Source organism: Ascidiella aspersa, chromosome 8 (assembly GCF_963924565.1).
Source record: "Ascidiella aspersa chromosome 8, kaAscAspe10.2, whole genome shotgun sequence".
Classification (NCBI taxonomy): Eukaryota; Metazoa; Chordata; class Ascidiacea; order Phlebobranchia; family Ascidiidae; genus Ascidiella; species Ascidiella aspersa.
In genome coordinates, this window is record NC_139454.1 from 8,243,176 (window position 1) to 8,387,354 (window position 144,179).

Here is a 144,179-nt window from a genome sequence, read left to right on the forward strand (position 1 = left end):
ACAATTTTTGCAAAAGTTTTTTTTTTTTGTTATTTAATAAAAATGTTTACCCTCTATACAGCCACTTTTTATTTTTTACCCTCTATACCGCGATTAAGTAAACTATCCCTAGATTGTTTGCTGGGTTGAAATCGGTCATCATATTATTGATTTATGTTTAAGCAAGTCAAATCTAGAAAATAATTTTCCTCGTGGTGAGATTCGACTCACGATACGAGGAACGTTAATTGCTCTACCTACTGAGCTAAGGCTAGCGGTAAAATAGGTCATCATTCAATTGTCGAGCAATAGTGGCTAACATACCAAACGAGCACCCGTAACCTTCTAAAGGCCATACAAAAACCTAATTGTCCTTAATTGTAAATTTAGACGATTTGGTTTTCGTCCAGTGCCGGAGCGGGAAGAACAGGAACCTTCATCGGACTCGATTACTTGCTGGAGGAGATGAAGACGAGATCAAGCATCGACGTCTACCAAGCTGTCATGCATATGAGGGAACAGAGGATGGAGATGGTTCAGACTGTGGTAAGCTGGAATAAAATAGTTTGAAACTTTCGGTTAAATAAATGATAGAACTGGTGAGTGTATGCAGTAATTTATCTAGAAAAATGCAAATACTGCTCGCTTATTCAAGAGATTTAGGTAAACAAATGCTTTATTCCGATATTTAATTCATACAAATATTTGTAATTGTTATATGTGTTATCAGCTGCAATACGTCTTACTACACAAGCTACTTTACGAAATCCACGTGCTGGGAAATTCCGACAGCGACGCTCAAGGTTTAATAAGCAAGCATCAGGAAATGCAAGGGTAAGAACTCTTACTTTGCAGTGTAAAACTAGTACTTCGGTACATCTAAACGCATCCATTTACATTATATATATGTGTCATTTCTTATCTTTCTAAAGTAGTGCTAGCTAATAAATAGCGTAAACTTGGAAATACGAAATTAACATCTAACTCTTTATCACCAAGTAACGGAAATTATAGATAATTACAGTGATTGAATATGCTATCAAAAAGCGAATAATGCTTTTTGCATTTTGCTATCATTAAATGTTTTATAATCAGGTTCACTATATTGCAATACACTTGTTAAGAAATTATTTAAAGTTCAATATACTTGTATTAGGAATCCTCTCAACAACACAATATCCGTGGAATTCAACAAGTTAAAGTTTATAGAAAACAACCGACCAAAATCTCCAATTAGGATCAAGGATTTACCCCTTCTTCAATGTAAGTATGTGTTTGACTAAGCTTAAAAAAGTGTTGTTTTTTCTATCCGCTTCCTATATACTTTGAAATCCTTACGCAAAACAGAATGGGATATAATTGCGCAAACTTTGACGTGAGGTAACGTATTTCAATAAGGCTTTTAACCTTTAAATTGCCCCGTATTTAAGCAATTACCAGTTTAAGCAGATTTGTTTGTTGCAGATAAGCCAAATTCGGATAATTTCTCCGCCTACACGGTCGAGGTAAGCAGTGTTAGCCTATTAAGACAGGGTATGGACTAAACATAAACTAACGATTTTGAATTTATAATTTTAGACTTATGCAAGAGTGGAAGGTGTTATCGTTTCGACCCAACCCAACAAAGACAAGGTTGAAGACTTTTGGTCGATCACTTTTGAGAGGGAAGTTGGACTCATCGTTGCGTTGGGAAAGGTCTGTATTGCTTAAGAAAAATAAGATAATTGAATAAATACATATTATTTGCGATGTTACAAAGAAATATTATAAGGGTAAGTCAAGTATTTTGCCATATATATGGCAGTATAGGTGAAACCTAAAGATTTATGCGCTTTTACAGCTTAAAATGTTTTACTCTTATATGTTTTAAGAGCGAGAAAAAACCTTAGATTGTTAAACATGGAAAGCTATACATATAGTTTGTGTGACTCTTATTAACAGAATTTCACACTAAACCCTCTTTAATAAAGAAATTGGTCACGCTTGTAATATTTTGTCATATATATAATCGTAGCTTGATTCTCATCATTGGCCTCAACCGCCCAACACCAACCAGGAATTTGGAGACATCGTTGTGAGCAAGATATCTGAATGTGTGGAAAAATCAGTGATCCAAACACGTTTCACTGTGGAGAGCAAGCAACGTGGAATCACGGCAAGTATTGCGTTGTAATGTTTCAAGATTCAAACTCTATTTAAAAGTAAAGTTCATTTGATTGTTATATTTTGTTAAACCGAAAACGTATGCCTCGTAAAGTAAATATTCGCTTGTTCCCGTACATTTTGATATTTCGTTGATGATTTCAACTTTAAATGAATTATGTGTAGATATTTCTTAGCCACAACACTTTGGTAGTTGATTTTGTAGATGTTATTCTTTGTTGTTTGATGGTAGTGAACATTACGTATCAAATATGTTATACAACATTCTACCACTTGTTCTAAATGTGCTAAAATAGGTTAAAATAAAGTAACAATATATTCAACACTTAGGTCCCTATAACTCAACTTGAGTTCGACAGTTGGTCAAACCAGGGTTTACCAAACGAGGATTTGTTCAATGTATTTTCTGTCATCGACTCGTATCTGAAAGGCAACTCAAACAAGAACATGATCTTGCTTGCCAAGTAAGATGTTGCTGTATGCCAGTCAAAACTGATTTGCACCAACATTTGTAAATTATGCACTTGTTGTGTTCCTAAACACGTTGTGTCCCTCAGCAAATTTCTATGTAATCAGTTTGTTTTGGTAAATTGCTTGGCTTCACAATGTTTATTATTAGAAACACCTCTTTTATAGTCGTCTTAAACTATGACCGAATTTGACTTAATAATTGGCAAGGAACCCGATGTGGTGCATAAGGCCAACACAACAATTTTTAGTTTAGAATTTTAAACAGCATTATAAAATTGTGTCTGGTTTGCACCTTGCGTTATTTTATTTTCCACATTTTTGTGAAACAGCGCGATGTAATCTATTGCCATTTTTCGTTTAGACACGATTTCACTCGTCCTGCGTTGTTTTGCATTTGTTGGAACTTGGTGGCACGTTACAAAGCTGAGATGATGGTGGACGTTTATCGGGCGTTCAAAGACACACAGGACTGCTTGCCGGGAGTTAGCTTAGATAAGGTGAAGCATTGTTTACTCCATTTTGCAATACATGTGTTTGTGATATATTTATTAACTTACCATACAGACCCACTACGAATGCTGCTATTCACTGATGAAATCTTACATCGATTCATTTTCAAGCTACGCCAATTTCACTAAATGACTTGTAGCCGACCAAAGCATATATTTTATGGCAAATCTAAATTGTATTGTAGGCTAGCATGTATTGTTGTATTTTCATCTAATATTGTATTACTTATTTGAGTATTTTATCGGGCTGTTCATTTGAGCTTTATGATTGAAGCCGATTGGCAGTCGTATAACAAGTTAAATTTGCAATGTCTATGTGTGGGCTCTAAACAGGAACACAGTTTGTTTGAAACTATTTTAAGGCGTAAATCTACCAAATGATTTATGGCAAAATCTGAAAATCTTGTTTAGTAGAAATGGTATATTATGTCATTTTAATGAAAGCTACTTTTAGGTTTATATCAGTGTCTATTTATCGCGTTATTTTAGTTATGCACTTATATTGCATCTTATAACTTTTAGGAGCTGAAACATTATATGCACTTGATGTTTTAAGAAGACCATATCTGTATAAACATTCTTTTTGTCAGATATTATCATTCTGTGCAATAAATTAAATTAAAATGTACCATAACTTTGTACTGGTGTTTGTGAACTTTTGTTGTATCGACTCTAGTATTAGCAGTAACAAAACTAGAGAAGTCATAAAAAGTTTAATTCTGTTCTCACAGAGAATTTCACATCTGGAAACTTAAAACAGGTGAGTGGTGATTATATTTAACACCGCTACGTTAAACTTCTATTCCGACGTTTTTAAAGTGGCCTTTTTAACTCATGTTGGCTTTTTCATTTCAGAACCAACATTGACAGACAGCGGTATGAAGCATGCGGTGAGTCTCATTTAAACATACAGTAAAATCACAGATGGATAATATTGCTTCTTTTTGCTTCTGTATGCCTTCTTCCTACAAGCTTTTCAGTATGTCTTCTTCTAGAAGCTTGTCTGTATGCCTTCTTCTAATAGCTTTTCTGTATGCCTTCTTCTAGTAGCTTTTCTGCATGCCTTCTTCTAGTAGCTTTATTTCCTTCTTAGGTATTAGCATAATACAAATAAACACGGGAGCGCAATCCAGAATTAGATCTGGCGGATCTTGCCAACGCTGTATGCTGCTGATAAACATAGCTCTTGAGTAGCTATATTGGAACCTGTTTGTTTTGTATGTAAGCATTCTGTTTAGGTATGTAAGTTAGAAAAAAGATACAACCCACAATCCGCTGTTATTTCTAGTTTTGATTGTTGTTGAAAAAATATGCCGGTTGGTATAGTCGCTACTCGTGAAGGTTTACAATATTATACAAGGGTCGTCAATATTGGGTTGTCTCGTTGGCCATGCAACCCTTTATACTCACAAATACCCCATAATTCAATTTTAAAAACTGTTGTTTAAATGTCAGCAATTTAAGTTACATGTTGAGAAAAAATCACTATTTTGTTGTTAGACTCGATTAGGGCAGTGGTCGGCAACCGCCGGTCCGCGAGGAGTTCGTTACCGGTCCGCAGTTAGGTTTCTAGATTACAATTTTTATTTGAACTCAAAATGTACGTAAAAAGCCGGAAAAAAGTCAAAACACTTAAATGTATTTTTATATTGAAAACACGTTCTTTGGTTTCAAGCTGTGGCTCCCAAACGTTTTTGGCTCGCGGCACAGTAAAAAAATCTTAAACTCTTTCGCGGCACACTTTTAACAGAACAACAATAGAGTCATTTTACAATCTCCCTTAACACCCGGCAAGCTATATATGTTGTACTGGTCCGCAGTGCAAAAAAGGTTGCCGACCCCTGGAGTGGAGCATGTCAACTATTTACATCATGTAAATATATATTTTATGATTCATAAAACATTTCGAAAATACATTCGAATAAACTACAACGATTTTTTAGTGCTTCGCTTCCTTTGTTTGAGAAAAAGCGTTTCGCGTGTTATTCTTTAATCGATTTAATATATATTTCCGTCCTTAAAATAATTCAACAGTCATTTAACGTTGACAATTTTTTTCAGTTAAAAGGATTTTTTTACTGTTAAAGTGCAGAAAAAAAATTTGTTTATTTATATATCAATTTTAACATTGTCCAAGTGTAATATGATATACTGGCATGATGATATAAAAGTAACAAGCCAAGCCGTAAAACTAAATTATTTATATTCATACTTTAACCTGTAATTTAGATTTTTATAGTTGAGAACAAGTAACAGGGTTCTTTTACTTTTCACATCGCGTTCTTTAAGCATTTCAATCATGCAATAACCTAGATTAAATGAATTAAATTTTTGTTTTAAAAGTGCTTTAATCCCACAGCGGTTTGCCGCGCAAAAACATAAAATATATGCTCGAAGAATATTATTCTACTATTTTAAACTTCCAGAATCTATAGCTTTTATCGTCTAGCTTAGTGGTTCGAAAATATTTTCAACAAATCTACGTGGAGGCTCTTGAATTTTTTTTAATAATTCCCGGTTCTCCCGTAACCCCTAAAATTTTCAAGGAGATCAATTGGTTGACCTTACTTTGTGAGACGCTGATAAAGATTTTTTTACTTTTAATAATTTGCCGATACCCAGGGTTTATAAGCCACATTGGACATATCATTATTTAAACGTTAAAGCCTCACGCAAAGCATATAGCAATGATTTATTTTTCTTCATTACTAGTTTATTTTTTTTCATTGCGACTTCTAGTTTGCGTATAAAATCGAATGCTAGGTACCAGTTGGACTCATTTTCGAGTTTAGTTACGGAGTGGCAACAACTATGCTGACTACCATGTAACAATTTGTGGTAGATGGTTAGCCTCACGATGAATGAAATGATAGCTTGTCTAATATTCCTCGTAGTTTTGTGCTTCGGACAAACAGGTTAGTTTTCTGGTTTTGTTTTTATTTTAAATACATTTTAACGCGATGACCAGCGTATTAATTTCGTCAAGCAATATTTATCATACCTTTGAAAAAGGTTGTGTGTTTGAAGTTTACGATATCTTATGAGGGTCGCAAATATTATGTTGTCCTGTTGATCATACAACCCTATATACTCGCAATACCTTAAGAATAATCTTACAACAACATTAACACAATCAAACAATTTGTAAGGAAAGTCAAGAAGATTGACTTTCCTAAGGGACTTTCCTAAGGTAGTTTGTCATGGTTCCACGTTAGTAAATCTTTTTTTAATTTTTTACAATTTTGTTATGATTTTTTAGAAACAGTCGTCGCATTATGCATAGATTAAGGCAGGGGCGGGCAACTTCTCCGGTCGGCGGGCCAAATGTGTGAAAATCAAGTAATTGTCGGGCCTGATTAGTTACTGTCAAATCTTCCATGTTTTGTCGCATAATGGCGGCTATTGTTGTACTCTTTAAACACGGCAACACTTTCATTGCACATCAAACATACTGCTTTTTTGTCGACTTGAAGAATAAACTAAGTATGGAACTTTAGTGAACCGAAAATGAGTTTTTTGGATGTTAACATAAAATTATTTTTATTATATTATACTGATGATGCATTTAGTAGCGACATATATTTATCTTATAATATCCAAACATTCTTCATCATTGATGTGGAACCATAATCGTTTGTTTTTCACCATTCGGATTCAGGCAGATTTTGTTATTCGAAAAAATCTGATTCTTGCCGACTTAGGTGAAAAAGTAGCCTACTTGGGCATCCAATCCTTTAAATTCGCGACACTTCTTGTCAAACTTACGTTTCCTGGCAAATCCATGGAAAAATATTTGTTGTAAATTCTAAATATACTTTTAACCCGAAATAAAGAATTTAAAAACACAAAGAAACCCGAGAACCAAATCTTGATTAACTAACAATCTCTATAATTTGACGTAGTAAGCAAATAGTGGGGGATTGCGGCAGAATGTGGCCGCGGGCCAGAATATCATGTAAGACCGCAAACTGTCTGCGAGAAGCTCACAATCCCGTCGCGGACTCGCGGGCCATATGTTGCCCGCCCCTGGCTTAAGGGATGCTCAACCTGCGGCCCACTGGCCACATGTGGCCTACCATTACATCAGGAGTGGCCCTCTCTAAACTATTTCCATTTGTGTTTTTAATATATGCTACTATAGTAATAACAGCAGCAATTTATTTTCTTGCTATACGTTTGTTACAGTTGTTTAGATGATTGGCTTGTTATTCTGTTTTAATCATACTTTGCGGGTTTAAACAAATTAGTGTTTTCTGCGCAGTTGTTAGTAATACAACCTTTAGATTAAAAATTTTGTCGTCCTAATTTAACTCCTCGCAAAACACTTGGTAATTATTTCACTACGATATTGTGCAACTGAGTATGACAAGTAACAGTTTACCAAAAATCGATTTAAACGTAGGTTTGTGTGCAACATGGTAGAGTAGTATTGGAAGAGTAGTATTGCAGTATAATATATGAAACGTTTCTATGTAACAATTGGTTTCAACCGCGAGCATGAAAATGTTACAAAAATACATATCCAGATTAATTTGCCTATTTTTTTAAAAAAAGGCGAAGGGCAATATTATGCAATTTTATATTCCTAAAAACATATATAGTTTGGTTTTTTGAAATATGGTCCAACATATTTTCAAAAATTGTTACGTGGCGGACCCTTTTGCTGTTATTTTAATGATTCGCGATTCTTTGGAATAAAATTACCTTAAAAAGGAAAAACATCAAATAATTACGTATAAAACAAAACCATTGCGAAATTGTTCCATTTACCTGTTTATGTCGAATCATTCCATTCACCTGTCTTGGGTTGGGTTTAACACAGGGGTGGGCAAACTTTTCTAGTCGCGGGCCAAAACCAAGCCAGGAAAGATCTCCACGGGCCGTTTGAGTTTACCTGACAATTATGTTGTTCAAATATGTTTAACAAAGTGTCACTTGTGGTAAAGAAGCAGGATTGAAATTGCAAGAGTTTAACTATGGAAAAACCTTATAAAATGCTTTGATATTTTGTAACGATATTAAATTAGAAGTTTTGGGAAGATGGGTTACCATAACGCTTAGTGGAAGTGCGGTATCCATGGAATTTGTTTTTTATTACAAAATTGGCCAAAAAATCACAAGGAAAACCAAATATAAAGAAATGATCTTAGCTAAAGACCATTTACTTTTGGTGTATCGCCATACCTCCTCATTTTAAAGCCTAATATTGCTCGGAAGTTTTCACAAGATAACATCGCGAAAAAAGCGTAACATAGTCGGGGCATTTTCGGCATATTTACATTGATAGATGACATACCTAGCACATTGAAAGGATACAATTAACAAGTGTTTTGCACGGTTCATCTTTGTGCACTCCAATTTACGTTTTGCGGGATCCAAGGAACATGGGGACCAATGGACGCTTGGTTATTGCGCCACCTGTTGGCGAAATCAATTAAAAACTTGGTTATTGTGATGTGATGTTGTGTACATAACTTTGTCTAAAACGTTCTACAGCATCTTTTGGGAAATGGTTGTTTTATTACAATTTTTCACTTTTTTAGCTCAAAAATGAACTTATTAGCTTGCTACTCGTAAGGTGTTTGAACAGTCTGTAGGCCATCAACCCTACAGTATATATAAACAACGGTGATATTTAAATTGTAATGCAGTGATTTTATTGTGGAGAAAGGAGATATCTAGCTACATGTTGTACGTTAGTTGGATTCATTTGGTTCAGCGGACTGGCTTGCTACGAGGATTTTCTTAGAAATGGCGATTAGTGGACATTTGGAACAGTCTGTTCCATTGGCGAAAGGATTCGGACTCGGGACTCGAGTAAGACCATGTAGAACTACTAGACTCCCGAGTCCGATATGCGCATGCGCAGTACCAAATGTTGAAATTGTTATGGCCGCCAAGCAGATCGGACAACATAAGGTGAATTTGTGTTTTAACGATGAAATATGACTCACAAAAAACATCGGTTTGTTATCAAAAAACGTGCTATTCTTTTATTTATATGCGATCGCTTCAAACCATATGTGCACAACCTAAAATGGTACAAGGACCGCAACACAAGAAAACAATTACGTGGGCCCATACTGTTGCTCAATGACAATTCGTTTGGGATGACGTTACAAAGCAACGTCATAACATGACTTCATAAAGCAATTAATCCTAAAAACTCATGTTTTTCTCGAGCAACCATTCGCAATCGTGTAGCTCAAACGTATGATCACGCAATACACAAGCAAGTCCGCACTGATTAAAAAATAAAGCAATTATCTGAAAAGCGTTATCAAATCGTGGGCGCGGATCGCTTTGATAGATTGCGCGGCCAATGCGTGGTCGATTTGCAGGTCTGCTTCATCAAACCTACAATATAAACATATTGAAACTGCAACAGAACGTATATTCCTGTCAATTCGAGTTTAAGCATAAAACATCATTCTTTGTACTGTTTATTTCAGTTTTAAACCATACAAATGCTTTTTATCAACGTTGATTTTTAATAGTTTAATGGTAAACGTTAAAGTTAAACCCGATATGATCGTTTTAAAATTCGTTTTAAAGTCGTTTTAAAAAATTCGTTTTAAAGTCGTCTAAAATTCAACCTTTCAAAAAAATTTTAAGGTTTCTTTTCCCCACCTTCGTATCTCGTAAAATGTCCAAAATCATACAAAAACAAATTTGCGTATTGTTTCTCTTGAGTGATAAAAGACGAACCTTTCCGTTGGACACGCTCAATTTATTTGAAGCATTAATGATGTGTTTTGCCGTTTGGGCATTCGATATTTCAACAATATCCTCAGTAGCACGACTAGGTTCGCTAAATAATTTTTTTCGGGCTATATAAGGAAAAATCATTTGAATCTATGCAAATGGTTGGACAATGTCCGTAAAACGTATATTTTCAAGGCTCAAAAACATGCAAGGGAAGAAACTTCGTGCTTTCAAGTAGCAAGGCAAATCAAGCAACCGCCAAGTCAGCTTGCATTGCTGGAGGTGGTAACTTGGCAAGTATTCCTGACGAAGCAACACAAAAGCACCTCAGCACTCTCGCAAGTAACAAGGTTGGCAACGGGTGGATGGGAGGTGCCGATTTTTGTGAGTACTAAGATTTAAACCAGGAGTCGGCAACATTTTTCTAGTCACGAGCCGAAATACTAACTCAAAGGTTCTCTGGGCCGCACAAAATGTTAACTAACATTTGTGTAATTAAAATGCAAAAACTGTAAATCAGGCGGGCCTCGGATTTTTTGCATTTAAAAACGTGTTTAATGACATTTAAGGAGGCAGTAAAGTGTTGGCGCAAAGCGGGAAAAAAGCGTTTGCTTGGTTTAAAATTCGAGCTTACACGCCGTCACCCATACTACTAATGAAAAGTGCAATAAAACTACTTTGCGGAAACGAGATAGGTTTAGTAGTTAATAAAGTTGACTAGATTAAGTGCGGGCACACTGACGAGCGAAGCAAGCGCGATTTTTTGGTATACCGGTTTTTCTTTTAACTTTCTTGTGAGTTTTTATTACATTTAAAAAAATAATGGTTAAAAATATTTGTCCAATATTTTTAATACGTTTTCCGTTTGTCCACGACGCACTTGGCAGCTTTCCACAGCGCAACGGTAAAGAAGCGCTGATCTAGTTCAAAAACAGCATCAAAATCTAAACAAACTGTATAACATTTTTCGCATTCAAGTTTTTAAAATAGTCAAAAAGTATTTGAAATGGACTCGTTGTCCCGGAGAAATTACATTGGCGGGCCGTGGGTTGCCGACCCCTGATTTGAAATGTGATTTCAAACGTGGTATTTGTGTATCTGTTATATACATTAATAACAAATAAATATGTTTCAGACGCTTACATCGGCGGGGAGCGTTCTGGAAACGATTTCAAGTGGCCTAACGGAACAACATTTTCAACCTATGACGGTGTGTTTGGTATATATTGTTTTTCTTTAATTTGAAAATCCTGTATTGTTGTATTAAGATTTGCCTATATAGCACAGATAACTCTAATATCAATGCAAAATAATTTATTAACGGTGTGTTTAAAATATACATGTGTACCACGTTCGTGAGATTCATCATTGGAAAAGAAGTTCTTTGAAATTTAAATAACTTCCCTAACCCATTTGTAAAAACAGGGAGCGCCTGGTCTACACCCGAATATAACGGATGGTTAAGTGGAAGTGGACCTTCGGGCACTGGAACTTGTATGGTGTTTGCTGGAAAACAATCAGGCTCACCAGGTAGCCACATTTACACTTGGAAGTGGGGAAATGCGGAATGTGGTGGAACATTCTACTACATATGTGAATACCAAGGCAAGACTTTCACGCCATTTAGGCAATATAGGATAAAATGCGTAATAGTGTTGACATATTACATGCCTTAGGTAAAAATGGATTGCGGGCACTATTGCTTAGATTTAAGTTTTAGACCTTTATTTTGAAGTCATTTCCAAAGTATTTACATCAAGCATTTGAGTTTACAAGATTTGTTTTTTTTGAAGTTGAAACTGGTAAAGTAATTTAAAGTTACATGAATGTATGGTGTGTGTTTCTAAACGTTACTTTGATAAGTTAAAAGCTAGATTTTAATATGGGGTTATGCTGTATTTTTAAAACGATATATATGTTGTTTAATACGAAAGGACTCACTTAATAAGCTGTTCGCCACTTTTTATAAAATTGGTTTATAAAAATTATAAAACAATCAATGGTTTAATTCATACTGGCTAGAGTACTGGTTGTACATCTTCTATTTTATTAAGTCACAAGCACAACCGAAGGCACATATTCCTTACAGCGAAAATATAACTGGGTGAATTCGTTCGTAAACTTGGAATGCGACTTTTTTTACAACACTTTTTTCTTGTTATTTTCTTCACTATTTCAACGAATCTTTCTTAATTTGCTCTTCTGGGTAAAAAATGTCACTATCAAAGTCAGTAAGATACATAGGTGAAATCAGCCGTTTTAGTTAGCTGTTTGTTTACCTTGTATTTTAAGTATTTATCAAAGTTACATTTTTACGGCAAGATTTCGTTTTTATCGTTTAATATGTTTCGTTTATACCCTTTTCTTACCAGCTAGGGGCGTGACTCAAAACTTATATTTTGACATGTGTTAATTACTCAAATGCTAATTGTTTTATTGCTTCGCGCGAATCCAAATTGTCTTTCTTGTATGAAAGTTTGGCTTAAACTTTGTAAAAAACACAAATTATATTTCAAGTAAATTTATTTCGTCTTTGAATTATAAACAAGACATTAAGAATCAAATTAGCCCTATTCACATTCAACATACCGTGGCCTAATACTGTTCCAACCTCATAAGTTTAGTGGAATTTTCGTGTTTACCGGAACCTTTAACGGCTTTGTGCAGGCTATGTATCTCCAAATCAAATCTTAAGTAAGGTAAGCACACTGCGTTTATTGACCTATACTGTTTATTCCATATATGTCAGAAAATAACCGTTTAATTAGTTTTATTGATTCATAAAAAGGGATTTGTATTAGACATTTTTTAGCACAGCATTGTATGAGACAGTTTTAAAAATGCAACCATTATATTGTGGTTGTTGACCGATACCAGTAACGTCATTTTGCCAAACAAGGTCAACACCAAGGTCAACAGGTAAAAACGAAAGCAATTTAAATGTACGAAGCTGAAGCATAAGCACGGGAAACGGCGATAAGGAGTTCAAATGCTAATAAATTCACAGACACACGCTTAAATGCGGCGCGTTGTAAAAAGTAATTTGCTTGTTCCTGGATGGCCAGATGGTGTTTGGGAGTTAAACATTTAGAAGAATTTTGTTAATAGGTTTAATGATATACAGACATTTTGGATATGGCAAAGAACAACAACTTGGACATCAGGACTCAAAGAGTCGGTTTGTTTCGCTGGAGTCGCACTCGGGACTTGGGACTCGGGACTCGAGTAAGACTACGTAAAACTACCCGTGTCCCGAGTCCGACATGCGCATGTACAGTACCAAATTTAAAATCTGTTATGGCCGCCAACTGAAAATTGTTAAGGTGGAATAGCATATGATGGATTATTTTTCAACCATGTTTTGAGAGTGAATACATTGTACGACACCCCTATAATTGGATTGCTGAATATCTACGTTAATTTTAGTTTGGTGTAATACGGGCTGTAGAGCCAGGGCCGGCTTCGAAACTCGACGAAATCCCACATTTGACCTGAATCGGACTGTTTAATTTGTGTTAGGACACTATGCTGATGGAATGCTTCGCCAGACGATATCACTTTTTTTCATCCGATTATAGCTTTTACCAAGATGGTTTTTATACTGCAGAGATTGTGTACTGCTGTAATGTTCATATGTTGATCCACGTATATTCGAATTATAAGTCGTTGTTCAAGTTAAAAAACATTAAGACCAATATACAATTTCGTTTAACGGATATAAGCCCAAACGTGAAAAATATTACATAGCTCCCAAAGAAATTGCTCAAAAGATATGTAGCTTTTATGGCTTAAACATATGTAGTTTTCATGGCTCAAAAGATATGTTACTTTTATGGCTGAAAAGGTGGCTGACCCCTGGACTAATGCGAGTCTGAGACGTAACAGTCACTCCACTACACGTGTGCACTTTTTTTAAACAAAGTATAGCATGTAGGGTCATTAACGTTACTGCAATAATTGAACTACTTTTGTAACTTTACTCCTAAGCAATCTTGTTAGTTGTTATACGTTTTTTTCCATTTACCCCTGATAGAAAAAACTGATTACTTTAGAGTATTACAACTTATGTGGCCTTATTAATGGTCCGGACGGCTTCATAAGGCTGTATGACATTTGTATATAAATGTGCATAAATTTATTTATGTTTTTTTTGCTTGGATATTTTTGCAAAAAGTATGTTGCATTTTTACGTCACAGTTCCACGCAACTTGACGGTGACGTCATCAACCAGAACACCAGCATTGGAAAGCAGTTTGACATTCACGGGAACAATATCTGGTTTTTACAGCGAGCCTCTTAACGTGGTTGTTGCCCATAGTGGAACAAACACCAACGTAATAAGTAATTTCGTTGGAACCAACTTTAATTACGTGATTAACTCCATCTCCTCGACACATAACGGAGACTTCGTGTTCACTGCAAGCAATAGTGCTGACACTTGTTCTATTGTAGCGACATTAACGCTTACAGTTGGTATGTGATGTTCTATATAACTTCTTTGTATTGTCTTATTTATTAGAAATAATATACGTGAAATAACTTATGGTGAACATTACTTTGGGTGTTTGAAAACATTTCGTCCATGTATTGTGACGTAATACGAATTGCAAATCAAATAGTAGAAGCCTTTCAAAACGAAACCTTGATTTAGTAATAAACCAGTGTTTGTTTAAATAAAGACTAGCACTTTGCCTAATCGAAAAAAAAAAAATAATATGCTGTTTATTTGAATATACTCAGGCTTCCAACTTAAACAACCCATATAGTGGGTAACTTTATTGCAGATATTCAACTAAGTTCCTCCAAAAAAAAGAAGACGATAAATAAATCATTTTAAAGCTTAATTAAAATATAAACCAGTAATGACAGAAACTATAACTTGCCAGCCAATAAGTTGAAATTTTTGGTATTTACTAAAAAGGAAAAAAAATTAGTTACGGACCATTGTGTTGATTTTTGCCCCTAAAATATGTTTAGAATTCGTTTTTATTACAATTTCCTGAAACGTTTTGGGAAACTTAAAGAAAACAAATTTGAATAAAAAACAATTATAAACACGCAAAGTAAAAAACTTTTTTTCGAATTCGGTAAAATATTTTTGTTTTATTTTTACTAATGTTGCCTACAACGGTGATGTTATTGGCGGGAAATAAACTTTATAGATTAAAAATCAACTGTTAGGCATTGAAAATAGTTTAGGCCGTGTTTTGTTATGCTGGTTGTCGATCCGTATCACAAAAACATAGATCACAAAGAAAGCTATAAGTTAATTAACAAGAAACGCAACCTGAGATAATTTCATTAACAAAACAATGGACTGTGTCCTATTTTTTAATTGAAATATATACGATTAACTAAAAACATAGATTAATCAATTTACCACGACAAAAGTTTTGTGACTAAAAATGCCAGACCTTTTGTAGTTGGTAATATTCTGTCAGGGGACAAAAATAATCTTCTAATTAGTCCTGCAACATAACAGCCGGCAACGACAAAACAAGTTGTGCTGTACAGTTAAAAAAATCTTTTTTAGCGAATTCAGTACGGGCGACCATAGCAATTCGGCCGACCTCAATAAACGTTGCACATGGAACAACGCAAAAAGTCATTTGCGAATCGAGAGGAAATCCGAAACCACAAGTCGATTGGATGAGGTTGGTTGTTCATACAGTCCGGTGATGGAAGTTATACTGTAAGACTAAGTTGTAACTTCATGGTACAACACTGTAATTTGAATTTGAATTGCTTTTACCTCATCCTTAATGGTGTCCCGAGTGCATTCCAGTTCCTTTTCGCCAAACATATTTGTCTTTTTTATTCGTGGCGGTACTGCAATTCCAAGACAATCCGTTTTTGTTTTTGACAACAAAAAGTAAATAAAGTAAGGGGTGGATGTGAAGTGGTAGTATTATTCCGATGAAATGTCACTAATTGTACTGAAATGTCACTAATGTTTAGACCCAATGCTCGGTCAACTGGTCTTCATTTGAGCATCTTATGCCGAAGGTTAATACTTTTACATGTTTTGTTATGGTGTTAGTGTTAATGTCAATATAACTAGTAAGTGTATTTTAGTACTTACAGCCCCCCCCCAAAAAAAAACAAAAAAAAAAAACCAGTTAATGACGTCATCCGCGGAAAGACAAATTAAAGTGCAATATTTTTGGGAAATGTTTAGGGTTGGGTTATCAGTACCTACCGATGGAAAAAGTCACGTTTACCAATCAACATATTCAAGTGGAGATTACGTGAGGCAAGAACTGCACATCAGGCATGTGAACGTACATGACGGTGGAAGTTACGTTTGCAAAGTTGCGAAAAACTCGGTTGGACCCGAACTAATACAAACGTTAACTGTTACAGGTGAACTGTTTGCATTCATAACGTATAGTTTACAACTGTTTTAAAAAAATTCTGAAAATTTTCAAGACAAAATGCAAAGCAAAAAACACTAACAAACTGATAGGCGTGTTACTTAATATTTCGTCTGAGCCCATATCCAGATTACGCTGGTGTACTTGTTTGTGTGGAGGACTTGACCAAGTGTAGCGTTACAGCCACGCAATGGTAAAATCCATTTTCACTTTTAAACAATTTGAGGTTCTGTTGCGTCAGAGGCCGCTATAACAAGTGACTTAAGTAAACGTACTCTAGGCTGGTACAACATAATAGAAAATGTTGATTTAGGCCAAAGCTTAATGCCATAACTTTACTTTTTATTACATGTTAATTGCCACATTTATTTTTAATATTTAACATCGGCAATAACACGAAGCTATCAAATTTACACGGAAGCGTAACCCCAAGTGAAGGCAACGCGAGAAAAATTTCAGGGGTATGTGGCAATTTCAGTTTACAGGCACCGTATAACATAATCTTTTACGCTGCTTTAAGTTGCAGCAAACTCGGCTGGAAGCCAACAAACAAAAATGTTAACTGTGACAGGTAAAGTGTGACAAAACTGGTATTTAATAACATTTTAAGAGATGGAAAAACGAAACGATAAATTAAGTATTTGGAGTAGTAACTAGGTTGGTATTGGGGTAGTATACATAATGATTAAGTGCATAGCGTTTTCTTAGGGATTGCTCATAGCGTTTTCTTGGGATTGCTCGTTTTGCATTTAAATAGATCTGCTTTAACTTATTTCTAGGTCCAGCTTGTAGCTTTTAACTCTTATGGCTTAGGCCTACATACCTACCTATATTCCAGGTGTTGCGGTCTTGCAACATCTTTAGCAGTTAGTAATTACTTAAGGAATACTAAATTAACACATTCAGTACCCCAATGGGTTTTAAACATTCGTGCATTTCATATAGGCGCCGGTTACCACGCTATTTACCCCGCGAATCTGTGTATGACTATATCATGTGATATCACTTTTTATTGTGTAGATAATGTTGGATCAATTAGGATAGTAATCAGATATAGGAATTGGTATAGTGTATTTGTCGCTATGTATTGCTGCCGTTTTGAAGATATATTCTATGATAAGGGAAAATGTTATGTAAAAGTCTTTGATTATAGTTGTTGATTGTTAGTCCATAATGTATGTAATTTACTGTAATGCTTAAGCTCGTTTTTGTTGTCAATAATTAATAATGGTATTTACGTTTCTTGGTATTTTTGAGAATCAGGCAGATAGTCTTACTGCGGCAGAACATTAGCGCTAAGATATAAATAATCAGAACTCACGCTAAATTTTTATTTACGATATATGAGATCGTAAAATTGGTCCCCGAATATTGTAAAATTGGTCCCCGAATATCGTAAAATTGGTCCCCGAGTATCGTAAAACCAGGTAAACGGTTAATTTGAGAAAACAAGGCTTTAAAAAATAACTTCATATAGAAAACTTTAATACGCCAAACATAATCATTTATTTCAAACGCCGTTATAGTTGTTCTTAAGTCAAAACACCAATGAAAATCTTTGCAGTGCAACCAAACGTGACATTATCAACACCGATCGTAATCACAGCAAATTTTGGCGATGAATCGATCACATCAAGCTGCACCAGTTATGGTTATCCAACCCCTAACGTATATTGGAAAAGGTTGGTTGTGCTTCATGAATTAGTTGGTTTGTTTAAATTTAATTTAAAAATACACCAATGGTAGTGTAGAGTGTATGAATGTTGAATAATTCCGACTAAGAGCTTTTGTGTTTACGGTAAGTTTTATGATGTATTTGCTTATGTGAGAGAATTGTCTATGCGAAGCAACGCTACTCGCACCAAAGTGTTAAATGCTAAATGGCGTGTTCTGCCATTAACTCTGCAGTCAGCAGTTAGATTGTCTGTAGCTATTTAAGATCGCTTTCCGCTTGTAAACCGATCTCTTCTTATCGACTTGTTCTGTCTACAGATTTGTTATTTGCAAGTAGGATCTCCTATATCAGGGATGTCGAACCTTTTTATTGCGCGGGTCACAAGCACAACTTTAATCCTTACAAAATGCACCAGTGGGTCATCAATTTTATTTTATGCGAAACTTTGTTGCTGGGTCGTTTTAAGTGGTATTGTCTGGTTTGGTAATTCAAGGTTTTTTACGAGTCCAAATTCGTATTCCCATGAATATTAAGTACCTAAATATAGTTAACAAATGCTGCAGCATCTTTTATCAGCAAAAAGTTTTCCAGCATGGTGTAACCAAGGCTTCCACATTTTTTAGTCTGCAAGATCCCTATTTTCCTGCCACCCTTCACGTTTTACTGCGAAAAACAAAATGCTTTTAGTTGTCTGCTCTCCTGCATGCATTTGTTGAAGTGCAGTTCATGTAGGTCTACTCGTCAACCTTAAAACACTTTTGCCCGACCCACAGAATGGGCTACAGTGCTATCTAACGAAGAATTGTTTTTTTACATTTATCTATTACAAATGATAGATAACATTTTGGTATTTCTAATTTAGAGAGACAAGTGGGTCACTAAAAACCTATGGTGGTTCCTTGTCCTATATGCTAACTTGTCCGCTGACTATAGTTTTGAACTGGGTGTTTGTGCATCAGCTAATACAATTATATTCAACTAAAGTATTGTGGTTGGCTAACGAGGTATAGGCACGCAATTTAAAATTGAGTCAGGAGTTCAACTAAACTAAACTCGTGCCCCACAGTACCACATCCAGAATTGTTATGCTTTCAAATTTATTGAAAATAATGAACAAAATAGAAAATGCATTTTGTGTTATCCTGAAAGTTGCGTTGCCGAGTATGCGTTGTCTTAAGACTTAGGTGATAACTATTGACCTGTTAACCTGGCAATATCAGAGGATAGGAACGACGACAAGACTCAGATTTTTCTTTAAAGGGTACAAATAGTGTTTGCATATACCCAAATGAACAAGTGATTTGCGTTAGAACTATTAGAAGTAGAACCACAAAAACTGCTCGTAACACGAAATTGAAGAAGCCCAGGCACCAGCAAAGTACAGCCTATATGCAACAAATCGTTGTTTGAAAACTATATTCTTGATACGTCAAAATGTTCTCAAATAATTGTTTGGGAGCTGAATATTTTTTAGGATCAAATACCTCGTTTTTAGATTAAATATTAATTTAAACACTTATAAATCAATACGTGTTACCACTATCACATTGGTTGCGCAAATATCTCGGGTCTTTTTAGAACTAGCGATGTGGCAGTTTCATCAAACAACAAAGATCCGTATTATCAAACGAATTTCACGGAAGCTGCGAAATACAAATCATCTGCGATCCTTCATATTTCAAAAGCAATGGTTGAAGTAGGAGGAAGATACAATTGCACCGCTCAAAATGGAGGAAAAGTGAACTTTACAGTTCTAGAAATGTTAAGTAAGTAGCTTAATGTTAAACATTTGCATTAAAACAGCTATTTGCTTTGTAGAAGTTGTTATGCATTCACAAGGAAAAAATATAAACATTTTTAAAACTTTGCTTTAAATTTAACTTATCATTATCATATATTCTTGTATATAATAAGTGTCCTTCGCTAACAATAATGCAAGGCGCAATACTCGTTGAATTTCACATTAATTAAAAACAATAGCCGCCAAAAGTTCAATAATGTGATCTAACATCTATATATTTTTTTAATATTTTAGTTCGTGCCAACATTTCTCTTTCCCATTCATCGCCGCGGATCATCTCAGTGTTTCCAGCTACTTTCCTTGTAGACTGCGTTTCTTATGGATGGCGCAAACCAACAGTTACCTGGAGCATGTAATACCGATTACTTAAAATGTTAGTGTTTCTTAAAATTACACCATGTTTGTTTAAAGAAATTCACAAGAAATCGGCTCTGATAAGGCTTTTCCAGTACATCAATTTACAACCATTACCAACTCAAATAACAAACAGATCGGTCGTCTCCAGTTCAACGCTGCAAGCATTGAACATGTTGGAGTTTACAAATGCAGAGCCAGTAACAACAACGACAATGATCATGCTGTTCAAACGACAATTCAAGTTCACGGTACAGAAAACTCAATTTGTTGTTAAAAATATTGCTTTATTAAAATGTAGTAGCCAAGTTCTTATCTTAGTGTTATAAGTTAGCTTCAAATGGCTACTTTAGCGACGAGAGATGTCTAGTTAGGGGTAAGAGGCGCTGGCTCTTTAGACGAGAGCCGACGGCTGCCGTCCCTTACAAGTTGCCTTACAAGTTCTTAATCTGACTCCAGAGGAACAGGCCGCTAAAATACCTGTCCTTAACTTCTTGTACTCTAGGCAAAGACAATCCACTCAGTAGATAATATGCCCGTTGAGTATATTCACAAATCTTAGAAACACAGCGATAAACAGAGCGGTGATTCAAGCCGCTAATCAGTAAGACGTATATTATAGAATGAATTGTGAAACGCGGAAAAGCAATTCGCTAGGCGCTGCGGTCACACGTCAATGGACAACGGTCACGTGTTAGTGACGTAAAAGTAGGCTAACTGCTACAGCTACATCTTATTTTAAGTAATATGTTTATAGCCATAAAGCCATAAAAAGGTTTTGGATCTCACTAACATTATTACAGATAAATATAATTACCAAGTGCTGAAGAAATCTGTTGACTTACCAGCATTTATAATGTATGAAATATATTTATATATCTACTTAAGAATTTGTATAAATAGCGTTCATGCAGTTTCGTAGCAAATACGCTATACCAGGTTAATAATAATTGTTATAATTTTGACACTTTTCATTTACATAATAAAGAATGTTTAAATTGAAAAAACGTACACCCCTAAAACGTGATATTGCCTGTTTTGATAGGCAAAAAATATTTATCACTGTAACTTGTAACAATGTAAGCGCAATCGAACAAGGCTACTCATAATTAGGATGAGTATCACCTTTGTTTTTACATGAATTATACTTAGACGAATAATTGTAAAAGCAAATGGTCCTTATTTACACCATCTAATCGAAATAATAATTAACAAAAAGTGAACAGATAAAATAATGTTGTGTAGAATATTACAGTATTCCAAAGGGTAACGCAAAATCAAAATACTTTAATGAAGATATAAAAATTAATTACTGTTCAATTTCCCGAGAGATAATAATATAAAAGTATTCAATAATAATAATATAAAAGTATTCAATATTCATTAACAGATGGTTCATTTGGAAAAAAAATCGCAAAACTTACCTTATTTGCAGCAAAGGCCAACATATCACTCTCATCCACAACAGCATCGATCATAGACGGACAACAACAACAAATTAACTGCACATCGTACGGCTTTCCAACGGCAGAAGTTTACTGGACAAAGTGAGTAAAATACTTACACCCTAAATAAATTATAGTTGGCCGGCATTCAGTTTTACCAATGGACCTCTCCCTAATATGAAAACAAAAAAATCAGATGTAAGGATAGGCATTTGAAACGTTTATTAGGGGTATTGGTTGTATTTTTGTTAGATTTGTTTACATATTCTGTGATATACTTCAAGCAAAAACTATGCTATGCTATGTATTTGATATTTTATTTTCTGAACAGAAATTCACAAAATGTTTCCAGTAGCACTAGTAAAACTGTACATCAGACCACTATGATGGAATCGATCTTCAAGATTGTGGTGACTCTCACATTTAAAGAACACATTTTTTCTGCGGAGGGCGGAAGTTACTTTTGCCATGCAAGCAACAGAGTAGGAGATGGAGTAATAACCGCAATTCAAGAAACTCTGACAGTTAGAGGTAAAATATAACGTGAAAATCTCCGAGTTAAGGAGCATTTTTAATCCATGGACAAACCAAATTTCCTTGATAAAATAGCTGCTTCAATGTGATATATAAAAAAAAAGTCTTGCTCCAAAATATTGTTAATGAAAGTCGGCGTAGGGCAAATTAAGATTTATATTACTGTTCTCCATTGCCTTGCAAGTTGTTTAGTTTTCTTCATTAGATTTATTCGTTTTTGCATTAATAACGCCCTCTTAAACAATTCAAATATACATAATGCAAAATTCCCGGTAATTTTATTGTCGGTAAATTGCATATTCCTTATTTATTTAAGTTGGTCCAACATTCCTCAACGCGCCATCACCTGCTGCAGAGTTCAGCCAATTACAGTCGTTGAATTGCACTTTTGTCGCCGACCAGTCGACCACCTTTCACTGGAGCATCAACAACAAAACCGTCACAAGCGACAATTCACCCACCTATGTCACCAACCACAGTCAAAATCACTTAGTTACGTCACAAATCAATATACAAGCGGCCGCTATATTTGGCCCCAACGCAACTTGCAAATGTTGGGCCGAAAATATTGTAGGCGTTTCAAAGAATCGTACCATCATCATCAACAAAGGTAATTAGATATAAACAAACTCGTACATATATCAGTAGTGAATTTTTTATGTTATTGACAGATATAACTTTCCATGGTGTCCAATACTACAATTACGGCAATGGACTACTTAACTACAATTCAGCCAGCAAGTACTGTTCAGATCACGGCGGGGAATTGCCTATAGCAGAATTTATGAAAAACTTAAATTTGCCCGCTTCTTTAAAAGATGGAACGTGGGTGCAAGGCAAGTTATTCGTTTTAGAAAAATAGGCGATATTAATAAGCTTGCGTATAACAATGTTTGAATGATTTAGGTGGAACGAATTCATGTTTAAAAGCTAACGCAAGCAACTCCTACGCAGCAAATTGTTCTGAATCACACGCATTTCTTTGCGTATTTCCAGGTAATTTTGCTGATCGTGTTTAGGTAGATTTGTTTATGGTTTGGTAAGAAAAATAAAATCTTTTAGAAGAACACTGTAGTACCTACATTTTTCGATTATACTAAAATTATTTTTATTAGTAAATGGGCTGAACCGTCCTGACACTCTTTACTATAATAAAAAAATAATTGTTATTTTCAGTTATTGAGATTTTGGAGGTAAGCAACTGCCATCCAGACAGCATTGATGTGAAATGGAAAGATAAATCTAAGATCCAAGGCAGTATTTCATACGTCATTGCTGCTCAGAAGATCGGCTCCACTACATTCCACAACAACACGAATGTCACTCAACATTCCTCCACTAATGTGTACACAACCACTATAAGAAATTTGGCCTCTGACCAAAACTACAGAGTTGCGGTAAGTCAACTCTTAAGTTGTTTAGCGTTACAAATGGTAGTTAAACGTTCAAATAGATATCGAAATGCATTGAATATAATCCGCACCGCTTTTTCTCCGGACTTTTGAAATACACAGTTTAATATTATAGAACATTTCCGCAAGGAAGTGATTAGTGTTTCCTGGTTCTATTTTCAGCTGAAGTTGTTTCCCGGCATTTCGCAACTTCCAGAACTTTCCACGACCAACGGATCAACGTCCAGTATATTCCAAAGCGTCAGTGGAAGCATTTCTCTTGACGGAGACCAATGTGTTGTTAAAATAAAACTTCCGGAAAGTGTATTGGCAAGTGTTTCGTCCGTCAAGGTTTGTTATTTACGTTCTGTATTGATATCCTATCCTAATAAAGCACGTCTAATCACAACTATATTTTTTGAATGAAGTGGATCATTATTTTTTATTATATTGTCAAAAATGTTTTATATAAAGTGAAAAGAATTTAGTTGAATTTCAACAAATTTATTTTGTAATGTACTTAATTTTAATAAATCAAATACGTATTACGCAGATTTAGAAAATGGCCTTTTCTTTTAACTTTCCAAATTAATGTTTCAAACAGCTGATTTTCGAAAGATCTGGCGCTAAAACGACCGAAAATGCTTCGGAAATATCAGTGTCTGCAGCGACCTCTTTAGAGTACAAGGTCAAGCTGAGCGAAAGAGAGTCTCTCAAGGTCAAATATCAGCCGGTCACCGCTAAATGCAAAGCAACCAAGTTGCCAGTAACTGGGACTTGCGTGAGGGGTAGGTTTTTGATTAGTCTTTGTTGTATAGTAATAGTTTACATACTTAAATTACTAATTGTATATTATTAGAACGTGTATGATGCTACATTTGAACGTTTTGCTAAATAAATACATTGTATTGCTTTATTTAAATGTCAGTATTGCGTTTTAGTACTAGCTTGAAGACCAACAGGTTAATTCAAATTTAAATTAACGAGATATACAAGAGAAGAGGAATAGGCCTACTCCGCCTAATTTCAGATCTATTCAGTTACCCTAACGCACCTTTCATTGCAGCACCTGCTACTATAACGACAGCACCTCACTCCCCGCCAACCAACCCTGCACCAATTGTAGGAGGGACAGTTGGCTCGATTTTGATCGTCATTATTTTGCTGGGACTGGCCTTCTATAACAGGTGAATATTATTGAAGTGACACGAGCCTGAAAGTGGTCTGCTAGTAGGTCCACGTACAATTTCTTTTCATCTGATGAAAAATTATCAAATAAAACTAACATGAGTTGCTATTCTCAGGCCATTTTGAATAATGAAATATAAACTAAAACTGCAATTTGTTGTTACCAACTAAAATAAAGAAATAAATAGAAATATTTAAATTACCTGAATATTTAAGTTTCTGTAATTGGAAGCCAGTATATTAACAGTATTTTAATCAGGCAATGGAATGTTTTGTCAAAAGCGCAAGTTATCTAACTTTATCCTAAACACTGACGGCCTATAAATTAGACATCAAGAACAAAACTTTGTTTGTTTTAGAACTGCTCTTCATGGGTTTATTGCAAGAAGAAAGAAGCGATCCAGTCTTCTACCGCCCATCAGAGGTAACATAAAATTTTTCAATGAAAGGGATAACATATTGCAAAGCCAAAAAGTCGAGTAGATCGACATCCTCTTGATTGTTAAGACGTTTCGATACGAGCTGGTATCATCTTCAGTTAATATACATTATCGAAACATTTCAATAAATCAAGATAATGTCGATCTACTCGACCTTTTTTGCAATTTATTATCAAGCTACATTGCAGATTCGTGCAAAGTGTACACAAGTGATAACATGCTTAAGGCATTGGTTTTAAACTTTTTATGAGTTCTGGTCCAAACCACTTTAATCGGATTTTAACAATTTATTGTCCACTTGCTAACGCATCAGAGTAAAAGTCAAAACATTTTTTTATTTTTCTATTTTATAGCGAGAGATGTCGGCCTCAACGCCGAGGAAAGTGAGGATGAGGAGAACCCTTATGGGAATGTCGATTTGAATCACGCACCGCAAAATGACGTCACAAGCATCCCTATTGTCAGCCTCGAGGGGAATTACCTTGCCAGTGTGCAAGCGAACCACGCTGAGTGGAATCGGCAATTCGCTGTAAGTTTGGCTATTATGTTATGTACATGAAAGTAAACATTTAAAATTTTATTTTTCAAAGTTATTTTACACCTTTTCCAACACTTGGTAGATGGCCTTTAATGGAAACTTTTAGATAACCGTTAAATGTTGGAAAATTTTTTTCAGGACTGTGTTTGTCTTAAAATATTATTCTAACAGCTGATAAAAACGTCTACTGTTGCTCTTTTCACCACCGAAGTTGCAAAAAGAGAAGAAAATGCGAGCCGCAATCGATACAAGAACATCATTCCATGTATGCGTGTTGCTTTTGTTTAAAACCGGTATTAAATAAAAACGTACAAATGATATTTTCAGACGACAACAACTATGTGCCTCTGCATGGAACAACATATAATTATATAAATGCTTCTATTATTGAGGTAAGAAATGCGATACAAAAACTCGTTGGACTGTCAAAGTTTGTTCATTGAAATGTATTCCGCTTTGTTTAGTTTTAAAACCACCTTGTTAATTATCACGGACAATTTTTCGCAATCAGTAAATATAAATTACTTTGCCACTGCAAAAAGATTAATATGCTCTTTTAATTTGACAAACTAAGGCAGGGCACAGGAAATGTCAAACCTGACCAAACAAATACCCCGTAAAAATGCTGATACATGGAAATCCCAATAAAATAGCGTTTTGATGGAAATCTATTTAAGACTGAACTACAAAGCTGCTATCAACATATTTGAATTATAAACAAAACATATTAGGAAATTTCACATAAGCTGTTGTATCTTGATGGTTACTTATTCAGGGCTTTGATAAAACTCCTAAGTGGATTGCCACCCAGGGTCCGAATCATAACACAATTGGTGATTTCTGGATGATGATATGGCAGCAAAACTCCAGGGTTGTCGTTATGCTCGCTAATCTATTCGAAAAAGGAAAGGTAACTATAAATTTTGAAAGTTCCATTTGATTAGAAATTAAAGACTCAAAACAAAATTCACAACGTTATAAAGACAAATAAAAAAGAGTTCACCACTCATTAACTGATTGTGAATTTAATTATAAATTGCTACAGTGCAAGTGCAACCAGTACTGGCCAGAAAAGGGTAAAACTTTGACTCGTGGAAAGATCAACGTAAAAACCGAAGACGTCATTAACAAAGGCTGTTACGTCATCAGAAAAATGTCGGTCGAACAAGCAAATAACGAATATTCGACAGTAAGTCTTTTACTTGTACTGCTATGTAACTATTTCATGTGAAATATTTATGCTAACAACAACCTATATAGGCAGTTTTAATATTCGCAGCTTAGATTTCGTTATTCTTCTTTACAGGAGCTTCGAACGATCACCCAGTTCCACTTCACAGCTTGGCCTGACCATGGCGTCCCAGCCACAACCAGCGGACTGCTGCGACTTTACAATGACGTCAGAAAAATGCAAAACCTCGGAGAAAATCAACCAACAGTCGTACATTGCAGGTTGTTGTTTGACATACACAATTTTTGCAAAAGTTTTTTTTTTTTATTATTTAATAAAAATGTTTACCCTCTATACAGCCACTTTTTATTTTTTACCCTCTATACCGCGATTAAGTAAAATATCCCTAGATTGTTTGCTGGGTTGAAATCGGTCATCATATTATTGATTTATGTTTAAGCAAGTCAAATCTAGAAAATAATTTTCCTCGTGGTGAGATTCGATTCACGATACGAGGAACGTTAATTGCTCTACCTACTGAGCTAAGGCTAGCGGTAAAATAGGTCATCATTCAATTGTCGAGCAATAGTGGCTAACATACCAAACGAGCACCCGTAACCTTCTAAGGCGATACAAAAACCTAATTGTCCTTAATTGTAAATTTAGACGATTTGCTTTTCGTCCAGTGCCGGAGCGGGAAGAACAGGAACCTTCATCGGACTCGATTACTTGCTGGAGGAGATGAAGGTGAGATCAAGCATCGACGTCTACCAAGCTGTCATGCATATGAGGGAACAGAGGATGGAGATGGTTCAGACTGTGGTAAGCTGGAATAAAATAGTTTGAAACTTTCGGTTAAATAAATGATAGAACTGGTGAGTGTATGCAGTAATTTATCTAGAAAAATGCAAATACTGCTCGCTTATTCAAGAGATTTAGGTAAACAAATGCTTTATTCCGATATTTAATTCATAAAAATATTTGTAATTGTTATATGTGTTATCAGCTGCAATACGTCTTTCTACACAAGCTACTTTACGAAATCCACGTGCTGGGAAATTCCGACAGCGACGCTCAAGGTTTAATAAGCAAGCATCAGGAAATGCAAGGGTAAGACTAGTAAATTTTTCCAACTCTTACTTTGCAGTGTAAAACTAGTACTTCGGTACATCTAAACGCATCCATTTACATTATATATATGTGTCATTTCTTATCTTTCTAAAGTAGTGCTAGCTAATAAATAGCGTAAACTTGGAAATACGAAATTAACGTCTAACTCTTTATCACCAACTAACGGAAATTATAGATATTGTGAACTGTACTATTTTCGTTTAATCTTTTAAACATTTTGCTCGCAATTACAGCGATTGAATTTGCTATCAAAAAGCGAATAATGCTTTTTGCATTTTGCTATCATTAAATGTTTTATAATCAGGTTCACTATATTGCAATACACTTGTTAAGAAATTATTTAAAGTTCAATATACTTGTATTAGGAATCCTCTCAACAACACAATATCCTTGGAATTCAACAAGTTAAAGTTTATAGAAAACAACCGACCAAAATCTCCAATTAGGATCAAGGATTTACCCCTTCTTCAATGTAAGTATGTGTTTGACTAAGCTTAAAAAAGTGTTGTTTTTTCTATCCGCTTCCTATATACTTTGAAATCCTTACGCAAAACAGAATGGGATATAATTGCGCAAACTTTGACATGAGGTAACGTATTTCAATAAGGCTTTTAACCTTTAAATTGCCCCGTATTTAAGCAATTACCAGTTTAAGCAGATTTGTTTGTTGCAGATAAGCCAAAATCGGATAATTTCTCCGCCTACACGGTCGAGGTAAGCAGTGTTAGCCTATTAAGACAGGGTATGGACTAAACATAAACTAACGATTTTGAATTTATAATTTTAGACTTATGCAAGAGTGGAAGGTGTTATCGTTTCGACCCAACCCAACAAAGACAACGTTGAAGACTTTTGGTCGATCACTTTTGAGAGGGAGGTTGGACTTATCGTTGCGTTGGGAAAGGTCTGTATTGCTTAAGAAAAATAAGATAATTGAATAAATACATATTATTTGCGATGCTACAAAGAAATATTATAAGGGTAAGTCAAGTATTTTGCCATATATATGGCAGTATAGGTGAAACCTAAAGATTTATGCGCTTTTACAGCTTAAAATGTTTTACTCTTATATGTTTTAAGAGCGAGAAAAAACCTTAGATTGTTAAACATGGAAAGCTATACATATAGTTTGTGTGACTCTTATTAACAGAATTTCACACTAAACCCTCTTTAATAAAGAAATTGGTCACGCTTGTAATATTTTGTCATATATATAATCGTAGCTTGATTCTCATCATTGGCCTCAACCGCCCAACACCAACCAGGAATTTGGAGACATCGTTGTGAGCAAGATATCTGAATGTGTGGAAAAATCAGTGATCCAAACACGTTTCACAGTGGAGAGCAAGCAACGTGGAATCAAGGCAAGTATTGCGTTGTTAATGTTTTCAAGATTCAAACTCTATTTAAAAGTAAAGTTCATTTGATTGTTATATTTTGTTAAACCGAAAACGTATGCCTCGTAAAGTAAATATTCGCTTGTTCCCGTACATTTTGATATTTCGTTGATGATTTCAACTTTAAATGAATTATGTGTAGATATTTCTTAGCCACAACACTTTGGTAGTTGATTTTGTAGATGTTATTCTTTGTTGTTTGATGGTAGTGAACATTACGTATCAAATATGTTATACAACATTCTACCACTTGTTCTAAATGTGCTAAAATAGGTTAAAATAAAGTAACAATATATTCAACACTTAGGTCCCTATAACTCAACTTGAGTTCGACAGTTGGTCAAACCAGGGTTTACCAAACGAGGATTTGTTCAATGTATTTTCTGTCATCGACTCGTATCTGAAAGGCAACTCAAACAAGAACATGATCTTGCTTGCCAAGTAAGTTGTTGCTGTATGCCAGTCAAAACTGATTTGCACCAACATTTGTAAATTATGCACTTGTTGTGTTCCTAAACACGTTGTGTCCCTCAGCAAATTTCTATGTAATCAGTTTGTTTTGGTAAATTGCTTGGCTTCACAATGTTTATTATTAGAAACACCTCTTTTATAGTCGTCTTAAATTATGACCGAATTTGACGTAATAATTGGCAAGGAACCCGATGTGGTGCATAAGGCCAACACAACAATTTTTAGTTTAGAATTTTAAACAGCATTATGAAATTGTGTCTGGTTTGCACCTTGCGTTATTTTATTTTCCACATTTTTGTGAAACAGCGCGATGTAATCTATTGCCATTTTTCGTTTAGACACGATTTCACTCGTCCTGCGTTGTTTTGCATTTGTTGGAACTTGGTGGCACGTTACAAAGCTGAGATGATGGTGGACGTTTATCGGGCGTTCAAAGACACACAGGACTGCTTGCCGGGAGTTAGCTTAGATAAGGTGAAGCATTGTTTACTCCATTTTGCAATACATGTGTTTGTGATATATTTATTTACTTACCATACAGACCCACTACGAATGCTGCTATTCACTGATGAAATCTTACATCGATTCATTTTCAAGCTACGCCAATTTCACTAAATGAATTGTAGCCGACCAAAGCATATATTTTATGGCAAATCTAAATTGTATTATAGGCTAGCATGTATTGTTGTATTTTCATCTAATATTGTATTACTTATTTGAGTATTTTATCGGGCTGTTCATTTGAGCTTTATGATTGAAGCCGATTGGCAGTCGTATAACAAGTTAAATTTGCAATGTCTATGTGTGGGCTCTAAACAGGAACACAGTTTGTTTGAAACTATTTAAGGCATAAATCTACCAAATGATTTATGGCGAAATCTGAAAATCTTGTTTAGTAGAAATGGTATATTATGTCATTTTATTGAAACCTACTTTTAGGTTTATATCAGTGTCTATTTATCGCGTTATTTTAGTTATGCACTTATATTGCATCTTATAACTTTTAGGAGCTGAAACATTATATGCACTTGATGTTTTAAGAAGACCATATCTGTATAAACATTCTTTTTGTCAGATATTATCATTCTGTGCAATAAATTAAATTAAAATGTACCATAACTTTGTACTGGTGTTTGTGAACTTTTGTTGTATCGACTCTAGTATTAGCAGTAACAAAACTAGAGAAGTCATAAAAAGTTTAATTCTGTTCTCACAGAGAATTGCACATCTGGTAACTTAAAACAGGTGAGTGGTGATTATATTTAACACCGCTACGTTAAACTTCTATTCCGACGTTTTTAAAGTGGCCTTTTTAACTCATGTTGGCTTTTTCATTTCAGAACCAACATTGACAGACAGCGGTATGAAGCATGCGGTGAGTCTCATTTAAACATACAGTAAAATCACAGATGGATAATATTGCTTCTTTTTGCTTCTGTATGCCTTCTTCCTACAAGCTTTTCAGTATGTCTTCTTCTAGAAGCTTGTCTGTATGCCTTCTTCTAATAGCTTTTCTGTATGCCTTCTTCTAGTAGCTTTTCTGCATGCCTTCTTCTAGTAGCTTTATTTCCTTCTTTGGTATTAGCATAATATAAATAAACACGGCGGCGCAATCCAGAATTAGATCTGGCGGATCTTGCCAACGCTGTATGCTGCTGATAAATATAGTTCTTGAGCAGCTATATTGGAACATGTTTGTTTTGTATGTAAGCTTTTTGTTTAGGCATGTCAGTTAGAAAAAAAGATACAACCCACAATCCGCTGTTATTTATATTTTTGATTGTTGTTGAAAAAATATGCCGGTTGGTATAGTCGCTACTCGTGAAGATTTACAATATTTTACAAGGGTCGCCAATATTGGGTCGTCTCGTTGGCCATGCAACCCTTTACACTCGCAAATACCCCATAATTCACTTTTAAAAACTGTTGTTTAAATGTCAGCAATTTAAGTTACATGTTGAGAAAAAATCACTATTTTGTTGTTAGACTCGATTAGGGCAGTGGTCGGCAACCGCCGGTCCGCGAGGAGTTCGTTACCGGTCCGCAGCTAGGTTTCTAGATTACAATTTTTATTTAAACCCAAAATGTACGTAAAAAGCAGGAAAAAAGTCAACAACAATTAAATGTATTTTTTTATTGAAAACACATTAACTTTGGTTTGGTTTAAAGCTGTGGTTCCCAAACTTTTTTGGCTCGCGACACACTAAAAAAATCTTAACTATTTCGCGGCACACTTTCAACAGAACAACAATAGAGTCATTTTACAATGGACCTTAACACCCGGCAAGCTATATATGTTGTACCGGTCAGCAGTGCAAAAAAGGTTGCCGACCCCTGGAATAGAGCATCTCAACTATTTACATCGTGTAAATATATTTTATGTTTCCTAAAACATTTCGACAATACATTCGAATGAACTACAACGATTTTTAGCGCTTCGCTTCCTTTGTTTGAGAAAAAGCGTTTCGCGTGTTATTCTTTAATCGATTTAACGACTATATTTCCGTCCTTAAAATAATTCCACAGTCATTTAACGTTGACAATTTTTTTTTTAGTTAAAAGGATTTTTTTACTGTTAAAGTGCAGAAAAAAACTTTGTTTATTTATATATCAATTTTAACATTGTCCAAGTGAAATATGATATACTGGCATGATGATATAAAAGTAACAAGGCAAGCCGTAAAACTAATTTATTTATATTCATACTTTAACCTGTAATTTAGATGTTTAAAGTTGAGAACAAGTAACAGGGTTCTTTTACTTTTCACATCGCGTTCTTTAAGCATTTCAATCATGCAATAACCTAGATTAAATGAATTAAATTTTTGTTTTAAAAGTGCTTTAATCCCACAGCGGTTTGCCTCGCAAAAACATAAAATATATGCTCGAAGAATATTATTCTACTATTTTAGACTTCCAGAATCTATAGCTTTTATCGTCTTGCTTAGTGGTTCGAAAATATTTTCAACAAATTTACGTGGAGGCTCTTGAAGTTTTTTTAATAATTCTTGTTCTCCCGTAACCCCTAAAACGTTTCAAGGAGATCAATTTGTTGATCTTACTTTGTGAGACGCTGATAAAGATTTTTTTACTTTTAATAATTTGCCGATACCCAGGGTTTACAAGCCACATTGGACATATCATTATTTAAACGTTAAAGCCTCACGCAAAGCATATAGCAATGATTTATTTTTTCTTCATTACTAGTTTATTTTTTTTCATTGCGACTTCTAGTTTGCGTATAAAATCGAATGCTAGGTACCAGTTGGACTCATTTTCGAGTTTAGTTACGGAGTGGCAACAACTATATGCTGACTACCATGTAACAATTTGTGGTAGATGGTTAGCCTCACGATGAATGAAATGATAGCTTGTCTAATATCCCTCGTAGTTTTGTGCTTCGGACAAACAGGTTAGTTTTCTGGTTTTGTTTTTATTTTAAATACATTTTAACGCGATGACCAGCGTATTAATTTCGTCAAGCAATATTTATCATACCTTTGAAAAAGGTTGTGTGTTTGAAGTTTACGATATCTTATGAGGGTCGCAAATATTATGTTGTCCTGTTGATCATACAACCCTATATACTCGCAATACCCTAAGAATAATCTTACAACAACATTAACACAATCAAACAATTTGTAAGGGACTTTCCTAAGGTAGTTTGTCATGGTACCACGTTAGTAAATCTTTTTTTAATTTTTTACAATTTTTTTATGATTTTTTAGAAACAGTCGTCGCATTATGCATAGATTAAGGCAGGGGCGGGCAACTTCTCCGGTCGGCGGGCCAAATGTGTGAAAATCAAGTAATTGTCGGGCCTGATTAGTTACTGTCAAATCTTCCATGTTTTGTCGCATAATGGCGGCTATTGTTGTACTCTTTAAACACGGCAACACTTTCATTGCACATCAAACATACTGCTTTTTTGTCGACTTGAAGAATAAACTAAGTATGGAACTTTAGTGAACCGAAAATGAGTTTTTTGGATGTTAACATAAAATTATTTTTATTATATTATACTGATGATGCATTTAGTAGCGACATATATTTATCTTATAATATCCAAACATTCTTCATCATTGATGTGGAACCATAATCGTTTGTTTTTCACCATTCGAATTCAGGCAGATTTTGTTATTCGAAAAAATCTGATTCTTGCCGACTTAGGTGAAAAAGTAGCCTACTTGGGCATCCAATCCTTTAAATTCGCGACACTTCTTGTCAAACTTACGTTTCCTGGCAAATCCATGGAAAAATATTTGTTGTAAATTCTAAATATACTTTTAACCCGAAATAAAGAATTTAAAAACACAAAGAAACCCGAGAACCAAATCTTGATTAACTAACAATCTCTATAATTTGACGTAGTAAGCAAATAGTGGGGGATTGCGGCAGAATGTGGCCGCGGGCCAGAATATCATGTAAGACCGCAAACTGTCTGCGAGACGCTCAAAAATCCGTCGCGGGCCCGCGGACCATATGTTGCGCGCCCCTGGCTAAAGGGGTGCTCAACCTGCGGCCCGCGGGCCACATGTGGCCTACCATTACATCAGAAGTGGCCCTCTAAACTATTTTCCATGCTAAAGTATATCTAGAGTGGTTGTTGGTCTTATTTTTATCACAAGGAAAATAAAGGCGCTGTCCAAGAGTTCTACGACAGCAAACATTTAAGCAATATTATTAAATAGCAATACTTGACCCCCTTTCAACCAAATCTTGATTAACTAACAATCTCTATAATTTGACGTAGTAATCAAATAGTGGGGGATTGCGGCAGAATGTGGCAGCGGGCCAGAATATCATGTAAGACCGCAAACTGTGTGCGAGAAGCTCACAATCCCGTCGCGGACTCGCGGGCCATATGTTGCCCGCCCCTGGCTTAAGGGGTGCTCAACCTGCGGCCCACTGGCCACATGTGGCCTACCATTACATCAGGAGTGGCCCTCTCTAAACTATTTCCATTTGTGTTTTTAATATATGCTACTATAGTAATAACAGCAGCAATTTATTTTCTTGCTATACGTTTGTTACAGTTGTTTAGATGATTGGCTTGTTATTCTGTTTTAATCATACTTTGCGGGTGTTTAAACAAATTAGTGTTTTCTGCGCAGTTGTTAGTAATACAACCTTTAGATTAAAAATTTTGTCGTCCTAATTTAACTCCTCGCAAAACACTTGGTAATTATTTCACTACGATATTGTGCAACTGAGTATGACAAGTAACAGTTTACCAAAAATCGATTTAAACGTAGGTTTGTGTGCAACATGGTAGAGTAGTATTGGAAGAGTAGTATTGCAGTATAATATATGAAACGTTTCTATGTAACAATTGGTTTCAGCCGCGAGCATGAAAATGTTACAAAAATACATATCCAGATTAATTTGCCTATTTTTTTAAAAAAAGGCGAAGGGCAATATTATGCAATTTTATATTTTAACCTAAAAACATATATAGTTTGGTTTTTTGAAATATGGTCCAACATATTTTCAAAAATTGTTACGTGGCGGACCCTTTTGCTGTTATTTTAATGATTCGCGATTCTTTGGAATAAAATTACCTTAAAAAGGAAAAACGTCAAATAATTACGTATAAAACAAAACCATTGCGAAATCGTTCCATTCACCTGTCTTGGGTTGGGTTTAACACAGGGGTGGGCAAACTTTTCTAGTCGCGGGCCAAAACCAAGCCAGGAAAGATCTCCACGGGCCGTTTGAGTTTACCTGACAATTATGTTGTTCAAATATGTTTAACAAAGTGTCACTTGTGGTAAAGAAGCAGGATTGAAATTGCAAGAGTTTAACTATGGAAAAACCTTATAAAATGCTTTGATATTTTGTAAGGATATTAAATTAGAAGTTTTGGGAAGATGGGTTACTATAATGTTTAGTGGAAGTGCGGTATCCATGGAATTTGTTTTTTATTAGAAAATTGGCCAAAAAAGCACAGGGAAAACAAAATATAAAGTAATGATCTTAGCTAAAGACCATTTACTTTTGGTGTATCGCCATACCTCCTCATTTTAAAGCCTAATATTGCTCGGAAGTTTTCACAAGATAACATCGCGAAAAAAGCGTAACATAGTCGGGGCACTTTCGGCATATTTACATTGATAGATGACATACCTAGCACATAGAAAGGATACAATTAACAAGTGTTTTGCACGGTTCATCTTTGGGCACTCCAAATTACGTTTCGCGGGACCCATGGATCATGGGGACCAATGGGACGCTTGGTTATTGCGGCACCTGTTGGCGAAATCAATTAAAAACTTGGTTATTGTAATGTGATGTTGTGTACATAACTTCGTCTAAAACGTTCTACAGCATGCTTTGGAAAATGGTTGTTTTATTACAATTTTTCACTTTTTTAGCTCAAAAATGAACTTATTAGCTTGCTACTCGTAAGGTGTTTTAACAGTCTGTAGGCCATCAACCCTACAGTATATATAAACAACGGTGATATTTAAATTGTAAAGCAGTAATTTTATTGTGGAGAAAGGAGATATCTTGCTACATGTTGTACGTTAGTTGGATTCATTTGGTTCAGCGTACTGGCTTGCTACGAGGATTTTCTTAGAAATGACGATTAGTGAACATTTGGAACAATCTGTTCCATTGACGAAAGGAGTCGGACTCGGGACTCGAGTAAGACCACGTAGAACTACTAGACTCCTGAGTCCGACATGCGCATGCGCAGTACCAAATGTTGAAATTGTTATGGCCGCCAAGCAGATCGGACAACATAAGGCGAATTTATGTTTTAACGATGAAATATGACCCACGAAAACACATCGGTTTGTTGTCAAAAAACGTGCTATTCTTTTATTTATATGCGTTCGCTTCAAACCATATGTGCACAACTTAAAATGGTACAAGGACCGCAACACAAGAAAACAATTACGTGGGCCCATACTGTTGCTCAATGACAATTCGTTTGGGATGACGTTACAAAGCAACGTCATAACATGACTTCATAAAGCAATTAATCCTAAAAACTCATGTTTTTCTCGAACAATCATTCGCAATCGTGTAGCTGAAACGTATGATCACGCAATACACAAACAAGTCCGCACTGATTAAAAAATTATCTGAAAAGCGTTATCAAATCGTGGGCGCGGATCGCATTGATAGATTGCGCGGCCTATGCGTGGTCGATTTGCAGGTCTGCTTCATCAAACCTACAATATAAACATATTGAAGCTGTAACAGAACGTATATTCCTGTCAATTCGAGTTTAAGCATAAAACATCATTCGTTGTACTGTTTATTTCAGTTTTAAACCATACAAATGCTTTTTATCAACGTTGATTTTTTAATAGTTTAATGGTAAACGTTAAAGTTAAACCCGATATGATCGTTTTAAAATTCGTTTTAAAGTCGTTTTAAAAAATTCGTTTTAAAGTCGTCTAAAATTCAACCTTTCAAAAAAATTTTAAGGTTTCTTTTCCCCACCTTCGTATCTCGCAAAATGTCCAAAATCATACAAAAACAAATTTGCGTATTGTTTCTCTTGAGTGATAAAAGACGAACCTTTCCGTTGGACACGCTCAATTTATTTGAAGCATTAATGATGTGTTTTGCCGTTTGGGCATTCGATATTTCAACAATATCCTCAGTAGCACGACTAGGTTCGCTAAATAATTTTTTTCGGGCTATATAAGGAAAAATCATTTGAAAATTGAAAATCATTTGAATCTATGCAAATGGTTGGACAATGTCCGTAAAACGTATATTTTCAAGGCTCAAAAACATGCAAGGGAAGAAACTTCGTGCTTTCAAGTAGCAAGGCAAATCAAGCAACCGCCAAGTCAGCTTGCATTGCTGGAGGTGGTAACTTGGCAAGTATTCCTGACGAAGCAACACAAAAGCACCTCAGCACTCTCGCAAGTAACAAGGTTGGCAACGGGTGGATGGGAGGTGCCGATTTTTGTGAGTACTAAGATTTAAACCAGGAGTCGGCAACATTTTTCTAGTCACGAGCCGAAATACTAACTCAAAGGTTCTCTGGGCCGCACAAAATGTTAACTAACATTTGTGTAATTAAAATGCAAAAACTGTAAATCAGGCGGGCCTCGGATTTTTTGCATTTAAAAACGTGTTTAATGACATTTAAGGAGGCAGTAAACTGTTGGCGCAAAGCGGGAAAAAAGCGTTTGCTTGGTTTAAAATTCGAGCTTACACGCCGTCACCCATACTACTAATGAAAAGTGCAATAAAACTACTTTGCGGAAACGAGATAGGTTTAGTAGTTAATAAAGTTGACTAGATTAAGTGCGGGCACACTGACGAGCGAAGCAAGCGCGATTTTTTGGTATACCGTTTTTCTTTTAACTTTCTTGCGAGTTTTTATTACATTTAAAAAAAATGGTCAAAAATATTTGTCCAATAGTTTTTAATACGTTTTCCGTTTGTCCACGACGCACTTGGCAGCCTTCCACGGCGCAACGGTAAAGAAGCGCTGATCTAGTTCAAAAACAGCATCAAAATCTAAACAAACTGTATGTATATCATTCGCGCGAAGCGCAAACATTTTTCGCATTCAAGTTTTTAAAATAGTCAAGAAGTATTTTAAATGGACTCGTGTCTAAATTGTCAAAGAGGCGGCGGGCCGGATAAATTACATTGGCGGGCCGTAGGTTGCCGACCCCTGATTTGAAATGTGATTTCAAACGTGGTATTTGTGTATCTGTTATATACATTAATAATAAATAAATATGTTTCAGACTCTTACATCGGCGGGGAGCGTTCTGGAAACGATTTCAAGTGGCCTAACGGAACAACATTTTCAACCTATGTCGGTGTATCTGGTATATATTGTTTTTCTTTAATTTGAAAATCCTGTATTGTTGTATTAAGATTTGCCTATATAGCACAGATAACTCTAATATCAATGCAAAATAATTTATTAACGGTGTGTTCAAAATATACATGTGTACCACGCTCGTTAGATTCATCATTGGAAAAGAAGTTCTTTGAAATTTAAATAACTTCCCTAACCCATTTGTGAAAACAGGAAGCGCTTGGTCTACACCCGAATATAACGGATGGTTAAGTGGAAGGGGACCTTCGGGCGCTGGAACTTGTATGGTGCTTGCTGGAAAACGATCTGGCTCACCAGGCAGTTATACTTACACTTGGAAGTGGGGAGATGCGGCGTGTACTGGCACATTCTACTACATATGTGAATACCAGGGTAAATTTTAATGATTTAATTTTCCACTTGAAATTTAAATAAGGAATGACCCTTTGCCGAATTCTACCATTAAATAAAATGCTAAATTTCGGGTGACATTGTTCACAAATGGGTGTACAGCAACTTTCGCCCGATTCGAAAGGTCAAATTAGGAAGGAAAATGACGATAACAAGCGATTTCAAAGCGCAAGTGCGTGGTGCTAATGGAAATGACAAGTTGTCTAGCTCTAACAGTTCTATTCCATTGCGTTAACTGATATACCGCTAATACGTTAGGTCTGTTCGCACTGACATATCCTTATACAGCTTTTTGTTATACAGCATGATGTGCTATTTAACCCAAATCGTTATTTAATGTAGCGTTATTCGAACCACATTGCTTATGATTAGAGCGATTATTTTTTGTCCCCATTTTTTTTTGAAATTTTGACCTGAAAAATTAAAATTTTGACAAATTTTGACCTAAAAAAAATTATTTTGACAAAATTTTGACCTTTTAAAAATACATTGATATAAATAACCTATTGTTGTTTAACGTACGGCATTAGTGTCTTTGCGTCGTCAATCAAACGTTTTTGATGTTTAATGATTACCGGAAACACACAAATCAGTTATTTTTCGGGTTTATGCAAATTCATGAAAATACTATATTTTTGTCATTTTAAAAAGACAAACAACTATAAAATGTCAAATCAGAAGAATGTAAACCATGTTTTTGAAATAGGAAATAGGCAGTTGCAAATCATAAGCGAAAAAGACAGCAAATACTGTTGAATACCTTTGTCCATATCAGAGAGGCCTCTGTGGTTAATTCAGCTCGCGTATACCATATTTTGCTCTAATGACGAAGATAAAGTACAGTTATATTGTCGTTGAATATAAATCAAAACTACAATTTTTGATAAAATTTAACGATAAATTTCGCAAAAACTAAACGACGATTTTCAAAAGCTGGCTTATAGTTGTTTTTTCGTTTTGTAAAGAATTTATGTGCATTTTCATTAGATTCTGACTATATAATTTTGACAAATTTTGACCTAACGTGTAAATTTTGACACAATTTCGACGTATTTTGAAAAGTAAAAAAATTATCGCCCTACTTATGATGTCTTGTTTACTATTTGTTTTTTCATTGCGCACTTGCGTTTCTAAATCCCTTGTGTAATCGATTTTATTTTTACTTTGACGTGATGGAGCTCGGTTGAACAAAAATTGATCTAAACTAAAACTCATTTTGTTTTTTAAATAAGCCTAATCCCAAAGGTTATCGTATTTTTTTCTATCGGACTAAATAGCTTTTTAAAACGTTTCAAGAAATCTTAGATATAAGACAAACGACGTCACTTTCGATTGTTTAAACGCAGTAACCCGCAACTTCAGTGTGACGTTACCAACCAGCACACCAACATTGGGGAGCAGTTTGACATTCACCGGAACCATATCTGGCTTTTACAACGAACCTCTTAACGTGGCTGTTGCACATAGTGGAACAAACACCAACGTAATAAGTAATATCGTTGGAACGAGCTTTACTTACGTGATCAATTCTGTCGCATTGTCGCATAACGGAGATTTCGTTTTTACTGCGAGCAACAGTGCTGGCACTTGTTCCGTTGTGGAGACAGTGAAGCTTTCACTTGGTAGGTGATGTTCTGTATAACTTATTTACATTGTCAAATTTGTTAGAAATATTCTACGTGAAATGACCTATGGCGTCTTTACCTCTTTATTTTTTAATGAAGGAAGACAACAATTAGTTTAATTAAGAAATGCTCAATAAGTACATCAAACTAGCACTGACAATAATATGTCCTCCAGGAGTTAAATTGAAAACCTTTGTTATGTTTTTAAATGATAAGAATGGCCTAATTGTGCGTTTCTTCTTCTGTAGTGGGAAGCTATGTGCCATAAAACTTTTCCGGCATGAATGCATATTTTTGGCGTTTGATTTTGATTTTTTGCCCGGACCCATAATTTTTTTACGCAATAATTTGGAAAATTATTGCTTTGTTTCCCGTGTGTAACTTGTAACTAATTCAATTCTACGTGAATAGCTATGGTTGGATTTTTGCACTCTCCCTTGAAAATTTAGATTCAATTTACTATGATTTGCTAACTCCACGTAGTTATAAGAAAACATAATTTTTGTGTAATATATTCTAAAAGGGGTTTTGCTGAATGAAGGAAATAACTACAATGTTGAAAATTTGACCACATTAGGATTGCTAAATAGTTAAAAGTAGCAGTAAGTTAATCGACATGTTTATTTGTGAGGGTGTACGATTTGCCAAAAAATATCCTATTTAGTATCAAACATACTAGGGTACAGAAAGCAGTGTTTCTCGACCGGTGTGAGATAGGCTACTAAGCGTTAGTATAACAAGCAATATTTGGCGAACTAGTTTTCTTTACTAAGATCTTTATAAGCGTGAATATGGTGTCTTTATATTGCTTCCCACACTGTTTAGATATTGGGAAAATCTTGCTTAGAACTAATCTCAATAAATTGAGATAAATTTGAAACTAAACATAACAGACGTTTTTTGGTCACTATACCCATGAGTTTAAAATCCCTGATCCGGAAAAAGTGCGATAATAATTGCAAAATAATATAATGTTTATACTTGTATCTAAAAAAACTTTATACTTGTATCTAAAAAAACTTGAACAACTGTTGTAATCATTTTGTTACGTTAAAATCTCTAAAAAAGGTATTATAATTTTATAAAATTATGTTTTAGATAGTTAACCGTCTGAATCTAGACTTAAAGTAATATGAGCTTTCACAACGAATATAATCTGCTGCTGTTAATGTCGGTTTAACTTTAATTTAAATGTCAGGTTCTCCGGTGTTACATCTCACATCGACTACACTGACAGTGAGCATTAACTCAGTGACACCTGTGAATTGTACGTGTTCTGGTTATCACCAACCTGAATGTAGATGGTTCAGGTGAGGTGGTTTATTTCCCATAAATTAACCTTTGCCGACATATTTAACTTACGGGAAGGGTTGGCAACATGTTTGCAAGTCGCGGGAAAAAAACAACTCAGAAAGGTATCAGCGTGGCGTCATTAATGTTGACTGACAGTTGTAATCTCAAAATTTGAAACGTGTTGTTTTTCAGCATTTTATTTTAACAACTGTTTATGAGGGGTGCGCCAAATTTTTATGTTATTAAAAATAGGTCATTTTACAAAAAAGTTTGTGCGAATCAAAAAGATTGGCCTTTATTTGAGTGAACAGAACGTCATACATAATTACTCTAAAGGTGCATTAAAATCGCAGGAAAACGCGATAAATAATATGGTTAAACTAGTTTATGGCATATTTGAATAAGGCTGTTGAACTTTCGTTTGATGTTTGAAAAGACACAATAAATTCGTGCGAAACTTAATAAAAAGCATTTATATATACTAGAAGTGGGCAAAACTTTATTTTTGATAATTCCAGGGTATGTCTGGCGCCTTTAGGACTAAAAGATTTTTTAAAACACAACAAACATTTGATGTAAAAAATATTCGTGTTAAGTGCGAAATGTTTGGCATTTAAGTTGTTAAAATAATATTAAATTCTGTAAACAGTAAACCTATTATTAGGTTTGTAATAGATTTGTTTGAAATGTGATAAACCAGTTTAGCGTTTTTAATACTTTTATACACAAAGATGAAGACAAAAGTAAACTATGTTATTTCCCATATGCTGTTGATAACTTGTTCAAAATCAAAGCGGCGAAAATTATATTCCTAACAAAATGACACACAAAATCTATTGATGAAAAAGCTAACTAAAGCGAACATTTCTTTAAATAAAAAAATATCTTTGTTAAGGAACAACGCTGAGGTATCTTCAAGTTCTTCAACTGCAGTGTACCAAGTAGCCACTACAACAAGCGGAGGATCGACAGGAAATTCTGTTCTTCACATCAGAATCCAAAACGACGCTGGAAACGGTGGAACATACGAATGTAGGACGACCAACTGGGCGGGAAGTGGCGTGAAAAGCAAGACTTTAACTGTTCGTGGTAGGTATAGTGACTTACAAAGAACATTGCAATTTTGTTATGTTATTAACGACATTACTTTTTAATCACACATATAAATGGTCAATCAAACGTGCAACTAAAACATTCGTCCTTAAACCGTTATAAACACAAAAAAATACTAAATTCATTTGTAAAATTAGCCTACTATGTGTGACGCATATTGCAGCGGGATATATTTATACAGTGGAGTCAATCTAAATGATAAAAAGTCTTCTTTTTATTTTTGGAAAAAGTATTGTATACTTTTAACATCGCACCAAAAATTGTAAAAGAGGCCGTAACCAATTTACGACAACAGTTTCGTAACTAAAAATTACAGAAGATTCATAGTAGGTAAAATGCGATGAGGGCAAAATGAGAATCTGTTAAAGTTTTGGCATTTAACAGACGGCAGATGCTAAAAATTTTTACAGAGTTAAAACATAATTTTATGGTCGAATTTAGTAACAGCGACCATAGCAATTTCGCCCACCGCAATAAACCTTGCACATGGAACAACGCAACTTGCACATGGAACAACGCAAGTTAATTGCGAATCGAGAGGAAATCCGACACCACAAGTTGATTGGATGAGGTGGGTTGTTATTACTTATTGTAACTTTATAGCACAATAGTGTAAATGACCGATTTTACTAACTTATGCTTTGCCGCAGTCCTGACTTCCTTTCAGTCACTTTGCGACAAAAATTTGCTGTCGAAATACTTGCATAATACAAGCCAGTGACGTCATCTGACGCAATAGTTCGGCCAGAATAGTAATATTACAACGTCGTTTGGCGCCCCTACCATATACATAATACAAAAATTTGGCCTGGATCTTTTTGGGCAGAAAATGGTGGAATGCGGACCGGGCTGCCATATAAGTTAATTGCAACTTATATATCATTTAATTACTTACATGATATGTCAATCACCAACATACCATATGGGTCTGGTAGAAGTACATGCTAAGCGTTAAAATAACAAATTAAAGATGTTTTACTTGTTGTCTTCTTTAGAAGTGGCTCATTAGTTCCTACCGACACAGCCGGACACACTTACCAATCCTCATCTTCAAGTGGATATTACGTAAAACGAACCCTGCACTTCAGACTTGTGAACGTTCATGACGGTGGAAGTTACATTTGTAAAGTTGCGGCAAACTCAGCTGGAGGCCAACAAACACAAACGTTAACTGTGACAGGTAAAGTATGACAAAACTGGCATTTTATAACATTACAAGAGATAGAAAACCGAAACGTATTGGGATTAGTACGAAAAAGTATTGGGAGCAGTAATGTAGGTTGGTATTTGGGTGGTATATTAAGTGATAAAACATATAGCGTTTTCTTACTAGGGATTGATCGTTTTGCATTTAAATAAATCTGCGTTAACTTATTTCAAGGTACAGCGGTAGCTTGTAACTTTTATCGCTTTTATTTTTTTTACCGTCCACATTTACATACCATTCCAGGTAAACGGTTAATTAAAAAGAAGGCCTTAAAAAATATTTAGACAACTTTAATACGCCAAACATAATCGTTTATTTCAAAACCCGTTATAGTCGTTCTTAAGTCAAGACACCAATGAAAATCTTTGCAGTGCAACCAAACATGACATTATCAACACCGATCGTAATCACAGCAAATTATGGCGAGAAATCGATCACATCAACCTGCACCAGTTATGGTTATCCAACGCCTAATGTTTCTTGGAAGAGGTTGGTGGTGATTCATGAATTAATTGGTTTGTTTAAATTTAATTTTAAAATACACCCATCGTAGCACATCCATAATTGTTATGTTTTCGAATTTTATACGAAAACAAAGAACACAAATAATGAACAAAATTTGTCAAAATCATTTCTAAACCCTAAATCGCATACAAAATGCACTTTGTGTTACCCTGGAAGTTGCGTTGCTGAGTATGCGTTGTCTTAGAGCAGTGTTCCCAACCAGTGGGTCGCGACCCAGTTTTCTATTAGATCGGGAAAGTATTGCAATATCATTACGTAACATTTACGCAACAATATCACAAACACTTATTTAAAACAATTAGATGTGTTGGGTCACATTAACTATTTTAGTACGTGCGACAGTAGTAAAAATGCAGGTTCTACGTAACTTTATTCGTTTGGTCACATCTCATTGTGGGTAGCACAACAAAACTTGCATTAAAAGTAACTCGAACCGAAAAAGGTTAGAATGCACTGTCTTAGGTGATAACTACTGAACTGTTAACCTGGCAATATCAGAGAATAGGAACGACACCAAGACTCAGATTTTACTTTAAAGTTACAAATAATGTTTTGCATATACCCGAATAAACAACTGATTTGCGTTAAAACTATTTTAAGTAAAACCACAAAAACTCAGTTTGATACGAAATTGTAGAAGCCCAGGCACCAGCGAAGTACAGCCTTTATGCAACAAATCTTGCTTGAAAACTATATTCTTGATAGTCAAAATGTATTCAACCAATTGTTCGTGAGCTGAATATTTTCTAGGTTCAAATACCTCGTTTTTAGTTGAAATAATGATTGACACACTGACATATAAATACGTGTTACCAGCATTTGTGCGCTAACATTTCGGGTCTTTTAGGACTAACGATGTGGCAGTTTCATCCAACAACAACGATCTATTTTATCAAACGAATTTGACGGAAGCTTCGAAATACAAATCAACTGCGACTCTTCATATTTCGAAAGCAATGGTTGAAGTAGGAGGAAGATACAATTGCACCGCTCAAAATGGAGGAAAAGTGAAGTTTACAGTTCTAGATATGTTAAGTAAGTGACTTAATGTCAAACATTTGCACTGTAAACAGCTAATTGTTTTGTAAAAGTTGTTACGAGTTCACAAGAAAAAAATATAATCGTTTTAAAAACTCTGACTTAAATTTAATTTGTCATTATCATATATTGTTGTTTAAAATAAGTATTCTTCGCTAACAATAATGTAAGTGGCAATGCTCGTTGAATTTCATATTAATGCTCGTTGAATTTCATATTAAAAACAACAACCGTCAAAAGTTCAGTAATGCGATATAGCATCTATATTTTTTTAAATATTTTAGTTCGTGCCAACATTTCACTATCCCATTCATCGCCGTGGGTCATCTCAGGGTTTCCAGCTACTTTCCATGTGGATTGCGTTTCTTATGGATGGCGAGCACCAGCAGTTAACTGGAGCATGTAATGACGATTACTTAAAATGTTAGTGTTGCTTGAAATTACACCATGTTTGTTTAAAGAAATTCAAAAGCAATCAGCTTTGTTTCGGCTCGTCGGGTACATCAAATTACAACTGTTACCAGCCTAAATAACAAACAGATTGGTCGTCTTCAGTTTAACGCAGCAAGCTTCGAGCAAGTTGGAGTTTACAAATGCACAGCTGTTAATAACAACGACAAATCTCATGCTGTTAGCAGAACATTTCAACTTCAAGGTACGTCTCAAATTCTGTTAAAAAACTTCGTCCAAATGAGGAATGATGGCGAATTCTTGCATAGTCAAAACATATTTCTACATTTTATCAGTTCGTCATATCAACGAATATGTTGATACACATTTCAGTATCAGATTTTAGTTTTTCTTTGGGTACAAAGACGGAGTCTTCCTAGCAAAAGTAATTAATATTTTTTTTTCGTCTACTAATGCTGCTGATACTCATGTTAGATTTAAGCTACCTAAAATTTGTCCAATTTTGACATGGCGTTCAAGCAGATCAAAGCCGTTTCACGAAGTAATATTTTCTTTGGGCACGCAGACGGAATATTCCTAGCAAAGCTAATAAATAAATATTTATTTTTATCTAATAATGCTGCATGGGCGTGACAGTTCAAAACACACTCGAAAAGGTTTTCGTCATTTATTTATTTTAAACCGGTCGACTAATTGTCGAAAACCTAAATTTATTTAGTATTGTTACATTGGCCATACTAATTTGTAAGGTATTTATTGAAAACAAAACTATCCAAATATTTAGCGAATCTCTAAATATAAAAGTTTGCACTATGGAATGTTTCGTTTTTTGGTCTGTGTTTAATATACCTACCATAAATTGAAATTGAATATTCAAAGTAAAATCGTACAGTACCCATTATTCAGCTGGGTAAAGTACCTAAATATATCCGATTCCTAAATCTAACCGCATCATTCTTGTTTGCAGCGAAGGCTAACATATCACTCCCTTCGACAACAGTATTACTTAAAGACGGACAACAACAACAAATTAACTGCACATCGTACGGCTTTCCAACGCCAGAAGTTTATTGGACAAAGTAGGCCTTAGTAAAATTTATTTTATCGTTGACGGACAAACATATTCTCACCACAGAATCCATTTAATTTTCTACAAATACAAACATATTTTATTTTCGGTATCTTAATTTATCACAATGTCTAATTTCAAATATAGAATGTTTAGTTTTAGTTCATTATTTTAATAGAGATTTTCAAAACGTTTCAAGCGGCGTTGGAAAGGTAACACAGCTGGAAACCAAAACTCAGGTGAACTTCAAGACTGTTACGACTCTTACATTTGAAGAACCACATTCACGTGCTGACGGTGGAGATTACATTTGCCATGCAAGCAACAAAGTGGGCGACGGTGAAATAGCCCCAGTTACAAAAACACTGACAGTTAGAGGTAATAAAAGAACGTCTGAAAACTATTTGAGTTAAAAAGAAACTCTCTGTATTGCGGCTCCAACAACAGATTACTTACGCGTTCTGAACGGTTAAACATTTACAACACCTTAATCCACCCTATCTTTATTAACTAAATTCGAATTGCGGCAAACTTTTCAGTTCGCTTACTTCAGAAATTTGAACCTCCAGAAAATGTTTCACTCGCGGACTGTAACATTGAGCATAGATTTTGATTGAAAATGTCTTACAATTTAATAATAGTATTCGATTTGTCTTTCTCATGACGACAACGAAATCCTAACCGAAAATCGTACTTTACTGGAAGGTTGGTTAAACTTAAGAAAAAGTCTGCAATAAAAATGTCACTGTAAACACATAAAGTATAGCCTACTATATAAGACCTTTTTTCCATTTCACCATATATCCTTAAAAACACTCAATTCTCGATACTATATTGCTCTTTATTCTATTACAGTTGGGCCAACATTTTTGAGCTCCTCAAAACCAGCTACAAAATTCAGCCAATCACAGTCGTTGAATTGCACGTTTGACGCCGACCAGTTGACCACCTTTCAATGGAGCATCAACAACCAAAACGTCACAAGCGATAACTCGCCAACCTACGTCACCAACCACCGTCGAGATTACATAGTGACGTCACAAATCAGTATAAAGGCAGCAGCTATATTTGGCCCCAACGCAACTTGCAAATGTTGGGCTAAAAACACAATAGGTGATTCAAAGAATCATACCATCATTATCAACAAAGGTAGTTGAATATGATTATAAAAGTTGTGAGTAACAAAATTAAAACACTTATATTATTGACAGATATTACTTTCCATGGTGCTCAATACTACAATTACGGCAACGGATCGCTTAATTACAATTCAGCCAGCAAGTACTGTTCAGATCACGGCGGAGAATTACCTAATGCAGAATATATTAAAACCTTAATTTTACCCGCCTCTTTTAAAGATGGAACGTGGGTGCAAGGCAAGTTACTCGTGTTAGAAAAATAGGCGATATTAATTAGCTTGCATATAACACGCATTCTGTGTTTTACAAGCTAAAATTTTTTATTTTTCAGGTGGAACAATTTCATGTTTGAAAGCTAATGCAAGCAACTCCTACGCAGCAAGTTGTTCCGAATTACACATATTTCTTTGCGTTTTTCCAGGTAATTTTGCTGTTCTTGTTTAGGAATATATATATATTTTTTAAATAGCGGCTTATTAAAAACTAAATCTGAAATTTTTCGATAACGTTAGTATTATTTTTATTGGAAAATGGACTGAGCCTTTCTGACAGTTCAGTATATCCCAACAATAATTGTTAATTCTAGTGATTGAGATTTTGGAGGTAAGCAACTGCCATCCAGAAAGCATTGATGTGAAGTGGAAAGATAAAGCTAGAATCCAAGGCAGTATTCCATACGTCATTGCTGCTCAGAAGATCAGCTCCAATACTTTCCACAGCAACACGAATGTCACTCAACATTCCTCCACTAATGTGTACACAGCTAATATAAGAAATTTGGCATCTGACCAAAACTACACAGTTGCGGTAAGTCAACTCTTAAGTTGTTTAACGTTACAAATGACAGTTCAAATAAATATCAAAATGCATTGAATATATTCCGCACAGCTTTTTCCCCGGACTTTTTTGAAATATACAGTTTATTATTAAACAACATTTCCGCTTTGTTAAGTGAATGGAGTTTCCTGATTCTATTTTCAGCTGAATTTGTTTCCTGGTATTTCGCAACTTCCAGAACCTTCCACGGCCAACGGATCAACGTCCAGTATTTTTCAGAGCGTTAATGGTAGCATTTCTCTTGAAGGCAACCAATGTGTTGTTAAAATAAAATTTCCGGAAAGTGTATTGCCAAGTGTTTCATCCGTCAAGGTTTGCCTATGTTTTGTATAAATTCCGTATTCAGGCCTAATCACTACTATATTTTGTTAATAAGTCTAACGTTATTTTGAATTTGTTTTATCAAAATGGTATTATATAAATAAATAAAAAATTGCATAGCAAAATGGAGTGTTAATAAGCTAATTAATAGTAACATATTTTATATTTAATATGCCTAGGTGTAATTCATACAAATATATACTATGTGGATTTACAAAATGCTAGTTGCTATAAACTCTTACGTAATGTTTTTAACAGCTGTTTATCGAAAGATCTAGCGGTGAAAAAACCGGAACTGCTTCGGAAATATCCAAGTCTGCAGCGATCTCGGTAGAGCACAAGGTTAAGCTAAGCGAAGGAGTGTCTCTCAAGGTCAAATATCAGCCGGTCACCGCTAAATGCAAAGCAACCAACTTGCCAGCAACTGGGACTTGTGCAAGAGGTATGTTTTTATTTTGAAATCAGTCTTTTTTGTATAGAAACAAATTTACATTAGTGATTGTTACAACGTTTTTAATACTATATTCAATTTTTTTATTAAATAAATCCATTAGATCGCTTTATTTAAATGTCGCCATTGCGTTTAATACTAGCTTAAAGGCCGAACACGTTTATTATACAAATTTAAAACTACGGAGGTGTAGAACTCTGCCGACTTATTTCACCTGGTTTTTCACATTCAAGTCATCGGTATAAGTTCCAATGATTCAGTAGTTTCAAGCAACTCAAAAGTTACCAATTTAAAAGATAATTTCAGTTCCCTAGCGCACCTTTCATTGCAGCACCTGCTACTGTAACGACTGCATCTCACTCCCCGCCAAGCAACCCTGCACCAATTGTAGGAGGGACAGTTGGCTCGATTTTGATCGTCATTATTTTGCTGGCACTGGCCTTCTATTACAGGTGAATATTATTGAAGTGACGCGAGCCTGTAAGTGGTCGGCTAGTAGGTCTACGTACAATTTCTTATCATCTGATAAAAAATTATCAAATAAAACTAACAGGTATTACTATTGCTAGGCCATTTTGAATAATGAAATATAAACTTAAACTGAAATTTGTTGTTACCAACTTAAAACCAACTTAAATAACTAAATAAAAAGAAATATTTAAAATACCTGAACACTGAAGTTTCTGCAATTGTAAGCCAGTATATTAACTGTATTTTAATCAAGCAATGGAATGTTTTGTCAGAAGTGCATGTTATCTACCTATATCCTGAACACTGACGGCCTATAAATTAGACGAGTGGGGCAAAACCTGGGGTCGTTTCATTAATTTTTGTGGCCGTTCACATGTTTAGGAAAAAAACAAGTGTTGGCGGCCGTGCGTTGAAGAAAACTCGTGTTTACCTAATATAGTTGCATGATTTCGCACGAGTTCGTTAGAGAACACATGTCTTTTTAAGGTTTAATTGTTTAATGACGTTACGGTGTGACTTAAGTTTCTAAAGCCATCTCTAACAAAATTGCTACTGGCGGCCGTGAGACAAAAAAAGACGGTCGTCACCAGCTAAAAGGTTGTGCACACCAGAATAAAACTTTGTTCGTCACAGAACTGCTCTTCATGGGTTTATTCCGAGAAGAAAGAAGCGATCCAGTCTTCTACCGCCTATCAGAGGTGACATTAAATGAACTTTTAATGACAATGACAACTCATATCTATATCAGTGTCAACGTTTACGGTATAGAATCAGATTCATGCTTTAAAAACTAGGCTGATAATTTTGACTAGAGAAGTGCTGAAGACATTTTACTTTTTCATGAGTTCTGGTCCAACCATATTTCATTGGCTCTCATCAATTTGTAGTCTAACTGCTTACGTTTTACAATAAAAACTAAAGAGTTTTTCGATAAAGATTTTATTTGGCATCGTTCAGCGAGAGATGTCGGCCTCAACGCCGAAGAAAGTGAGGATGAGGAGAATCCTTACGGGAATGTCGATTTAAATCACGCACCGCAAAATGACGTCACAAGCATACCCATTGTCAGCCTCGAGGGGAATTACCTTGCCAGTGTGCAAGCGAACCACGCTGAGTGGAATCGGCAATTTGCTGTAAGTTTCGCTATCATACTATGCCCGTGAAAGTAAAACATTTACAAGTTTTGCTGTATTATTATAAGGTATTTAAAAAAATTCAATTATTTTGCGAATGGCCTTTAATGGAAGTTTTAGACAACCTTGAAATACTGGATTGATTTTCTACAGGACTGTGTTTATCATGAAATATTATTCCAACAGCTGATCAAAACGTCTACTGTCTCTCTTTTCACCACCGAAGTTGCAAAAAGAGAAGAAAATGCGAGCCGAAATCGATACAAGAACATCATTCCATGTATGCGTGTTGCTTTTGTTTAAAAAAACGGTATTAAATAACAACGTTTAAATGATATTTTTAGACGACAACAACTATGTACCTCTGCAGGGAACAACCTATAATTATATAAATGCTTCGATTATTGAGGTGAGAAATGCGATACAAGAACTTGTTCAAGTCAAAGTAAATATGTTTGAACATTGAAATTTATTTTATTTAGTTTTAAAACCACCCTGTTAGTTATCACGGACAATTTTTTACCAAACAAACACCCCGAAAAAGTCGGATACATGGAAGTAATTAGATAATGTCTTGTAAATAAAAATCGATTTAAGACGGGGCTACGTGGCTATCAACGTACATTACAAATAGGAAATTTTACATAAACTGTTGTATCTTAATTTCTGCTTATTTAGGGCTTTGATAAAACTCCAAAGTGGATTGCCACCCAGGGTCCGAATCATAACACAATTGGTGATTTCTGGATGATGATATGGCAACAAGACTCCAGGGTTGTCGTTATGCTCGCTAATCTATTCGAAAAAGGAAAGGTAACTATGAATTTCGACAATTCCATTTGATTAGAAAAAAAGACTCGAAAAAAAATCAATTAGGGTTTACCACTGTTTAACTAAATGTGAATTCAATTATAAATTGTTACAGTGCAAGTGCAACCAGTACTGGCCAGAAAAGGGCAAAACTTTGACTCGTGGAAAGATCAACGTAAAAACCGAAGACGTCATCAACAAGGGCTGTTACGTCATCAGAAAAATGTCGGTCGAACAAGCGAATAACGAATATTCAACAGTAAGTCATTAACTTGTACTATGTAACTATTTCATGAGATATTTATGCTAACAACTCATTATATAAGCATTTTTAATTTTCGTAACTTAACTTCCGTTATTCTTCTTCACAGGAGCTTCGAACGATCACCCAGTTCCACTTCACAGCTTGGCCTGACCATGGCGTCCCAGCCACAACCAGCGGATTGCTGCGACTTTACAATGACGTCAGCAAAATGATGCAAAACCTCGGAGAAAACCAACCAACAGTTGTACATTGCAGGTTAGACTGATGTTGTTTTTGGCATACACAATTAGTTGCCAAAGTTCTGCTTTACCCTCTTTACAGATATTACCCTCTTTACAGATATTAAATATACTACACCATTGTTTGCTAGGTTGAAATACTTCAGCTTATTAATAATTTACGTTTAAGCTAGGCAAAGCAAGAAAAAAAATTGCCCGTGGTGAGATTCGAACTTACGATGCCAGGAACGTTGCTCTAACTACTGAGCTATGGTTGTTAGTAAAATAAGTCGTCAGTCAATTGTCTATCTATATTGGCTAACGTAACACGCAAGCACCCATAACCTTCTAAGGCGATACAAAATCCTAACTGTTTTAATTGTGAAGTTAGCCAATTAGTTTTTGTTGCTCTTCCAGTGCCGGAGCGGGAAGAACAGGGACCTTCATCGGACTCGATTACTTGCTGGAGGAGATGAAGACGAGATCAAGCATCGACGTCTACCAAGCTGTCATGCATATGAGGGAACAGAGGATGGAGATGGTTCAGACTGTGGTAAGGTGGAATAAAATTGTTTGCAAATTGTCTGGAGAGTGTGCACTATACTATAAAGAAAAATAGAAATGTTACACAGTTTTTAAAGGGATTTAATTAAACAGATTCTTTAATCCGACTTTAACTAAGAGTGCCTCTTTTACGATACTCGGGGACACCAATTTTACGACCTTATATATCGTAAATAACAATTTAGCGTGAGTTCTAGTTGTTTTTATCTTAGCGCTAATGTTCTGCCTCAGTAAAAATATCTGCCTGGTTCTCAAAAATACCAAGAAACGTAATTACCATTATTAATTATTTACAACAAAAACGAGCTTGTGCATTATTACATATATTTTCGGCTAAACAATGAACAACTAATTAAATACTTTTACATAACAATTTCCCTTATCATAGAATATATTTTCAAAACTGCAGCAATACATAGCGACAAATACCCTAATATTAACTATAACCACAATAAGAAATCCCTAACAGTAACTTTGCCATTTCATCAACATAACGAATCCATAATCAAACAATTTTTACTCATATACACGATAATGGCGTGATCTCACATGCTAGTCATACCATAGCGGCGAGGTGAATGCCGTGGTAACCGGCGCCTATGAAATGCACAAATGTTTAAAACCCATTGGGGTACTGAGTGTGTTAATTTAGTATTCCTGAAGTATAATTACTAACGGCTAAAGATGTTGCAAGACCGCAACAGCCTCAAAACAAATACATTGCCAAATTCATAAAAATATTTATAACTGTCATATTTGTAAATAGCTTCAATACGTCTTTCTGCACAAGCTACTTTACGAAATTCACGTGCTGGGAAATTCCGACAGCGATGCTGAAGGTTTAATAAGCAAGCATAAGGAACTGCAAGGGTAAGATGCGGAAGTATCACAAACTGGTACTTTTACAGTATAATACATATTAGGGTTGTTCAAAAAAAAACTCTTTTTTGACGAATTTCAGTGGGACCCTTGGAATTGTTAAGTTGCTTCTAAAAAACCCACAAACCAGTTCTGACCATGTTTGGTTCAGTATTGACTGTGCTACGTCAATTTAAAAATTCAGATTTCCGTTACAATTAAACAAAAAATTATCCTACTCCTATTTTTTTTTTTTTACTTTTTTTGCATTGCTTAAAATAGAATAGCAATAAATAAACCTGTTTTACAGTTTAGAAGTGAGTAGTCTGGTATAGGCAGTTTTATATGAAAAATGTCCTTATTAGCATGTTTTCATGAACTTTAGGAAAGTAATTAATATAATTGTGAATACTAAATGCACTTTGATTTGATGCCATGTCTGTTGCATCTTCAATATTTTTGAACTAAAAATATATTTTCATTAGTTGGTAGAATTTGTTGCCAATGTCATTCTTCGCTATAATCTATAAACCACTGCTGGTTGATTATCAGGCTTAATTAGGCAGCAGAAGGGCAATCTTGGTATAAAGCCTAAACACCGCGTTAAAGTATATGACATATCATTGTCTTGTCCTTCTGAAGTCGTACGTGTTAACAAATGGCTTGTAATACCGGAAATGCATACAAGCTTCGAAGGCTATGAAAAAATATGTTTTTTAATCAAGTTCACTGTATTTATTGCGAAACAATTACTAACGGAAGCTGACACTTGTTGGGAATTCTTTTAAAACCCACCATACTTGTACTAGGAATCCTCTCAACAACGCAATATCCGTGGAATTCAACAAGCTGAAGTTTATCAAAGATGACCGACCGAAATCTCCAATTAGAATCAATGATTTGCCACTTATTCACTGTAAGTATGTGCTTGACTTAATTTAAAATTATGTTCATATTTTCAATCTGCTTCCTATGATTTTAAATGTCAACGCCTATACAGTATTATATATAGGTATGTGAACTGCGATGTGACGTTACGCATTTAAACAAGGCTTTTAACCTTAACATTGCCCAGGTTCTTAAGAAATTACAAGTTTAAGCAGATATTGTTTGTTACAGACAAGCCAAAATCGGACAATTTCTCCGCCTACACGGTCGAGGTAAGACATTTCAACCTTGAGATATAAAGCATAGACTAAAAAACGACCAGAAATTTTTGGATTTATTATTTCAGACTTATGCGAGGGTTGAAGGTGTTATCGTGTCGACCAACCCAACAAAGACAAGGCTGAAGACTTTTGGTCAATCACTTTTGAGAGGGAAGTTGGACTCATCGTTGCGCTGGGAAAGGTCTGTATTGTAGCTTAAGAAAAAAAATAAAATTATTCAACAAATGTTACGCCAAACTAATCCAGAACTCTACTTAACGTCCTGCCAAGTGCCAAGCGCTACAACGCGTGTATTTTACTTGTATTAAAATAAGCGACAGTAAAATACTAAAACACTGAAACAACGAAAAGCGGCCAACGCCTAAAACGGTGACCTAAACGTTAATTCCCAAGGTTTTCTACAATGAAATGCACTCAAGCTAGACCCCAAACGCGACTGCCCACATTAGATTCCGCGTACCCATTCACTATAACGAGCGAAAAAAAGGTGTGCGTTTCAAAACATAACTAATTATTGGGTGCCAACAGAAAACGTGATAAGATAAGAAATAAAGCGTGAAAGGTGAGGTGCAAAAGTGGAAAAGCGATATAATTTATGTGAGTGAGAAAGAAAGAGGAAAACGAAAACACGCGTACAAACGATAAAACAGAGAAACAATAACACACATAGAAACTATAAATAATCGGTTTACCACACATACATATTATTTGTGAAGCCACAAATACATATTACAAGGGTAAGTCAAGATTTTTGCCATTTATATGATAGTATTGGTGACACTTAAAAGTTTATGCCCTTTTACAGCTTAAAATGTCATACTCTTTTAAGTTTTAAGGGCGAGAAAAAAACTTATATTTTTAAACATGGAAAGCTATATATATAGTTTGTGTGACTCTTATTAACAGAATATAACACTAAACCCTTCTGAATGAAGAAATTGGTCACGTTCGCAATATTTTGTCATATTTATACTCTTAGCTTGATTCTCATCATTGGCCTCAACCGCCCAACATCAACCAGGAATTCGGAGATATCGTTGTGAGCAAGATATCTGAATGTGTTGAAAAATCAGTGATCCAAACACGTTTCACCGTGGAGAGCAAGCAACGTGGAATCAAGGCAAGTATCGCACTGTTAATGTTTCAAGATTCAAACTCTACTTAAAGTTAAAGTTCTTTTTATTCCTTTATTCAAAATAAAAAAACATTTAGCTCACAAAATCAATTGTTAATTAGTGCCCTTTTAATCAATATTTAATTAATATCTTTTAGTACATTTTAATATTGTGTCTATATTTTAACATTAATTCAATGATATACATATTCCGCAAGACTTTAGTAATTTTTTTGTTAATGTGATTCTTTCTTGTTTATCGGTATGGAAAAAGAAATGTGTATTAAATACGTTATACAACACCTACCACATCTCCAAATGAACTAAGATTAGTTGAAATAAAATAACAATTTTGACACTTAGGTCCCTATAACTCAACTTGAGTTCGACAGTTGGTCGAGCCAGGGTTTACCAAACGAGGATTTGTTCAATATCTTTTCTGTCATCGACTCGCATCTGAAAGGCAACTCAAACAAGAACATGATCTTGCTTGCCAAGTAAGTTGTTGCTGTATGTTAGTCAAAACTCGTTTGCACCAATGCTCGTAAACTATGCACTTGTTGCGTAGTTTGTCCCCTTGGGCTGCAAGCAAATTTCAACGTAATCAGTTTGTTTGCGGCAAATTGCTTGGTGTGCTTCAAAATATGTCAGCAAATCTGAAAGTTTTAGAAACGCCACCACTTTAGTCGTTTTTTAAACTAATTCGCAACAAACCCGATGTAGTGCATAAGGGCAATACAACAAATTTTAGTTTAGAATTTCAAACAGCATTATGAAAGTGTGCCTTTTTGTACACTCCGTTATTTTATTTGCTGCATTTTTGTGAAACAACGCGATTTAAACTATTGCCATTTTTCGTTTAGACACGATTTCACTCGTCCTGCGATGTTTTGTATTTGCTGGAACTTGGTGGCACGTTACAAAGCTGAGATGATGGTGGACGTTTATCGGGCGTTCAAAGACACACAGGACTGTTTGCCGGGAGTTACCTTAGATAAGGTAAAGCATTGTTTTCTCTATTTGTAATACTGTACAATACATGTGGTTGTAATACATAAATTTACCATACAGGCCCACTACGAATGCTGTTATTCACTGATGAAATCCTACATCGATTCATTTTCAAGCTACGCTAATTTCACTAATTGACTTTTGGCCTACCAAAGTATATATTTTATGGCAAATCTGAATTGTATTGTTGGTTAGCATGTATTGTTGTCTTTTCATTTAATATTGTATTACTTATTTGAGTATTCTATCGGGGTGTTCATTTGAGCTTTATAATTGAGGCCGATTGGCAGTCGTATAACAAGTTAAATTTGCAATGTCTACATGTGCGCTCTAAACACGAACGCAGTTTGTTTGAACCAATTTTAAGGCGTAAATCTACCAAATGATTTATGGCGAAATCTGAAAATCTTGTTTAGTAGAAATGGTATATTATGTCATTTAATTGAAACCTACTTTTATGTTTATATCAGTGTCTCTTTATCGCGTTATTTTAATTATGCACTTATATTGCATCTTATAACTTTTAGGGGCTGAAACATTATATGCACTTGATGTTTTGAGAAGAACATATATATATATAAAATGCTGTGCTTTGCCTGGAGTATCAAACTTTCTTTTTGTCAGATATTATCATTCTGTGCAATAAATTAAATTAAAATGTACTATCATAACTTTGTACTGGTGTGTGTGGACTTTTGTTGTATTGACTCTTAATATTTGCAGTAACAAAACTAGGGAAGTCATGAAAAGTTCTAATTCTGTTCTCACAGAGAACATCTGGAAAACTTAAAACAGGTGAGTGTTGATTATATTTAACACCGCTACGTTAAACTTCTATTCTGACGTTTTTAAAGTGGACTTTTTAACTCATGAGGGCTTTTTCATTTCAGAACCAACATTGACAGACATGAAAGCATGCGGTGAGTCTCATTTAAACATACAGTAAATTTACAGATGGATAATGTTGCTTCTTTTTGGTTTTGCATGCCTTCTTTCTACAAGCTTTTCAGTATGCCTTCTTCTAGAAGCTTTTCTGTATGCCTTCTTCTAATAGATTTGCTGTATGCCTTTTTCTAGTAGCTTTTCTGTATGCCTTCTTCTAGTAGCTTTTCAGTATGCCTTCTTCTAGTAGCTTTATTTCCTTCTTAGGTATTAGCATAATATAAATAACACGGGGGCGCAATTCAGAATTAGATCTGGCGGATCTTGCCAACGCTGTATGCTGCTGATAAACATAGCTCTTGAGTAGCTATATTGGAACCTGTTTGTTTTGTATGTAAGCATTCTGTTTAGGTATGTCAGTTAGAAAAAAAGATACAACCCACAATCCGCTGTTATTTATATTTTTGATTGTGTTTAAAAAAATATGCCGGTTGGTATAGTCGCTACTCGTGAAAGTTTACAATATTATACAAGGGTCGCCAATATTGGGTTGTCTCGTTGGCCATGCAACCCTTTACACTCGCAAATACCCCATAATTCACTTTTAAAAACTGTTGTTTAAATGTCAGCAATTTATGTTACATGTTGAGAAAAAATCACTTTTATTATTAGATTCGATTAGGGCAGTGGTCGGCAACCGCCGGTTCGCGAGGAGTTCGTTACCGGTCCGTAGCAGGGTTTCTAGATTATAATTTTTATTTAAACCCAAAATGTACGTAAAAAGCCGGAAAAAAGTCAACAACAATTGAATGTATTTTTTTATTGAAAACAAAAACTTTGGTTTGGTTTAAAACTGTGGTTCCCAAACTTTTTTGGCTCGCGACACACTAAAAAATCTTAACTATTTCGCGGCACACTTTTAACAGAACAACAATAGAGTCATTGTACAATTGCCCTTAACACCCGGCAAGCTATATATGTTGTACCGGTCCGCAGTGCAAAAAAGGTTGCCGACCCCTGGAATAGAGCATGTCCACTATTTACATCGTGTAAATATATATTTTATGATTCATAAAACATTTCTAAAATGCATTCAAATAAACTACAACGACTTTTTATTGCTTCACTGCCTTTGATTGACAAAAAGCGTTTCGCGTGTTATTCTTTAATCGATTTAACGACTATATTTCCGTCCTTAAAATAACTCAACAGTCATTTAAAGTTGACAATTTTTTTTAGTTAAAAGGATTTTTTTACTGCTAAAGTGCGGAAAAAAACTTTTGTTATTTAGATATCAATTTTAACATAGTCCAAGTGCAATATGGTATACTGACATGATGATATAAAGTAACTAAGTTATTTATATTCATACTTCAACCTGTAATTTATGTTTTTTAAGTTGATACAAAAAGTAACAACGGTAAGAAACAACAGATTATTCTTATATTTTTTTTCGATTCGTTCCATTTTTTACCTATGTTGCTTTGATTTGGATTTACGATTTGAAGCTTTGTATTCCCGGAACCCCTAAAACTTTTCAAGGAGACCAATTGGTCGACCTTACTTTGTGAGACGCTGAACAAGTTTGAAAACCATACCATTGATGATTTGCCGATACCCATGGCTTATTAGCCACATTGCACATACCATCATTTAAAGCAGAGGTTTTTAAACTTTTTTACCGCGGACCCCTAATTTGTTTTTGCTTCGCGTGGACCACGGTTGGCAAGAAATTTTCAAAACATGACGTCTTAAATGAACGTCACAGTCAAAAACTTTAGAAATACGCTGATGGTAAAATAAAGTCTAAACACATTGCTAAACATTTCTTTTTTGAAAAACTATTTTCTTTGAAAAATTTACTGCTTCTTAAATATACATTAATATTTCAATTTGACCTCCATGGACCCCTTAAAATTAGTTCACGTAGCCTAAGGGGTCCATGGACCCCAGTTTAAGAACCCCTGATTTAAAGCCTCGTGCAAATAGCATATAGCGCTGTTTTATTTTTATCTTCCTCACTACTTTATTTTTTCCATTGCGACTTCTAGTTTGCGTATAAAAGCGAATGCTGGAACCAGTTGGACTCATTTTCGAGATTAGTTACGAGGTGGCAACAGCTATGCTGACTACCGTGTAACAACGTGGTAGATATGATAAGCCTCACGATGAACAAAACGATAGTTTGTTTAATATTCGCCGTCGTATGTTGCTTCGGGAAAACAGGTTGGTTTTCTGGTTTTGTTTTTTCTTTTTGAATTATGCTTTAAAACTACTTTTTTTGAAAAGGCCCGAAGCCCTTGTGTGTACGCCGTACAGCCTGCATCGTACAGACAGTTATTTCATATCAATGTATACAGCGAAGTACAAAGAGGCGCTTTAAATCTTAAACTGTGGTTTCATAATTTTGTCTGTTTTTTACCAAAAAGGTAATTTTGCAATGAAACGTCAATCAGCATCGGTACCGCAGTAAAGTTATTGTTATGTCACAATTGCCAATTGTAGATTCGTTACAGACGAATAGTTACGCAAAATCAAAATCAAATATGAAAATATACCTAAACAACTAATATTGTGAAAACTGCTGTTCTCGAATGAACTCGTGCTCAAATATGCTACTAAAGTTAAGTCTAATGGCGCCGTGAGCGAAAACAGTTCATTTATTAGGTTTGTTTAAAGATGTAACGCTTTGCACACATAGTAGAGACAAAATAAGTGTTCTATATGAGTTTATACGCGCGGCATGGCATGCATATGTACACAGCGCGTTTGGGCTGAGGAGATTTCTATAAAACGGGGGGAGAAAGTTGAAACGGGAAAAATTTGCGTTTAAAAAGTAAAACTTGACAAAAAATACAGTTAGCCTGATGCCCCCATTCCTGGTTACACCCCTGAAAAGAACCAATGTGACAAAACTGTACATAGTAAGTATCGTCTCACATTCAGGTTGCTTTAACGGAATATTAAAAATACGAAAAAAATCATATTATTAGGAAAAGTTAAGTTTAAGCGATTGGCATAAAATAATATGTGTCAGACATGGAATAAATAAGTTTATTAAAGGTATTCGGGTTTTCAAAACATTCTAAAAATTCAATTATTTTTTCTCCTGGCGACCCTCGCGTCGCCAGGATTGCGCCGTCCCAGTTTAAGAATCCCTGCTATGGTCGCTATAGCAAACAACGATGCTTTAAAACAACAACGACACATTTGAATGATGTGTATTGTTGTTGGCTCGTCAGCTTTCCTAATATTTGCAGCTTTAATGTCGGAGGTTTCAGGTATGGTTTCCACGTTAGTAAACTATTTTGCTGTTTTTTTTAGTTTATGACAAAAATTTAAATATTTGAAAACGCTACCATATTTTAATAAGGTTGCTACAAACAAATTATTTTCGTGAACAAATGTCGTAATTCTCACTTTATTTTTCTAGTGTTAAACATAATCGTGTACTGCAGTATATATTTCGAAGCGCAAATGTATTAAATTTTTTTGTTTATTGAAACGCATACATTTCAATTTGGCGGGTTTACACCTGGACAGTCTCGTGGCATACCGGTTGCTGAACACTTGCTTTGCCCACGATTCTTGTTTATAAAACCTTATGTATATTGTTAAAAGCCAAATGTATATTGTTAGAAACCAAATGTATATAGTTAGAAACCAGGGCTGCGGAGTCGGATTCGGGAGTTGACGGAGTCGGTTTATTTTGCTGTAGTCGGACTCGGGACTCTGGTAAGACCACGTACAACTACCTAAGTCCCGAGTCCGACGTGCGCATCGCAGTATAAAATTTTTGAAACTGATACCAACTGTAAATTGTAAAGGCGGAATAGCATATAGTGAATATTTTCCAACCAGGTATTGTGAGTGGATGAATTATATGACACCCTGACAAGTGGTAAGTGGATTGATGAATATCCACCGTTTTTATTTAGGAAAATTGGCGGAACACAGGCTGTAGAGTCAGAGCCGGACTCGGCGCGCACATTTGGCCGAAGTCGGGACTGGGGGTCAGACTCGGTCTATTTTTAACCGACTTTGCAGCAGTGTTGTATACTATCCCAAAACGCTGTAGGCATTGGACTTGCCAATTACTTGGCAAATAGGTAGTTTAGTAACAGGGCCGTACACCCACCGATGCAACCTATATGTACCACAGGTGTACCCAGAACAAAAATTTTATTATATATTTTTTCTTAACCTATTAATTAGGATCCACGTTATAAAAAACTTTTGCAATTAAAAATGAAGTAAACATCATTTTTAATCTTTGAAATTTATTTTTTGACGATATAGTTGACGGCCTAATAACACAATTTAAATTGATGCACAAGGCATTCTTTCAACGATGGCAGGGGCCACGGGGACATGGCCCTTACCAACATATGTTTTGGCATAATTTAACTATACTTAAATGCAAAAATATTCCAGGTTTTCGCAATATTTATATGACAACGTTTATTTAAAAATAAAATATTTGCAAAAAATAAAATATTGCATTATCGCGTTTTAAAATGTGTGATGACTAAGGCGGTTTTATTTTGACTTGTCAAAAAAAGTCATAATTTTGTCAAAATTTACACGTTTGGTCAAAATTTGTCAAAATTCTTTCAAGTTAAAATCGATTAAAAATGCACATACTTATATTTTCACTATAGCAATATACTGTAAACGCGAGCCAGTAGAAATAACCACCCAGGCCTAGTTTGTCGCACCAGGTTGAGCTCTAACATCGTTTTTGCTTTATCCAAGTGTGTTATCTCTGATTTGGACAAATGTATTGAACAGTATTTTGCTATTTTTACCGTTTATACCTTGCATTTCAACTGTTTACACAACATTTTCTCAAATAACAAGAGTCTTGTTTTTTTTTGGTATTTTAGTACCTTTTTTTAAATGACAAAAATATGAACTAGTCATTTCCAAGAGTATTGCATAAACCCGAAAAAATAACAGAATTTTGTTTCACCTGTAGTTAGGAAAACAGTAAAAACGTGTGGTTGACGATTTCAAGGCACTAATGCAGTACAACAATATGTTGTTTAAATCAATTTATTTGTTTTATAGGTCAAAATATTGTAAAAAATATATATTTTTAAGTCCAAATTTGTCAAAATTTTAATTTTTTAGGTCAAAATTTCCAATTTTTTAGGTCAAAAAATAATCGCGCCAGTGATGACACACAACGGCAATAGTCAAAAAACATTACGAATTCGCGCAAAAAAGTTCGAGTCCCACTGATGCTTGCTGTTATCATTTATAAAATATTGATAAAAAATAGTTCGAAAGGGGGTAAGTTTTATCGTTTATCTATAAGTTCGCAAAATTGTATTTAAATGAGCCGTTATTCCTTCGATGATATGAAAATATGCGATGGCACTCAAAGAGACTTTGTGTTAAAAAAAAGTAAACGAAAGAAAAAAAACCAAAAGATTCGCGCGAAGCGCGAAAATTTGGTGCAATTTCAATGTTAATGTTGTCAAAAAGCACAGTTTGTACAGCTGTAGGAGTGGTGCCCAACCCAAACGAAACCAATAAAATCGCTGCAAAACAATAAATAATGAAGTAGAGCTCGCGCCCCCTAAGAATTGCTTGGCGCCCCCCGATTAAGAACCGCTGCTTTAAAATAATAATCTCCCAAGCACAAAAGGGCCTAAAAAGTTGGTGGCACTCTAAACTGAAAATTATGCCAACTTACAATGACGTTTATGCCGTTCTTACTACAGCAAAACGACCTGAGCGATACGTAACAAAATTGTCTATCGACAAACAAAACTCTAATTATATACATGTAACAATTGTGAAATTGATGAAAACCAACTTGGACCGGGTCTATGATCCCTAGCATGAAAAGTCCTGGTGTTCGATAGCAACTTGTTGCGGTATACGGACATCTTATTTAGGCACACAGTCTGTATAACACTGTAGTAGATGAACAACAAGTTAGTGGCTTGGACACGGTGATTCGCGACCGTTGTAATACATTCAATCAACTTTGATACATAGGATACTGGTACTCTTGTTAGTTTAACCGGATTACGTTTGTTTAAACCGAACACAGCAGCTATACTGGAAGCCGTTTGCTTTGAATGTAAACATTCTATTTTGATATGTTGTTTGGAAATATATGCAACCAACAACTCGCTGTCCTGCATTCGATCGACATGCGATTGCCTTTTTGAACCAGGAACATCACACATTATTAGTGAACCATTGTGGAATCGTTGTATAATTTCCCAAGTAAATTATTTTTTTCCTCTAACATGCTTGGTTAAATCAGTCGAATCGAAAAACTTAAACATTTATTTTTATTTCTATCTATGCAATTTGTCAAATTCGTACTCGTAATTTGGCTCATGGGACTCGGCAAATACCGTAGTAGATCCGCCTTAAAGACTGTTTGTACGTAAAAAATAGATGGATTGGCAAATAAACGCAACTTTCTTATCAAACGTTGCTATAAATTTTTTTTTTATGATTTTTATGATTTTTATAATTTTTTTCATTTTTTTGCCCTTGTGATATGTAATTTTACTTTCTATTTTTAAAGAAAGGTTCGTGGATCATTAAAAAAATATCCTCAATGCTTTTATGAAAACTTCTAGTAAATTTACTGTACTGCTGATCTATAGTACAGTGGAGTTGTACGTACAGAAAAGTAAAATACAGCAGTTATGAATGCTATGAACGGTCCTCTTCCTGCTTCACCACTTATAGTCATTACGTAGCTCAGTTGTAACACAATTTAAGCGATATGTTCAAAGTCGCGGGTTCGTATCTTATATCGTTGGCTTGGAATCACCATAAAGTTTCAAAACAAAACAAAATTCAATTCATAAACAAAAATACTAATACAATGCAAGAAACATATACTTAAAATCGAGTCTGACTTTTTTGGGCCGCGAGCATGATAACGTTAGCAAATTACATCTATCCGGATTGATTTGCCTGATTTTTCTGTAACCCCACCGCAGTTTGCCCCAAAAAGTTCAAAACAAACGATCGAAGCGGAATATTATGCAAATTTTATATTTTGACTTCAAATGTAAAGTTTTTTTTTTAAATATGGTCTATCCCAGTGGCTGTGAAACATTTCACAAATTGTTACGTGGCAGATCCTTTCGTAGTTATTTAAATGATTCGCGGTTCTTATAAAAAAAATATAAAAATACTTTGACAAGGAAAAGCGTCAAATAAATACGTAAAAACAATATTAAAAGCAACTTTTATTGCTTTAGTTTGTTGATTTGGATTTATTTGATTCGATTCATTTCATAGACCTTTTATGGGTTAGGTTTGCGACTAAAACCTTTACATTCGCGGACCCCTATTTTTTACGAACACCAATAGGTCTGATAGGATTTTTTTGTCGGGGGTCTACGGCATCTATCACAGTCTCGCGGCACACCAATTCATGAACACTTTTTGGCTAAGTTGCTTGTTTATAAAACAATAAAATATCTAGTTAGGTACTGTCCACGACAAGTTGAGAGTATTGAATTTGCCATTACGCGGCAAAATGGTTATAGTTAAGTACCATATTATTTTGTAAATCAGGGGGTATATACTGTGTTTTCCTTGGTACAGAACATTCGAAACACAAAAAAATATAAACTAACTCTGCTATTATTCTATATTTTATTGTAATTTTTTGGTCAAAGAGGTCGCATTGAAATCGCAAGGGTAAATTTGGAACCTAATAAAATACTTATTTTGTAGCTATACTAAATTAGAAGTTTTGGGTATGGGTATATAGTCTATCATAACGCTTACGAATTAGTAATTTAACGACAAAGCAAGGCCTATATAGCTATAAGAATCAAGAACGAACCAGCTATAGTTGCCAAAACAGTTGTCATTTGTATCAATATGTCATCGCTTTAAATTTTTACAAATAAAAATCAATGGAAGAAAAATGTATTTCTGTTCTTTCCTTGTACTATTTATCTTAGTTTGAAGCCATACACAATTACACATGCTTTGTGGTTCAAAGTGTTAATTTCGCGGACTCAACGTTAGAACGCCGATTAAACTGGTGAATTGGTATAAATATAGTGTAATGTCACCTAAAAATACCGGGTGGTAACCAAAAAACAAGTGTTATTCGTTTATTTATATGCGATCGCTTTAAACCAGGCCTACAAACTTAAAATGGTACGAGGACCGCAACAACAAAAAACAATTACGCGAGTCGCATACTAAAGTTGAAATGGCAATTCGTTTGGGATGACGTTACAAAGCAACGCCATTACATGATTTCATAAAGCAATTAATCCTAAAAACACCTGTTTTCTCGAGCGACCTTATGCGCAATTGTGAAGCTGAATAGCAATCTAATCGCAAAAAGCGCGAAAAAATTATCTTTATTTGGTTTAAACCGACAAAACTTTAGAATTTAAAGATGGCGTATAAAGCACATAAAAAAAAGAGTTTACGTAGCGGTTCTTGAAGTTTTTTTTAATGATTCCCGGTTAACAAGGAAAAATGCCAGAACATTAGTAGTGTACCGATATGGAAAAAAGAAAAAAAAGAAAAATCTCATAATAGTAACTAACATATATCGCGAAATTAATTTAGTTGGGTCATTTTGGTTTGCTTTATTCCATTTTTTTACTTATGTTGGTTAGATTTGGGTTTACGATTTGAATATTTTATTCCCGGAACCCCCAAAACTTTTCAAGGAGACCAATTGGTCGACCTTACTTTGTGAGACGCTGAACAAGTTTGAAAACCATACATTTAATAATTGGTCGATACCCATGGCTTATTAGCCACATTGGACATACCATCATTTAAAGCCTCGTGCAAATCGAATATACCGCTGTTTTATTTTTTCTTCCTTACTAGTTTATTTTTTCCATTGCAACTTCTAGTTTGCGTATAAAAGCAAATGCTAGGTACCAGTTGGACTCATTTTCGAGTTTAGTTGCGAGGTGGCAACAACTATGCTTTCTACCATGTAACAATTTGTGGTAGATATGATAAGCCTTGCGATGAATGAAATGATAGCTTGTTTAATATTCCTCGTAGTTTTGTGCTTCGGACAAACAGGTTAGTTTTCTGGTTTTGTTTTTCTCTTAAATACATTTTAACGCTACGACCACCTTCTTAATTTCATCAAGCATTATTTATCATATGTTTGAAAAATGTTGTGGTTTGTTTACAATATCTTACAAGGGTCGCAAATATTGGGTTGTCATGTTGACCATACAACCTTATATACTGGCAATGCCCTAAGAGTAATGTTACAACAACATTGACATAATCAAATAATCTGTAAGGAAAGTCAAGAAGATATCCTTTCCTATAGTATGTCATGTTTTTCATGTTAGTAAACCCTTTAATTTTTTACTAATTTTTTATGAATATTTAGAAACAGTTATCTGTGTGTAGTGTACTAGATAACACATGACAATAGGCCGATGACTAGCTATCTCATAGCAGTTGCGTTACTTTGCCGCCTTGTGAGGTAATATTCCTATAATATTATATTATCGTGCAACCAGTCTGACCTGTAGTAACTTGTTGTTTTGACGTGACTTTGTAGCTATTCGACATAAACGACGTAAACGATGTTAAAGTGCGCATCAGCAGTTTTTGCTGTACACGTTTATTGGTTTGCCAGCCCAAAATAGCAATGAGGGATATCTGAATTAAAAGTTTGTGACACACTAGAGCAGACGTGGGTAACATACGGCCCGCGGGCCGGATTCGCCCGGTCCGCCAAGCAGTTTATTCCAGCCCGCGGCTTAATTTCCTTAAAATACATAGGCTAAGCCAAAACAAGGGCGAGTTTCTACATGTTTGGTTTATCGTAAACACTCTTTCCAGGGACGCATCTTGTCACGAACCCACCAAATTCGATTTTTAGTCTTTTTTAAATACTAAAACTGAAATTGTTTTCGCGCTTCGCGAGAATCTCTTCTGTCTTTCTCGTATATTTTTGGCAACTTTACAGACAAATAGCGTCCTCTGCACTGTGGCACTCTCTCAATGAAAGTTGAACAAACTTAGCCTAATACTTATATATTTTTAGCGCATCGAAAGTAATCCGTCTATAAAATATGAGCGAAATACCAAACGTTTTCTAAACGAAAATATTTTTTGTTAACCTAATTTAGTTAATGCGATGTTGTGTGTTTTTCATGATTTACATCGTTTTGCAATATGGCCGTTGTACCGCAAGTAACACATCGGTAACTTCAAGCTTTTAAATTTTTTTTGTATGAAATTTTTTCGTATTTGAATTTTAACTTTTGGGTCAAAGTGCCCAACAACTTGATAAACGCCAATAAATCAACCAATGTACTATTTTTGTCTGTTTATATTGCTTCACGTTCCCCTCTTAATCTAAATTAAACTTTGCATTTTAAAACAAATAAGTCGAAATTTTTTCGCGTTTCCACGTCTTGTGGCTTTAAATTGGACTTAAATTGCACATTTTCGCATAACTTCAAACGTAATATAACAAATTTGTTAGCCTGCTGACGTCATATTGCGTGCGAAAGAGTTTCTGACGTCATATTGCGTGTATTTCAGATCCATTTATGACACGGACCGCCATAACATAAGTTTCTCCTGCGGCCCGCGCCTAAAAATAATTACCCACTCCTGCACTAGAGCAAAATATGGTATGCAACAGTGCCCTACAGCAATTTCAAAAGCCTGCAACTGAATGTTTTGTGGTGTGGGTCAAAAACCAAAGCACACCGCGGGCCACATATTTTTGTTCCGCGGGCCGCATTTGGAATAGTAACTTGGGCTACTTAACCAGTGAACTTATTAAACTACGATCATATTTAGTTCAAACGGCAGAGTTTAAACAGTTTAAAAACTATATGGAATTTAGACCTGATCCGTTAGAAATTAGTGCAGTTCTAAGCAAGAAGGTCTACAACAATTAGGGCATCCAAAAGACAAAAAGTCTGACTTTTAGACTTTGAAGTCTCAAACGATGTACTAATTTGACTTAACAAATCTGCATAAGAAGATGAAGTTTAATAATACTTGACCTACCATAACCCAAACGATAACCAGCACCCTAACTCAAATATTGTGCGTTGATTTAAAAATTACAAAAACGCTTTAGGTCCCAATGCATCAATGTGTGACATCTTCTGCCCCCAGAGTTTGAGCTTTTTACCCAGAGTTCTAATAATTATTAAATGTTTGCGTTTGAGTTCAGATAGGTCGAGTATTATTATTTCTATCTCACATTTTCTTATCTTTTGTGAACACTTTTTAGCGAATATTGTCAAAATATCTATTCCAGAAGTTTAACTATAGGTCCAATAAGTGCATTGCCACGACCTCAAGGTGTAAAAGTCAGACTTTTCTACCCTTGGATGCCCTAGTTGTCGTAGACCTATTTGCTGATCGGGGTGGAATTTTGGGTATCGCTTCTCAACATTTCTAAATACCAAAATCTCAGTGAAAAAGCGATTTCCATCCTTGTCGCATGCCAACGTCATACCTTTGCGAGCAAAGATTTCTTGCTCTTGTTGAAATTAAAACCAAAAAAGAGACTTTATCAAGGATGTTTATCCGCTTATGATAGGAGCACTCGAAAAGTCTACTGCCTCGGTTCGCACATGCTGACTGAAAAATTTCAACATCAGCAACGCTCGCATTAAATGACTGATGAAATTTTGTATTTTAATAAAGATATTCTACGGATTCCCTATACTTGCAGCCCTGCGTATCCTTATTCCGATTAGGATTACTACAGATTCGGTGTATTGCGTGGACTGGGGTGTATAGGCTTTGAGTAAACGTAAAAAGGGCCTACCATTCCGAAAAAGGTTAAGAAGCACCGCCTCAGACTACGACAAGTAACAGTTAGCCAAAAGCCGATCTAAACTTAGGTCGGTGTGCAGCAAAGTAGTTTTAGAGTTGCAGCAGTATAGTAAATTAAACATTATTATGTAACAACTGGTTGCCGCCATCGAAACGTTACAAAAATACATATAGGCTATCCAAATTGATTGCCTTAGTTTTTACAAAAGGGTGACGCGCAGTATTATGCAATTTTATATTTTAACTTCAACTTTTAAGTGTATGGAATGGATTAGTCCATTGGTTCTAAAACATTTGCGAAAATTGTTACGTGGCAGACTCGCTTGCAGTTATTTTAATTATTCGCGTTTCGTTGGAATAAATATAACTTGACAAAAGAAAAGCGTCAAATAAATACGTGTAAAAAAGAATAAAAGCGACATATTTTGCTTTAGTTTGTTAAGGGTTCATTTTATTTTATTTATTTCATTTACCTATTTTGGGTTAGGTTTGCGACTAAAAGCTTTACATTCGCAGACCCCTAAAATTTTCACGAACAATAATAATTTTTTTGGTTTTTTAATAAATAAAATGGCGAAAAAAGCACAAGGAAAACAAAACAAAGAAAAGCTTTCAGGCAGCTAACGACCATTTAAGGAAGTTCGCACAGAAGATAACATCGCGAAAAAGCGTAACATAGTCGGGCACTTTCGGCATATTTGCATTGATAAATTACATCTCTTGCACATAAATAGCCACATATCAAAAATGTTTTGCACGGTTCATCTTTGTGCACTCCGAAGAGTAATTGCTCGGGGGAAAAATACACGGGAATTTTTTTGTCGCATCTAGCACAGTCTGGAGGCACAAAAGTTCATGAACACTTGTTTTTACAAACGTTGTTTGTTTATAAAACAATAAAATATCTAGTTAGGTACTGTCCACAGTCCACACCAAAGTTGAGAGTATTGGATTCGGCATTACGCGGTAAAATGATTATAGTTAAGTACCATTTTATTTTGTAAACCAGTGGATATTCTCGGGGTTTTCTATGATACAGAACGTTGCAAACATAAAAAATGTAAAATTTACTCGGTTATTGTTCTATATTTTATGGTCATTTTTTAGTCAAAGAGATCGCATTGAAATTGCAAGAAAATACTTCGATATTTTGTAGCGATATTAAATTGGAAGTTTTCTGTTGGTCATCATAACGCTTAAGATTTAGTACTTTACCAAAAAGTACTTTACCCAAATAGTTTGAGGTAATGTAAATAGCATCTTTCTTTGCAATATTTATATTAGTTTGAAGCCATACTCATACTATTTGGTTCAAAGTGAAAAAAACGAAATTTCGCGGACTCAACGTTAGAACCCGATTAACTTGTGAATTGGTATTAATTATAGTGTAATGTCACTTTTTGGTAGATCGGACAACATAACGCGATTTTTTGTATTAACAGAGTAAAGTTGGCAAAAAAATATAGGTTGGGTACCTTGGCCTGGCGACCCCCTACCCTGGTGACCCCTTTTTAATTTGTGATAATGTTTTTACAAGAACAGACTACTCCACGTACTCTGGCCTGGCAAAAATTATTCACACGTTTATCCATTATATTTGACCGTTATTTAACTAATTATAAAATGAGGCTCGCGAGTGGAAAAGTTTGCCAAGCCCTGATTGGTCTGTCATTTAACTATTATACGCCTACAATCACTTCTACTATTATTAACAGTTATGTATGATCACGCAATACACAAGCAAGTCCGCACTGATTAAAATATAAAGCTATTATCTGAAAAATGTTTATCACATCTTGTGGGAACCCATTGATAGGTTGCGCGGCCAATGCGTGGTCGATTTGCAGGTCGGCTTCATCAAACCTACAGTATAAACATATTGAAACTGTAACAGAACATTTATTCCTGTTAATTCGAGTTTACGCATAAAACATCATTCTTTGTACTGTTTATCCCAGTTTTAAACCATACAAATGATGATTTTTTAAACGTTGTTTTTTAATAGTTTAATGGTAAACGTTAAAGTTAAACCCGATATGATCGGTCATTTTAAAATTCCACCTTACAAAATAATTTTTAAGATTTTTTTGTCATCTTCGTATCTCTTAAAAAATGTCCAAAATCATATAAAAACAATTTTTGCATATTGCGGTCTCATGAGTAATAAAAGACGCACCTCTATGCGTATAACACGCTCAACTTGTGTGAAGCTTTTATCTGGGCATTAGTTATTTCAACAATATTCTCAATAGCGCGAACAGGTTCGCTAATTAAATTTTACTTGGGCAATTTAAGGAAAAATAAGTTGAAAATTAGAATACCAATTCAGAATAACTCTATGACAATGGTTAGGTAAGGTCCGTAACAAACATTTCGTTTTCAAGGTTCAACAACATGCTTGGGAAGGAACTTCGTACTTTCAAGCCACAAGGTAAATCAAGCAACTGCCAAGTCAGCTTGCATTGCTGGAGGCGGAGGTGGTAACTTGGCAAGTATTCCTGACGAAGCAACACAAAAGCACCTCAGCACTCTCGCAAGTAGCAAGGTTGGAAACGGGTGGACTGGAGGTAGCCATGTTTGTAAGTAAAATAAGTGAAACTGTGTTTTCAAATGAACAAGGTAATTGTGTATTAGTAGTATATATTAGTAATAAATAAATATTTATCAGATGCTTTCATCGGCGGAGAGCGTACTGGAAACAATTTTAATTGGCCTGACGGAACTATATTCTCAACCTTCTCATCAGGCGCGTTTGTTTTATGGTTTGTATTTAGAAAAGTTTTATGTTCGGTTTACATTTTGAACCTCCCCAACAAATCCTTATACGCTTATGCAACGCGCTTTATTACTATTTAACAATTTTAATTCGACCCATATGAATTGTATTTCGTTAATGGAATATTTAATAAGTATAATTTTGCATTTGAAACTATTCTTGACACAAATAAATTTAGAACGTTTTTAAGCAATTTAAATGTAGAACAATAATAATAACAAATTAGCTACTTATATCAATTATTAGGTTTTTGGTATGTCAACATATAGTTATTTGTTTCCGGTCGCAACCGCTCTACGACTTAATGAGTAAACAGTTGCATTACATACCGTTGTTTGAAAGTAGGAAGCACCTGGTCTACACCCGGATACAACGGATGGTTAATGTCAGGTAATCCTTCAGGCTTTGGCCAATGTATGGTGTTTACTGGAACACGATCCGGCTCAGCAGGCAGCTATACTTACACTTGGAAGTGGGGAGATGCATTTTGTACTGGCACATTCTACTACCTATGTGAACATCAGGGTAAATTTTAATGGTTTGATTTGCAGCTTGAAACCTAAATGAAGTATAATCCTTTGCATTGAAATTTTGAAATTTTATTGACACTCTTAACAAATGGTATACAGCAACTTTTTTTTCAACTGTGCTTCGTCAGGTCAAATTAGGGATGAAAATGACGAGAACAAGCAAATAAGCGCTAGTGCGTGACGCTTATGGAAATAGCAAGTTGTAACAGTTCTATTCGATTGCGTTAACTGATACATACCACTGAAATGTAGTTAGGTCTGTGTGCAACCACAGTTTCTTATACAACTTTTTGTTATACAGTATGATGTGCTATTTAACCCAACTCATGATTTAACTTAGTGTTAATAGAATCACATTTCTTTTATGATGTATTGTTTACTACTTTTTTTTTTCATTGCGCACTTGCGTTTCTAAATCGCTTGGTTAATCGAGTTATTCTCACTTTGACGTGATGGAACTCGGTTGAACAAAAATTTGTCTAAATAAAAATAAACCTTATCTCAAAGGATATCGTATTTTCCCAAAGGATATCAAATTTTTTCTGTCGAACTAAATAACATTTTGAAACGACCTCACTTTCGATTGTTTAAACGCAGTACCCCTCAACTTAAAAGTGATGTCACCAACCAGCACACCTACATTGGGAGGCAGTTTGACATTCACAGGAACTATCTCTGACTTTTACAACGAACCTCTTAATGTGGTTGTTGCTCATGGTGGGACGAGTACCAACGTAACAAGCAATTTACATGGAACGAGCTTTACTTACGTGATCAACTCTGTCGCATTGTCACATAACGGTGATTTCGTTTTTACTGCGAGCAACAGTGCTGGCACTTGCTCCGTTGTGGAGACAGTGAAGCTTTTACCTGGTAGGTGATGTTCTGTATAACTTATTTCTATTGTCTAATTTATTATAGATATTCTACGTGAAATGAGCTATGGCGTCTTTACCTCTTTCTTTTTTCAATAAAAGAAGACGATGATTACTTTAATTAAGAGATGCTCAATTAGAACACAAAACTAGCACTGACAGTAATATGTCCTCCAGGAATTAAATCGAAAACCTTTGTTATGTTTTTAAATGACAAAAATGGCCTAATTTTGCCTTTCGTCCTCTTTAGTAGGGAAGCTTGCCTTTCTTCCTCTGTAGTGGGAAAACTATGGGCCAAACAACCTTTCTGGCATGTATGTTTATTTTGACGTTTTATTTTGATTTTTTGCCCTGTCCAGCTTAATTTTGGTGTGTGACCTCCGCCTAGTTTGACCTTTGAACCTTAGCGTACGCTTTTTGAGTACGCTTTTTAATTTTAAGTACGCTTTTTAATTTCATGACTTATATTTTGTAAGGTTATTACCATTTATAGCATTGATGGCGTCATAGTCAAAACATTAGTTTTTTCGATTAAAGAAATTAAATAAATGTTGTGTGTGAAAGAGTTTTAAATGTTCAATTGTGTTTTTTTGTTTCCCTCATGTGTGTCACTAGTTCAATTTTGCCTAAAGAGCTATGGTTGGGTTTTTGCACTTGCCTTGAAAATGTAAATCCAATTCACTAAGATTTACTAACTGCATATATAGTTATAAGGAACCATAATTTTTGTGTAATATAAACGAAAAGGTTTTTCTGAACAGAAAATTACTACAATGTGGACATTTTGAACACACTATAGGATCGCTAAATAGTTTAAAGTATTAGTACGTTAATCGACATGTTTATTTGTGTGGACTGTGGGTGTACGATTTACCTATAGCTTATTTAGTACCAAACACATAGAACAGTGTTTCTCAATCTCTTTGAGCGGCGACTCAGATAGCGTAAGTATAACAGCCGCGATTTGGCCACCCAATTTTTACTAAGACCTTTGTAAGCGACCTAAACATCATGACAAATAAGTAAATAAGCTAGAAATTAGTTTTACACGAGCCATATTTTCATATTGCTTCCAACACTGTTTGAAATATAGGCGTAATCTTGCTCAGAACCACTCTCAATAAATTTAACAAAGTAAAACCGAATCAGGAATTTTTTGGGTCACAACCCAATGGTTTAAAATCACTGATACAGCAAAAGGTTATCCGTAACTCGATAGTAATTACAAAATGATATAATGCCTACTTGTTTTATTACTTTGCCTCCTGGTTTTTTTAATTTTATCAAAAAATGTTGTTGCTCCAAAAAAAACTCAGTCACCCTAAAATTTAAATTTCCTCATTAGTTAGCCGAGTGGTGGCCCTCTTTAAGAACCACTGCGTTTAAGGGACATCAGTGACCAAGTGTTGGAACCAAAATCGTTTTAAAAACTCCTCCTTTAAAATAAGCAGTTATGTAAAAAAAACTTCTTGCTTAAGAATATATACTTTACGCACATAGGTTGTTTTTTGCATAATGTATAGCTATTTTGTGCAATTTATTGTGTTATTTCGGTTCTCCACCGCAGAATTTAACGTAAATCTAATTGTTATTATTTTACACATACCTTTACTTCAGTAGTTTCCCAGCGTTTTAATTCTATGCAAAGAGATATTTTATACTTTTTTGAGATTTTATGATTTTTGATTCAATAGGCATCAGGAATCAGGAACATACTATAATGGTCAATTCGTACTAATATGCAGCGCAATATATCCGTATATCCGCTATTGTGACGTAACACATATAGTTTCGACGGTACTGCTGACACAAGGAAGCAGCTCCAATGTTTAACGATATACATAAAGTTCAGAAGACATCACATGTCGAGGTATTTCAAACTTGGATGAAATCTATGAGCGTATTATTAAGAAGCAAAACTCGAACGCCAATTATTTGGAAGAAAAGGCTTAAACTGTTAGTATAGTTACGGAGATTTAAGAAATTTTAAACAGATAAAATACTTAGGACAGCTCTTGATTTTAGATTTTCGTCTGTTTTATAAAGTGTTTACTGGATAGGGTGTTATTATGAACAATTATGAAACTATGTGTAATTTGAGAAAATCTGAGATTTTTAACGTTGAATTTCAAGAGTAGCAAATTTCTTAGGTTTATTTGTTTTAAGGCGTCAGTAAAGGTGGCGTAATCGTTGTTTTGTGTTCTGTATCAGGGATGGCGAACCTTTTCATTTCGTAAGTCACAAACAGGACCTTAATCCTTACAAAATGCACAAGTGGGTCATATATTTAATTATAAGCTAATTTTATGCGAAACTTTTCTGCTGCGTTGTTTTAATTGTTATTGTCTGGGTTGGTAATTCAAGGTTTTTAGACGATTTTCAATTCGGATTTCCACAAATATTTAGAACCTAAATAGTAAACAAATGCTACAGCACTTTTTTATGGGATTACAGGAGGTTAGCAAAAATACTTACAGCATGGTTTAACCAGGGTCTTCAGAATTTTTAGTCTGCCTTGCTCTTGATTTCCCTGAAAGGATCGCCACCCTTTACATTCCACAGCTGTTTTTAGTTGTCTGTATTTTTGCACGCATTTGTTATAGTGCAGTTTTGTAGGCCTACTCGTCAACCCTAAAACACTTTTGCAGGACCCACAGATTGGGTAGACCTGATTTACTGTATATAGTGCTTTTTTTACATTTATCTATTGCTGAAAATGATTGATAACATTTCGGTATTTCTAATCTAGAGAGACACACAAATGGGTCATAAAAAATCTGTGGTGGGTCACTTAGTGACCCGCGAGTCAGTGGTTTGACATCCCTGTTCTGTAGGATGCCTAAGTCATAAAATGATAAAAAACTGTTTGAAAAAGTAAAAAAAGAAAAAAAATATATTAGGCATGCAAATGAAAAAATATTTACAAAAGCAAGTTTAAGCATTTCTAAATTTCCGTTTATTGGACCTAGAACCGTATTGTAAGTGGCGGATGAATTGACGTTTTTAAGCGTTGCAAGAAACCCATGAAAAATATTTTAATCCTATTTGATTTGAGAGGACTGGATGTGCAAGCAAAAAATAAAAACATGACAATTTAAAGTTTAAACTATTTAGCTGGAACCTTAACTCGTGCGAGATAAATGGTTAGAAATGTGCGCAATTAAACTTATTTCTAATTTGAAAAAGTGATTGTTAACACCTGTTTGAAGTGATATTGTAAATATATAAATTCATTTTTTAAGCAAAAAAATCGTCATTTTCCAGATAGTGTAACATAAAAAAGTATTTTTTTTATACATGTAGCAGGGACTTTCATAACAGATATTATGCGTTAGTGTTCCTGATCGTTTAAAAGTGCTATTTATTTACTATTTAATTAATTACTCCCTTCTCCGTAATTAATTACTCCCTTCTCCGTAAATATATTAAATCTATAGAAAATATAAGTATCTTATAAAATTATGTTTAGATAACAAGCAGTCAGTCCAGACTTGAATTAAATTAATATGGGCTTTCACAACGAATATTATGTGCTGCTTTTAATGTTGGTTTACGTTTTTTCTGATTTAATTGCCAGGCTCTTCCGCATTACATCTCACATCGACTATACTGACGTTAAGCATTAACGCAGTGACATCGGTGACATGTACGTGTTCTGGTTATCACCAACCTCAATGTAGATGGTTCAGGTGAGGTGGTTTATTGCCCATAAATTAACCTTTGCCGACATATTTAACTTACGGAAAGGTTTTGCAACATGTTTACAAGTCGCTGGAAAAAAACAACTCAGAAAGGTATCAGCGTGGCGTCATTAATGTTAACTGACAATTATAATCTCAAAATTTGAAACGTGTTGTTTTTCAGCATTTTATTTTAACAACTGTTTGCGCCAAATTTTTATGTAATTGAAAATAGGTCTATTTTAGAAAAAAGTTTGCGCGAATCAAGAAAAATGGCCTTTATTTGATTTAAAATTTGAGTGAACAGAACGTCATACATAATTACTCTAACGGTGCATTAAAATCGCAAGAAAACGCGATAAATAGAATGGTTAAACTAGTTTATGGTATATTTGAATAAGGCTGTTGAATTTTCGTTTGATGTTTGAAAAGACACAATAAATTCTTGCGAAACTTAATAAAAAGCATTTATATATACTACAAGTGGGCAAAACTTTCTTTTTGATAATTCCAGGGTATGCATGGCACATTTAGGACTAAAAGATTTTTTAAAAACACAACAAACATTTGATGTAAAAAATATTCGTGTTAAGTGCGAAATGTTTGGCGTTTAAGTTGTTAAAATAATAAAAAGGAGAAATTGCCTCGTGTCTAGTTGTAAAAGAAGTGGCTGGGTAAAAGATGTACTTTGGCAGGTCATTTAGCCTACATTGGCGGATTTATTTACATTGTTGGATTCGGCCTTTCAATATTTAATTGTTTCATTTGCGACCTAAAAGAGGACTGTTATCTCTGTAACAAAAAATGAGTGAAATAATAAATTTTGTAAACAATAAACTTATTATTAGGTTTGTAATAGATATGTTTGAAATGTGATAAACCAGTTTAGCGTTTTTAATACTTTTATACATTAAAATAAAGACAAAAGTAAACTATTTTATTTCCATATGCTGTTGATTACTTGTTCAAAATCAAAGCGGTGAAAATTATATTCCTAACAAAATGACACCCAAAATCGATTGATGAAAAACCTAACTGAAGCGAACATTTCTTTAAATAAAAAAATATCTTTGTTAAGGAACAACGCTGAGGTATCTTCAAATTCTTCAACTGCAGTTTACCAAGTAGCAACTACAACAAGCGGAGGATCAACTGGCAATTCTGTTCTTCACATCAGAATCAACCACGACGCTGGAAACGGGGGATTGTACGAATGTAGGACGACCAACTGGGCGGGAAGTGGCGTGAAAATCAAGACTTTAACAATCCGTGGTAGGTATAGTTACTTCAAAGAACATAGCAATTTTTTATATTATTAAACGACATTCTACTTTTTATTCGGACAAATGAATGGCCAATCTAACGTGTAACTAAAAGATTCGCCTTAAACCGTTATAAACACGAAAAAATATTCAATCCATTTTTAAAATCACTATAGGTGACACATATTGCAGCGGGGTACATTTTACGTAACCTATATATAAATATTTATACAGTGGAGTAAATATAAGTTACAAAAAGTTTCGGTTAAATTTTTGGAAAGAATATTGCATAATTTTAACACTGTACTAAAAACAGTTAAAGAGGCGTTAACCAATTTACCATGACAAGAGTTTTGTAACTAAAAATGACCGAACTTTTGAAATTGGTAATATGCTGCCAGGAAACAATGAAATTCAAGTCTTGGCAACAGACAGTAGAAACTAAGCAAATTGTAGAGAATTAAAAATATAAATTCATTGTCGAATTCAGTAACAGCGACCATAGCAATTTCGCCCACCGCAATAGACCTTGCACATGGAACAACGCAACAAGTCATTTGCGAATCGAGAAGAAATCCGAAACCACAAGTGGATTGGTTGAGGTTGGTTGTTTATATTACTTGTGGTAACTTTATAGAACAATTGTGTTAATTTAACTCGGATCGATGTTACTAATCCTTGCTACCCTCCTGACTTTCTTGCAGTCGCTTTTTTGCTTATTTACATCTTATTATGTGATTCAAATCTTCACTTTACTAAAATGCTAGCCCTGTATATTCCAAGCGAAATGTATAACAAATTAAAGTGCTGTATACTTTACTGCTTATCTCTGCTTTAGAGGTGGTTTATCGGTTTCTACCGTTGCAACTCGTCACGTTTACCAATCCACATATTCAAGTGGATATTTCGTGAGGCGAACGCTGCACGTCAGAATTATGAATGTTCATGACGGTGGAAGCTACGTTTGTAAAGTTGCGGCAAACTCGGCTGGAGAACAACTAACAAAAACTTTAAGTATTACAGGTAAAGTGTGACAAAACTGGTATTGTATAACATTTCAAGAGATAGAAAACCGAAACGATAGTAATAAGCATATGGACTTTAAATACACCCACTATAATCGTAAATTTCAAACACCGTCAAACACTAATCACCAATAAATACATTTTCAGTGCAACCAAACGTAACATTATCAACACCGAACGAAATTTTCGCAAGTTACGGCGATAAATCGATCACATCCACCTGCACGAGTTATGGTTATCCCACACCCAATGTATATTGGAAGAGGTTTGTTCGTGATTTTTTACGACTTGGTTATCTTAAAATTCAGAAAGTTTTATAAAAGGGCTGTGGCCCCAGAGACACATTTACGTAATGTAGTATTTACTGGCAGGGTACGTGACGCACAGCGACGTATTAGAACACAAGTAATGAATAACGAAGTACTGCAAGAGTGGCCGTTATATACAGGCACAGCAATACGTCATAAAGGTCGCACACAACAATCCTAAACAACACAGTATTATACAACAACTCTACATCTCCCTTTCTAGAATATTGAACGTTAAACTTATATAAGTTAAGCCGCTCGGGAGGCTTTACCAAACGACCAGAACGAGTATATACAGGTTCACCAGGGATACATTATCACATTGTGAGGCAACAGTACACTCTTTACATGCGTTATCGTGATTTATCCAAGCATAAGTGCCTGGAGATAGAGACGGCAAATCTCGACTGCGATGACGTTTATCGAAGTCTCGCTTTTGACGACGTTTTACTTGCTCGTCCGCGCTGCGAAACGAGTCTAGATAAGGCCATTGTGGCACCAGATGTTGTGGGAGTCCTGGCACCGTTGATCTCACTCTTCTCCCCATCGACAGCTCCGCTGGTGACCAACCACATTGCAACGGTGTTGCCCGGTATGCCAGCAACGCTATAGAAGGGTCGCCCGATTTATGTAACAAGTTTTTCACCGTTTGAACCGCTCTCTCCCGCCTCTCCGTTGCTCTGCGGAAAATGTGGACTGCTCGTCACATGGCGAAATCCAAAACTGTCCGCAAACTTTGCGAATGTCATCGATGAGAACTGAGGGCCGTTGTCGGACATAACCTCTTCTGGAATCCCATGTCTTGCGAAAATGGACTTTAAATGAATAATAAGGTTGTCCGACCCGATGTCTTTGTTTAGTAAACCCATTTCAATAAAACGGGAAAAGTAATCTACGACAACCAAGTAATGTTTATTGTTAAAGTAAAATAAGTCACAGCCCACTTTCTGCCATGGATAATCGGGGAGTTTCGTTGGTATCATCATTTCCGGACTGCGGCTGCGTAACTGAGTACATATATGACACCTACTCACGAAAGATTCCACATCGGAGTTTAACCCCGGCCACCAAACGGCTGATTTGGCACGATTGCGACATCATTTTGTAATCCCCTGGTGACCCACGTGAATGCTGGAAAGTACACTACCTCGTAGATCCTCCGGTACCACCAACCGATCTCCCTTCATCTAGAGTCATCTGTGATAGGCAAGGAACAAGGTCATTAATAACTATATCTGGCCACTTACTTTGACAGTACTCGATAATTTTCAGGCATGTTGAATCGGTTTGAATGGCTCTACGAATTTCCTCGAGTATCTTGTCAGTGGCTGGCAAAAACTTTATAACAGCATCGACTTGAGCTTCCACCCAATTCATAAACTGCAACTCGTCTTCATTCTGGCAAGAAACAGGTGATCGGGACAACGTATCCGGAGTTAATAGATTTTTACCTGCGACAAAAGTAATGGTAAAATCATACCACGCCAAATCTCATTCGAAAACGCTGAATTCTCGGAGACAATTCGTCAAGATTTTTCTTCATAAATAAACTGATTAGAGGTTTATGGTCGGTTTCAATGCAGAATCTTAAGCCTATTAGAAAATCTCTAAACTTTTCACATGCCCACGTTACCGCCAAAGCTTCTTTTTCTATCTGAGCATACCGTTGTTCAGTTGCATTTAGTGATCGCGAGGCATATGCTACAGGCTTCAAGTCGCCATCAACTTCTTGTCGAAGTACCGCACCCAGGCCGTAAGATGAAGCATCTGCAGATACAACAACTTTTAGACTTGGATTATAATGCACTAATGTCGGTGTGGTAGTAAGCATATTCTTGATCTCGATGAAGGCATCTTCATGTATTTTCCCCATCTCCACTTCTGATCCTTTGTTAACAGGTCTCTAAGTGGTTTCGTTACCTGCGACAATCGCGGAATAAACTTTGAGAGTTGAGTGGCCATACCAATAAATTATCTGACATTGGCTGTATTAGCCGGACGTGACATTTCTGTTATTGCTTTCACTTTATCGGGGTCACTTCGAATCCCTATTTTGTCAATTATGTAACCTAAAAACTTAATTTCGTTTTTTGAAAATTCACATTTATCGTTAAGTGTTACCCCACAATTACTTAACCTTTGTAAAACTTCGCGAAGACGTTTATCGTGTTCTTCTTGCCAACTTACCGAATACCAACACATCATCCATTTTGCACAGCACCCCATCCAAACCCTCAAGAATGGAAGTCATTTGTCGTTGAAGATGTTCTGGGCAGAACAAATCCCAAATGGAAGTCTGTTGAAGCAATAACGGCCACTATTGGCTATAAAAGTAGTTAATAATCTTGACTCTTTAAAAAGAGGAATTTGCCAAAACCCCGAATTTGCATCCAGTTTGCTAAATACCGCTGCGTTAGCCAGTCTTGCTAATGTTGCATCCACAGTTGGCAACCTATAATTTTCTCGACATACGCTTTGATTAAACTTTGTGTAATACGCACCTTTCCGTTATTTTTCCTCACAACAACCATTCCCGAACACCAGTCCGTTGGTTCCGTTACTTTAGAAATTACTCCCGTCTTGAGCATTTCAATCAATTCAGCTTCGACCGCATCTTTCAGCGGAATAGGAACCCTGCGGGGACTGGACAAACAAAATGGTTTCGCATCCGGTTTAAGTTTCACCCGATATTGCTCACCTAGTTGACCCAGCCCCGTAAATAACGATGGGAATAAATTGCGATACCTCTGCGTTGCATCAATCGCGTTTAAACATGACGTTAATCCCATTCTTTTAATAGCCGGCCAATCGTAATAAAGGCTGGTTGAAATTACGAAAAACATAGATTTTCTTCCGTAACAGAAACATCACTATGACATAAGGTGGCAATGAATCTACCTTCACTCGGTAAATCTTTTTTTGAGGACCACGCAGCGTCTAGTTCGGCGGAAGAAGTTTTACCTGTGGAATTCTCCTAAAATCTGCGTAGGAAATTACTGACTCATCTGCGCCAGAGTCCAATCTACAATGTAATCGTAACCCATTACATGAAATCCAAGCCATTGGACTGGCGCAGTTTTCCCCGGATAAATGGCCAATGAAGGAATCTTTAGGTTTCATACAACTTAAAAGAGTGTTTACCTGCGAACCATTACATGCCCGCTTGTAGTGGCCGCGCCTTCCGCATTGAAAACAAAATGCATTTCTAGCGGGACACACGTGGTGAGCGCTTCTGTAATAATTAGCGCACGACGCACACTTTCTGCCTTTGGGGTCCCCGCTGGCGCGAGGCGTATACTTTTGCATCGTGTCGATCTCCACCTGCTTTACCTGATGATCGTTGGACTGCAAGATTTTTTGTGGTTTCTTAACAAAATTTACGTTTCGAACCAGATTTACTGCCTTAGTTAACGTTAGTTCTGCGTCAAGTTGTAGTCTTTCGGAAAGAGTTTTATCGCAAATACCCACTACTACTATGCGATCACGAATCATTTCATCTTTGAGAACCCCGTAGTTGCATTTATCGACTTGTGAATACAATGAAGTTATAAAATCATCAACAGTCTGTCCGGTTTCTTGGCAAATGCGATTGAAAGTGACCCGTTCATAAATAACGTTAACTCGAACATTAAAGTACTCTTTAAACATATTAATAATCACATCTTAAGTCGAAGATTCATCTTCAGACAACGAAAACGAGGACAATACGTCATCTCCCGTGTTTCCCAGTAAATAAAGAAACAAGTTCACCTGCTTTTTCTCCGATTTACTGCATAGATCCGACGCTTGTCGATACCTTTCGAAGCGTCGCAGCCAATTGTCCCATCCTTCCGGTTGGTTAAAATTAAAAGCTTCCGGTGGTGCAATCTGGCTGTTGAAAGACATGTTATGCAGCTGAATCCACTTCTGACACCATGTAGTGTTTACTGGCAGGGTACGTCACACACAGCGACGTATTAGAACACAAGTAATGAATAACGAAGTACTGCAAGAGTGGCGGTTATATACAGGCACAGCAATACGTCATAAAGGTCGCACTCAACAATCCTATACAACACAGTATTATACAACAACTCTACACGTAATATTCTAAGCATGTTCTGTTTGTTAATACAGCCCACGATTGTTAAGGTGATAGTTTGTCCGCCTTAATTGAAAAGCGGCGAGATGCGCCAAGACAGAAAAACGTGATATGCTCCCAGCGTTTATAGCGGCGGTTTCCCATTAAGTTTGTACGCCATTTTATTACGTGCTTGCTGGAATGCCAAGTTGAACAAATACTGCTAACATACGAGTCGTATATTTAACATACCTAATTTCAACAGGAAACCTACATCGATATCGTACAACAAGCCTTCCGGAAAATAATTTAATGGGGATTTAGGCCAAAGCGTATTGACTTCTTACAGTATGTTTAGCCACACAAAATTTGGTCAGATTTTGTAAAATATGGCTAAAGAAGTTTCGCAAAATATTGCAGTAGTTTGAACAGTACAAGCAGTTTTTATTTTCAAAGGAGATTTCGCTTACGTTTGGCGCAGTTTTGTAACGGGATTATGTATTGGCTGGTATATCACGCAAGTCTTGTAGGGGTATGGGTCGGATTAATGAGTCTTCATTTATATAATTGCCAAGATGAATCGACCACACTCCTTCAAGATTTGAGATGGCCTGTCTTCGTGAGGCCAGATAGGTCCAATTCTTTCCTTTAGTTCAGATACATGAACAGTCAATTTTGCTGTCTTAGTAAAAGCTGTAATAGCCATTTTATATTGATTGAACACGCTATTTATAGACGAGAATCAGTTAAGAAAATTTCTGCGAATAAAGAAAGATTTACGTCATTAATTCTTATAATACTTAACAAAATCTCAAGCCTTTTTCACACTTATTTCTGACGCGAAACATACAAATTTTAGTCAAAATGCGATTGCGAAACAGCTTCTGACTTCAGTTAAATGTCAACAGTTTGAAAATCACACGACCGGGGAAACCGATTAATGTTCAGACCGCGGTGTTTTGAAAACATATACAAAAACGGATGCAAATGCCTTGACGCATAAAAATTGGTGTCAGCAATTTGAATTTTTGCAAATTCGCTGCGAGGACATCGCAAACATTAGAATGTGGTTGCAAGAAATCTATGTAACGGAATTTTACCGAAAACTTTCCGTTTATCGTTTGCACATTGGCTGCAAGAAGTAACGCAAACATTAAAAGGATTGCAAAGAATTTAGGCCATAGATTTTTACTGAAAATTTTCCGTTACGACACATCGATTAAAAACAAAAATTCTCTGTGTAAACACAATATGACGAAGTGGCTGCTATAGTCTAAACAATTGCTGCTACAACTTAATGTTTTACTTTTGTTTGTGATTTCAGATCGATAAATGCCGCTGGTTATCGTTACTGCAGAGATGTGTGACACCAACTGTTGTGTACTTTACTCGAGTATTTAGTTGTGGCATTCCAGAAAGAACACGTAATATTGCAAATTAGTTGGATGCAAATTGTCACCATCCTTTTAAATCATAGACTGTGACATGCGGCCAACTTTTATACCACGCCAGTCGATTTGATAGTCGTATTCTTATAAATTCTATTCTTTTTGTGGTGGGGAACATTCAGTAAAACTATTAAAACATAATCAGCGGCAATCAGTTAAAAGGCGTATATTTGTCATTTCTGTTTTCCGATGTAGACTACATGTTCTCCGATCACCGCGAAATGCAAAAATAACATCTCATGTTTTAAAAATTCTATTTTACAAAACGTGTAACGCCACGTAGTGCAACGTTTTAGCTTAATATTTAATAGAGATAAAGAGCCATCAGCGAGACAACCAGATGTAGAGCCTACATAGTTCCTTGAAAAATCGATTTATTTCAAACAAATTATTGATTCTAGCTGTTAACGATAGGCCCACCACCTGCACCTAATAACTATACAGAGTTAAAAGGAACAAACCTAGCTAGCCTCGAAAAGAAACGAACCTATAGCTCGAACTAAAACGGATGAACACTTCAAGTTGCGAATAAATATTACAAAATATTCTCAATTCCAAACCCAAGTTTATCAGTCACTAAAACAGCACTATAAAAACGCTAGCCTAACAGAATTTGGAGGTATATGTGGGGGGTACGAGCTAGCAGAATAACTATACGAGCTAGCAGAATAACTGTGTGGCTACGGCTTACACCAGTCTTAGCAGCTACTTTAGTTGGCTATGCAATACCATTGTAACTGGCTGCCATCAAAACATTTATAAAACCACTTGTGTGCAATAATCCAGGTTGCCACATAAAATGCTTATGATGCAATATTTCAGTCGTATTACTTAATTGAAAATACTTGTAAAATGAAACAAAAAAAGTTAGTTTGTGCAGGATTGAATCACCATAGAGCGACCCATTTTTCGATCCTGCGCGACCCATGGGTCGTGACCCGTACTTTGATAACCACTGATTTACGAGGTCAGTTCCAACTGTCACGCCCTGTGATTTGTATTACTTTAGAAGGAATAATGTGGTAGTTCCTTTCAACGAGAACCGTCACTTTTATCAAACGAATTCGACAGAAGTGACAAACTATAAATCAACAGCAACTCTTCATATTCCAAAAGCAATGGTTGAAGTAGCAGGAAGGTACAATTGCACCGCTCATAATGGAGGAAAAGTGAAGTTTACAACTCTCAAACTGTTAAGTAAGAGACGCGTTGTTTATAACGTTCATGCACAATAATTTAGATAATACGACTTAAACCTATCAATACGCAACCTTGTGTATAAAACTATCCCTTTTTACCTTTATTAGTTCGTGCCAACGTTTCTCTTTTCCAATCATCGCCATGGAAAGCTCCAGAATTCCCAGTTAATTTTTTTGTGGATTGCGTGTCTTATGGATGGAGCGCACCTACAGTTACCTGGAGCATGTAACTAAGATCAAGTAAAAAAAAAAACGTTTTAGCGAAAAATGTCAATTAATTTAATTCATAGAAACGATCAAACCATCGGCTCTAATACGGCAGCCCAAGTATACCAAAGTACAACCATCATTACGCATAACAAACAGATCGGTCGTCTACAGTTTACTGCAGCAAGCATCGAACAAGTTGGAGTTTACAAATGCACAGCCAGCAACAACAATAACAAAGCTAATGCTGTTCAAACCACATTTCAACTTCAAGGTACATAACATCTAACATTCTCCTTAAAACGTGTAAATGAGGAATGCCCACAATTTTCTTTACATATATTGTCAATTCGGCATAACATGAGTATGCTGATGAACATTCAATTTTTTTTTGTATTGCTACAAATTTTTCACAGTGGTTTAATATTTTAACTATACATATACGTAAAATTTAGTTTTTTTCTTGTGGCGTTAATGGAGGACTGGAGCCGTTCAGTGTTGTTTTCTTTGGGCACAAAGAGAGAATTTTTTCTTGCGAAAGAGTTATGCCCTATTATGGAAAGTTTCAAATAATAATCATTTATTTGTGTCTAATACTTACGCAGGGGTGCGACCATTCAACACACACCAGGCATGTGTGGGTCGACTTAGTCTTGAAAACTTAAACGAAGTGAATATTTTCGTATTGGTAATATTAATATATTACATGAAAATATGCAAAGCCAAATACAGTACCAACAAATATAACAAATTTGTTATTTTTCTATGTTTAATTTTAAATAAAATAAATTATGCAATACTAGTTAACTGGATATTCGAAGAAAAATCGCCTAATAGTCAGGCTTCGAAAAAGTACCCCAGCCCTAAATAGCTACACCATCATATTTTTGCAGCCAAGGCCAACATATCACTTTCCGTCACAACTTCGTCCCTTATAGACGCACAACAAAAACAAATCAATTGCACATCGTATGGCTTCCCAATGCCAGATGTTTACTGGACAAAGTGAGTAATTTTTGTTATAATTTCGATGACGGCATTTATAATTTTACCACTAGGCCCCTTCTAAATAAAAACCTCTATTAACAGTTAAATTTTTGACTTGTTTCCCAAGCCATTGTTTTGAAATACATTTTCAGTTTTTTAGTTTTACTGTTTATTTATCAGAATATCTTATATTAAATGAAACAAAAAAACGTTCTATTATTTCTTATTTATTTTACAGAGATTCAAAAAACGTGTCAAATCTCGGAGAAAAGATTGCACAGCAGAAAACAAAAAATCAGGTGATCTACAAGACAGTGGCGATTCTAACATTTAAGGGACCCCATTCGCCTGCGGACGGTGGAAATTACGTTTGCCATGCAAGCAACAGAGTGGAAGACGGAGTATTAACCGCGGTTGATAAAACACTGACCGTTCAAGGTAAAATATCACAATTTTTTTTACAAACACGTCATGTAAAATTTCATCATTTCATGCTAGCCAAAGGAAATTAAAGGTAGCCACGAGTTAAATCAATTTTAGAAAACATTTAAGCTTCAACACTAAGCTTACACAAAATAGTAGTTTTATAGTTTATCCAAAATTCATTGTGTACATTTTCTGTCCAGTTGGCCCAATATTCCTGAACGCGTCATTACCAGCTATAGAATTCAGCCAATCACAGTCGTTAAATTGCACGTTTGCCGCCGACAATTCGACCACCTTTCACTGGAGCATCAACAACCAAAACGTCACAAGCGACAACTCGCCAACCTACGTCACCAACCACCGTCGAAATCACATAGTGACGTCACAAATCAATATAAAGGCAGCCGCTATATTTGGTCCCAACGCAACTTGCAAGTGTTGGGCCGAAAATGTAGCAGGCGTTTCAAAGAATCGCACTATTATCATTAACAAAGGTAAGTGAATATCATAATTAAACATGTACGTAACAATATTAAAAATTATATATATTGACAGATATTACTTTCCATGGTGTCCAATACTACAATTACAACAATGGACTACTTAACTACAATTCAGCCAGCAAGTACTGTTCAGATCACGGCGGGGAATTACCTAAGGCAGACTATATTAAAACCTTAAGTTTACCCGCCTCTTTTGAAAATGAAACGTGGGTGCAAGGCAAGTTACTCATAAAACAAAGTAGGCGATATTATCTACCTGGCATATAACATATATTTTGTTGATTTACAAGCCAAAAGTTGAGTACCGTTAAATAAATTGTTGTGTTTTAATGTTTAAGGTGGAACGAATTCATGTTTAAAAGCTTCTGCAAGCAACTCCTACACAGCAAGTTGTTCCGAATCACACGCATTTATTTGCGTATTTCCAGGTAATTTTCTGTGTTTGTTTTTATTTAAAAAGAAAAATCTTGTTTGAAACTTTCTTGTGACCTAGATCTGCAATTACTCGTTAATGTTAGTATTATTTTTATTGGAAAATGGACTGAGCCTTTCTGACAGTTCAGTATATTCCAACAATAATTGTTAACTCTAGTGATTGAGATTTTGGAAGTAAGCAACTGCCACCCAGAAAGCATTGATGTGAAGTGGAAAGATCAAGCTAAGATCCAAGGCAGTATTCCATACGTCATTGCTGCTCAGATGATCAGCTCCAATACTTTCCACAACAACACGAATGTCACTCAACATTCCTCCACTAATATGTACACAGCTACTATAAGAAATTTGGCCTCTGAACAAAACTACACAGTTGCGGTAAGTCAACTCTTTACGAATGGTAGTTATACGTTCAAATAGATATCGAAATGTATTGAATATATTCCGCGCAGCTTTTTCTCCGGACTTTTGAAATACACAGTTTAATATTAAACAATATTTCCGCTTTGTTAAGTGAATGGAGTTTCCGATTCTATTTTCAGCTGAATTTGTTTCCCGGCATTTCGCAACTTCCAGAACCTTCTACGGCGAACGGATCAACGTCCAATATTTTCCAGAGCGTCAGTGGAAGCATTTCTCTTGAAAGAGACCAATGTGTTGTTAAAATAAAACTTCCGGAAAGTGTATTGCTAAGTGTTGCGTCAGTCAAGGTTTGCCTATGTTTTGTATAAACATTCTATCATAATTTAACAGGCCTAAATACTACTATATTTTGTTAATAAAGTCTCACGTTATTTTTAATTTGTTTTATCAAAATGGTATGATATAAATAAAAAAATTGTATAGTAAAATGGAGTGTTAATAAGCTAATTAACAATAACATATTTTATATTTAATATGCCTAGGTTTAATTCATACAAATATATACTATGTGGATTTACAAAATGCTAGTTTCTATAAACTCTTTCGTAATGTTTTGAACAGTTGTTTATCGAAAGATCTAGCGGTGAAACAACCGAAAATGCTTCAGAAATATCCAAGTCTGCAGCGACCTTGGTAGAGCACAAGGTCAAGCTAAGCGACGGAGAGTCTCTCAAGGTCAAATATCAGCCGGTCACCGCTAAATGCAAAGCAACCAACTTGCCAGCAACTGGAACTTGTTCAAGAGGTATGTTTTTATTTTGAAATCAGTCTTTGTTGTATAGAAACAAATTTACATTAGTGATTGTTATAACGTGTTTAATACTATATTCAATTTTTTTATTAAATAAATACATTAGATCGCTTTATTTAAATGTCACCATTGCGTTTAATACTAGCTTAAAGGCCGAACACGTTTATTATACAAATTTAAAACTACGGAGGAGTAGAACTCTGCCGACTAATTTCACCTGGTTTTTCACATTTAAATCATCGGTATAAGTTCCAATGATTCACTTCTAGTAGTTTCAAGCAACTCACAAGTTAACCATTTAAAAGATAATTTCAGTTACCCTAGCGCATCTTTCATTGCAGCACCTGCTACTGTAACGACAGCACCTCACTCCACGCCAAGCAACCCTGCACCAATTGTAGGAGGGACAGTCGGCTCGATTTTGATCGTCATTATTTTGCTGGGACTGGCCTTCTATAACAGGTGAATATTATTGAAGTGACGCGAGCCTGTAAGTGGTCTGCTAGTAGGTCCACGTACAATTTCTTATTGTCTGATGAAAAATTATCAAATAAAACTAACATGAGTTACTATTGGCAGGCCATTTTGAATAATAAAACATAACCTAGAACTGCAATTTGTTGTTACCAACTTAAATCCAACGTAAATAAATCAATGAAAAGAAATATTGAAAATACCTGAATACTTAAGTTTCTGTAATTGTAAGCCAGTATATTAACTGTATTTTAATCAAGCAATGGAATGTTTTGTCAGAAGTGCATGTTATCTACCTATATCCTGAACACTGACGGCCTATAAATTAAATAAGGGGGAGGGGGACAAAACCTGGACCGTTTCACTAATTTTTGTGGCCGTTCACATGTTTAGGAAAAAACAAGTGTTGGCGGCCGTGCGTTGATGAAAACTCGTGTTTACCTAATATAGTTGCATGATTTCGCACGAGTTCGTTAGAGAACACATGTCTTTTTAAGGTTTAATTGTTTAATGACGTTACGGTGTGACTTAAGTTTCTAAAGCCATCTCTGATAAAAGTGCTACTGGCGGCCGTAAGATAAATAAAGACTGTCGTCACCAGCTAAAAGGTTGTGCACACCTGAATACAGAATAAAACTTTGTTCGTTACAGAACCGCTCTTCATGGGTTTATTGCGAGAAGAAAGAAGCGATCCAGTCTTCTACCGCCCATCAGAGGTAACATAAAATGCACTTTTAATGACAATGACAACTCATATCTATATCAGTGTTAACGTTAACGGTATAGAATCAGATTTATGCTTTAAAATCTAGGCTGATAATTTAGACTAAAGAAGTGCTGAAGGCATTTTACTTTTTCATGAGTTCTGGTCCAACCACATTTCATTGGCTCTCATCAATTTGTAGTCTAACTGCTTACGTTTTACAATAAAAACTAAAGAGTTTTTCGATAAAGATTTTATTTGGCATCGTTCAGCGAGAGATGTCGGCCTCAACGCCGAAGAAAGTGAGGATGAGGAGAATCCTTACGGGAATGTCGATTTGAATCACGCACCGCAAAATGACGTCACTAGCATACCCATTGTCAGCCTCGAGGGGAATTACCTTGCCAGTGTGCAAGCAAACCACGCTGAGTGGAATCGGCAATTCGCTGTAAGTTTCGCTATCATACTACGCCCATGAAAGTAAAACATTTACAAGTTTTGCTGTATTATTATAAGGTATTTAAAAAAATTCAATTATTTTGCGAATGGCCTTTAATGGAAGTTTTAGACAACCTTGAAATACTGGAATGATTTTCTACAGGACTGTGTTTATCATGAAATATTATTCTAACAGCTGATCAAAACGTCTACTGTCTCTCTTTTCACCACCGAAGTTGCAAAAAGAGAAGAAAATGCGAGCCGAAATCGATACAAGAACATCATTCCATGTATGCGTGTTGCTTTTGTTTAAAAAAACGGTATTAAATAACAACGTTTAAATGATATTTTCAGACGACAACAACTATGTGCCTCTCCAGGGAACAACATACAATTATATAAATGCTTCGATTATTGAGGTGAGAAATGCGATACAAGAACTTGTTCAAGTCAAAGTGAATATGTTTGAACATTGAAATTTATTTTATTTAGTTTTAAAACCACCCTGTTAATTATCACGGACAATTTTTTACCAAACAAACACCCCGAAAAAAGTCGGATACATGGAAGTAATTAGATAATGTCTTGTAAATAAAAATCGATTTAAGACGGGGCTACGTGGCTATCAACGTACATTACAAATAGGAAATTTTACATAAACTGTTGTATCTTAATTTCTGCTTATTTAGGGCTTTGATAAAACTCCAAAGTGGATTGCCACCCAGGGTCCGAATCATAACACAATTGGTGATTTCTGGATGATGATATGGCAACAAAACTCCAGGGTTGTCGTTATGCTCGCTAATCTATTCGAAAAAGGAAAGGTAACTATGAATTACCATAATTCCATTTGATTAGAAAAAAAGACTCGAAAAAAAATCAATTAGGGTTTACCACTGTTTAACTAAATGTGAATTCAATTATAAATTGTTACAGTGCAAGTGCAACCAGTACTGGCCAGAAAAGGGCAAAACTTTGACTCGTGGAAAGATCAACGTAAAAACCGAAGACGTCATCAACAAGGGCTGTTACGTCATCAGAAAAATGTCGGTCGAACAAGCGAATAACGAATATTCAACAGTAAGTCATTAACTTGTACTATGTAACTATTTCATGAGATATTTATGCTAACAACTCATTATATAAGCATTTTTAATTTTCGTAACTTAACTTCCGTTATTCTTCTTCACAGGAGCTTCGAACGATCACCCAGTTCCACTTCACAGCTTGGCCTGACCATGGCGTCCCAGCCACAACCAGCGGATTGCTGCGACTTTACAATGACGTCAGCAAAATGATGCAAAACCTCGGAGAAAACCAACCAACAGTTGTACATTGCAGGTTAGACTGATGTTGTTTTTGGCATACACAATTAGTTGCCAAAGTTCTGCTTTACCCTCTTTACAGATATTACCCTCTTTACAGATATTAAATATACTACACCATTGTTTGCTAGGTTGAAATACTTCAGCTTATTAATAATTTACGTTTAAGCTAGGCAAAGCAAGAAAAAAAATTGCCCGTGGTGAGATTCGAACTTACGATGCCAGGAACGTTGCTCTAACTACTGAGCTATGGTTGTTAGTAAAATAAGTCGTCAGTCAATTGTCTATCTATATTGGCTAACGTAACACGCAAGCACCCATAACCTTCTAAGGCGATACAAAATCCTAACTGCCTTTAATTGTGAAGTTAGCCAATTAGTTTTTGTTGCTCTTCCAGTGCCGGAGCGGGAAGAACAGGGACCTTCATCGGACTCGATTACTTGCTGGAGGAGATGAAGACGAGATCAAGCATCGACGTCTACCAAGCTGTCATGCATATGAGGGAACAGAGGATGGAGATGGTTCAGACTGTGGTAAGGTGGAATAAAATTGTTTGCAAATTGTCTGGAGAGTGTGCACTATATTGAAAAGAAAAATAGAAATGTTACACACTTTTTAAAGGGATTTAATTAAACACATTCTTTAATCCGACTATTACTAAGAATGCCTCTTTTACGATACTCGGGGACACCAATTTTACGACCTTATATATCGTAAATAACAATTTAGCGTGAGTTCTAGTTGTTTTTATCTTAGCGCTAATGTTCTGCCTCAGTAAAAATATCTGCCTGGTTCTCAAAAATACCAAGAAACGTAATTGCCATTATTAATTATTTACAACAAAAACGAGCTTGCGCATTTCAATAAATTACATATATTTTCGGCTAAACAATGAACAACTAATTAAAGACTTTTACATAACAATTTCCCTTATCATAGAATATATCTTCAAAACTGCAGCAATACATAGCGACAAATACCCTAATATTAACTATAACCACAATAAGAAATCCCTAACAGTAACTTTGCCATTTCATTAACATAACGAATTCATAATCAAACAATTTTTCCTCATATACACGATAATGGCGTGATCTCACATGCTAGTCATACCATAGCGAGGTAAATACCGTGGTAACCGGCGCCTATGAAATGCACAAATGTTTATAACCCATTGGGGTACTGAGTGTGTTAATTTAGTATTCCTTAAGTATAATTACTAACGGCTAAAGATGTTGCAAGACCGCAACAGCCTCAAAACAAATACATTGCCAAATTCATAAAAGTATTTATAACTGTCATATTTGTAAATAGCTTCAATACGTCTTTCTGCACAAGCTACTTTACGAAATTCACGTGCTGGGAAATTCCGACAGCGAAGCTGAAGGTATAATAAGCAAACACATGGAAATGCAAGGGTAAGATGCGGAAGTATCACAAACTGGTACCTTACAGTATAATACATATTAGGGTTGTTAAAAAAAAAACTCTTTTTTTCCGAATTTCAGTGGGACCCCTGGAATTGTTAAGTTGCTTCTAAAAAACCCACAAACCAATTCTGACCATGTTTGGTTCAGTATTGGCTGTGCTACGTCAATTTAAAAATTCAGATTTCCGTTACAATTAAAAAAAAATTATCCTACTCCTATTTTTTTTTACTTTTTTTGCATTGCTTAAAATAGAATAGCAATAAATAAACCTGTTTTACAGTTTAGAAGTGAGTAGTCTGGTATAAATGTCACATTTCAACAACATGTCTTAGGCAGTTTTATATGAAAAATGTCCTTTTTAGCATGTTTTCATGAACTTGAGAAAAGTAATTGATATAATTGTGAATACTAAATGCACTTTGATTTGATGCCATGTCTGCTGCATCTTCAATATTTTTGAACTAAAAATATATTTTCATTAGTTGGTAGAATTTGTTGCCAATGTCATTCTTCGCTATAATCTATAAACCACTGTTGGTTGATCATCAGGCTTAATTAGGCAGCAGAAGGGCAATCTTGGTATAAAGCCTAAACACCGCGTTAAGGTATATGACATATCATTGTCTTGTCCTTCTGAAGTCGTACGTGTTAACAAATGGCTTGTAATACCGGAAATGCATACAAGCTTCGAAGGCTATGAAAAAATATGTTTTTTAATCAAGTTCACTGTATTTATTGCGAAACAATTACTAACGGAAGCTGACACTTGTTGGGAATTCTTTTAAAACCCACCATACTTGTACTAGGAATCCTCTCAACAACGCAATATCCGTGGAATTCAACAAGCTGAAGTTTATCAAAGACGACCGACCGAAATCTCCAATTAGAATCAATGATGTGCCACTTATTCACTGTAAGTATGTGCTTGACTTAATTTAAAATTATGTTCATATTTTCAATCTGCTTCCTATTATTTTAAATGTCAACGCCTATACAGTATTATATATAGGTATGTGAACTGCGATGTGACGTTACGCATTTAAACAAGGCTTTTAACCTTAACATTGCCCAGGTTCTTAAGAAATTACAAGTTTAAGCAGATATTGTTTGTTACAGACAAGCCAAAATCGGACAATTACTCCGCCTACACGGTCGAGGTAAGACATTTCAACCTTGAGATATAAAGCATAGACTAAAAAACGACCAGAAATTTTTGGATTTATTATTTCAGACTTATGCGAGGGTTGAAGGTGTTATCGTGTCGACCCAACCCAACAAAGACAAGGCTGAAGACTTTTGGTCAATCACTTTTGAGAGGGAAGTTGGACTCATCGTTGCGCTGGGAAAGGTCTGTATTGTAGCTTGAGAAAAAAAATAAAATTATTCAACAAATGTAACGCCCAACTAATCCAGAACTCTACTTAACGTCCTGCCAAGTGCCAAGCGCTACAACGCGTGTATTTTACTTGTATTAAAATAAGCGACAGTAAAATACTAAAACACTGAAACAACGAAAAGCGGCCAACGCCTAAAACGGTGACCTAAACGTTAATTCCCAAGGTTTTCTACAATGAAATGCACTCAAGCTAGACCCCAAACGCGACTGCCCACATTAGATTTCGCGTACCCATTCACTATAACGAGCGAAAAAAAGGTGTGCGTTTCAAAACATAACTAATTATTGGGTGCCAACAGAAAACGTGATAAGATAAGAAATAAAGCGTGAAAGGTGAGGTGTAAAAGTGGAAAAGCGATATAATTTATGTGAGTGAGAAAGAAAGAGGAAAACGAAAACACGCGTACAAACGATAAAACAGAGAAACAATAACACACATAGAAACTATAAATAATCGGTTTACCACACATACATATTATTTGTGAAGCCACAAATACATATTACAAGGGTAAGTCAAGATTTTTGCCATTTATATGATAGTATTGGTGACACTTAAAAGTTTATGCCCTTTTACAGCTTAAAATGTCATACTCTTTTAAGTTTTAAGGGCGAGAAAAAAACTTATATTTTTAAACATGGAAAGCTATATATATAGTTTGTGTGACTCTTATTAACAGAATATAACACTAAACCCTTCTGAATGAAGAAATTGGTCACGTTCGCAATATTTTGTCATATTTATACTCTTAGCTTGATTCTCATCATTGGCCTCAACCGCCCAACACCAACCAGGAATTCGGAGACATCGTTGTGAGCAAGATATCTGAATGTGTTGAAAAATCAGTGATCCAAACACGTTTCACCGTGGAGAGCAAGCAACGTGGAATCAAGGCAAGTATCGCACTGTTAATGTTTCAAGATTCAAACTCTATTTAAAGTTAAAGTTCTTTTTATTCCTTTATTCAAAATAAAAAAACATTTAGCTCACAAAATCAATTGTTAATTAGTGCCCTTTTAATCAATATTTAATTAATATCTTTTAGTACATTTTAATATTGTGTCTATATTTTAACATTAATTCAATGATATACATATTCCGCAAGACTTTAGTAATTTTTTTGTTAATGTGATTCTTTCTTGTTTATCGGTATGGAAAAGGAAATGTGTATTAAATACGTTATACAACACCTACCACATCTCCAAATGAACTAAGATTAGTTGAAATAAAATAACAATATTTGACACTTAGGTCCCTATAACTCAACTTGAGTTCGACAGTTGGTCGAGCCAGGGTTTACCAAACGAGGATTTGTTCAATATATTTTCTGTCATCGACTCGCATCTGAAAGGCAACTCAAACAAGAACATGATCTTGCTTGCCAAGTAAGTTGTTGCTGTATGTCAGTCAAAATTTATTCGTACCAATGCTCGTAAACTATGCACTTGTTGGGTAGTTTGTCCCCTTGGGCTGCAAGCAAATTTCAACGTAATCAGTTTGTTTACGGCAAATTGCTTGGTGTGCTTCAAAATATGTCAGCAAATCTGAAAGTTTTAGAAACGCCACCACTTTAGTCGTTTTTTAAACTAATTCGCAACAAACCCGATGTAGTGCATAAGGGCAATACAACAAATTTTAGTTTAGAATTTCAAACAGCATTATGAAAGTGTGCCTTTTTGTACACTCCGTTATTTTATTTGCTGCATTTTTGTGAAACAACGCGATTTAAACTATTGCCATTTTTCGTTTAGACACGATTTCACTCGTCCTGCGATGTTTTGTATTTGCTGGAACTTGGTGGCACGTTACAAAGCTGAGATGATGGTGGACGTTTATCGGGCGTTCAAAGACACACAGGACTGTTTGCCGGGAGTTACCTTAGATAAGGTAAAGCATTGTTTTCTCTATTTGTAATACTGTACAATACATGTGGTTGTAATACATATATTTACCATACAGGCCCACTACGAATGCTGCTATTCACTGATGAAATCCTACATCGATTCATTTTCAAGCTACGCTAATTTCACTAATTGACTTTTGGCCTACCAAAGTATATATTTTATGGCAAATCTGAATTGTATTGTTGTTTAGCATGTATTGTTGTCTTTTCATTTAATATTGTATTACTTATTTGAGTATTCTATCGGGCTGTTCATTTGAGAATTGAGGCCGATTGGCAGTCGTATAACAAGTTAAATTTGCAATGTCTATGTGTGGGCTCTAAACACGAACGCAGTTTGTTTGAACCAATTTTAAGGCGTAAATCTACCAAATGATTTATGGGGAAATCTGAAAATCTTGTTTAGTAGAAATGGTATATTATGTCATTTAATTGAAACCTACTTTTATGTTTATATCAGTGTCTCTTTATCGCGTTATTTTAATTATGCACTTATATTGCATCTTATAACTTTTAGGGGCTGAAACATTATATGCACTTGATGTTTTGAGAAGAACATATATATATATAAAATGCTGTGATTTGCCTGGAGTATCAAACTTTCATTTTGTCAGATATTATCATTCTGTGCAATAAATTAAATTAAAATGTACTATCATAACTTTGTACTGGTGTGTGTGGACTTTTGTTGTATTGACTCTTAATATTAGCAGTAACAAAACTAGGGAAGTCATGAAAAGTTCTAATTCTGTTCTCACAGAGAATTGCATATCTAGAAACTTAAAACAGGTGAGTGTTGATTATATTTAACACCGCTACGTTAAACTTCTATTCTGACGTTTTTAAGTGGACTTTTTACTCATGAGGGCTTTTTCATTTCAGAACCAACATTGACAGACATGAAAGCATGCGGTGAGTCTCATTTAAACATACAGTAAAAAATTACAGATGGATAATGTTGCTTCTTTTTGGTTTTGCATGCCTTCTTTCTACAAGCTTTTCAGTATGCCTTCTTCTAGAAGCTTTTCTGTATGCCTTCTTCTAATAGATTTTCTGTATGCCTTTTTCTAGTAGCTTTTCTGTATGCCTTCTTCTAGTAGCTTTTCAGTATGCCTTCTTCTAGTAGCTTTTCTGCATGCCTTCTTCTAGTAGCTTTATTTCCTTCTTAGGTATTAGCATAATATAAATAACACGGGGGCGCAATTCAGAATTAGATCTGGCGGATCTTGCCAACGCTGTATGCTGCTGATAAACATAGCTCTTGAGTAGCTTTATTGGAACCTGTTTGTTTTGTATGTAAGCATTCTGCTTAGGTATTTCAGTTAGAAAAAAGATACAACCCACAATCCGCTGTTCTTTATATTTTTGATTGTTGTTGAAAAAAATATGCCGGTTGGTATAGTCGCTACTCGTGAAAGTTTACAATATTATACAAAGGTCGCCAATATTGGGTTGTCTCGTTGGCCATGCAACCCTTTACACTCGCAAATACCCCATAATTCACTTTTAAAAACTGTTGTTTAAATGTCAGCGATTTAAGTTACATGTTGAGAAAAAATCACTTTTATTATTAGATTCGATTAGGGCAGTGGTCGGCAACCGCCGGTTCGCGAGGAGTTCGTTACCGGTCCGTAGCAGGGTTTCTAGATTACAATTTTTATTTAAACCCAAAATGTACGTAAAAAGCCGGAAAAAAGTCAACAACAATTGAATGTATTTTTTTATTGAAAACAAAAACTTTGGTTTGGTTTGAAACTGTGGTTCCCAAACTTTTTTGGCTCGCGACACACTAAAAAATCTTAACTATTTCGCGGCACACTTTTAACAGAACAACAATAGAGTCATTTTACAATTGCCCTTAACACCCGGCAAGCTATATATGTTGTACCGGTCCGCAGTGCAAAAAAGGTTGCCGACCCCTGGAGTAGAGCATGTCCACTATTTACATCGTGTAAATACATATTTTATGATTCATAAAACATTTCTAAAATGCATTCAAATAAACTACAACGACTTTTTATTGCTTCACTGCCTTTGATTGACAAAAAGCGTTTCGCGTGTTATTCTTTAATCAATTTAACGACTATATTTCCGTCCTTAAAATAACTCAACAGTCATTTAAAGTTGACAATTTTTTTTAGTTAAAAGGATTTTTTTACTGCTAAAGTGCGGAAAAAAACTTTTTTTATTTAGATATCAATTTTAACATAGTCCAAGTGCAATATGGTATACTGACATGATGATATAAAGTAACTAAGTTATTTATATTCATACTTCAACCTGTAATTTATGTTTTTTAAGTTGATACCAAAAGTAACAACGGTAAGAAACAACAGATTATTCTTATATTTTTTTTCGATTCGTTCCATTTTTTACCTATGTTGCTTTGATTTGGATTTACGATTTGAAGCTTTGTATTCCCGGAACCCCTAAAACTTTTCAAGGAAGCCAATTGGTCGACCTTACTTTGTGAGACGCTGATCAAGTTTGAAAACCATACCATTGATGATTTGCCGATACCCATGGCTTATTAGCCACATTGCCCATACCATCATTTAAAGCAGAGGTTTTTAAACTTTTTTACCTCGGACCCCTAATTTGTTTTTGCTTCGCGTGGACCACGGTAGGCAAGAAATTTTCAAAACATGACGTCATAAATGAACGTCACAGTCAAAAACTTTAGAAATACGCTGATGGTAAAATAAAGTCTAAACACATTGCTAAACATTTCTTTTTTGAAAAACTATTTTCTTTGAAAAATTGACTGCTTCTTAAATATACATTAATATTTCAATTTGACCTCCATGGACCCCCTTAAAATTAGTTCACGGAGCCCAAGGGGTCCATGGACCCCAGTTTAAGAACCCCTGATTTAAAGCCTCGTGCAAATAGCATATAGCGCTGTTTTATTTTTATCTTCCTCACTACTTTATTTTTTCCATTGCGACTTCTAGTTTGCGTATAAAAGCGAATGCTGGAACCAGTTGGACTCATTTTCGAGTTTAGTTACGAGGTGGCAACAGCTATGCTGACTACCGTGTAACAACGTGGTAGATATGATAAGCCTCACGATGAACAAAACGATAGTTTGTTTAATATTCGCCGTCGTATGTTGCTTCGGGAAAACAGGTTGGTTTTCTGGTTTTGTTTTTCTCTTGAATTATGTTTTAAAACTACTTTTTTTGAAAAGGCCCGAAGCCCTTGTGTGTCCGCCGTACAGCCTGCATCGTACAGACAGTTATTTCATATCAATGTATACAGCGAAGTACAAAGAGGCGCTTTAAATCTTAAACTGTGGTTTCATAATTTTTTAAGTCTGTTTTTTACCAAAAGGTAATTTTGCAATGAAACGTCAATCAGCATCGGTACACAGTAAAGTTATTGGTATGTCACAATTGCCAATTGTAGATTCGTTACAGACGAATAGTTACGCAAAATCAAAATCAAATATGAAAATATACCTAAACAACTAATATTGTGAAAACTGCTGTTCTCGAATGAACTCGTGCTCAAATATGCTACTAAAGTTAAGTCTAATGGCGCCGTGAGCGAAAACAGTTCATTTATTAGGTTTGTTTAAAGATGTAACGCTTTGCACACATAGTAGAGACAAAATAAGTGTTCTATATGAGTTTATACGCGCGGCATGGCATGCATAATGTACACAGCGCGTTTAGGCTGAGGGCATTTCTATAAAACGGGGGGAAAAAGTTGAAACGGGAAAAATTTGCTTTTAAAAAGTAAAACTTGACAAAAAATACAGTTAGCCTGATGCCCCCATTCCTGGTTACACCCCTGAAAAAAAACAATGTGACAAAACTGTACATAGTAAGTATCGTCTCACATTCAGGTTACTTTAACGGAATATTAAAAAATACGAAAAAAATCATATTATTAAGAAGAGTTAAGTTTAAGCGATTGGCATAAAATAATATGTGTCAGTCATGGAATAAATAAGTTCATTAAAGGTATTTGGGTTTTCAAAACATTCTAAAAATTCAATTATTTTTCCTCCAGGCGACCCTCGCGTCGCCAGGATTGCGCCCTCCCAGTTTAAGAATCCCTGCTATAGTCGCTATAGCAAACAACGATGTTTTAAAACAACATCGACACAATCGAATGTTGTGTATTGTTGTTGGATCGTCAGCCTTCCTAATATTTTGAGCTTTAATGTCGGAGGTTTGAGGTATGGTTTCCACTTTGGTGACTATTTCGCTGTTTATTTTAGTTTATGACAAAAATTGAAATATTTAAAAAAGCTACCACATTTTAATAAGGTTGCTACAAACAAATTATTTTCGTGAACAAATGTCGTAATTCTCTCTTTATTTTTCTAGTGTTAAATATAATCGTGTACTGTAGTATATATTATTTTTGAAGTGCAAATGTATTACATTTTTTTGTTTATTGAATCGCATACATTTTAATTTGGCGGGTTTAAACCTGGATAGTCTCGTGGCACACCAGTTGCTGAGCACTTGCTTTGTCCACGATTCTTGTTTATAAAACCTTATGTATATAGTTAGAAACCAAATGTATATAGTTAGAAACCAGGGCTGCGGAGTCGGATTCGGGAGTCTGATTCGGGAGTCGGGTAAGACCACGTAAAACTAAGTCCCGAGTCCGACGTGCGCATCGCAGTATAAAAATTTTAAAACTGATACCAACTGTAAATTGCAAAGGCGGACTAGCATATAATAAATATTTTCCAACCGGGTAGTGTGAGTGGATGAATTATATCACACCCTTGTAAGTGGTAAGTGGATTGATGAATATCCACCGTTTTTATTTAGGAAAATTAGCGGAACACAGGCTGTAGAGTCAGAGACGGACTCGGCGCGCACATTTGGCCGGAGTCGGGACTGGGGGTCAGACTCGGTATATTTTTAACCGACTTTGCAGCCGTGTTATATACTATACCAAAACGCTGTGGGCAGTGGACTTGCCAGTTACTTAATAAATAGGTAGTTTAGTAACAGGGCCGTACAGCCACCGATGCAACCTATATGCATCACCACCTGTACCCAGAACAAAAGGGCCACGCTTTGCTAAGTTTTATCATATATATTTTTCTTAACGTATTAATTAGGATGCACGTTATACAAACTTTTGCAACTAAAAATGAAATAAACATAATTTTTAATCTTCCAGATTTATTTTTTGACGATATAATTGACGGCCTAATAACACAATTAAATTGATGCACAACGTATTCTTTCAACGATGTCAGGGGCCACGGGGCCATGACCCTTACCAACATATGTTTTGGCATAATTTAACTATACTTAAATGCAAAAATATTCGAGGTTTACGCCATATTTATATGACAACGTTTATTTAATTTGAGCAACTTATTAGTCCATTGGCACGCTGCATATGCAATTGGCACACAGTATGTGTTTTCCAGCTTAACAAACGAACTTTTTTATATTTCATTAATTTTAAATATAAACATAACATCGAAGATTTAAAGGTCTATATTAAGTCACAGTGTTTGTTAACATAGTTATTTTGTAATTTTTCGTTTCGTGGGTAATTTGTTAGCTTTTAACTTAAAACTGCCACTTTTCTCCAAATACCACATAATGTGATTAAATCTCGGAAGCTAACATAAAAAACGTATAGGATGCTGCCAACAAGGACTGCAGAAAAAAATTACAACAAGTCATATCATTGCTGTTAAAATGATGGCGGCCGGTATATGTTTTTTTATAGCTGTCACTTGGTTTAAAGAGCTCGGAATGAAATTGCAAGGGTAAATGCATGTGGAATATTAAACTGCTTCGATATCTTGTAACAATTATATTGGCAGTAAGTAGATCTATCACCATAACGCTTATTACTTTTTATGCTTTTGCTTTCATTCATGAGAGTTTCTATGCAGGCTGTCAGTGTTGAAATGCAACCTTATAATAATTAATGTTTTATTATATATTGATGAGGTACTATAAGAGCTGAATAACATAGGCTACCGCCGAAGTAGCCTGCTGTCAACAAACGTAGTTTCCCGCACTGTGGTTGTCTTATTTATTTGTTATCTTACTAAACAACGAATGTTATTGGGAGGCCTACTCCAATAACTATTTGTGATCGCTGTAACTTTATGTTGGGTTACGCACTTAATTAGTTAAGGGCCGCAAGGCCATAACTTCTTTTAACTGTCCAACAGTCAATATGTTGTTTGCCTAATTGCAAAAATTATTTAGGTGTTGTATACGCGTAAAGACGGCAAACAAGAAGGAAAGAAAATGCCGTTTTAGAACAAATTACAAAAAATGCGAAGAAAGTCAGATTCGCCCCACATAAATATAATCACTGCCAAACGTTGCGAAGAGGCATTTTAATATGGCTAAGTTATTGTTTGACAAGTTACATCAGTTAGTTCTATGCATACCTCCGCTTGATCCCCTAATGAACTTAGATGCTCAAATAAAGCTCAATATTCTACCGTTTTTTTCCATCGCTGGTTCGGGCTGGGAGTATAAAAACGATTGCAAACGTCAGTTGAGTTTAGTTTGTGTGTTAGGTAACATATTGCAACAGTAACCCGACACTTAACATATAGCAAGTTATGATGGAATGCTAGGCCACCATGGAGAAGCCTGTGACTTGTTTAATAATAATCATTGCGGCCGTCTGTTTCGGAAAAGCAGGTCAGTGTTCTTGTGACTTCTCATTTAAATTACCATATATAAAGTTAGATAAATACAGCTCCTATGGTAATTATAATTGTTATTTATAATTGTACATACTTTCTGCTACAAGCTTCAACGTCATTCACCCCGAAGAAGGCGACTTAAACAGGTTGCCGAAACGTTCGTTAACATTTATAATTACCCGAGGAGCAGTTTTTGACTAATATTATGCCTGCTAGCAGCAGTTGATATATACAATGTTATTCATATAAGTATACATATGTGCAGTTTGCTTCGGAATATTTTTCACATATGGGGAGTAGCACATTTTGTGTTTAGCCAGGCTTTATGTCGCAGGACACATTTATGAGAACTTTATTTCAACAGGTGCTCACAAATCGCGATTTTGGATATACTTTGCAAAAAGTATATGCTACGGGGCGAAAAGTATGTTGTTTAACATTTAATCAGTAAGTGTCCCACCGAACGCAAGATCGTCCATTTCTTCCCTTATCAGCTGCGTTGAAAAGCCCCGATGGTATTCGATAGCAACTTGTTGCGGTATTAAGACATCTTATTTAGGCAAGCAGTCTGTATAACACCGTAATACATTAACAATAAGTTAGTGGCTCGGACAGGGGGATATGCGACCGTTTTAATACATTTAAACAACTTCGATGTATATGCTACTCTTGTTAGTTTAACCGGATTACGTTTGCTTAAACCGAACACAGCATCTATATTGAGAAATCAGGTGGCACTATATTGGAAGCCGTTCGCTTTGAATGTAAACATTCTATTTTGATATGTTAATTGAAAAAATATGCAACCAACAACTCGCTGTCCTGCATTCGATTGACATACGATTGCCATTTTGAACCAGGAACATCACACATTATTAGTGAACTATTGTGGAATCGTTGTATAACTTTCCAAGTAAATTAATTTTTCCTCTAACATGCTTGATTTAATCAGTCGAATCGAGAAACGTAAACATTTATTTTTATTTCTATTTATGTAATTTGTACGTACTCGTAATTTGGCTCATGGGACTCGGCAAGTATCGTAGTAGGTCCGCCTTTGAGAACTATGTTTGTCCGTAAAAAAAGTTGGTTGTGTAAGTAAATGACCTTTTTTATTAAACTTTCCTGTAAAATTTGGTTATTTTACCTTTTATTATTTTACATAGACCCTTGTGAAATGTAGTTTTACCTTCATTTTTTATAAGAAGGATCGTGGATCATTCAAAAAAGATATGCTTTTTTGAAAACTTAAAAGAATTTCAGTGTAATTTCAGTGATCTATATTACAGTGAGGTTGTACGAACAGACAAGTTAAAGGCAGTAGTTATTGGTGCTATGAACGGTCCTAACTGAGCCATTACGTAGCTTAGTTGTAGCGCGACTAAAACTATATGGCTGAGGTCGCGGGTTCGAATCTTATATCGTTGGTTTAGAATCGTCATAAAGTTTCAAAACAAACAAAATTCAGTTCATAAGGTTCATAAACAAAAATATCAATATAATGTAAGAAACCTATACTTGACTCACTAGAACACTGTCATTAAAATCAAGCTTGACTTATCGTTACAAATACATCTGTCCAGATTGATTTGCCTGATTTTTAAACATCTGGAACTCCCACGGCAGTTTACCCCGAAAACAAATAATAAATGATCAAAGCGGAATATTATGCAATTTTACATTTTAAGAATCTTTAGTTTGGATGTGGAATATGAAAATGTTTAGTTTGGATGTGGAATATGGATTAGCCCAGTGGTTTCAAAACATTTTTAAAAATTCATACGTGGCAGACTCGCTTGCAGTTAAATACGTATACAAAAATTAATAAAAGCAACTAATATTTTACTTAGTTTGTTGAGTTGGGTTCATTTGATTCGATTCATTTCATTTACCTTTTATGGGCTAGGTTTGCGACCATAAGCTTTACATTCGCGGACCCCTAAACTTTTAACGAACAATAATAATTTGTGTTTTAATAAAAATGCACAAAACAACGAAAAAGAAAATCCCGCAGGCAGCTAACGACCATTTACTTTTGTAATATTGCTCGAAAGTTCGCACAGAAGATAACATCGCGAAAAAGCGTAACATAGTCGGGACACTCTCGGCATATTTACATTGATAAATTACATATCTTGCAGATAAAAAGACACATATCACAAACGTTTTGCACGGTTCATCTTTGTGCACTCCAAAGAGTAATTGCTCGGGGGAAAAATACACGATATTCGTAGTTTCATACTTAACCTCGCGCTCACGGTTCCCGGTGTATAAACACGTCACAGAACACAATTGAAACAGGTGGTATACGGTTTCCGTGGCCTTTTTGCAGAAAGTGCATACATTCGATTCTATTTTATCAGCTGAATAAAAGGAATCATTTGTGATAATTGCGCCCAAGTTGAACTTACTGGAAGCTTCTTAATTTGTTTTCGATTATTGATTTGTTCAGGTTTCGATATATGATTTTCCAAAGCAAACCTGCACTCCCACAACTTAAGGTCCGATGCCAGGCTGTTGTAGGCCTAGGTAGTTGTGGTAAAACGATTTGGTGGAATTGTATTAGTGAATAAATATTTTTAATGTTTCGGTTCTACACGATCGTGAAGATGTTATGTTATTCAAACTCATTCTTCTGGGAGACTCGCTATTAATTTAATGGAACAACAATAAGTCCGATAGAATTTTTTTGGACGCATCTAGCACAGTCTCGCGGCACAACAATTCATGAACACTTGCTTTGACCACGTTGCTTGTTTATGAAACAATAAAATATCTAGCTAGGTACTGTCCACAACAAAGTTGAGACTTTTAAATTTGGCAGTTACGCGGGTAAAATGGTTATAGCTAAGTACCTTATTATTTTGTAAATCACGGGGTATTCTCTGTGTTTTCTAAGGTACAGAACATTGAAAACATAAAATATGTAAAATTAACTCTGTTATTGTTCTATATTTTATTGTAATTTTATATTTTATTTTATTTGTAATTTGGTCAAAGAGGTCGCGTTAAAATTGCAAGGTAAATTGAGAAAAACCTAATAAATTACTTCAATATTTTGTAGCTATATTAATTTGGAAGTTTTCTGTAGATCGGTCACCACAACGCCTATTGTTAAGCAATTTAACCATGAAGCAAAACCTATAAGAATTGAGAGCAAAGCAGTTAGTTGTCCAAAACTCAATTGTCATTTTTATCGTTATATGTTCGCTTTAAAGTTTTACAAATATATAGTATCAGAAAAATTTATTGCTGTTAGTTTAACGTAAAGTATACAGCATTTTTACTTGAACTATATATCTTAGTTTGAAGACATACACATAATTATATTTTGGTTTAAAGTGTTCAAAACCAAATTTTTGCACAGTTAACGTTGGAACGACAAGTAAATTGCTTGACTATATAAGTATAATGTCAAGTCACCTTCTTGTAGATCGGACAACATAACGTGAATTTGTTTTTAACGATGCAATATGACACACGGACAATATTGGTATGTTGTCATAAAAGAAGTGGTAAAGCAGGCCTGCACAACTTAAAATGGTACACGGACTGCTACAATAAAAAACAATTACGCGGGCCCCACACTGAAGTTAACAGACAATTCTTTTGGGATGACGGTGCGTTGTACACATGACTTCATAAAACAATTAATCTTAAAACCACACTTTTTCAGGCAATCTCGTGAGCGAAAAAGGTGCAGCTGAAATATAATCTACTTGCAAACAGCGCAAACAAAAACAATTACGTTTATTTGGTTTAAACCCGTAAATTTTTTAAATTTGAAGCTGACGTATAAAGCTAATAAAAGAGATTCGCATATTGCTCGAAGTAACGGAATTTAAAGTCAGATATAACAAAAAATGCACCGACAAAAACATACTAAAAACCGAAAAAGTAAAACAAAATGTATCAACAGAGTAACGTTGGCAAAAAATATAGCTTTGGGACAATCCCTGGATTCGTCTTTCACTTAATATACACCTACAGTCTGTGCAACTAATATTAACAATTACGTATGATCATGCAGTACACAAGCAAGTCAGGACTGATGAAAAAATAAAGCAATTATCTGAAAATGTTATCACTTCGTGGGCCGCATTATTAGGTTATGCTGGTCGCATGCGGCAGCACGTTGTGCAATGGTCAGGCCTCTTTAAACCTACAGTATATAAACAAATGGAAACTGTAATATAATGTTAATTCCTATCATTTCGAGGTTACGTATACAACATCATTCCTTGAAATATGAATCTCAATTTTAAACCATACAAGTAGCCTCCTTACTTTTTGAGCAGTATTAATTAGGGAATGGTGGGCGTTAAAATTTTTTTCGATAAGATCAATAGTTTTACAATTCAACCTTTTAAAATAATTTTAGGTGTTAACATATTATTCCTTCATTGTTTCTTGTGTCATCTTTATATCTCTTAAAATATGTCCGAATTAAAAAAAAAAAATTGGATATTTTTGTCTCTTGAGCGATAAGATACGCATCTTTTTGCCGAAACGCTCAATTTCTCTGAACCTTTTCTGATGTGACTCGCCGTCTGGACATTCGGAATTTTAACATTCTCGATAGCACCAGCAGGTTGGATCAATTATTATTTTTTTCGGGCAATACAGGGCAAAATAACAAAGAAAACAAAATAACAAATTCCCAATAACGCTGTAAACCGGTGTTTCCCAACCTTTTTTGTACTAGTGTCACCTCTGGCTCGACAGACTTATTTAACGCCACCCAAGTTACAACAACCTCGGGGAGTGGGATGGGTTTAAGGTGCCTGCTTGGTTAGGAGGCGGCATAACAACTTTGAAATATGACGTTAAACAAGATTACCACGAGGCGAAAGTATATGCAAATTTAGTCTAAATTGGCCTGTAATTTAGTATTGATGATGATTATGGGTCACTAATAAATTTAACAAAACAAGCTAAATAATATTAGAGGCAAATAAAGAATAATACCATCCCAATAATATACCTTTGTCGTATAATTTTAACTAAACGTTAATGTATTTTTTTGTTATTCAAAGTTGTTAAAATGGAATATTTATAGGAATTTCAATAAAAAAAATCTTGAGTCACCTTCTTCTGAATGTTGGCTTTTAAATCTTGTAGCCTACACTTTGACATTATATACCAGCAATTGCTTAAATGCAAGCAATTTTAAAATAAAAATAGGTGAAACGGCATTAGAAAAAACATGTTTCGCGAGTCACGATCTGTATTTTCTGTGTAGTGGTCACTGTACAGTACAAGTTGCCTAAGTAGTTGCCAATTTGTTATGTGTGGCTCTAAAAAGTTCACAAATCACATTAAAAAGGAAACAACGCACTTTTCTGTAGTTGGTTACCCCAATATACAAGTTTAAAAAGTACATTTTATAACAATATTTCAAGGTTTACAGAAATTAAAACAACTGTAGCTGTGGCGTGGTTTATAGCATAATTCGTGATTGTATTAACGCCCCCTTATATTGGCTTGGCGCCCCCCAAATCAGAAAAAGACTCACATCGCGCCCCTGTAACCACTAGATTAGAAAAAGACGCCATTGGTCCAAAAGGTTTTTTCTATCCCAATAAACTAAGGCAAAACACATAGATAGTTAAAAATGCGAGTTGATCTTTATATGCTTTGCTAAAATTACAAAAAAATTAGAGGTTGGCCTCGTACCTAGTTTTGAACAGAGGCGGGGGCGTAGGTGGCCGACCCCTATACTAAACAAAAAATCATCTTGTAAACTCATAGACGTGCTTTATTGAAGTGACTTGCATACCGTTAAAACTGATTATGTTGCAATAATTTAGTCCAATATGATACGAAGCCAAATAAAAGCGCATGACGCAATAATTCAGTCTTTTGGAATAAAACGAACCTGATAGTTCATAGATATACTTAAACCAATAAAATTTTGGGCAGATTTGATGACCTATTTTATACCATAGGACGACCTATTTTATACCATGGGTGGCGACCTACACTTTGGGAACCCCTATATTCTATAGTAACAACCACATGTCTGGAATCCACATTCAACCTAAACGTACAATTGAGCCCTGACGTACAACATCAATCTAAAAAGGCACAAGCTATACCACGTTAAAGGCTGCAATATACTTTTTTCACCTTTTAGTTAAATAACAATCAGTCTCATGTTATATTACGTGTAGAATAAGTGTTTTTTGTCTCGACAAACAACTAATTGAAATCTTGATAAATAAAAGTGTTTTTTACTCTTTGCTCAAAACAACAATTATTTGGTATTATACATAGTTCCATTGGTCCATTTAAATAAAAAAGCATTCTTAAAACTAAGACAAGCTGAGCTCACAACTTAAAAAAAGCACATTTTAGAAATAAGCATATTGGTGTTTTCTAAGACACTGCATTTAAAAAAGGACAAACTTTCAAATGAGCACGGGGTAATCCTACGTATGATAGTTGAAATAACCATAAGCGGATTTAGTGATAAATTAAATAAGGGACGAGCAAAATTTACTAGGGAATCGCATTTTAAATTCAGTGGTTTAACAAATAGGCACATACAGGGTGGATAAGTGTGTGCAGAATGTTTGTAGTCTATTGTATGGGGCTATACCTACAACACAGCAAGTTTGTTGAAACATGGTTACAAGCAGGTGCGGGTCTGTGGACAACCAGGCCCTGTCCACTCAAACTACATTTTTGGCCGACTTTTAAAATGAAAGTACTATTTTGTAACTGCTATCCGTTTTAAATATGTTTTTGTTCGTTGTAAGGATTTATTGCATACTGTGGCATGTTGCATAAACCGTATGCAAACCCTATACAAATTCTGTTGAAACCAGATTATTAGACTATGAGTGCGAACAATATGCAGTTTTGCCAATTTAAATCAAATAATTTTTTTTTTCGCGTTATACGAGATTAGCCAGGAGTTTAGCTGCATATCAGCACACAAGTTCGCTTAAGAACATTGCACGTTACAATGGTTATATCAACTCAAGCTATATGAATCTGGATGAAAACAAAATTTCTCAACAGGAATCTAGATGCACATTTTTATTTCATTTTTCAATCAATCATATGGCAAAATAATAAAATTTAATTTAGACTTTGTAAAATACCATGATTTTCTACATTTAAAACGATGGATTATTTTTCATTGCTTTACGACTTAGCATAATGCTTGGTTTGCCACTAAATGTACAACTTTATGCACGGTCTGTAAAGCCTTTTATAAAATTCAATAATTAACCATTAAGATTTTAGATGGTGGACGCACAAATTGCTTCATATCACGTGAAGCTGTTGTGCTACCGGTATTTCATCTGATGTAAACGAGACCTTAAACATGTTTTTTTTTCAACTAAATATCATTATTTCGCCGTAAACCTCAAGGTCAAAGGATAAAGGATATGCAAATTATTAAACAGGTCACCTTTTAGGAAATGTAAATAAATGGCTTTTAAGAACAAGTTAAAGATGATGTATTATTGCTACAGTGCAAGCGTTAACGATTGCAACGTTACGATAAAAAGCGCGATCTTTATTATCGTATAAATGTTGCCATGTCAACTATTTAGGTGTCGTGTGTAGGCCTATATGGTCGTGATATTTTAAAATCTTTACCGTATCTCTTTCCAATGCATACATAGCGGTTGCGCCTAGAAATTTCCTAGTTCAAGTAAAATCAATAATAAATATAAATATAGCAATCACAAATAACGTTTCAAAATAAAATTTTTTAAGTCCTGTTACATTTTCTGTGTTTGTCAGCGCCATGCTTATATACATGTGAAGGCTTGGCGTCTGTTTAAATGTTTGGATGATATACGTAATAAACGTAACGTTATTTCTAGCCACCGCAACATGCATGGGAAGAAACTTTGTGCTTTCAAGCACGCCGGCAAAAGATCAAGCAACCGCCAAGTCAGCTTGCATTGCTGGAAGTGGTAACTTGGCAAGCATTCCTGACGAAGTAGCACAAAACCACCTCAGCAATCTCGCGAGTAGGACCAGCTGGTTGTGGAAGATAGGTGCGAAAGGTTCCCCAGATACAGTTTGTAAGAAATATAAAATTTTAATTTGCTCTGTTTTTTGTGCAATAGCAATGTGTTTTATCAGATGCTTTCATCGGAGGAAAACGTTCTGGAAACGATTTTAAGTGGCCCGACGGCACAATCTTTTCAACATTATCAGGTGCGTTTGTTACTGAAACTATCCGTTTGACTTAAGGTATGTTTTTCACTAACCTCGCGGGCCTGGTTAAACGCATTGCATTAGGTTTAGCTTGAACTTCTTTTTTGCTACATATGGTTGTGTATTTCTGTTTCAACCAAATGTTTTGAACAGGACTTGCTGGTATTATTTCGGTGATGATTTACCATTACCCCATTTATTGTTTTGTTAATATGCTACTTCAGGACTAAAGTGGTAGCGAAAGGGTCCATAGTACGGTAGTAACAGTCCAGTATATTAACTTCGGGTTGATTGAAGGTTGCGTGTTCCAACAGCTTAGCCACAGCAAGGTATTAAACGTATCTGAGTTTATTGAATAACATCAGAGCGGCAATTAACTTACAGGAATAGCTTAAGGTCCATGAACAGTACTGACGGTCCAGCATAATAACTTCTGTCCGTTGCATTATTTTAGTTGGGTGGGTTGTCCAGTTCAGTTCCAGTTACCATTAAATTCTGTTCTGTTAACTTGAGATACGTTTCGTTAAGTTTCGTTTGGATTTTGTACACACCGCCTGGCCATAGAATCGTTTAGCAGAGGCGTGTTAACGGAATGCAAATAACATCTTCCTGGTACTTAACGAGGTCAATGCTTTATGGTGACAGGTCTGCGTTTGCGTCACGTCATTAAGCTGGTAAAAACATATTTTCGAATAATAAGAACAAATAATAAGACGACCCCTATACTTACTTCTTTGTTTTTGCAATTCTTTTATTTATTGCTCAAACAATTTTTAAATAACTAGCTTCTTGTTTTCCTTCGCATTTTTAAAGTTGCTTCCTTTTTTTGGCATGCCAACAACTAAGCATTTTCAAGTGTCTGGTATAAACCTAAAGAAAACCTAACTGCGTTCCACCGAACTTCAGCAAAACATCAAAACCCGGGCACCACTGCAATTTTTTAAATATGTCGAAAAATAATCGCCTTATAAATAAGTTATCGTGTTTCTAAGAACAGGGGTCGGCAACCTTTTTCTAGTCGCGGGCCAAAACCAAACTCAGAAAGGTCTCTGCGGGCCGCACAAAATGTTAACTAATAATTGTTTAATTAACATGTTAGAACTGTGAATCAGGCGGGGCTCGGATCGTTTTTGCACTTAAAAACGTGTTTAATTACATTTAAGGAGGAAGTAAAATGTTGACGCAAAGCGAAAAAACGCGTTTGTTTGTTTTAAAATTCGAGTTCACACGTCGTCATCTATACTACTCACGAAAAGTGGAATAAAACAACTTTAAGGGAACGCGATAAAATTGAAAGGTAAATCTAGCTCAGTGTTTGTTAACTTTTCTAGTCAAGGCACAACTGGCGAAAGCGCGATTTTTTTGGGGTTTACGAACATTTCGCACGTTTTTATTACATTGCCTAAAATAAAAAATAAGTAAAATGATAAACAATATTTGTCCAATACTTAAGAATATGTTTTCCGTTTTCTGCGATGCACTTGGCAGCTTTCCACGGCGCAACGGCAAAAAATCGCTGATCTAGTTGAAAAGCCAGCTTCAAAACGTAAACAAACCGGACGAAAAAAGATCATTAAAAAAATAGTTTTTCGCACTTACGTACTTAAAATAGTCAAAAAGCGTGTGAAATGGACTCGTGTCTAAGTTGTCAAAGAGGCGGCGGACCAGATGAATTACATCGACGGGTCGGATCTGGCCCGGGGGGCCGTAGGTTGCCGACCCCTGTTCTAGAATATACTTTAAGGAAAAAATACGTCGCTAGGCAAATAAATGGTCGAACGATTTTGAAATATGTATTAGCTATTTAAAATAAATGATTATATTTTCAACATGTAAACATGTAGTTCTTTGTTTGCCGTCGCAATCGCTTTCCGACTTAATCTTCTATTATAAGGGGTTTGTAAACAATACAGACAATTAACTGTTATCAACAAGGTTTTTACATTCTGTTTGAAATTAGGAAGCACCTGGTCTACATCTGGATACAACGGATGGGAAAGTGGAACTGGACCTTCAGGCAGTGGAACTTGTATGGTGTTTGCTGGAACTAGATCGAAATCATCCGGCAGCTATACTTACACTTGGCAGTGGGGAAATGCGGCGTGTACTGGCAAATATTACTACATCTGTGAATACCAAGGCAAGATTTCATCGTTACGATTTATGCAATATACGATAAATAATGTTGACATTTTACATGCTTTAGATAAAAATGGATTGCGGGCAATATTTTTTAGATTTAAGTTTTAGACCTTTATATTTACGTCAAGCATTTGAGTTAACAATAGTAAGTACGGAAGCGCGCTCTAAGAACGCATTAAACACTGTTTGGCTTATAATATTCGTAGGTGTGTAATGTGTATACATAGTTTTTCCTATGATCAATATAGGAGAATTTAGCTTGTCGAATATAGTGTTTGCAGCGTACTTGGAAAAAAGGGTAATAGCTTTATTTTAAGCAGATCACCAGGTAAATATTTTTCTGATCACCAGGTAAATATTTGTCGTGCCATCGTATAAAAAATGTGTCAATTAGAATTTTTTATAAGTTAAAACTGATAACGAAATTTCAAGTTGCATAAATGATTGGTTTGTGTTTCTAAACTTTACTTAAAGAAAAATATAACAAAAGCATAATTGACTTAGCTGATGATAACTTGGTAAGCTAAATGCTGGTATTTAATATAGGGTTATGCGGTATTTTTAAAAACGATGTGAAGCAAAAACGGTAATTTTTCGAAAAAACGTAATCTTTGGAAAACATTTAACTTCTGTTAAATCAGTTGTCTCTTACTCTCGGTATTTAGATTAAAAACTTTTAATTCATCGTATACTTATCGACCTTATACCGTGTCTATGTATATATGTATGCAAAAATATATTATGTATATATATTTTTGAATGTTTGTAGTTATTTATTTCATTCCTGCTATTTTATCTGTTTTATTGAAAGCAAGGGCAAGGGCTTCGTACAATACGTTTGTTCCTAACTTGCGCAGTACAAAACTGTTCTATGAGATTCAAAATCGTTCATCGAGCGCTTTACAATATCATACGTCTCCATTGTTCCAATCTGCTTAGCTGTTATTCGCCAACATATATATATATATATATATATATATATATATATATATATATATACTGTATATCAGGGGTCGGCAACCTTTTATATGTAGTGTGCCAGTTTATATATAAAGTCAAAATATCAACAACTCGCGTGCCAAATATTTTTCTATGTTTGGTACCTCCGGAATTGGTTGAAAAACAACGACTTCGGCAAAAATGTGCAATTTCATAGAGTCCCGAACCGACTGTACAAACAGACTGTACAAACTGCATTTCACCGATTTACGCAAATAAGATAGATATTCAGCAATCCACTCATAGGGGTTATGGAAAATATGCCACCATATTCTATTCCACTTGAACAATTTACAGTTATCAGTTTCGAAATTTGGTATTGCGCACGCGCACACGTACTCGAGTCCGACTCCGCTGCCCTGCTGTGATTTGCTAACTTACGAATGATCTGACATCTAATTTACGTATCTTGAGGGACGCCATTAAATCAAATTGCATAGGTTTATTTCTGTAAAGATAACCTAACCCTGAACACATCACTGTGCCCGCTTTGGAATATACTTCTGCGCTTTTTAGCCCATACCTAGAAGCGTTAACTCAGTTTCGCTTTTCGCTTGGTTTCTAAGTCGCACAAAAATACACGCTTGATTTCAATGTAGAATGCCCACGCAGTAAACATCACGCCAATTTTAGGGCATTGTGCCAAATACAAACATTTAGTCGTAAACAACAAGTTTAACGACCACAACAAATAATGTTAAATACAACAGTTAAGAACTAATATGTGACACGAATTGGCAATGTGTGCAACCATTTAGTTAGCCCTAGTGTTAGTAATGTAATAATAATGTTAAAGATGTGGTAGTTATGTAATAATTGCACTTTGTTTAGGTGATATAACGTGCGCGTCGAATCATTCGGCGGGCCCTGAAGAATCATCTAGCGTGCCACTTTTGGCACGCGTTGCCGACCCCTGCTGTATATATACATATAGGTGCTGAAAATGGTACAAGGACCGCAACAAGCCAAATATCTTCGCGGGCCGCCTACTGTAGTTCATGCAACCACTGTATATAATGTTCTCTTTATAGCCAGCGTGTGTCAACTATATGCAGCTAAAATCCGGAAGACTCGCGCAAAGCCCGAAAAAAGTATTTATTTGTTTTAAATTGACAAAACTTACAATTTAAAATGATACGTGGCGCATTAGGCATATAAACAGATTCGCATATTGCTCGCATTTATAAGCTTATTTAATTGAAATTACACTTAAGTTTACGAGTCGCGCGGTACAATATGGTATAAGAAGCATTATGCTTTTGGGCTGAACATAAATCCTTCACCGGTTTAATTCATGCTGGCTAGAACTGGTTGTACATATTCTATTTTATTAGGGAACAAGCACAACCGGAGGCACATTTTCCTTATAGCGGAAATATAACTGGATGAATTACTAAACTTGGAATACCTATGTTATCATTGTTACCGGTAATTACGCATGCCGGACTTTTACATTTAGTTGAGCAAAGTAAGGGGTTCAAGGAGTTAAGTGACTAGAATTTTAACCAGTTAAAGGTTGGAATGTAGAACATTTGTTGGAAGAATAATATACAATAGCTATGGTAAGGTCAAGGATTTAACCGGCCAGCTACTTTTTTACAACACTTTTTTTCTTGTCACGCTATTTCAACGACTCTTTTTTTATTTTGCTCTTCAGTGCAAAAAATGTCACTTTGAAAGTCAGTAAGATACATAGGTGAAATCAGCCGTTTTAGCTACCTGTTTGTTTACCTTGTATTTTAAGTATTTATCAAATAAGTTACATTTTTACGGCAAGATTTTTTATGTTTAATATGTTTAGTCTATAGTCTATACCTTTTCTTATCAGCTAGGGGCGTGACTTAAAACTTATATTTTGACATATGTTAATTACACAAATGCTAATTGTTTCATTGCTTCGCGGTAAATTGTCTTTCTTGTATGAAAGTTTGGCTTAACCTTTCTAAAAAACACAATTTGTCCGTCAAGTGACTTTATTCCGTCTTTAAATGATAAACAAGACATTCGGAGCAAAAGAGCCCTATTCACATTCAACATACGGTGGCCTAATACTGTTCCAACCTCATAACGTTAGTGGAATTTTCGTGTTTGCCGTAACCTTTAACGGCTTTGCGCAGGCTATGTATCTCCAAAGCAAATCTTAAGTAAGGTAAGCACACTGCGTTTATTGACCTATACTGTTTATTCCATATATGTCAGAAAATAACCGTTTAATTAGTTTTATTGATTCATAAAAAGGGATTTGTATTAGACTTTTTTTAGCACAGCATTGTATGAGACAGTTTTAAAAATGCAACCATTATATTGTGTTTGTTGACCGATACCAGTAACGTCATTTTGCCAAACAAGGTCAACACTTCAAGGTAAAAACGAAAGCAATTTAAATGTACGAAGTTGAAGCATAAGCAGCGGAAACGGCGATAAGGAGTTCAAATGCTAATAAATTCACAGACACACGCTTAAATGCGGCCCGTTGTAAAAAAATAATTTGCTTGTTCCTGGATGGCCAGATGGTGTTTGGGAGTTAAACATTTAGAATAATTTTGTTAATAGGGTTAATGATATACAGACATTTTGGATATGGCAAAGAACAACAACTTGGACATCAGGACTCAAAGAGTCGGTTTGTTTCGCTGGAGTCGCACTCGGGACTTGGGACTCGGGACTCGAGTAAGACTACGTAAAACTACCCGTGTCCCGAGTCCGACATGCGCATGTACAGTACCAAATTTAAAATCTGTTATGGCCGCCAACTGAAAATTGTTAAGGTGGAATAGCATATGATGGATTATTTTTCAACCATGTTTTGAGAGTGAATACATTGTACGACACCCCTATAATTGGATTGCTGAATATCCACGTTAATTTTAGTTTGGTGTAATACGGGCTGTAGAGCCAGGGCCGGCTTCGAAACTCGACGAAATCCCACATTTGACCTGAATCGGACTGTTTAATTTGTGTTAGGACACTATGCTGATGGAATGCTTCGCCAGACGATATCACTTTTTTTCATCCGATTATAGCTTTTACCAAGATGGTTTTTATACTGCAGAGATTGTGTACTGCTGTAATGTTCATATGTTGATCCACGTATATTCGAATTATAAGTCGTTGTTCAAGTTAAAAAACATTAAGACCAATATACAATTTCGTTTAACGGATATAAGCCCAAACGTGAAAAATATTACATAGCTCCCAAAGAAATTGCTCAAAAGATATGTAGCTTTTATGGCTTAAACATATGTAGTTTTCATGGCTCAAAAGATATGTTACTTTTATGGCTGAAAAGGTGGCTGACCCCTGGACTAATGCGAGTCTGAGACGTAACAGTCACTCCACTACACGTGTGCACTTTTTTTAAACAAAGTATAGCATGTAGGGTCATTAACGTTACTGCAATAATTGAACTACTTTTGTAACTTTACTCCTAAGCAATCTTGTTAGTTGTTATACGTTTTTTTCCATTTACCCCTGATAGAAAAAACTGATTACTTTAGAGTATTACAACTTATGTGGCCTTATTAATGGTCCGGACGGCTTCATAAGGCTGTATGACATTTGTATATAAATGTGCATAAATTTATTTATGTTTTTTTTGCTTGGATATTTTTGCAAAAAGTATGTTGCATTTTTACGTCACAGTTCCACGCAACTTGACGGTGACGTCATCAACCAGAACACCAGCATTGGAAAGCAGTTTGACATTCACGGGAACAATATCTGGTTTTTACAGCGAGCCTCTTAACGTGGTTGTTGCCCATAGTGGAACAAACACCAACGTAATAAGTAATTTCGTTGGAACCAACTTTAATTACGTGATTAACTCCATCTCCTCGACACATAACGGAGACTTCGTGTTCACTGCAAGCAATAGTGCTGACACTTGTTCTATTGTAGCGACATTAACGCTTACAGTTGGTATGTGATGTTCTATATAACTTCTTTGTATTGTCTTATTTATTAGAAATAATATACGTGAAATAACTTATGGTGAACATTACTTTGGGTGTTTGAAAACATTTCGTCCATGTATTGTGACGTAATACGAATTGCAAATCAAATAGTAGAAGCCTTTCAAAACGAAACCTTGATTTAGTAATAAACCAGTGTTTGTTTAAATAAAGACTAGCACTTTGCCTAATCGAAAAAAAAAAAATAATATGCTGTTTATTTGAATATACTCAGGCTTCCAACTTAAACAACCCATATAGTGGGTAACTTTATTGCAGATATTCAACTAAGTTCCTCCAAAAAAAAGAAGACGATAAATAAATCATTTTAAAGCTTAATTAAAATATAAACCAGTAATGACAGAAACTATAACTTGCCAGCCAATAAGTTGAAATTTTTGGTATTTACTAAAAAGGAAAAAAAATTAGTTACGGACCATTGTGTTGATTTTTGCCCCTAAAATATGTTTAGAATTCGTTTTTATTACAATTTCCTGAAACGTTTTGGGAAACTTAAAGAAAACAAATTTGAATAAAAAACAATTATAAACACGCAAAGTAAAAAACTTTTTTTCGAATTCGGTAAAATATTTTTGTTTTATTTTTACTAATGTTGCCTACAACGGTGATGTTATTGGCGGGAAATAAACTTTATAGATTAAAAATCAACTGTTAGGCATTGAAAATAGTTTAGGCCGTGTTTTGTTATGCTGGTTGTCGATCCGTATCACAAAAACATAGATCACAAAGAAAGCTATAAGTTAATTAACAAGAAACGCAACCTGAGATAATTTCATTAACAAAACAATGGACTGTGTCCTATTTTTTAATTGAAATATATACGATTAACTAAAAACATAGATTAATCAATTTACCACGACAAAAGTTTTGTGACTAAAAATGCCAGACCTTTTGTAGTTGGTAATATTCTGTCAGGGGACAAAAATAATCTTCTAATTAGTCCTGCAACATAACAGCCGGCAACGACAAAACAAGTTGTGCTGTACAGTTAAAAAAATCTTTTTTAGCGAATTCAGTACGGGCGACCATAGCAATTCGGCCGACCTCAATAAACGTTGCACATGGAACAACGCAAAAAGTCATTTGCGAATCGAGAGGAAATCCGAAACCACAAGTCGATTGGATGAGGTTGGTTGTTCATACAGTCCGGTGATGGAAGTTATACTGTAAGACTAAGTTGTAACTTCATGGTACAACACTGTAATTTGAATTTGAATTGCTTTTACCTCATCCTTAATGGTGTCCCGAGTGCATTCCAGTTCCTTTTCGCCAAACATATTTGTCTTTTTTATTCGTGGCGGTACTGCAATTCCAAGACAATCCGTTTTTGTTTTTGACAACAAAAAGTAAATAAAGTAAGGGGTGGATGTGAAGTGGTAGTATTATTCCGATGAAATGTCACTAATTGTACTGAAATGTCACTAATGTTTAGACCCAATGCTCGGTCAACTGGTCTTCATTTGAGCATCTTATGCCGAAGGTTAATACTTTTACATGTTTTGTTATGGTGTTAGTGTTAATGTCAATATAACTAGTAAGTGTATTTTAGTACTTACAGCCCCCCCCCAAAAAAAAACAAAAAAAAAAAACCAGTTAATGACGTCATCCGCGGAAAGACAAATTAAAGTGCAATATTTTTGGGAAATGTTTAGGGTTGGGTTATCAGTACCTACCGATGGAAAAAGTCACGTTTACCAATCAACATATTCAAGTGGAGATTACGTGAGGCAAGAACTGCACATCAGGCATGTGAACGTACATGACGGTGGAAGTTACGTTTGCAAAGTTGCGAAAAACTCGGTTGGACCCGAACTAATACAAACGTTAACTGTTACAGGTGAACTGTTTGCATTCATAACGTATAGTTTACAACTGTTTTAAAAAAATTCTGAAAATTTTCAAGACAAAATGCAAAGCAAAAAACACTAACAAACTGATAGGCGTGTTACTTAATATTTCGTCTGAGCCCATATCCAGATTACGCTGGTGTACTTGTTTGTGTGGAGGACTTGACCAAGTGTAGCGTTACAGCCACGCAATGGTAAAATCCATTTTCACTTTTAAACAATTTGAGGTTCTGTTGCGTCAGAGGCCGCTATAACAAGTGACTTAAGTAAACGTACTCTAGGCTGGTACAACATAATAGAAAATGTTGATTTAGGCCAAAGCTTAATGCCATAACTTTACTTTTTATTACATGTTAATTGCCACATTTATTTTTAATATTTAACATCGGCAATAACACGAAGCTATCAAATTTACACGGAAGCGTAACCCCAAGTGAAGGCAACGCGAGAAAAATTTCAGGGGTATGTGGCAATTTCAGTTTACAGGCACCGTATAACATAATCTTTTACGCTGCTTTAAGTTGCAGCAAACTCGGCTGGAAGCCAACAAACAAAAATGTTAACTGTGACAGGTAAAGTGTGACAAAACTGGTATTTAATAACATTTTAAGAGATGGAAAAACGAAACGATAAATTAAGTATTTGGAGTAGTAACTAGGTTGGTATTGGGGTAGTATACATAATGATTAAGTGCATAGCGTTTTCTTAGGGATTGCTCATAGCGTTTTCTTGGGATTGCTCGTTTTGCATTTAAATAGATCTGCTTTAACTTATTTCTAGGTCCAGCTTGTAGCTTTTAACTCTTATGGCTTAGGCCTACATACCTACCTATATTCCAGGTGTTGCGGTCTTGCAACATCTTTAGCAGTTAGTAATTACTTAAGGAATACTAAATTAACACATTCAGTACCCCAATGGGTTTTAAACATTCGTGCATTTCATATAGGCGCCGGTTACCACGCTATTTACCCCGCGAATCTGTGTATGACTATATCATGTGATATCACTTTTTATTGTGTAGATAATGTTGGATCAATTAGGATAGTAATCAGATATAGGAATTGGTATAGTGTATTTGTCGCTATGTATTGCTGCCGTTTTGAAGATATATTCTATGATAAGGGAAAATGTTATGTAAAAGTCTTTGATTATAGTTGTTGATTGTTAGTCCATAATGTATGTAATTTACTGTAATGCTTAAGCTCGTTTTTGTTGTCAATAATTAATAATGGTATTTACGTTTCTTGGTATTTTTGAGAATCAGGCAGATAGTCTTACTGCGGCAGAACATTAGCGCTAAGATATAAATAATCAGAACTCACGCTAAATTTTTATTTACGATATATGAGATCGTAAAATTGGTCCCCGAATATTGTAAAATTGGTCCCCGAATATCGTAAAATTGGTCCCCGAGTATCGTAAAACCAGGTAAACGGTTAATTTGAGAAAACAAGGCTTTAAAAAATAACTTCATATAGAAAACTTTAATACGCCAAACATAATCATTTATTTCAAACGCCGTTATAGTTGTTCTTAAGTCAAAACACCAATGAAAATCTTTGCAGTGCAACCAAACGTGACATTATCAACACCGATCGTAATCACAGCAAATTTTGGCGATGAATCGATCACATCAAGCTGCACCAGTTATGGTTATCCAACCCCTAACGTATATTGGAAAAGGTTGGTTGTGCTTCATGAATTAGTTGGTTTGTTTAAATTTAATTTAAAAATACACCAATGGTAGTGTAGAGTGTATGAATGTTGAATAATTCCGACTAAGAGCTTTTGTGTTTACGGTAAGTTTTATGATGTATTTGCTTATGTGAGAGAATTGTCTATGCGAAGCAACGCTACTCGCACCAAAGTGTTAAATGCTAAATGGCGTGTTCTGCCATTAACTCTGCAGTCAGCAGTTAGATTGTCTGTAGCTATTTAAGATCGCTTTCCGCTTGTAAACCGATCTCTTCTTATCGACTTGTTCTGTCTACAGATTTGTTATTTGCAAGTAGGATCTCCTATATCAGGGATGTCGAACCTTTTTATTGCGCGGGTCACAAGCACAACTTTAATCCTTACAAAATGCACCAGTGGGTCATCAATTTTATTTTATGCGAAACTTTGTTGCTGGGTCGTTTTAAGTGGTATTGTCTGGTTTGGTAATTCAAGGTTTTTTACGAGTCCAAATTCGTATTCCCATGAATATTAAGTACCTAAATATAGTTAACAAATGCTGCAGCATCTTTTATCAGCAAAAAGTTTTCCAGCATGGTGTAACCAAGGCTTCCACATTTTTTAGTCTGCAAGATCCCTATTTTCCTGCCACCCTTCACGTTTTACTGCGAAAAACAAAATGCTTTTAGTTGTCTGCTCTCCTGCATGCATTTGTTGAAGTGCAGTTCATGTAGGTCTACTCGTCAACCTTAAAACACTTTTGCCCGACCCACAGAATGGGCTACAGTGCTATCTAACGAAGAATTGTTTTTTTACATTTATCTATTACAAATGATAGATAACATTTTGGTATTTCTAATTTAGAGAGACAAGTGGGTCACTAAAAACCTATGGTGGTTCCTTGTCCTATATGCTAACTTGTCCGCTGACTATAGTTTTGAACTGGGTGTTTGTGCATCAGCTAATACAATTATATTCAACTAAAGTATTGTGGTTGGCTAACGAGGTATAGGCACGCAATTTAAAATTGAGTCAGGAGTTCAACTAAACTAAACTCGTGCCCCACAGTACCACATCCAGAATTGTTATGCTTTCAAATTTATTGAAAATAATGAACAAAATAGAAAATGCATTTTGTGTTATCCTGAAAGTTGCGTTGCCGAGTATGCGTTGTCTTAAGACTTAGGTGATAACTATTGACCTGTTAACCTGGCAATATCAGAGGATAGGAACGACGACAAGACTCAGATTTTTCTTTAAAGGGTACAAATAGTGTTTGCATATACCCAAATGAACAAGTGATTTGCGTTAGAACTATTAGAAGTAGAACCACAAAAACTGCTCGTAACACGAAATTGAAGAAGCCCAGGCACCAGCAAAGTACAGCCTATATGCAACAAATCGTTGTTTGAAAACTATATTCTTGATACGTCAAAATGTTCTCAAATAATTGTTTGGGAGCTGAATATTTTTTAGGATCAAATACCTCGTTTTTAGATTAAATATTAATTTAAACACTTATAAATCAATACGTGTTACCACTATCACATTGGTTGCGCAAATATCTCGGGTCTTTTTAGAACTAGCGATGTGGCAGTTTCATCAAACAACAAAGATCCGTATTATCAAACGAATTTCACGGAAGCTGCGAAATACAAATCATCTGCGATCCTTCATATTTCAAAAGCAATGGTTGAAGTAGGAGGAAGATACAATTGCACCGCTCAAAATGGAGGAAAAGTGAACTTTACAGTTCTAGAAATGTTAAGTAAGTAGCTTAATGTTAAACATTTGCATTAAAACAGCTATTTGCTTTGTAGAAGTTGTTATGCATTCACAAGGAAAAAATATAAACATTTTTAAAACTTTGCTTTAAATTTAACTTATCATTATCATATATTCTTGTATATAATAAGTGTCCTTCGCTAACAATAATGCAAGGCGCAATACTCGTTGAATTTCACATTAATTAAAAACAATAGCCGCCAAAAGTTCAATAATGTGATCTAACATCTATATATTTTTTTAATATTTTAGTTCGTGCCAACATTTCTCTTTCCCATTCATCGCCGCGGATCATCTCAGTGTTTCCAGCTACTTTCCTTGTAGACTGCGTTTCTTATGGATGGCGCAAACCAACAGTTACCTGGAGCATGTAATACCGATTACTTAAAATGTTAGTGTTTCTTAAAATTACACCATGTTTGTTTAAAGAAATTCACAAGAAATCGGCTCTGATAAGGCTTTTCCAGTACATCAATTTACAACCATTACCAACTCAAATAACAAACAGATCGGTCGTCTCCAGTTCAACGCTGCAAGCATTGAACATGTTGGAGTTTACAAATGCAGAGCCAGTAACAACAACGACAATGATCATGCTGTTCAAACGACAATTCAAGTTCACGGTACAGAAAACTCAATTTGTTGTTAAAAATATTGCTTTATTAAAATGTAGTAGCCAAGTTCTTATCTTAGTGTTATAAGTTAGCTTCAAATGGCTACTTTAGCGACGAGAGATGTCTAGTTAGGGGTAAGAGGCGCTGGCTCTTTAGACGAGAGCCGACGGCTGCCGTCCCTTACAAGTTGCCTTACAAGTTCTTAATCTGACTCCAGAGGAACAGGCCGCTAAAATACCTGTCCTTAACTTCTTGTACTCTAGGCAAAGACAATCCACTCAGTAGATAATATGCCCGTTGAGTATATTCACAAATCTTAGAAACACAGCGATAAACAGAGCGGTGATTCAAGCCGCTAATCAGTAAGACGTATATTATAGAATGAATTGTGAAACGCGGAAAAGCAATTCGCTAGGCGCTGCGGTCACACGTCAATGGACAACGGTCACGTGTTAGTGACGTAAAAGTAGGCTAACTGCTACAGCTACATCTTATTTTAAGTAATATGTTTATAGCCATAAAGCCATAAAAAGGTTTTGGATCTCACTAACATTATTACAGATAAATATAATTACCAAGTGCTGAAGAAATCTGTTGACTTACCAGCATTTATAATGTATGAAATATATTTATATATCTACTTAAGAATTTGTATAAATAGCGTTCATGCAGTTTCGTAGCAAATACGCTATACCAGGTTAATAATAATTGTTATAATTTTGACACTTTTCATTTACATAATAAAGAATGTTTAAATTGAAAAAACGTACACCCCTAAAACGTGATATTGCCTGTTTTGATAGGCAAAAAATATTTATCACTGTAACTTGTAACAATGTAAGCGCAATCGAACAAGGCTACTCATAATTAGGATGAGTATCACCTTTGTTTTTACATGAATTATACTTAGACGAATAATTGTAAAAGCAAATGGTCCTTATTTACACCATCTAATCGAAATAATAATTAACAAAAAGTGAACAGATAAAATAATGTTGTGTAGAATATTACAGTATTCCAAAGGGTAACGCAAAATCAAAATACTTTAATGAAGATATAAAAATTAATTACTGTTCAATTTCCCGAGAGATAATAATATAAAAGTATTCAATAATAATAATATAAAAGTATTCAATATTCATTAACAGATGGTTCATTTGGAAAAAAAATCGCAAAACTTACCTTATTTGCAGCAAAGGCCAACATATCACTCTCATCCACAACAGCATCGATCATAGACGGACAACAACAACAAATTAACTGCACATCGTACGGCTTTCCAACGGCAGAAGTTTACTGGACAAAGTGAGTAAAATACTTACACCCTAAATAAATTATAGTTGGCCGGCATTCAGTTTTACCAATGGACCTCTCCCTAATATGAAAACAAAAAAATCAGATGTAAGGATAGGCATTTGAAACGTTTATTAGGGGTATTGGTTGTATTTTTGTTAGATTTGTTTACATATTCTGTGATATACTTCAAGCAAAAACTATGCTATGCTATGTATTTGATATTTTATTTTCTGAACAGAAATTCACAAAATGTTTCCAGTAGCACTAGTAAAACTGTACATCAGACCACTATGATGGAATCGATCTTCAAGATTGTGGTGACTCTCACATTTAAAGAACACATTTTTTCTGCGGAGGGCGGAAGTTACTTTTGCCATGCAAGCAACAGAGTAGGAGATGGAGTAATAACCGCAATTCAAGAAACTCTGACAGTTAGAGGTAAAATATAACGTGAAAATCTCCGAGTTAAGGAGCATTTTTAATCCATGGACAAACCAAATTTCCTTGATAAAATAGCTGCTTCAATGTGATATATAAAAAAAAAGTCTTGCTCCAAAATATTGTTAATGAAAGTCGGCGTAGGGCAAATTAAGATTTATATTACTGTTCTCCATTGCCTTGCAAGTTGTTTAGTTTTCTTCATTAGATTTATTCGTTTTTGCATTAATAACGCCCTCTTAAACAATTCAAATATACATAATGCAAAATTCCCGGTAATTTTATTGTCGGTAAATTGCATATTCCTTATTTATTTAAGTTGGTCCAACATTCCTCAACGCGCCATCACCTGCTGCAGAGTTCAGCCAATTACAGTCATTGAATTGCACTTTTGTCGCCGACCAGTCGACCACCTTTCACTGGAGCATCAACAACAAAACCGTCACAAGCGACAATTCACCCACCTATGTCACCAACCACAGTCAAAATCACTTAGTTACGTCACAAATCAATATACAAGCGGCCGCTATATTTGGCCCCAACGCAACTTGCAAATGTTGGGCCGAAAATATTGTAGGCGTTTCAAAGAATCGTACCATCATCATCAACAAAGGTAATTAGATATAAACAAACTCGTACATATATCAGTAGTGAATTTTTTATGTTATTGACAGATATAACTTTCCATGGTGTCCAATACTACAATTACGGCAATGGACTACTTAACTACAATTCAGCCAGCAAGTACTGTTCAGATCACGGCGGGGAATTGCCTATAGCAGAATTTATGAAAAACTTAAATTTGCCCGCTTCTTTAAAAGATGGAACGTGGGTGCAAGGCAAGTTATTCGTTTTAGAAAAATAGGCGATATTAATAAGCTTGCGTATAACAATGTTTGAATGATTTAGGTGGAACGAATTCATGTTTAAAAGCTAACGCAAGCAACTCCTACGCAGCAAATTGTTCTGAATCACACGCATTTCTTTGCGTTTTTCCAGGTAATTTTGCTGATCGTGTTTAGGTAGATTTGTTTATGGTTTGGTAAGAAAAATAAAATCTTTTAGAAGAACACTGTAGTACCTACATTTTTCGATTATACTAAAATTATTTTTATTAGTAAATGGGCTGAACCGTCCTGACACTCTTTACTATAATAAAAAAATAATTGTTATTTTCAGTTATTGAGATTTTGGAGGTAAGCAACTGCCATCCAGACAGCATTGATGTGAAATGGAAAGATAAATCTAAGATCCAAGGCAGTATTTCATACGTCATTGCTGCTCAGAAGATCGGCTCCACTACATTCCACAACAACACGAATGTCACTCAACATTCCTCCACTAATGTGTACACAACCACTATAAGAAATTTGGCCTCTGACCAAAACTACAGAGTTGCGGTAAGTCAACTCTTAAGTTGTTTAGCGTTACAAATGGTAGTTAAACGTTCAAATAGATATCGAAATGCATTGAATATAATCCGCACCGCTTTTTCTCCGGACTTTTGAAATACACAGTTTAATATTATAGAACATTTCCGCAAGGAAGTGATTAGTGTTTCCTGGTTCTATTTTCAGCTGAAGTTGTTTCCCGGCATTTCGCAACTTCCAGAACTTTCCACGACCAACGGATCAACGTCCAGTATATTCCAAAGCGTCAGTGGAAGCATTTCTCTTGACGGAGACCAATGTGTTGTTAAAATAAAACTTCCGGAAAGTGTATTGGCAAGTGTTTCGTCCGTCAAGGTTTGTTATTTACGTTCTGTATTGATATCCTATCCTAATAAAGCACGTCTAATCACAACTATATTTTTTGAATGAAGTGGATCATTATTTTTTATTATATTGTCAAAAATGTTTTATATAAAGTGAAAAGAATTTAGTTGAATTTCAACAAATTTATTTTGTAATGTACTTAATTTTAATAAATCAAATACGTATTACGCAGATTTAGAAAATGGCCTTTTCTTTTAACTTTCCAAATTAATGTTTCAAACAGCTGATTTTCGAAAGATCTGGCGCTAAAACGACCGAAAATGCTTCGGAAATATCAGTGTCTGCAGCGATCTCTTTAGAGTACAAGGTCAAGCTGAGCGAAAGAGAGTCTCTCAAGGTCAAATATCAGCCGGTCACCGCTAAATGCAAAGCAACCAAGTTGCCAGTAACTGGGACTTGCGTGAGGGGTAGGTTTTTGATTAGTCTTTGTTGTATAGTAATAGTTTACATACTTAAATTACTAATTGTATATTATTAGAACGTGTATGATGCTACATTTGAACGTTTTGCTAAATAAATACATTGTATTGCTTTATTTAAATGTCAGTATTGCGTTTTAGTACTAGCTTGAAGACCAACAGGTTAATTCAAATTTAAATTAACGAGATATACAAGAGAAGAGGAATAGGCCTACTTCGCCTAATTTCAGATCTATTCAGTTACCCTAACGCACCTTTCATTGCAGCACCTGCTACTATAACGACAGCCCCTACCATTCACTCCCCGCCAACCAATCCTGCACCAATTGTAGGAGGGACAGTCGGTTCGATTTTGATCGTCATTATTTTGCTAGGACTGGCCTTCTATAACAGGTGAATATTATTGAAGTGACGCGACCCTGTAAGTGGTCTGCTAGTAGGTCCACGTACAATTTCTTATCATCTGGTGAAAAATTATCAAATAAAACTACCATGTATTACTATTGCCAGGCCATTTTGAATAATGAAATATAAACTAAAACTGCAATTTGTTGTTAAAACCAACTAAAATAAAGAAATAAAAAGAAATATTTAAATTACCTGAATATTTAAATTTCTGTAATTGGAAGCCAGTATATTAACTGTATTTTAATCAGGCAATGGAATGTTTTGTCAGATGTGCATGTTATCTAACTATATCCTGAACACTGAAGGTCTATAAATTAGACATACAGAACAAAACTTTGTTTGTTTTAGAACTGCTCTTCATGGGTTTATTGCAAGAAGAAAGAAGCGATCCAGTCTTCTACCGCCCATCAGAGGTAACATAAAATTTTTCAATGAAAGGGATAACATATTGCAAAGCCAAAAAGGTCGAGTAGATCGACATCATCTTGATTGTTAAGACGTTTCGATACGAGCTGGTATCATCTTCAGTTAATATACATTATCGAAACATTTTAATAAATCAAGATAATGTCGATCTACTCGACCTTTTTTGCAATTTATTATCAAGCTACATGGCAGATTCGTGCAAAGTGTACACAAGTGATAACATGCTTAAGGCATTGGTTTTCAACTTTTTATGAGTTCTGGTCCAAACCCCTTTAATCGGATTTTAACAATTTATTGTCCACTTGCTAACGCATCAGAATAAAAGTCAAAACATTTTTTTTATTTTTCTATTTTATAGCGAGAGATGTCGGCCTCAACGCCGAGGAAAGTGAGGATGAGGAGAACCCTTATGGGAATGTCGATTTGAATCACGCACCCCAAAATGACGTCACAAGCATCCCTATTGTCAGCCTCGAGGGGAATTACCTTGCCAGTGTGCAAGCGAACCACGCTGATTGGAATCGGCAATTCGCTGTAAGTTTGGCTATTATGTTATGTACATGAAAGTAAACATTTAAAATTTTATTTTTCAAAGTTATTTTACACCTTTTCCAACACTTGGTAGATGGCCTTTAATGGAAACTTTTAGATAACCGTTAAAGGTTGGAAAATTTTTTTCAGGACTGTGTTTGTCTTAAAATATTATTCTAACAGCTGATAAAAACGTCTACTGTTGCTCTTTTCACCACCGAAGTTGCAAAAAGAGAAGAAAATGCGAGCCGCAATCGATACAAGAACATCATTCCATGTATGCTTGTTGCTTTTGTTTAAAACCGGTATTAAATAAAAACGTGTAAATTATGTTTTCAGACGACAACAACTATGTGCCTCTGCAGGGAACAACATACAATTATATAAATGGTTCGATTATTGAGGTAAGAAATGCGATGCAAAAACTCGTTGTACAGTCAAAGTTTGTTCATTGAAATTTATTCTGCTTTGTTTAGTTTTAAAACCACCTTGTTAATTATCACGGACAATTTTTCGCAATCAGTAAATATAAATTACTTTGCCATTGCAAAAAGATAAATATTCTCTTTTAGCTTGACAAACTGAGGCAGGGCACAGGAAATGTCAAACCTGACCAAACAAACACCCCGAAAAAAGGCTGATACATGGAAATCCAAATAAAATAACGCTTTCATGGAAATCTATTTAAGACTGAACTACAAAGCAGCTATCAACATATTTGAATTAAAAACAGAACACATTAGGAAATCGAACATAAGCTGTTGTATCTTGATTGTTACTTATTCAGGGTTTTGATAAAACTCCAAAGTGGATTGCCACCCAGGGTCCGAATCATAACACAATTGGTGATTTCTGGATGATGATATGGCAACAAAACTCCAGGGTTGTCGTTATGCTCGCTAATCTATTCGAAAAAGGAAAGGTAACTATAAATTTTGAAAGTTCCATTTGATTAGAAATTAAAGACTCAAAACAAAATTCACAACGTTATAAAGACAAATAAAAAAGAGTTCACCACTGATTAACTAATTGTGAATTCAATTATAAATTGCTACAGTGCAAGTGCAACCAGTACTGGCCAGAAAAGGGTAAAACTTTGACTCGTGGAAAGATCAACGTAAAAACGGAAGACGTCATTAACAAAGGCTGTTACGTCATCAGAAAAATGTCGGTCGAACAAGCAAATAACGAATATTCGACAGTAAGTCTTTTGCTTGTACTACTGTGTAACTATATTCATGTGAAACATTTATGCTAACAACAACCTATATAGGCAGTTTTAATATTCGCAGCTTAGATTTCGTTATTCTTATTTACAGGAGCTTCGATCGATCACCCAGTTCCACTTCACTGCTTGGCCTGACCATGGCGTCCCAGCCACAACCAGCGGACTGCTGAGACTTTACAATGACGTCAGCAAAATGCAAAACCTCGGAGAAAATCAAACAACCGTCGTACATTGCAGGTTGTTGTTTGACATAGACAATTTTTGCAAAAGTTTTTTTTTTATTATCTAATAAAAATTTTTACCCTCTATACACAGCCACTTTTTATTTTTTACCCTCTATACCGCGATTAAGTAAACTATCCCTAGATTGTTTGCTGGGTTGAAATCGGTCATCATATTATTGATTTATGTTTAAGCAAGTCAAATCCAGAAAATAATTTTCCTCGTGGTGAGATTCGACTCACGATACGAGGAACGTTAATTGCTCTACCTACTGAGCTAAGGCTAGCGGTAAAATAGGTCATCATTCAATTGTCGAGCAATAGTGGCTAACATACCAAACGAGCACCCGTAACCTTCTAAAGGCCATACAAAAACCTAATTGTCCTTAATTGTGAATTTAGACGATTTGCTTTTCGTCCAGTGCCGGAGCGGGAAGAACAGGAACCTTCATCGGACTCGATTACTTGCTGGAGGAGATGAAGGTGAGATCAAGCATCGACGTCTACCAAGCTGTCATGCATATGAGGGAACAGAGGATGGAGATGGTTCAGACTGTGGTAAGCTGGAATAAAATAGTTTGAAACTTTCGGTTAAATAAATGATAGAACTGGTGAGTGTATGCAGTAATTTATCTAGAAAAATGCAAATACTGCTCGCTTATTCAAGAGATTTAGGTAAACAAATGCTTTATTCCGATATTTAATTCATAAAAATATTTGTAATTGTTATATGTGTTATCAGCTGCAATACGTCTTTCTACACAAGCTACTTTACGAAATCCACGTGCTGGGAAATTCCGACAGCGACGCTCAAGGTTTAATAAGCAAGCATCAGGAAATGCAAGGGTAAGACTAGTAAATTTTTCCAACTCTTACTTTGCAGTGTAAAACTAGTACTTCGGTACATCTAAACGCATCCATTTACATTATATATATGTGTCATTTCTTAACTTTCTAAAGTAGTGCTAGCTAATAAATAGCGTAAACTTGGAAATACGAAATTAACGTCTAACTCTTTATCACCAACTAACGGAAATTATAGATATTGTGAACTGTACTGTTTTCGTTTAATCTTTTAAACCTTTTGCTCGCAATAAAGCGATTGAATTTGCTATAAAAAAGCGAATAATGCTTTTTGCATTTTGCTATCATTAAATGTTTTATAATCAGGTTCACTATATTGCAATACACTTGTTAAGAAATTATTTAAAGTTCAATATACTTGTATTAGGAATCCTCTCAACAACACAATATCCGTGGAATTCAACAAGTTAAAGTTTATAGAAAACAACCGACCAAAATCTCCAATTAGGATCAAGGATTTACCCCTTCTTCAATGTAAGTATGTGTTTGACTAAGCTTAAAAAAGTGTTGTTTTTTCTATCCGCTTCCTATATACTTTGAAATCCTTACGCAAAACAGAATGGGATATAATTGCGCAAACTTTGACGTGAGGTAACGTATTTCAATAAGGCTTTTAACCTTTAAATTGCCCCGTATTTAAGCAATTACCAGTTTAAGCAGATTTGTTTGTTGCAGATAAGCCAAAATCGGATAATTTCTCCGCCTACACGGTCGAGGTAAGAAGTGTTAGCCTATTAAGACAGGGTATGGACTAAACATAAACTAACGATTTTGAATTTATAATTTTAGACTTATGCAAGAGTGGAAGGTGTTATCGTTTCGACCCAACCCAACAAAGACAAGGTTGAAGACTTTTGGTCGATCACTTTTGAGAGGGAAGTTGGACTCATCGTTGCGTTGGGAAAGGTCTGTATTGCTTAAGAAAAATAAGATAATTGAATAAATACATATTATTTGCGATGCTACAAAGAAATATTATAAGGGTAAGTCAAGTATTTTGCCATATATATGGCAGTATAGGTGAAACCTAAAGATTTATGCGCTTTTACAGCTTAAAATGTTTTACTCTTATATGTTTTAAGAGCGAGAAAAAACCTTAGATTGTTAAACATGGAAAGCTATACATATAGTTTGTGTGACTCTTATTAACAGAATTTCACACTAAACCCTCTTTAATAAAGAAATTGGTCACGCTTGTAATATTTTGTCATATATATAATCGTAGCTTGATTCTCATCATTGGCCTCAACCGCCCAACACCAACCAGGAATTTGGAGACATCGTTGTGAGCAAGATATCTGAATGTGTGGAAAAATCAGTGATCCAAACACGTTTCACTGTGGAGAGCAAGCAACGTGGAATCAAGGCAAGTATTGCGTTGTTAATGTTTTCAAGATTCAAACTCTATTTAAAAGTAAAGTTCATTTGATTGTTATATTTTGTTAAACCGAAAACGTATGCCTCGTAAAGTAAATATTCGCTTGTTCCCGTACATTTTGATATTTCGTTGATGATTTCAACTTTAAATGAATTATGTGTAGATATTTCTCAGCCACAACACTTTGGTAGTTGATTTTGTAGATGTTATTCTTTGTTGTTTGATGGTAGTGAACATTACGTATCAAATATGTTATACAACATTCTACCACTTGTTCTAAATGTGCTAAAATAGGTTAAAATAAAGTAACAATATATTCAACACTTAGGTCCCTATAACTCAACTTGAGTTCGACAGTTGGTCAAACCAGGGTTTACCAAACGAGGATTTGTTCAATGTATTTTCTGTCATCGACTCGTATCTGAAAGGCAACTCAAACAAGAACATGATCTTGCTTGCCAAGTAAGTTGTTGCTGTATGCCAGTCAAAACTGATTTGCACCAACATTTGTAAATTATGCACTTGTTGTGTTCCTAAACACGTTGTGTCCCTCAGCAAATTTCTATGTAATCAGTTTGTTTTGGTAAATTGCTTGGCTTCACAATGTTTATTATTAGAAACACCTCTTTTATAGTCGTCTTAAACTATGACCGAATTTGACTTAATAATTGGCAAGGAACCCGATGTGGTGCATAAGGCCAACACAACAATTTTTAGTTTAGAATTTTAAACAGCATTATGAAATTGTGTCTGGTTTGCACCTTGCGTTATTTTATTTTCCACATTTTTGTGAAACAGCGCGATGTAATCTATTGCCATTTTTCGTTTAGACACGATTTCACTCGTCCTGCGTTGTTTTGCATTTGTTGGAACTTGGTGGCACGTTACAAAGCTGAGATGATGGTGGACGTTTATCGGGCGTTCAAAGACACACAGGACTGCTTGCCGGGAGTTAGCTTAGATAAGGTGAAGCATTGTTTACTCCATTTTGCAATACATGTGTTTGTGATATATTTATTTACTTACCATACAGACCCACTACGAATGCTGCTATTCACTGATGAAATCTTACATCGATTCATTTTCAAGCTACGCCAATTTCACTAAATGACTTGTAGCCGACCAAAGCATATATTTTATGGCAAATCTAAATTGTATTGTAGGCTAGCATGTATTGTTGTATTTTCATCTAATATTGTATTACTTATTTGAGTATTTTATCGGGCTGTTCATTTGAGCTTTATGATTGAAGCCGATTGGCAGTCGTATAACAAGTTAAATTTGCAATGTCTATGTGTGGGCTCTAAACAGGAACACAGTTTGTTTGAAACTATTTTAAGGCGTAAATCTACCAAATGATTTATGGCGAAATCTGAAAATCTTGTTTAGTAGAAATGGTATATTATGTCATTTTATTGAAACCTACTTTTAGGTTTATATCAGTGTCTATTTATCGCGTTATTTTAATTATGCACTTATATTGCATCTTATAACTTTTAGGAGCTGAAACATTATATGCACTTGATGTTTTAAGAAGACCATATCTGTATAAACATTCTTTTTGTCAGATATTATCATTCTGTGCAATAAATTAAATTAAAATGTACCATAACTTTGTACTGGTGTTTGTGAACTTTTGTTGTATCGACTCTAGTATTAGCAGTAACAAAACTAGAGAAGTCATAAAAAGTTTAATTCTGTTCTCACAGAGAATTGCACATCTGGAAACTTAAAACAGGTGAGTGGTGATTATATTTAACACCGCTACGTTAAACTTCTATTCCGACGTTTTTAAAGTGGCCTTTTTAACTCATGTTGGCTTTTTCATTTCAGAACCAACATTGACAGACAGCGGTATGAAGCATGCGGTGAGTCTCATTTAAACATACAGTAAAATCACAGATGGATAATGTTGCTTTTTTTTGGTTTTGCATGCCTTCTTTCTACAAGCTTTTTAGTATGCCTTCTTCTAGAAGCTTTTCAGTATGCCTTCTTCTAGAAGCTTTTCTGTATGCCTTCTTCTAGTAGCTTTATTTCCTTCTTAGGTATTAGCATAATATAAATGAACACGGGGGCGCAATCCAGAATTAGATCTGGCGGATCTTGCCAACGCTGTATGCTGCTGATAAACATAGCTCTTGAGCAGTTATATTGGAACCTGTTTGTTTTGTATGTAAGCATTCTGTTTAGGTATGTCAGTTAGAAAAAAGATACAACCCACAATCCGCTTTATTTATATTTTTGATTGTTGTTGAAAAAATATGCCGGTTGGTATAGTTGCTACTCGTGAAGGTTTACAATATTTTACAAGGGTCGCCAATATTGGGTTGTCTCGTTGGCCATGCAACCCTTTATAATCGCAAATACCCCATAATTCACTTTTAATAACTGTTGTTTAAATGTAAGCGGTTTAAGTTACATGTTGAGAAAAAATCACTCGCGAGGAGTTTGTTACCGGTCCGTAGCAGGGTTTCTAGATTACAATTTTTATTTAAACCCAAAATGTACGTAAAAAGCCGGAAAAAAGTCAAAACACTTAAATGTATTTTTATATTGAAAACACGTTAACTGTGGTTTAAAGCAGTGGCTCCCAAAATTTTTTTGGCTCGCGGCAAAGTAAAAAAAATCTTAAACTCTTTCGCGGCACACTTTTAACAGAACAACAATAGAGTCATTATACAATCTCCCTTAACACCCGGCAAGCTATATATGTTGTACTGGTCCGCAGTGCAAAAAAGGTTGCCGACCCCTGGAGTAGAGCATGTCAACTATTTACATCATGTAAATATATATTTTATGATTCATAAAACATTTCGAAAATACATTCGAATAAACTACAACGATTTTTTAGTGCTTCGCTTCCTTTGTTTGAGAAAAAGCGTTTCGCGTGTTATTCTTTAATCGATTTAATGACTATATTTCCGTCCTTAAAATAATTCAACAGTCATTTAACGTTGACAATTTTTTTCAGTTGAAAGGATTTTTTTACTGTTAAAGTGCAGAAAAAAAACTTTGTTTATTTATATATCAATTTTAACATTGTCCAAGTGAAATATGATATACTGGCATGATGATATAAAAGTAACAAGCCAAGCCGTAAAACGAAATTATTTATATTCATACTTTAACCTGTAATTTAGATTTTTATAGTTAAGAACAAGTAACAGGGTTCTTTTACTTTTCACATCGCGTTCTTTAAGCATTTCAATCATGCAATAACCTAGATTAAATGAATTAAATTTTTGTTTTAAAAGTGCTTTAATCCCACAGCGGTTTGCCTCGCAAAAACATAAAATATATGCTCGAAGAATATTATTCTACTATTTTAAACTTCCAGAATCTATAGCTTTTATCGTCTAGCTTAGTGGTTCGAAAATATTTTCAACAAATCTACGTGGAGGCTCTTGAATTTTTTTTAATAATTCCCGGTTCTCCCGTAACCCCTAAAATTTTCAAGGAGATCAATTGGTTGACCTTACTTTGTGAGACGCTGATAAAGATTTTTTTACTTTTAATAATTTGCCGATACCCAGGGTTTATAAGCCACATTGGACATATCATTATTTAAACGTTAAAGCCTCACGCAAAGCATATAGCAATGATTTATTTTTCTTCATTACTAGTTTATTTTTTTTCATTGCGACTTCTAGTTTGCGTATAAAATCGAATGCTAGGTACCAGTTGGACTCATTTTCGAGTTTAGTTACGGAGTGGCAACAACTATGCTGACTACCATGTAACAATTTGTGGTAGATGGTTAGCCTCACGATGAATGAAATGATAACTTGTCTAATATTCCTCGTAGTTTTGTGCTTCGGACAAACAGGTTAGTTTTCTGTTTTTTTTTTTTTTTTAAATACATTTTAACGCGATGACCAGCGTATTAATTTTGTCAAGCAATATTTATCATACCTTTGAAAAAGGTTGTGTTTGAAGTTTACGATATCTTATGAGGGTCGCAAATATTATGTTGTCCTGTTGATCATACAACCCTATATACTCGCAATACCCTAAGAATAATCTTACAACAACATTAACACAATCAAACAATTTGTAAGGAAAGTCAAGAAGATTGACTTTCCTAAGGGACTTTCCTAAGGTAGTTTGTCATGGTTCCACGTTAGTAAATCTTTTTTTAATTTTTTACAATTTTTTTATGATTTTTTAGAAACAGTCGTCGCATTATGCATAGATTAAGGCAGGGGCGGGCAACTTCTCCGGTCGGCGGGCCAAATGTGTGAAAATCAAGTAATTGTTGGGCCTGATTAGTTACTGTCAAATCTTCCATGTTTTGTCGCATAATGGCGGCTATTATTGTACTCTTTAAACACGGCAACACTTTCATTGCACATCAAACATACTGCTTTTTTGTCGACTTGAAGAATAAACTAAGTATGGAACTTTAGTGAACCGAAAATGAGTTTTTTGGATGTTAACATAAAATTATTTTTATTATATTATACTGATGATGCATTTAGTAGCGACATATATTTATCTTATAATATCCAAACATTCTTCATCATTGATGTGGAACCATAATCGTTTGTTTTTCACCATTCGGATTCAGGCAGATTTTGTTATTCGAAAAAATCTGATTCTTGCCGACTTAGGTGAAAAAGTAGCCTACTTGGGCATCCAATCCTTTAAATTCGCGACACTTCTTGTCAAACTTACGTTTCCTGGCAAATCCATGGAAAAATATTTGTTGTAAATTCTAAATATACTTTTAACCCGAAATAAAGAATTTAAAAACACAAAGAAACCCGAGAACCAAATCTTGATTAACTAACAATCTCTATAATTTGACGTAGTAAGCAAATAGTGGGGGATTGCGGTAGAATGTGGCCGCGGGCCAGAATATCATGTAAGACCGCAAACTGTCTGCGAGACGCTCAAAAATCCGTCGCGGGCCCGCGGGCCATATGTTGCGCGCCCCTAGCTTAAGGGGTGCTCAACCTGCGGCCCGCGGGCCACATGTGGCCTACCATTACATCAGAAGTGGTCCTCTAAACTATTTTCCATGCTAAAGTATATCTAGAGTGGTTGTTGGTCTTATTTTTATCACAAGGAAAATAAAGGCGCTGTCCAAGAGTTCTACGACAGCAAACATTTAAGCAATATTATTAAATAGCAATACTTGACCCCCTTTCAACCAAATCTTGATTAACTAACAATCTCTATAATTTGACGTAGTAATCAAATAGTGGGGGATTGCGGCAGAATGTGGCCGCGGGCCAGAATATCATGTAAGACCGCAAACTGTGTGCGGGAAGCTCACAATCCCGTCGCGGACTCGCGGGCCATATGTTGCCCGCCCCTGGCTTAAGGGGTGCTCAACCTGCGGCCCACTGGCCACATGTGGCCTACCATTACATCAGGAGTGGCCCTCTCTAAACTATTTCCATTTGTGTTTTTAATATATGCTACTATAGTAATAACAGCAGCAATTTATTTTCTTGCTATACGTTTGTTACAGTTGTTTAGATGATTGGCTTGTTATTCTGTTTTAATCATACTTTGCGGGTGTTTAAACAAATTAGTTTTTTCTGAGCAGTTGTTAGTAATACAACCTTTAGATTAAAAATTTTGTCGTCCTAATTTAACTCCTCGCAAAACACTTGGTAATTATTTCACTACGATATTGTGCAACTGAGTATGACAAGTAACAGTTTACCAAAAATCGATTTGAACGTAGGTTTGTGTGCAACATGGTAGAGTAGTATTGGAAGAGTAGTATTGCAGTATAATATATGAAACGTTTCTATGTAACAATTGGTTTCAACCGCGAGCATGAAAATGTTACAAAAATACATATCCAGATTAATTTGCCTATTGTTTTAAAAAAAGGCGAAGGGCAATATTATGCAATTTTATATTTTAACCTAAAAACATATATAGTTTGGTTTTTTGAAATATGGTCCAACATATTTTCAAAAATTGTTACGTGGCGGACCCTTTTGCTGTTATTTTAATGATTCGCGATTCTTTGGAATAAAATTACCTTAAAAAGGAAAAACGTCAAATAATTACGTATAAAACAAAACCATTGCGAAATTGTTCCATTTACCTGTTTATGTCGAATCGTTCCATTCACCTGTCTTGGGTTGGGTTTAACACAGGGGTGGGCAAACTTTTCTAGTCGCGGGCCAAAACCAAGCCAGGAAAGATCTCCACGGGCCGTTTGAGTTTACCTGACAATTATGTTGTTCAAATATGTTTAACAAAGTGTCACTTGTGGTAAAGAAGCAGGATTGAAATTGCAAGAGTTTAACTATGGAAAAACCTTATAAAATGCTTTGATATTTTGTAACGATATTAAATTAGAAGTTTTGGGAAGATGGGTTACCATAACGCTTAGTGGAAGTGCGGTATCCATGGAATTTGTTTTTTATTACAAAATTGGCCAAAAAATCACAAGGAAAACCAAATATAAAGAAATGATCTTAGCTAAAGACCATTTACTTTTGGTGTATCGCCATACCTCCTCATTTTAAAGCCTAATATTGCTCGGAAGTTTTCACAAGATAACATCGCGAAAAAAGCGTAACATAGTTGGGGCATTTTCGGCATATTTACATTGATAGATGACGTACCTAGCACATAGAAAGGATACAATTAACAAGTGTTTTGCACGGTTCATCTTTGTGCACTCCAATTTACGTTTTGCGGGACCCATGGATCATGGGGACCAATGGAACGCTTGCTTATTGCGGCACCTGTTGGCGAAATCAATTAAAAACTTGGTTATTGTAATGTGATGTTGTGTACATAACTTCGTCTAAAACGTTCTACAGCATGCTTTGGAAAATGGTTGTTTTATTACAATTTTTCACTTTTTTAGCTCAAAAATGAACTTATTCGCTTGCTACTCGTAAGGTGTTTTAACAGTCTGTAGGCCATCAACCCTACAGTATGTATAAACAACGGTGATATTTAAATTGTAAAGCAGTGATTTTATTGTGGAGAAATGAGATATCTAGCTACATGTTGAAAGTAGTTTGATTCATTTGGTTCAGCGTACTGGATTGCAACGAGGATTTTCTTAGAAATGACGATTAGTGAACATTTGGAACAATCTGTTCCATTGACGAAAGGAGTCGGACTCGGGACTCGAGTAAGACCACGTAGAACTACTAGACTCCCGAGTCCGACATGCGCATGCGCAGTACCAAATGTTGAAATTGTTATGGCCGCCAAGCAGATCGGACAACATAAGGTGAATTTATGTTTTAACGATGAAATATGACCCACGAAAACACATCGGTTTGTTGTCAAAAAACGTGCTATTCTTTTATTTATATGCGTTCGCTTCAAACCATATGTGCACAACTTAAAATGGTACAAGGACCGCAACACAAGAAAACAATTACGTGGGCCCATACTGTTGCTCAATGACAATTCGTTTGGGATGACGTTACAAAGCAACGTCATAACATGACTTCATAAAGCAATTAATCCTAAAAACTCATGTTTTTTTTCGAGCAACCATTCGCAATCGTGTAGCTCAAACGTATGATCACGCAATACACAAGCAAGTCCGCACTGATTAAAAAATAAAGCAATTATCTGAAAAACGTTATCAAATCGTGGGCGCGGATCGCTTTGATAGGTTGCGCGGCCAATGCGTGGTCGATTTGCAGTCTGCTTCATCAAACCTACAATATAAACATATTGAAACTGTAACAGAACGTATATTCCTGTCAATTCGAGTTTAAGCATAAAACATCAGTCTTTGTACTGTTTATTTCAGTTTTAAACCATGCAAATGCTTTTTATCAACGTTGATTTTTTAATAGTTTAATGGTAAACGTTAAAGTTAAACCCGATATGATCGTTTTAAAATTCGTTTTAAAGTCGTTTTAAAAAATTCGTTTTAAAGTCGTCTAAAATTCAACCTTTCAAAAAAATGTTTAAGGTTTCTTTTCCCCACCTTCGTATCTCGTAAAATGTCCAAAATCATACAAAAACAAATTTGCGTATTGTTTCTCTTGAGTGATAAAAGACGAACCTTTCCGTTGGACACGCTCAATTTATTTGAAGCATTAATGATGTGTTTTGCCGTTTGGGCATTCGATATTTCAACAATATCCTCAGTAGCACGACTAGGTTCGCTAAATAATTTTTTTCGGGCTATATAAGGAAAAATCATTTGAATCTATGCAAATGGTTGGACAATGTCCGTAAAACGTATATTTTCAAGGCTCAAAAACATGCAAGGGAAGAAACTTCGTGCTTTCAAGTAGCAAGGCAAATCAAGCAACCGCCAAGTCAGCTTGCATTGCTGGAGGTGGTAACTTGGCAAGTATTCCTGACGAAGCAACACAAAAGCACCTCAGCACTCTCGCAAGTAACAAGGTTGGCAACGGGTGGATGGGAGGTGCCGATTTTTGTGAGTACTAAGATTTAAACCTGGAGTCGGCAACATTTTTCTAGTCACGAGCCGAAATACTAACTCAAAGGTTCTCTGGGCCGCACAAAATGTTAA

At 35.3% G+C, this 144,179-nt stretch overlaps 7 protein-coding genes across 7 annotated transcripts; all 7 read left to right on the forward strand.

The window, feature by feature from the left end:
• The first annotated feature begins 2,526 nt into the window (after positions 1-2,526).
• On the forward strand, positions 2,527-3,449 carry LOC146135637 (receptor-type tyrosine-protein phosphatase alpha-like). The gene is made up of 3 exons (XM_083396358.1): positions 2,527-2,606; positions 2,975-3,110; positions 3,178-3,449. The coding sequence occupies exons 1-3, from the start codon at positions 2,590-2,592 to the stop codon at positions 3,253-3,255; spliced, it is 231 nt and encodes a 76-aa protein (XP_083252484.1). The 5' UTR covers positions 2,527-2,589; the 3' UTR covers positions 3,256-3,449.
• A 5,424-nt stretch (positions 3,450-8,873) lies between these two features.
• On the forward strand, positions 8,874-11,935 carry LOC146135638 (chondrolectin-like). Its single transcript, XM_083396096.1, has 5 exons — positions 8,874-8,939; positions 10,040-10,211; positions 10,963-11,037; positions 11,253-11,432; positions 11,850-11,935. Exons 1-5 carry the CDS (start codon positions 8,874-8,876, stop codon positions 11,933-11,935), a joined length of 579 nt encoding a protein of 192 aa, XP_083252222.1.
• A 4,195-nt stretch (positions 11,936-16,130) lies between these two features.
• LOC146135639 (uncharacterized) lies at positions 16,131-30,775 on the forward strand. Its single transcript, XM_083396097.1, has 30 exons — positions 16,131-16,190; positions 17,766-17,883; positions 19,455-19,642; positions 19,912-20,029; positions 20,089-20,282; positions 21,467-21,578; positions 21,808-22,007; positions 22,327-22,620; positions 22,682-22,846; positions 22,917-23,006; positions 23,187-23,407; positions 23,585-23,752; positions 24,006-24,189; positions 24,468-24,588; positions 24,949-25,013; positions 25,383-25,558; positions 25,739-25,832; positions 25,895-25,959; positions 26,343-26,477; positions 26,613-26,756; positions 26,874-27,019; positions 27,425-27,560; positions 27,745-27,848; positions 28,235-28,341; positions 28,543-28,583; positions 28,657-28,773; positions 29,093-29,233; positions 29,574-29,707; positions 30,076-30,211; positions 30,279-30,775. The coding sequence occupies exons 3-30, from the start codon at positions 19,564-19,566 to the stop codon at positions 30,354-30,356; spliced, it is 3,765 nt and encodes a 1,254-aa protein (XP_083252223.1). The 5' UTR covers positions 16,131-16,190; positions 17,766-17,883; positions 19,455-19,563; the 3' UTR covers positions 30,357-30,775.
• Positions 30,776-49,653: 18,878 nt separating this feature from the next.
• On the forward strand, positions 49,654-58,189 carry LOC146135640 (receptor-type tyrosine-protein phosphatase alpha-like). The gene is made up of 18 exons (XM_083396098.1): positions 49,654-49,658; positions 49,802-49,971; positions 50,312-50,432; positions 51,085-51,149; positions 51,409-51,584; positions 51,771-51,864; positions 51,929-51,993; positions 52,263-52,397; positions 52,510-52,653; positions 52,766-52,914; positions 53,295-53,430; positions 54,208-54,311; positions 55,109-55,215; positions 55,582-55,649; positions 56,448-56,588; positions 56,946-57,079; positions 57,446-57,581; positions 57,654-58,189. Exons 1-18 carry the CDS (start codon positions 49,654-49,656, stop codon positions 57,729-57,731), a joined length of 2,028 nt encoding a protein of 675 aa, XP_083252224.1. The 3' UTR covers positions 57,732-58,189.
• A 15,229-nt stretch (positions 58,190-73,418) lies between these two features.
• On the forward strand, positions 73,419-99,419 carry LOC146135641 (uncharacterized). Its single transcript, XM_083395499.1, has 35 exons — positions 73,419-73,575; positions 74,178-74,453; positions 78,033-78,144; positions 79,214-79,407; positions 79,888-79,999; positions 80,236-80,420; positions 80,570-80,687; positions 87,248-87,435; positions 87,546-87,663; positions 87,728-87,918; positions 88,538-88,649; positions 88,870-89,069; positions 89,258-89,551; positions 89,613-89,777; positions 89,899-89,988; positions 90,153-90,373; positions 90,538-90,705; positions 90,980-91,163; positions 91,511-91,631; positions 92,295-92,359; positions 92,619-92,794; positions 92,981-93,074; positions 93,139-93,203; positions 93,474-93,608; positions 93,721-93,864; positions 93,977-94,125; positions 94,507-94,642; positions 95,424-95,527; positions 96,346-96,452; positions 96,656-96,696; positions 96,771-96,887; positions 97,686-97,826; positions 98,185-98,318; positions 98,685-98,820; positions 98,893-99,419. Exons 1-35 carry the CDS (start codon positions 73,434-73,436, stop codon positions 98,968-98,970), a joined length of 5,013 nt encoding a protein of 1,670 aa, XP_083251625.1. The 5' UTR covers positions 73,419-73,433; the 3' UTR covers positions 98,971-99,419.
• Positions 99,420-120,416: 20,997 nt separating this feature from the next.
• On the forward strand, positions 120,417-128,455 carry LOC146135642 (peroxidasin homolog). The gene is made up of 9 exons (XM_083396099.1): positions 120,417-120,737; positions 121,798-121,918; positions 122,443-122,627; positions 124,203-124,320; positions 125,892-126,079; positions 126,349-126,466; positions 126,526-126,719; positions 127,904-128,015; positions 128,245-128,455. Exons 1-9 carry the CDS (start codon positions 120,440-120,442, stop codon positions 128,453-128,455), a joined length of 1,545 nt encoding a protein of 514 aa, XP_083252225.1. The 5' UTR covers positions 120,417-120,439.
• Positions 128,456-130,582: 2,127 nt separating this feature from the next.
• On the forward strand, positions 130,583-137,225 carry LOC146135643 (receptor-type tyrosine-protein phosphatase alpha-like). The gene is made up of 17 exons (XM_083396100.1): positions 130,583-130,626; positions 131,395-131,459; positions 131,831-132,006; positions 132,187-132,280; positions 132,343-132,407; positions 132,791-132,925; positions 133,061-133,204; positions 133,323-133,468; positions 133,875-134,010; positions 134,195-134,298; positions 134,684-134,790; positions 134,992-135,032; positions 135,106-135,222; positions 135,542-135,682; positions 136,023-136,156; positions 136,525-136,660; positions 136,728-137,225. Exons 1-17 carry the CDS (start codon positions 130,583-130,585, stop codon positions 136,803-136,805), a joined length of 1,863 nt encoding a protein of 620 aa, XP_083252226.1. The 3' UTR covers positions 136,806-137,225.
• Positions 137,226-144,179: the final 6,954 nt, after the last annotated feature.

Coding starts and splice junctions, on each gene's coding strand:
- LOC146135637 (XM_083396358.1), top strand. Junction 3,111..3,177: donor CGGGAGTTAGCTTAGATAAG/GTGAAGCATTGT, acceptor CTTACCATACAG/ACCCACTACGAATGCTGCTA.
- LOC146135638 (XM_083396096.1), top strand. CDS start 8,874: ATGGCGATTAGTGGACATTTGGAACAGTCTGTTCCATTGGCGAAAGGA. Junction 8,940..10,039: donor GATTCGGACTCGGGACTCGA/GTAAGACCATGT, acceptor AAAACATGCAAG/GGAAGAAACTTCGTGCTTTC. Junction 11,038..11,252: donor AACATTTTCAACCTATGACG/GTGTGTTTGGTA, acceptor TTGTAAAAACAG/GGAGCGCCTGGTCTACACCC.
- LOC146135639 (XM_083396097.1), top strand. CDS start 19,564: ATGGTTGAAGTAGGAGGAAGATACAATTGCACCGCTCAAAATGGAGGA. Junction 20,283..21,466: donor AACGACAATTCAAGTTCACG/GTACAGAAAACT, acceptor CCTTATTTGCAG/CAAAGGCCAACATATCACTC. Junction 21,579..21,807: donor GCAGAAGTTTACTGGACAAA/GTGAGTAAAATA, acceptor TTTTCTGAACAG/AAATTCACAAAATGTTTCCA.
- LOC146135640 (XM_083396098.1), top strand. Junction 51,994..52,262: donor TAAATGCTTCGATTATTGAG/GTGAGAAATGCG, acceptor CTGCTTATTTAG/GGCTTTGATAAAACTCCAAA. Junction 56,589..56,945: donor GCAAGCAACGTGGAATCAAG/GCAAGTATCGCA, acceptor TTTGACACTTAG/GTCCCTATAACTCAACTTGA.
- LOC146135641 (XM_083395499.1), top strand. CDS start 73,434: ATGTCAGGTAATCCTTCAGGCTTTGGCCAATGTATGGTGTTTACTGGA. Junction 87,664..87,727: donor CCTACAGTTACCTGGAGCAT/GTAACTAAGATC, acceptor TTTAATTCATAG/AAACGATCAAACCATCGGCT. Junction 89,552..89,612: donor CACTATTATCATTAACAAAG/GTAAGTGAATAT, acceptor ATATATTGACAG/ATATTACTTTCCATGGTGTC.
- LOC146135642 (XM_083396099.1), top strand. CDS start 120,440: ATGTTGCATTTTTACGTCACAGTTCCACGCAACTTGACGGTGACGTCA. Junction 124,321..125,891: donor CCTAACGTATATTGGAAAAG/GTTGGTTGTGCT, acceptor GGGTCTTTTTAG/AACTAGCGATGTGGCAGTTT. Junction 126,080..126,348: donor TACAGTTCTAGAAATGTTAA/GTAAGTAGCTTA, acceptor TTAATATTTTAG/TTCGTGCCAACATTTCTCTT.
- LOC146135643 (XM_083396100.1), top strand. CDS start 130,583: ATGCAAAGCAACCAAGTTGCCAGTAACTGGGACTTGCGTGAGGG. Junction 134,791..134,991: donor GGATTTACCCCTTCTTCAAT/GTAAGTATGTGT, acceptor TGTTTGTTGCAG/ATAAGCCAAAATCGGATAAT. Junction 135,683..136,022: donor GCAAGCAACGTGGAATCAAG/GCAAGTATTGCG, acceptor TTCAACACTTAG/GTCCCTATAACTCAACTTGA.